The sequence below is a fragment of the Rutilus rutilus genome, assembly GCF_951802725.1.
Source record: "Rutilus rutilus genome assembly, chromosome: 24".
NCBI lineage: Eukaryota > Metazoa > Chordata > Actinopteri > Cypriniformes > Leuciscidae > Rutilus > Rutilus rutilus.
The window spans coordinates 7,573,183-7,701,302 of NC_140228.1; the positions used below are offsets into that span (position 1 = coordinate 7,573,183).

Here is a 128,120-nt window from a genome sequence, read left to right on the forward strand (position 1 = left end):
CAAAAAATTTGAATATTACATGAAATCACACAGTAATTACACAGTGATACCATGGTCATTGAACCAGGTTTTGGTTCTTTTGGCAGTGTGGGCAGGTGCAAATCCTGCTGGAAAATGAAGTCAGCATCTCCATAAAGCTTGTCTGCTGAAGGAAGCATGAAGTGCTCTGAAAATGTCCTGGTAGACGGCTGTGTTGAGTGGACAGCACAGTGGACCAACACCAGCCGATGACCAACACAGACTGTGGAAACTTCACACTGGACTTCAAGCATCTTGGATTGTGTGCCTCTCCACTCTTGGTTTCCAAATGAGATGCAAAATTTGCTCTCATCAGAAAAGAGGACTTTGGTCCGCTGTGCTTTATTAAATCCAGAGTCAACGCAGCCGTCTACCAGGACATTTTCAGAGCACTTCATGCTTCCTTCATTTTCCAGCAGGATTTGCACCTGCCCACACTGCCAAAATAACCAAAACCTGGTTCAATGACCATGGTATCACTGTGTAATTACTGTGTGATTTCATGTAATATTCGAATTTTTTGAAATCCTGTTTTCGTGGGTTTTATGAGCTGGAAGTTATTATGTACAAATAAACAACTAAATACCTGAAATCGTTTAAGTTGTGGGCCCTGAATCTATAATCTATGGAAGTTTAACGTTTTGAATGGAATTATGGAAATAAATAAACTTTTCCATGATAAAGGTCTGTAGATCTTTACTCAACCAGTTCAAAATAGTTTATAACAGAATTAGATCAAATTCATGTAGTCTATTTGCTGTCATCGTCCTCCTGCCACATCCTCTTTTTGATAAAGACCATAGACCAGGGTTCCTTAAATCCGGTCCAGGAGGGCCTTTAGCTCAAACCCTGATCAAACTCACCCACCTGTGATTTTCTAGTGATACTGAAGATCTTGATTAGCTTGCTCAGGTGTGTTTGATCAGGGTTGGAGCTAAGATTTGAGGAACCCTGCCAGACGGACGACGTGTCTCCACTTTCTTCCACTATAGAAAAATTAAGTCAAAATATCCCAGAAATAACAGCTGACATCTTGCACCGATTACGTCATTTGGAGCCCGAGTCTTACCGAGATGGGGTATCACTCCCTCTTCAGCAGACTCAATCGCTAGCACAGCTGTCAATCATGACGTTACGCCCCGTTTTTATAGCATCGAATAACTAACTAAAACCAAACTAACACTTGAACATACATCAGAATGATAAGAACTACTGATCTTTGGGAAAAAATTATTGGCAGTATTATTGGATTTCTAGGTTTCATGTCTGTGTTCGAAATCGCCCCCTTTACCCTCATTCACTATTCCCTACATTACTCCACCAATATATTTTAGAAAATGGATGGATGGATGATTCAGCTCATTTGGCGCACGACTCTCACAGTGCATTATGGGTATTCTCTAGCCGTGGAGCATACAATGGTTGTACACTCATTACTGTGGTGCTTTGTTTGATTGAATGAGAGCACTCAATAATGTCCACTATGGTTTCGGACACCACTACAAATAGTGCACTATTTAAGGGTATAGGGGGGCGATTTCGGACACAGCATTGGTCATGCCTCGCTGGTTTGCATTAAGAAAAACACACACACCGACATGTGAAGTTGCGGATATCGAGCTCAATGGCTTCGACAGGTTGAAGTAGTCGATTACTCGACTAGTCTATGCACGAAAAAAAGGCAAATAGGAAAAAATGAAGGGAAAATTGGGAACAGAATTTCAGCAACAGAAAATGTTGCAAGTCAGATTCAAACTTAGTGTCAGAACACATACACTAACCACAAGGCCAAGGCTCCATTTGGAACACTTCATTAATAAAAGGAGAAGAAAACAAAACCCATGACCTTAAGGCATTATTAGCACCATGCTTGTCTGTGGAAACACAAAAAGAGTTTAAAATAGATGCACTAAAATATGTCTACACATGTCATATTTAAGTTAAATGTATTATTTTTCGCTTTTTTGTGTGTTTTTTTTTGTGTCATTTTCAGAGCTGCATGTTGTTTGTGGATCCACAGATGAAATAACAGCATATGGATACAATACAACATGAGGGTGATACAATTATGACAGAATTTTCTTTTCTTTTTTGGAAACTATTCCTTTAAGTGTGCATGTGTTGAGCATACAACAGTCTTGACTTGTGAATTTATGGCTGTTGACAGTTTTTATATAAAATAGCTGTAAAATGCTTCAAATGTTATGATTGGAGAAAAATTAAGATGGGGGAAGTTTTATTGGTTTATTTCATTATCTTTTTGTCATTTGAAATTTAAGAGAGTGTGTTTCTTTGCATATGGAACAATTAGGAAGTGACAGCAATTCACAGACATTGTTTGAGAGGTTCATTAGAATCGTTCTGAAATAGAGAAATCACCCAAAGGCCTAACCTGATCACCAATCTTACGATGGTTTCAACTCAACGTAACATATGCTCGACATATTCTAGAGAGCTATGTTTCAAACAGCAGCATCTCCCAAAAGATTCATTCATCAGATTTATAGAGTAGCGGATTGAAAGCGGGGAGACGAGTCTGTATCGTGTTAATGCTGTCTGTGACATTTTTATTAAGTTTCATGGAAAGTGAGGAGATAGTCGAAGGGGGTTTTGTAATTTTGTTTGCAGTTTGCAGACTAGAGATTTTAAAAACCTCTAGCTGGTTTGTACAAAAACTCTCCATATACAACATTCTGAATGAACAGTTGCTACAGACATCAGCTATTTGTTCAGCTTTTGTAAAAGATGAAAAGCTAAAACTTTGAATAGAGGTTTCTGCTTATGCTGTTTCTAAACATTGTTGTTTGAACAGTTTTGATGATAGATCTGTCTCGAGGGTGTCTCTCAAAGTTGATATTTATATCTGTGCTTTTGCATGTTTTGGGGGGGATATTCAGACATAAGTGCTTAAGGTGTTTTACCCTCATTATCATGTCTGTGACTTGTCAAAAAGGTTGACACCTGAAGGCAATGACGGAACGAACATTTCAGGCAAAATTGTCTCTCAGAACTTGACACCATGCTGATTCCTCCCTCCAGTAGAGCCGCACAGCTCAGGAAGTGTTTGATGGTGATATAGATGGAGAAAGTTCTGAAGAAAGTCCCAGATTCACAGAGGGATTTGATTACCTCTATCCATTATCCACACAGTGAGTGATGGAGTCGCTAACCATCTGTCATCTGATTCATTTGCATCATCAACACCTGCCTGCCTGTTTATGGCTCGCCATCTTTTTTTATAATCCTCTCAGTATTTTTATTTTTTTTACCACTTTGATGGAATCTGCAAATGTTTTGTTAAAATAGAAATGAAAGCACCCTTGCTTAAAGCCATGCTTCACTTCATTACGCTGAGGCGAAGCTGTTTTCATTTCACTGGCTCGAAATGGCACAATAAGGCAAAGAGAAATGTGCGCTTGATTCATGATGCTTTGGCAACTCATGGAAACGTGTTAAAATCACTCATGCTTAAAAAACGTGATTCTATTTTCATGTTTTCAGTAAAAACTCTTGTTTAGCTGATCAAAGTGTCCTTTTGTATCGGTCATGCTGAGTGAAGTACAGCTGTGAGCAACCAAAATGTTAAATATTTGTCATCCAACATGAGAAAATGGAGCTAACAGAACTGACAAAAAATTCTGATATCTGTATATGACATTCAAGAATAATAAAAGCCTAAATTAAAGGGAAAGTTCGCCCCAAAAATGATATTTAATCCATGATTTACTCACCCTCAAGCCGTTCGAGATGCATATGTCAATCTTTTTTCAGACGAACATATTTTCAGTTATTTTAGAAAATGTCTTAGATCTTTCAGTGGTTATAATGTGAAGCTATGGGGTCCAGCTGCTTCAAGACCGAAAATGTGCATGCATCCTTCACAAAAGTAATCCATCCGGCTCCAGGGGGATAAACGAAGGCCTTCTGAGGGTCGTGGAAGCGTCGTGACGTAGAACGAACGTAGAGTTTTGTTTTGCTCTGCTCTCTGGCTGCGCTGTCACGTTCGTTCTACGTCACGACGCTTCCATCTCCATGAACGCGCGCCGACCGCCACAGGAAGCCAGTTATTTTCGTTTATAAAGTTTTAAATATGTATATTTTTACGACAAAACTGCACGGATTACCCTCGGAAGGCCTTTGTTTATCCCCCTGGAGCCGGATGGATTACTTTTGTGAAGGATGCATGCACATTTTCGGTCTTGAAGCAGCTGGACCCCATTGCTTCACATTATAACCACTGAAAGATCTAAGACATTTTCTAAAATAACTGAAAATGTGTTCGTCTGAAAAAAGATTGACATATGCATCTCGAACGGCTTGAGGGTGAGTAAATCATGGCTTAAATATCATTTTTTGGCGAACTATCCCTTTAAATCTGTTCATTATATAAAGCGATCGTGTCTCTTCAGAAAATTTGGACTAAACCGCTCAATTCACGTGGATTCCTTTTACGATCTCTTTATGAACTTTTTGGAGCGTGAAAGTGGTAGTTGCGTAGTTGTCAATGGAGGGACAGAAAACTCTCAGATTACATTAAAAAGATCTTCATTTGTGTTCTAAAGATGAACGAAAGTCTGACGGGTTTGGAACGACACGAGGGTGTTTTTGGGTGAGCAGGCACATGACATGATCACAGACAAATACATTATGAAAAGCCTTTGACCATTCTAGAACTTTCATGAAATATTGACAAAATTCTATTGCGTAAATGAAATCATGTGGGGTTTAATTTGATCAGTATCTAGAAGTGGGACTGCATAGTTGCCTTTGTTGAAAGAGAAAGGGAGAGATTTTCGCCTGAAATCTTCTTCACCATTAACTGCAGTGATAATTTATGGCACTGAATCTGGTGCCAAGAGACCATTTGGTCCTTGTGTCTGAGTCATTTTACAAAGACACATACAGTCCACGCACAGACACGCATGCATTCTTTCTACATAATCACTTATATGTTGTTATTTTTTACATTTAATAAAGGACATTTCAAGGATTTTTGATTTAAATATCTCACAATGTTGTAAATGGGCAAAGCTGCAGTTCAGTGCAAAAAAAAAATCTGTATTAATCATCACATTTAATGCGATACAACAGTTGGTTTACGAACTAATAGTTTTAATAGCGTCTGTTTTCAGCCTTAAAAAAGATCAACAGCTTCTTTGTTGTTGACACTGATCTAACATTGTCTTATCATTCTCTGAATAAAATTTTGGACAGATTCATAAGAGTTACACAAGTTTGTGAAATAACCATCAGCTGAAATGGACGTGTTCAACCTGTAGGAACTTTAGGAACGACTAAAGCATACCGATCCATATAAAATGAGGTTCTTAATTGATTTTCATGCTACAATGTGCGCTGAACATCCAGGCAAAGGCATTTATCAGAAATAGTCATTAACTTTCCTTTAGTCTACATTTAACACAGAATACAAATGACTTTACTGTCCAACATTCGGTTTTAATGGCTGCTAAATGTGCCTGTGATTAGCCAACATCTACTTCAGACAAACTTCATGTAATTTGTCCAAATGGGAATAGTTCATACATTTTTAATATTAGGTTTTGAAATTCACATTAACGACCTACTAGATTGATGAGCTCTAGGGCCTCTTGATGTCACGCTCTCTGCCAACTAGCTGAAAATCAGCTTTAAATGGAATTGATGGTCAGGTTGAACGTAAAAGAGAATCGTATAGGCTATACCTGAAAAGTCCCGGCACAAAGCGAGTGAGAAAAAGCCCGATCCAGACCTGCGAGTCTCTGTTAGTTTAAGTTAAGCTCGTGGGTCAAATGTAAGGGCCGAATAATAACAGAGAGATCAAGTACCCCGGAAACCTCATACTGAAAACACATTTGCGTTCCGTGCCAGGATACGCACACTCCATGCCAAGTCTAGAAATAGGGGCGTTCATCTCAGCCAGGACGGGTGCCAAACTGACACCAATCTAATATGCAAATGAGTTGCTGGCTGATGATGTGGTTGCTTCTGTGGGGAGGATCACCTGCACCTCCTCTCACAGGACATGGTTTTCAAAGGGGTTTATCTCCTTAAACCCTCTAATTAAAATGAGAAATCCCTAAGCCACCAGAACTCAAGCAAAAAAAAAAAAGAAAAGAAAGAAAGAAAGATTATTAGGAAAATTCTGTGTCCCACACCATCTGCGACCCAGGACTTGTGGAGTTTTTTTTGGGAACGAGACGGAGAGAGCGAGCAGGAGTGGGACTAACGTATGACAACACCCTTTCTCCACTCGTTAGAGGGGCTTCACACAGATAAATCAACATCGCACCAGCTCTACATTGTTCATTCCTAATTACCGTTATTATTAACAAGCAATTCATTCCAGAAACTGTCTCTGAGGCTCTCAGGTGTGAGTTACCGAGAGCTACCGAGTGAACCTTCATTAACAACTATAATCAAACAACCTCCCTCTGAAGCACGCCGGCAGAGATCTCGACATCTGTATCGCATGTTTAGCATGATCTCGGAAATGTGGGTCGCGTCCAAATTCCTGCACTTTAATAGTATGTATTCAATTATGTGGGTTTTATAAATACATCAACAAGAACATCTATACCTGGACAAATATGTTATGCATTCCCATTCATCTTAACAGCATGCAGCCCTGGAAGTAGCCTACAAAAATTTTAATCTGCCATCTTTGCCTTCAATCATGACAAAGCTGATTGGGTGATGGCACCATGCATGAGCTCTTTGTTAACTATTATAAGTCCAATGCATGTTTTAATATCGCTACAATTAAGGGGCACTTGTACAATAATTATTTAAAAGTTATTTATATTATATTTGTATTAAAAAAAATGATGTAGTCAGAATTAACAGATATTAAATGGCTGTCAAAAGAGGAAGATGTTCCTTGCAGCCAGATGGTGTGGTTAGAAAATTGACCACCAGGGGCTAAAGGGCCAAGTCCAGTGACATAGGCTGCATCCAAATAGGCCTATGCATATTTTCCTTCTAAAGTTACATAGTAGGCCTAGGCGAAAACGTATGTCCTAATGTATTCATAAAACATGGCCAAAAAGTAGGCCAACTAATTCAAAGCATTTTTAAATACTTGTTTATTGCCTATGTTGTTCTAGCAATAACCATGAAAACAATTTATTCGGGTTCCGTGTAAAGCTATAGCCTGCAAGGCCTACATATATTTATTTTTTGTTCAAAAAAAAAAAAAAAAAAAAAACGAAAGAAAAAAAACCCCGTTGTTTTCAACAAGTCAAAACAACAGCGGCATAAGCTGCTTACCTGTTCATTAAACATATCTTTCTTTCGTTATTGGAGGAATATTTATGTCGCTAGTGACATTCCAACGCTATCTCACGACCAATTCGCACGAGTGAGTAAAATGTGACTGATTCGAAAGAATTCGTTGCTCGTTGCTGAATAGGGAGCCGATGCACAACTCACGTAATTACAAAACAATGTTCCTCCGCCGCTCCGCGTAAGTAACTTGTAGTTAGGCTTCAACCGCTAGATTGCCAAAAGTTACACCGTGTATCGTTTTGAAAAGTAGGCCCACATTTACCAAAACAAACCATTTGTTGGTCCTTATAGCACTTACATTAAAAAAAAAAAGAGAATACATTAAAAATATATGTTAAAATATAAAAAATATGGTGCCCTAGTTCCCATGGCCTATGGGATAGCAAAATGTCTAGAATTGCAGCATCAGGTAGGCCTATTTTTTTTACATAAAACGCCATAACAAGAATTTAGACATCAATTCATTTTGCATATACTATAGCCCGGCAGGACACATTAATCGTGTGGGCCATTCAAACTAACTGACTACATACAGCTTTACCAGGACAGATTGTTTTTGGTCATCATATTTGGTATGATTCATCTTCCAATGATATGATTTGGAACAGAAGTGTTGACATCAGGACACAAAATGAAGCATCACACGTGGACAAGGGCTATGATGAGTGATCGTGAACATGGTAATAGTAATTTACCTTCAACCATCCACACACAAATACACGCCCACAAACTCTTACTCCCACATACATCTGTACCATATGCCACACAATCAACACAAGGAATTTCTTTTAACCATTTAAATTATAGTGTGTGTGTGTGTGTGTGTTTGTATCTATGTATGTATGTGTGTCTGTGTGTCACCACACCCGGACTGTATAGTAGGTCCCGTACACAAACTCAAACTGTGACCTACCAGAGAAAGACTTGATCTGATCCGGGATGAAGTTCCTATTCCTGCAGACATCCGACCACTAAGTTGGTGGTGTGTTGCGAGAGCCCTTTACACAGGGTCTGAACCAAGGTCAAGAGGTCAGGCCTCTTCTCAGTGCTCAGGATCTCGGAAAGCGCCCAGATGTAGTTCTTGGCCAGCCGCAGGGTTTATATATATACAAAATAGATATAGGCTACATAGATAATACATGCATATGCGTCCTAATTCAAAGTCGCCTTACTATGATTTTTTTCATTATCATGTAATTGCATATTTTAATAGGCAATTGGTTGGGAAAAGTTGTTGATAGTGCAAATTATAAAAAATTATATTCATTAATTTGTTAAAACTTTATATTGTTAAAGAGGCTTATATTGTTAAAGAGGCTATCTGTTTCCATGTTTTTGCTGTTTCACAAATGGTTTTGTTTCATATTTTTAATATTGGAATTTTTACTTTAAATTGTGTATTTTAAACTTTATTCTTATGAAATCGGTTTCACAGATGTCATTGGGACAAATTACCCCATGTAGTGAATGTCCCACTATGTTAAATGGAGAAAGAACTATCCAAAGTGTCAACTAATAACTGAAAAAAAATTGAAAGAAAAAGTTTTGATTAGGAATAGAACATATTTATTGAAGTCTAATAATAAAAGGACTGTTGGAATAAGACATGCGAGACTCTGTCAGTGATCACACATTACATTTTGAACTAAAAATAACCCCCGATCTAAAAGAAAGCAAGCCGTGTGGTGAGAACTTTCCACCGGCCTTATAGAGGCACATCGAGAAGTGTTGCTGCTCATTTTTCAGCTGTTCGATCCTGACAGCTTTGTCTCTGGGGCAGCATATGTTCTGCCTCTCTGAAATATCGCCACTGTGGGGTTTTTCTGACACCTCGACATCCCCACAGCACATCAACAACCTCATCGCACACAATCGGGGAATATGTGCAGGTTGAATTTTTGCACCTGTCAAAAGCATTAAGACAACGTGATGGCTAATTAAATATTAACGCAGATTACTGTCTATTTTTCGTTGAAAGCGTGAAAAGGAATCAATTAACCTACTACCAGAAAAAGTCTTGTGAGATCTATCTAGGCCTAAGCGAACTTAAATTGCATAGAAAGATTGATGACTGACTGTTATGCATTTGGCTCGGCATTTTATCCGAAAGCGGTTCACATTGCATTCACTTATTATCACGCATTATAGTCGGGAACCGAACTCGCTACCCACTTTTGACTGTGGGGTGAAATTATGACAATGCACATTCGCGGGGGAATCGCTGATTTCGGGATCCTGATCCGCAGTCTGTCGCTGTTTGGCCCGCGTCCAGCTCTCTGCTGAGAGATCCAACCCAGACAACCTTTACTCTCCTAAACCCAGTGCCGAATAACATCTCAAGAACATCTCATTTTACAATTAACATTGACTAACGCGGCGCAACCGCATAAACTAATGCACGAGAAGGATTGCGTGGTTTTGGCAGGTAGGCCTAGGCTAATCATACATTAAATTCCTTTGTCCTCTGCTTTTCACAGACATTTTATGACCTCCTAGGCCTATTTGTACTTTAAATTTGTCGCTACTTAAATAACACAAAAGTCTACCTATATTATCTTTGTACATTTTTTAAAGCGTTGTTTATATTAGTTCATTATGGTTCATAATTGCTAAAACGAAATGCGACATTGTATAATGTTGGCTCGGTTTTTCTTAGTCCTTTTTTTCTTGCGACATAGTGAGGTTTCGATTTTTTTTTTATTTAGATATGCCTATGCATTTAATTTTGTATTATTTGCATTTGATTTTAGATAGCCATACTGTCGTAGTCTATTTATTCAACAGTGTTTTCAACAGAGAACTGTATTTAATTAAACTTTATTTTACTGTACAAAACAGCTTGACAGTGTACAAAGACCAGTTTCAGTTCATTCAGTCATTTTCACACAGAATAATTCAAATAAAAATCCCGTTTGGTGATAAAAGTCCAAATGCACGAATCCACCACTGTAGACGTCCGTGACATTGCATGAATGATGCGTGACAAATATATTAAGGCAGGGTTTTCCTGTGACATGAGTTCACTAGAAAGCACACAGACATTTCCATTAGAGATTTTACATGCTTCAAATGCATTTGCTTACAGTGATTGTTCCGAGATTGTAGGCTACGCAATATCACCAATTTATCGACGACTCTGCATTACAGAAAAGACAGAATTGCCAAACAATCTGTTGCATAATTACATCATCGTGTATTGTGATTTTCCTTTATCATCCTTCTGAAAATTATGCATTGACAAATGCGATTTTTTTTATTTATATATATTTGGAAATTAAGATGATGCTCAAAAATCAATTGCCCACATTTATAAAGTTAAATTACACAAATTGAAATCAGTGAAACAAACAAATTAATAACATACCATAATTATTTCGTTTTTCAGAATTACATCCATATATATTTTTAAATATATCATCATCTTCAAAGTAAATTGATTCAATAATTGCCTCTTCCTGGTGATCTTGGCGTAGGCTATACATAATAATAGGCAATGGTTGATTCAATTAATTTACCGACTTATAAATATGTGCCCTGTGTAAAACATCACGAAATTTTCGAAAGTAATAACGAAAGTTTTATTCAAAGGAAATAAATAAAATGCATGTTGTTAGTTTTTCATGTTACTTTTCATAAACGAATGAACACATGTATGTATTACAAAATGATGAGATATTTAGTCGTTAACACTATAATATTTTGAACTTTGTGTGAAAACTGTTTAGACAAATTTATGTGTATAAATAAAGAGCCAGATCGAGAATTATATATTGCATAGCAGCACCCTTAGCAATTATTGCTCTCATATTTTACTGAATGTTCATCGCAAATATTTGAATGAACTTATAATTAAATTATGCCTTTTGGGGCAAAGAGACCTTAGTAACAGATTTTTAGATCTATTAATACTCATACAGGCCATTAAATTAAAATGCACACAAACGTGACACTTAAATATCATCAGCGTAAAACACATTATTGTTAGTGGATTGTTTTCCAATCAGACCACACATTTTGTAGAACAGTTAAAAAACAACAATTCATTTAGGAACACAGTAAGCACATCTTTCATTTAATCAAAAATGATAAATAATAAAACATCCGATTGTCCCAAATCAGAGAAGGACTTTATAAATAATACATGTGCGATTGAAAGTCCTGCATTTTCGGTCCTTTTCGCTTACATTTGACTTTCTGTCATTAATTATGAAAAGTGTTTAATTCGTCTTGCACGGGGTAAAACTGGCCGCGGAGATGAACGTCATAGGGGAAATGAAGATCTGACGCGCCTCTCGCGCTCTGGCTGATGGAGGAGCGCGGCGGGACCGCGCAATAGCGCGTGCCGTAGTGGCAGCTCTTGCCGTATTCGAACGGCTCTTCTTGCTTGAGGGAAAAGATCCCGTTAAAGTTAATAGGAGGGCTTATAGGACCGTCGAACTGAGGGCTTCCGCATTCCGGCGAGACGCTTTCGTAGAAAGTCTCATAGGAGCTGCAGTAGTTGAACGGCCGGAAGGGTTTGACAGGATCTACGGAGGCTCCAGAGGGTGTCACCACACCCGGACTGTGGTAGGTCCCGTACACAGACTCGTACTGTGACCTACCGGAGAAAGACGGCTCGCTGCTGATCTGATCCGGGATGAAGTTCCTCGCGTTCAGCTGCAGACATCCGGCCACTAAGTTGGTGGTGGGTTGCGAGAGCCCTTTGCACAAGGTCTGAACGAAGGTCAAGAGGTCAGGCCTCTTCCCAGTGCTCAGGATCTCGGAAAGCGCCCAGATGTAGTTCTTGGCCAGCCGCAGGGTTTCGATTTTCGACAGTTTCTGGGTTTTGGAGTAGCAGGGCACCACCTTGCGCAGGCTGTCCAGGGCGTTGTTCAGGCCGTGCATTCGGTTCCTCTCCCTGGTGTTGGCCTCCGCGCGCCTCAACTTGACCCGGTCCACCCTAGCTTTGGTCATTTTCTTTTTCCGAGGCCCTCTCCTCCGAGGCAGACCGTTCTCGTCCTGTCCGTCCTCCCTTTCGTCCTCGTCCTTCTCCGAATCCTCGTCCTCCATAGCGTGGGAGAGCGTCTCCTCCTTTTTAAACGGCTCTTGTTTATTGACCTTCATTTCACCCACGCAGTCCCGTGGAAAGTTTCCCCCGAATTGGGTGTCCATTATGACAGGATCCTCAAACGGAAGAGTCAGCATTGTGCTCTTACTGGGGATGATGAGAAGATAATAGATCTTCTGAATCAATCAGCAGCGATTTAAAAACAACAGCCTAAACATTACCAGGTGCTCAATAAATACAATGGTGCACTAACATAACAAATAATTGACAGAATTCCATATGAGTGATCCTGATCCTCTAATCAAATCAATGTACATTGACATAAACACAGCTGCAACAAACAATGCAACAGGAATGAAATATATAAACTTGTATTCATGTGTGATATCGCATGAGATTCGTGCATTTACGGTAATAAGCCATTCAAATCTGGTTAAAATGGAAGACCTAGTCGTACAGCACGGATGTCAATCCTTACCCTCCAACTGTCGTGCTTACCTGGAATATGATGGCGTTAGATGTCAGTTTTCATATTTCCTATTTTGAACTTTTTTTCCGCGTGGTGTTTTAGCAGGTGAACAGCTCGTGCGTTTTTCTCACCTCCCCACTGTTCTCCTTGTCTCGCGCTAAGAGAAATGACACTGATGCCAACTGCCAGAGCTGGTACCCATGCCATCTGCCGCTGACGTCACGTGGCACGGGTTGGTCACGTGACTGGCTCCCGGGGGACCTGTATTCCTCCCCTGATCATCTGGCGTGTGCCTCGAGCTGCGTACCACTGCAAAGCCACAAAGCAGCCTCAAACAAGGACCGACCACCAGCATCCACCATTAGACTCTGATGCCATGGATAAACGGGAATGCTGCGATACGGTCAGGGAATGACATTTCTTAGTCTTTGCTGTTATAGATTTTCACGCAAACACACCTATAAGTGGTCTAAATCTAAATAGAGACAAAAATAGTTTGTGATTTTTATCAGGTATATTCTGTAAACATGGAAAAGGAATGCTGGTGAATGACAGCAAGAACTGGATGATTGATGGCTCTTGATTGCTTGGTCAGTCTCTTCAAGGGCGTTTGCTAAATTACTGATCCTACTGTCTGTCATCATCATATACAGGCCATTTTCTGCAGTGACGTTCACTTGAATAAAGTGAAAACATCATGCTTTGACCAAGTAAATCAAATAATCAAGTCGAGATCAATTAAATTCACTGTCTGACAGTGAATAAATATAGCCAGTCAACAGGGATTCTGAGATTTTAAGCAGCTTTTCTGGTTCTTATTTCTTCTACATATGAAGGTAAATCTTGTTTTTTTTGTTTTGTTTACACTCTCTCTCTTTCACACGCACACACACTCACACCATCCCTCCCACCTCCCTCACACACAAACACAGACATCCACATTCACACCACTCAGTATGCGAATGAATTTAACGAAAACAGGTCCAGGTCACGTTTCACTCCATGAAGTTATACTGTGGATAAAGAAAATGTTGCTTATTTTAGGGAGCATTATTTTGTTATTATTATTTGGATTGTGACATTGTGATGCTTCCCCCTCAAATTATGCAGTGTATCCAGATGTTTTTCTTTCTTTTTGGTCATTCTCATTATTGTAATATGGTTATACCATAATTTGTATTGCACTACATGTCATATTTTTATTTCAATTAGTATAAATTAAGTGCCATACAACAAATACAACCATAATTTATACATATGTTACATAATATTGCATTCAATATTGTGCATGTCTCTTATGCATTCAATGAATAAATACAGTAAAACAGTAATATTGTGAAATATTATTACAATTTAAAATAGCATAACATTTTTGAATATATTTTAAAATGTCATTTATTCCTGTGATCAAAGCTGAATTTTCAGCATCATTACTCCAGTCTTCAGTGTCACATGATCCTTCAGAAATCATTTTAAGATGAGCATTTGAATGTTGAGAACAGTTGTGCTGTGGAAACTTCTTTGATGAATATAAAGTTCGAAAGAACAGCATTTATTTGAAATAATAAATATTTTGTAACATTGTAAATATATGCACACCGTACATAAATTTAAGTTAAATAAATGAATATTATAATTTTCTATAGTTATTTTTGGTAACGAGAATGATTTTTTTGCATCATATGATAACGGAAGGAAAAATATGCTTAATTGTCATGAAAATAATGTATAATCATTTCCATCCTTAAAAATATATTTTCTTATTTTTATGTTTTGATTCATCATGTGACCTAAACATGTTCTTGACCAGTTTATTCCCAGATTCAGCCATACACATTCACACACAGACTTTGGGTCTGGCCATCTCTGGCATCTGGCTGTTTCTTGTAGCATTTATTGTCCAGAGCTTTGGCTCCTCCCACATTAAGTCCTGACACTCATGCATTCCATTATCAGTGAAAGCTCCTGCTGCTATTGAACCCGTGCCTGGCCTACTCGCGCGCTCCCTCGCTCATTCACATGCACACACACATTTATAATTCAAATCAGAAGCTCTTTAAAAGCCCCCCCATGAGCATTTATCCCTCTCAGATGGACAACACAAAAAGCATAGCACCTCACAAATGACGCACATCACATTTCTGCTCCTGTGTAAGATTAATTGGCTCTTTAAACCCTTTAACCAGAATTTGACAGATTTCACTGGTCCTGTTAACAGCAAGCCACCTATCAGACACAATCCCTGATGCATTGTTAGTCATGAGGGATCTTGGTGAAATAGAGGCTGCTGTGTTTTTCGTTGGGACGGCCAGGTTGATCTGCACTTATCAGCATAACAAAAACATAATGAACACAGCATACAGATGCAGTTTGCTGACAGTGATGGCTCAGTCACGCATGATTGGCGGGTACCCTTGGATGTTGTTGTTTAGAACACACACACACACACACACACACACACACACACACACACACACACACACACACACACACACACACACACACACACACACACACACAGTCCCTTCTGTCCCCCTCCAAAAATGCCTCAGCTGGTGACGAGCTTTCCGGTTCAACACACACACCAACATCTGATGAGTCAAACTTCCCCATTTCAGACTAATCACTTGACTGCACTAATTGCAAATGCAAATATGCAAATTCATATTAATTAATTACTCTGTTAATTAGTTCTCTGGTCTTTTTGGGCAATAAATCATTGTGCTGGAGAAAGAAAAGGGGACAGGCTCATCCGGCATAAAAAATTTAGCATGCACACTCTGAGAAGGACTGGGCGAAAGGACCTGTAACATTATAAAAGAGCAAAGAGCAAACAACAACAGCACAAAGCAATGCTGGGCCAGACACACACTCCCCTGACAGACCTGCTTTATACCCTGCAGACTCACAGTAGAGGACTGGAACATTCGGCTGACAAGAGCTGTCTGCCAGTGATTTCATTAACACATTATCAGCTTTTAAGGACAGTGTGATACCAGGAACAGGCAGCAAATGAAGGCATGGATGTTCACACGTCAAGTGGCATGCACACACACACACACACACACACACACACACACACACATACAGTATTAAGATCAGTAGCTCTGCTAAAGATGGTCTTTTGAGAGTTCTAAAGTCTGTTGATGGGCATACTCGAAGCTAATCTCCAGTACAAGGATTTGATATGGAAAGTATTACTGACCGTCAACAAAAAAAATCATTTCTAATCTAAAATAATCCCTCTGTTTAAATTTTTTTTTTTTAAGTAATTAAATATGATAAAATAGTTTTAAAATAATCAAACAGAGTTGACACACAGAGATACCCGTGTGTACGACAGCTACAGTGTTTATGATTTGACAGTATGGCATATGCATAATTCATAATAGTTTAAAAAAATGAATAACATCAATTTTTCAGAGAAGGACAGCTGCATGCAGAAGGAACTCTTGCTTAAAATTGTCTATTTTATGAATTATGCACAAATATTTCTACCAATAAAGACCTAGATAGGCTACATGTTATAAAACTGCCTACACTACTTAAACAAATATAAACATATAGCCTATTTCAAATGTTTAATAAATAAAATAAAATATAGGCCTACATAAAAGTCCATATTCCAAACCGTGTTTTTGGCTTACCTTCCTTGACTCACTATGATAGGCTTTTCATCATATTTTGAAGCTGTCGGGACGGATTTTGCGGGAAGTGCATACGTGTTTCCGTCATGTCCGTAAATAAAGAAAAGACGTTCCGGCTACTAAAGCGCGTGTCAGATGCGGTGAAAGGTGTGCGGACATCGTATTTTGCAGGAGAAATCACCTGAAGACATAGCCATGTGTACACGCCTCAAACTGTGGCTGCATCCGAAATCACATACTTCCCTAGGCGAAAAACAATGTGTGACAAAAGAAGTAGGCCTATGCCCAAGTAAGCAAAAAGTACCCGGATACTTCTTCCGAGGAGATTCTGAAGTGTGCATATACGATGGACAGTTTACTATCCCATGAGGCCACGGGAGAGGATTTGTGAATGGCAGTGAAGCGACGTAACTGACGCTGGTAGGTCACATGATCATGACAACTACACACATTCATAGGCCTACTATAGAATGTAGCCTACTTTACTTAAAGCGGTCGTGAAGTAATTACTTATTCAAATAAGTAGCCTACCAATGCCAGTCAGATTCATCAGTGCAGAACAGCGGAGCCGAAGCACATCTAACGTTATTACCAAAAAATATTCCTCCGCCTAAGCAACTTGTAGTTTTATGTTTCGTTTGAAAATTACACAATTACACAGTGCAGATTAAAAAGATTTATCTCAAGATCTGAATTTCTTTATCATCAAATAAATAGTTCGAGCCATCCATTATCCAAACCTCTGTAGGTTCACGGGTCTAATCTAATTTATATTTATTGAAATAAATTTATATCAAGATTTTTCACCAAAGAACTTCACTGGGGCATCAATAGTTCTAAAGTTCTCTTTTCTCATTAGAATTGCTGTAACATGCAACTGCATACAAGCCAAAACAAAATATGCCTTTGATGTAAAATATGAACTTGTGCCATGCTTGAAAACAAAGACTTGATGATCTGCTCAGTGCCGCTGATCCACACTGTTAAGTGATTTTAATTTCACTCTTGTACCAAGCCAATGCTATAGTCCAGGGACTAGTGGGAGGGGATGGGGGAAGTGTGTGTGTGTGTGTGTGTGTGTGTGTGTGTGTGTGTGTCAATGGTGAGGATGCATCGTGCCAGAAATGTTGATGTGACTGTGATTTATGTCGGAATCGTGCCAAATATGTCCATCAGGGTGAACCCTCTCCGAGCCTCACCCTGTCCACATCTCTGACTCAGTCTCAACACGATTGCTTAAATCGGATCTGGTAAGAAGGTAGATGTGGTATAAAGTGATTTGGCACGGGTGAAATCTTTGGCATGGGTTAAATGGGTCGTACCCTCTCTTTTGGCCCTGTGGAGGCACACATTGGACCGCCGTTGTCCTTTACAGTCTCCTGCAGTCCCTTGCTGTTGTTGCCCAGTCCAGATTAGGTTCTTCTGGCACATCTCACGCTGGGCTTCTTCCCAAAACCGTCTGGCATCTTCTTACGAAGCAACCCTGAATGTTGCGATGTTAGGGCCATATTTGGCTCCTCATGAGACCAGAATGTGTTTTTGTCCACATTTAAATGAAAGAAAAGATCAACTTTTGTGATCCGGTTGATGTAGAAAATAAAAATAGAATCTGGAAAGAGTGCGTGTTTTTATAAATGTCCATTTTTACTTAGAAATGAGCACCAAATATTTGCTCGGTGATAAGTGTCTTCATACAAAAATCCTGGACACAGCCTAGATGTTTACTGGACTTTCTGCACTCTGTAGTTATTGTTACTTGAACGCTGCTGGAATGTTATGGAAATGTTATGCATTAGCATGGCCCCAGCTGCTTTTTTGCATGTCATTTCATCATTTGCCATCAGTGGTCTCTTCAGGCTCGTCTGATCATCTGCCCTGATGCAATGAGAAGCTATAGACCAGGGGTGCCCAATCCTGCTCCTGCCGATCGATTGTCCTGCACAGTTCATCTCCAAAATCAAACACCCCTGAAGCAACCAATTAAGGTCTTCAGGATCACTTGAAAATTAAAGGCAGGTGTGTTTGATTAGGGTTGGAGATGAACTGTGCAGGACAGTCGATCGGCAGGAGCAGGATTGGGCACCCCTGCTATAGACCTTATGTAGCCCCGCCCCTTTTCAGCGCTGCGCTCGTTGTCTTTTGAGTTCCGGTCTGTATTTTCGCAGCGATTTTGCGTTTATTAATGAACGGCTCGTTTTAAAATCTTCCCGGTTGACTGACATTTGTTAAGTCATCTGCTTTAAACATTACAGTCCTCATGATAACTTTCGTTAACTTTACATTAAGTAAACCCACTTCAAAAGCTAATTACTCCTGGACAGCAGCGCCATGGAAATATACAGAGCGACCGCAAAAACGGAAGTTCAAAGACAATATTCTAAAGATGGCGGCGCCCTCGTTTCTCTGGCGCATAAGGTCTATAACAAATATTGTTTTGAAAATCTGCCTGTTTTGTCTTCACTCTTACCCAGTTTCGTCTGCTTCCTGAATTCGTACATGCTTTCATGTAGACTACATTATTTTTTGAGTCTTTAGCAGCTAATAAGACTCTAACAGTGTATTAGAGATGTTAATGATCCATGGCAGCAAGAGAAAGATGACAGAAACGGCTAAAAACGTTGGTTTCTTTTAGAACAGAGATTTCTTTTTTTACTCCGCAAATCAGAAACAGACTGCGCGCTCATTAAAACACACATTGGGCTCTGCAAAAGACACACCAACACTTAGAAGTGTGATTCCACACAAGCACACACAATTTTATACAGATTCGTCCCATTTAGCGTAACCCGCATATTGTTCCTCTAGTGCCAAAAACCCATCTGGCTCTGGTCGTTTTTATTATGTACCCAATTTAACCCCAGTTGGTACCAGTGCAAGAATCCTCATGCTGGAGCCGTTTTGGACCGCGTACTGGACGGTTCACCCTCAGGAACGGACCTAAATGTCCTTGGTTTCAGCAGGCAGCTGTCCCCACTTAGACCCTAATTTAATCTCCACTCTCCGACCCTCTGAGGCTCCTGTGAATGTTCTGGAAAACAGAATCTGGCAACACGGACTCTCTCGCTCATTCAAACACACTCGCTCTCTGAAGGGATCCAGTGCTGATGTTTATTATGAAGGTATCTGGTATTTACGAAATCACACACACACCTCTCTCTAATGTTATGATATGTATATCTTTCGTTTGTGATATCTACATTTTCCATAAACACACATAAAACGACACGGCCAGTACTACGTAACAACGCCATTGTCATTGTTCTGCGTCTGTTGTTGCCTCCTCTGAAATGTTGTCCTGCTCTTGTTTTTAGGCATTCTGAAGGCCCCATCTGGTCAGCCTGGTGGGGTTTGGATTAGTCATGGTCTGGACCCTGTGACCAACCGACAGCCTCTCGAGGGTCTGCGTAACCCACCCACAGACAGCCTGTAACAAACTCCGTCCAAAACCAGCACAAGCACACAATGTCACATTCAGCCACCATCACCACCACCACCAATCACCATTCTGCAGAGATCAACACGTGACGGATGGAGTTCACACATTAAAAGCTGCAAGTTATTGTTAAGAAAATGACATTTTCATCCAACAAGATTCAATATACTCTACAAAAAATGCATACTGTAGGTGTATTTCAATTAAGTCAGAAAAATCACTATCCGAAAGCTGCCTAGTGTACAAAGGTAGTTTTACATAACATCTCATCTTTAGACACCTTTTTAAAAGCAGCATAAATCCTTCACTGACTATGATATCCCACAATCCTGTGTGCGGTCAAAAACAACTGATTATTAATTTCTTATTGACACCTTCAGACACAATTTTATTAATTTAATTTATATTACATTTATTTAAATGGATTCATTTATTTATATATATATAAAAAATCATTTTCAAATGCATTTAAATGAAATATTTTATTCAATTAAAATAACATTGATATTAATTTGATTTAATTTGCATTAAGTTGATGACATTTACAAAGGAACTTAAATATAATACTTTAAATTTTTTTCATGTTATGACTGTTCTAGTAAGCAATAAGCATTGGAGTCACTAAATATGTGTTTGGTTATTTCTAAAGCTCACTTGAATTTGTTTTAAATCATTAGAAATTATTATTATTATTTTTATTTTTTTTAAAGCATGTCTGAAACTTTCCTTAGGATGTGATTGCCTTCATGCTAAAACACTGTCTGGGCATGTACAGTCTCTTTGAAAAAAATAAAATAATATATATATATATATAATATTCTTTGTTCTAAAGCTTTCTTCTAACAATAACACTCCACATTCATGTCTTGATGTGGAAGCCAGAGTAATTGTAACAGATGTTGAATGATTAAATTAGCAGTTGCAGGCTGCTCAAATATTCATGTTGCGTTGCGAACGTGTACCATCACGAACAAAACCCATCGAATACTACTTGATTATTCTAGGCTTTTGTTTTCTTCACATACAGCACAAATCTCTTAAAGATATATTCTAGGTGAATATGTCTTGTTTTCTGCGAGGGCACTCGTGTGGGAGAAGGAGATGCATTAAAGCGCCAATACAGCCATTTAAAACATTTTCCAGCACTGTACCGCAGCATTTTATCCAGCTCTGAGATTCATGAAAGTTTAAGACACATACTCCAAGTGATGTCATGGGAAGCGTCACACTATGAAGCGAAAGAGGGGAACTGCTCTTGTGCCCTGGAGCGGGATACTTCACACTCGTCTGCTCCAGATGTGCTCAGCGCCTGCTCCTGTCAGGATGTGTCAAATCCCACTCAGAATGTGCAAAGTCTGCATGGAAAGTCACTCAAGGACTTGTGGGCACAAGATTGAAATTCCTAAACATAAAGTAAGCCAAATAAGAGTGTAAGACTTGATGTTTTTTATGAGCAATATTAAGAACTTGTTTTAACAGATCAGTACAGTGAACCCAGAAAATATTTAGACACCTAAGGCACATCACATGCAAATTAAGGAATGTTATTGCATCAGATATAAATTTACACACACACACACACACACACACACACTTTGTGTTTTCATGTTTTATTGGGACTTTCCATAGACATAATGATTTTATACCGTACAAACTCTATATTCTATCCTTACACTAACCCTACCCCTAAACCTACCCATCACAAAAAAACATTATTTATAAGTTTTCCTCATGGGGACCAAAAAAATTCCCCACAAGGACAAGGATTTCAGATATTGCCATCTTTGCAGGGACATTTTGTGCCCATAATGTAGGGTTTACCAGGACACACACACACACACACACCCCAAAATAAAGACAGAAAGTCTTGTAACACTTCGTGTGACACTTTAACCAACGTTATTGGGCCATGTTCATATTTAATGTGATGAACTACACATGATTACTCTGCTAGGACACCCGTGCAAACTTGAGGAGAACGGATTCATGCATCTGCTAAAAACCAACAAAACACAAGTAGATTAAAAGTCATTGCGCAAAAAACTGTGTAGAGTGTTTGTTAGTAGATTTTTTTTTTTTTTTTTACAAAATATGTTCTGAGAACATTAAATAGGTGAAACAGTAAACAATACTTGTTTATGTGCAACTTTTAGACGTTATAATTTATATTATAACGTCTAAAAGTGATTGGGTTTCTTTGACAAAACATTCAAATAAACAGTGTTCTGCCACATACATAATGCAGCCCAATCTGTGCCAGTCACCTACCTAGTTGTTTATGAATAGTTTACTGGTCCATAGTGTGCCCAGAATATTAATTCACACAGAGAAGTGATCTAGTTTCCACCTTTTATCCTGGGGAAAAACTGCCGCACATTTTTATAGCTTAATTATGAGTGGTAGCATTCATTATTGAGAATGGAGGAATGGTTTTCCTATTTCTGACCTTTAGTGACATCTAGTGATTCACATACAGAACTGCAGTCAAGTCAAGTTGGTATAACATATAGCCTACCATAGACAACATTTAATAAAAGGGAAGTCTGAAGGGCGACGCTTAATAATGCAAAACGCTAATAAATACAATATATAATAACAATAATAAATATCATAGGCTACAGTGAAATTCGCGCATTTTAAGTGTGAATTATGTGTCTAAATTTGTACATGAACACAACATAGGCTACAAAGAACAATAAACAGAACGCACAATATATACATTTACACTTTAAATTCTAGCCTAACCTTTAAAATACCTAAATATGTATAATTAATCTCTCTTATAGCCTATGTGGAATTTGTATGCAAACTCCTCCTCACACATTTACAGGTAAGAGTTCCTGTATTTATCAGTTCTGTGAAATTGCACAAACTTCCTTTGAACGAACAGGTTAGGCAACAAATATCATGTTTCTGCATGCAGCAGCGCTCAAAAGCTGAAGCTCGATTCCTCTTTCAGTCTTACATTTGTGAATAATCATCTGGATTAAAGCAGAGCTCGACGACCGCGCGTTCACACATCGGCTTTGTGCTTCAGGTTGTTTTTCCTTGTACTTTATTTGCATACGCGTTCTGCTTTTTCCTCTTGATGTGGACTAAATTAGAACCGTGTTTCTGTTTTTAGCTCGGGTTGATATAGTGATAAGACCCATTAAAGCAGGCGTGCTGTGGCAGCTGCTCAGTTTGGGTCTCCTCCGTTGAAGCGCAGGTGAGGGTGAGTGTGTGTGTGTGTGTCACATCTTTATATTTTGCTAACTTAACAGTCTTTGCTGATCATATGACTGTTTAAAAATCGATATTAGTTACAACATAGGAACTAATTTTCACACGTTTCGTGGTTTCACGAAATCGTGTTTGTGTTTATTTATTAGAATTTGTCTTACATTTTTGTTATGAACATCATGGATTGCGCTGTTTTCATTATACGTTATGTAAAACGCAAGGTTGGTAGACATGTTTTGTGTGGGAAGAATTCAACGGTTTGCTTGCGGGGCTTTTTGTTTGACTTTTGACAGCATATTTATGACTATAATTATTGGGGTGCCCAGTCCTGTTCCTCGAGATCAGCCTTCCATTCAATTTCATCTCCAACCCTAATCAAACACACCTGAACCAGCTAAATACGATCTTCAGGAACAGCATTGGGCATCGGTCTTGTATATAAATATAACATAAATGATTAATATTAATATATACCTATATCATCTTTTTAACCATCATTACACAAAGTTTGGGTAAAACAATTAAGTGTTTATTATACATAATGTCACCATTTAGTAAATATTAAATAAGACTCTTGTATTATTTGGATTTTACCCCCGGTTTCACAGATAAGGCTGGCAAGTCCTGGACTAAAATGCATGTTTGAGCGGTTTTAACTGAAATAACTTACACTGACATATCTTAAAATATATCAGTGCCATTGTTTTGTCTCAAGAATCAATATGCACACCAGTAATATTTAGTTTCTAAGGAATGTTAATAAAAGCTACTTAAATGTCCTAATTAAACTAAGGCCTAATCCTGGATTAATTTAAACCCTGTCTGTGAAACCGGGTGCACATTTTGCAATGTTAGTTCCGGCACATAAGGCCCAACAACAAGGAAGCTTTAAATGACAAAAATCCTTTTGCTTAACAGATACTGAATAACTGATCATGTATTCACCTCAAACAAAACTGAATCATAGTCACAAGTCTTCGGTCTTCAAATATAAGTGATGGTTTCAGGGATTCTCATTAGCTAAACCTGCAACCTTGTTAGATCAAATTACATAAAATTGGATATGCTTTGATTGCGCAATGGCCTTGTGGATTAGGAACGTTTTGCAGTGCACAGAAACGAACAGGTGTTTAGGAAAGTCCTATATACAGGTAATTAAAATAATGTAGCATGAATGAATAATATTGAAACCATGACACCATTTTTCCCTGACTCTCATCTTGGAGTTAAACGTATTTGTTTCTTATGAAGATGAGGTGTCTGCTCACTACCGTGGTTGTTTTTTGAATGGAGTGGACCTCATGACCACAGCGATGTCTACCAGTAAATCTGCAGCCAGAAGAGCTATTCTCCAGACCTCACGGGTTAGATGGAAGACGGATCAATGTGAGATCGTTCCGATTATCAATTCTGACACAAGTAAGATGTTTGCTTGTTAGATGTTAGTTTTTGTCAGTGTTGTTAAAATCGCATTTCCATGGATCACTCATGCATCTTCACTGAAAATGCAAAGCAGCGCAGTGAACGCCCATGTAACCCTGGAGCTCTGTAATTCAGTGGATCATCCAGAACTCAGAGATACTTTTGTTTTCTGTTTCTGGAGCAAGGTGAATGTTTCTCCTCTTTGTTTTGAACAGGGAAGTGTGATGAAGACAGCGTAGAGCGCTGGCTCACGACAATCTCAGAGTAAGAGCCGAATCTCACAAGTGTTTATTTCTCCTTCATTGTGGCTTTATTTTTGGGATAAATCCTCTCTCAAAGGGTTTCAGCTGTGCCATTGTGCGATCTGTTGATGTCATTTGAATTTCTTCCCACATTATATTCTTTAAAGCGTTTCCTCCTAGTGATGTGGTTACTAATACAGCTCGACTTCCTTGTTTAAGGGACGGTACGAGACCAGAGGTTGTCCTGGAGACGGAAGGTAAGATCTCTCACACACACACACACACACACATAAATATATATATATATATATATATATATATATATATATATATATATACAGTACTGTGCAAAAGTCTTAGGCATGTTAATATCCCCACCCCCCCGTCCCCCCCAAAAAATGGTTTTAAGTCAGTTATTTATATCTTTTGCTGTAGTGTGTCAGTAGTAAATATCAGTTTACATTTCCAAACATCCTTAATTGTAATAATCCAGTGAGATTTGTGTATGCACAAGGAGTCCGACAACAGCAAGTATGACCTGATATCACCATCATCGAGTCCGTCTGTGATTACATGAAGAATCAGAAAAAACTGAGACAGACTAAATCCAGAAGAACTGCGGGAACGTCTCCGAGATGCTTGAAGAAACCTTCCTGCAAACCTACAGTACTGTGAGAAGTACTGGCACTTGTGTTAAAATGCTGTAAAGTGAGAGTGCTTTCAAAAATAAAATCACAAAATGAATTTATTTATGATTTAATTTCTATTAACTAATTCAAATCAATATATGGTGTAACGACCCTTTGCGTTTAAAACGGCTTTTGTCCAGCTACACTTGCGCATAGTTTTTCAGGTAGCTTTACAGGAAGGTTTCTTAAAGCATCTTGGAGACGTTCCCGCAGTTCTTCTGGATTTAGTCTGTCTCAGTTTTTTCTGATTATTACAATTAATGGCAAAACGAATGTTTGGAAATGTAAACTGATATTTCATATTAACATGCCTAAGACTTTTGCACAGTATATATTTAATTTTCTGAGATTGCCATTGTGTTATGTAGTTATTTTACATTATATATGAATATACATTATACTTATTATAATATAATATATTTTAAAGTAATAACAAGAATATAATCTATAATAAAATTATTATATTATTTATTTTAGGGCTGTCAAAAGATTAATCGCGATTAATCGCATCCAAAATAAAAGTTTGTGTTTACATAATATATGTGTGTGTACTGTGTATAATTATTTTGTATATATCAATACACACACATGCTTGTATATATTTAAGAAAAACGTGTAATTTATATATAAAAAAATTATATTTATATATAATATAAATTATATATAAATATATACAGTATATGTATGCAAATATTTCTTAAATATATATATACATGCATGTGTGTGTATTGATATATACAAAATAATTATACACAGTACACACACATATATTATGTAAACACAAACTTTTATTTTGGATGCGATTAATCGCGATTAATCTTTTGACAGCCCTAATTTATTTATTATTATTGTATTATTAATATTATTAAAAAAAACAAGGAACTAGTATTGATACTAGTACTAGTACTGCAAGTATTGATGGTGTGCGGGAGTTCCTCGTTTTTTTTTCTTTTTCTTTTTTTCCCACGCACCTTTCACCTGCAGGTGTGCGATGGTGATTGCCAATTGATTATTAATATTCTAAAAATATCATATCACTGAGTGATAATTCAGATAATAATGAATGTGTTGATTATGTTGAGAAAAGATTTGAGTAAATCCAGTTGGGTCTCACAAAAGTAACTGTAGTCTGATTACGTAGTGATCTGTAGTCTGATAGTTGCTGTCTATTTCAATTTAGTAGACTGTTTGATAAATGTGTCAGATGCTCAAAGTACAGAACGATCTTGTGAAAGCCCGTTTAACCCAGGAGCTCTAAACGTTCTGTTCCGCAGGATATATCATTAAAAAACTGATATGATTCACAATGATTCAATTAGTCACTTATCTGTAATGGCTGACAGTGTGCTGGATTATACCATTATAATAGGTTTAGCAGGTGACTTCTTTTTTTAACTTTTGTAAGCTCTGTAAATACTTTATCGTAAAACACATTGCATTGCTTTCAGTGAAGACTATAAGGAGAAATGCGAGCGGAGAAGATGATCTGGCACTGGGAGTTGAAGGTAAGCATTCCCTGTTTTGTGTTGCTCGGATCAGTTAAACTAAATACTCGGCTGAAACGAGACACATGCGCGATATGAATGAGTGACACTGTTTGGCGTCAAGGTTTGAGTTATTCTTAATAAAAATATGGAGCATACAATGGCATATGGGTTTGTGCGTCTGTTTCTTTGAATACATTGAACTATTCAGAAGGCCTGTGCTAACCCTGGATTTTAAACATGGCAAACCTTTCCATACTTTCAAACACAAACACTGGCAAAGAGTGAGACAATCCAGTGCCTGCTGTCTTCTGCTTCAGGAAACTTCATCTGCTACTGCATTGTTTCCAGTTACACAGAAAAGATAAGGAGTAGATAAAGCAGAGAAAGACGTGATCTTTACTTTAACGTGATTTACGCAAGTACGACATGTTCGTGGATCAACCTCCATATAGGTCTGTGAAGAAAACCGCCCTATCAGATCAACGAATCCTATCAGATTTTAGAGTTAGCTTTTAAGTTCCCTTGATTTTCAAAGTTGGTTATGGTTATAGATACACTGGCTTAGATCAAGATAGTAATGCAGGAAAGATAACCCAAGATGTCGTGTTTTTGTTAACTTGTTATTCTGATACTATACTATACTTTCACAAAGTAATTCATCTTAGTGCAGCTTTCCTATATTTTTTATTTTAAGAGACGATAAATACACCAGGTGAGTTAGATGTATGTTTTTAGTTTAAATAAGCCTACATGAAAATCGTATTTCGTAATTCAGTACTAGTCACTCTTTTCCCAGCATGCACTGGGGCATGAATAGTCAAGGTTGCATTGTTTGACTGTTTGCCGTTTTCATTTATGCAGTTTGTTAATTTTGTTACATTTAGCAACTTGATGTCATGTGACAATCAGGACTTGTTTGTTGCTGTACCTATAATGATCAGTTAGTTGATTGTTACCTTTGTTTTGTTTTACCAAGTCTTGAGTTCTGCAGGCATTGAAACATTTTAAGAGTGTGTTTTTTATGTCTCATGAGTTTTCATGTGATGGGTATTCACATCTCAATAGTTTAAGACCACAATCACTTTGCTCTTAATGACATGCACATAGAGAAAACAAGATAATACATACATAATAAAAAAAAAGGGATAATTTTGAACTCCTTTTAAGTTGAAACAACTTAACTGTTACGTAATCTACATATTAATAATAATAATTGTTAATTTTACATCACAGCAACTTGACATTAAGTTTAGTCAAGACATTTAGATTAAAGCTGCAGTCCGTAACTTTTTTGGGTTAAAGATGATCCAAAATAATTTTTTGAGCAAGTGCATAACCAGCCAGTGTTCAAAACTATCTGCTTGCCTGAGCTCGATTCAAAACGGTAAGATTGTAATAATGTTTTTAATACCAGTGGTACTGGTGGGTTTCCACGGGAAGTCATTACGTCACATCTGTACACATAAAGGAGGAGTCTCGGCTAGTAGGCTATGAGTGTGAGGATGTTGGAGGTGGAGATTTATAGGCTTTTCTCACAGCACTTGATATAATTAAACTTATCAATTTGATCATGGCGGATCCAGAAAGGTTCAAACGACAATCACCAGTGACAACTGCGATTCACCCGTTGTAAAATGCAAAAGACTTCCGACTTCGGAGTGGCTACAGAAAAAAAGAGACTGCAACCGGCCTATGCGAAAACAAGGATAAACATCGGAAGGGCATTAAATGTAGTCACGCAATGCTGATGTTGTTAGCATTAACAATTTGAGAACAAAATTATAATTTGCACGTGATATAATAAGCGATCGTTAGATGTAATCAGCGCGATTTACTGCAATGCTTTTTTTCCCCCTTAGTTGGTCAGAACAAAAGTGGATGTACTTGTTCAGATGACATTTTCCGGTGAAAATTCTTATGTTGGTCACACTTCCAAAAAGTGGAATCTGTGATTGCGAACGACAGTATCCACACCGGCGCGGTGACTGACAGCCGCACATTCTCCTCAAAACATTGGATTCATCCGCGCTGTGCCATGCCGAGCCGAGGCACAACCCATGTAAAGTTGATAATTCCGCGAATAACTGCAATTGCATATTTCTAACAGAGATGGCGACAAAGAGACAAAAACTACGGACTGCAGCTTTAAGTCGATTAATTCTACTTAAAAAAGCCATGCACACTATTGCCTTTATTTTATAAGCGCTATACAAACACTGATGTTAATGCAAGTACATGTCCTACTATACGCTAAGCTTTCCCATGCATGTTCCTCGTGTCCTCTTAGCACACACACAATGAGGTGTTAGGAACATTTGAAGAGGTTAACCTTGAGCTGACCTTTCACTTCAGACACCAGACTGTTACAGAAATCTCTTTTATGAAGTTAAGCTCTGACATGTTCTGACATACTGTAAATCGCAGATAAGATTCTAGAGGTATTTTTCCCTAGTACTGAGAAATACTTTTTCCAAAGATAAGTTTAGAATCTTTGTCCACTCACATGGAAATGTATCTTTAGCTCAAATAGGACAAAAATCTATGCTAAAAATCTTCCTCATGCAGCAATTTAAGAACAAGTGCAGAATACTAGTCATATAAATAGTCAAATACATCCAGTGACATTAGCATGCAATAAATTGCAATCCCAAATGCATTTGTTTGCTTGCCAGACATTCCTCTTATCTGTTAACATTTCTGAATGTTCATAATCACGTCGACCACTTATAGTTGTTTTCTTTCCGCTCAGTGTGCTGTCTCTCTTCAGGGTTCTGTCTTTCTTCTTAGAGTGATGTTTTCTGTCCTGGGTTCTGTCTTCTTTTTCAGGGTCACTTTGTAGGGAGACTCTTGTCTGTTGTTGTTTGTCTCTCTTTTTTTTCCTAGGAAAAGTTGGCTGCCTCCTATGAATTATATGAATTTCTTGTTCATGTTCATTCAGTTGCGCTGTCAGACACTCCCTTTCTAGTGACTGAGGTGCTTTGGTTTCATAACACAGATTCAATGAAAGGTACAGGATGGAATGGACTGTTTCTCTCCGGAATCAGCAGGGATTAAACAAAGATGCTGGTTTAGGAAAATAAGTTGGGCACTTTGGATCCGGGTCCACGACAATAAATTGCAATCCCAAATGCATTTGTTTGCTTGCTTGCCAGACATTCCTCATATCTGTTAACATTTCTGAATGTTCATATTCACGTCGACCACCTATAGTTGTTTTCTTTCCGCTCAGTGTGCTGTCTCTCTTCAGGGTTCTGTCTTTCTTCTTAGAGTGATGTTTTCTGTCCTGGGTTCTGTCTTCCTTTTCATGGTCACTTTGTAGGGAGTGTCTTGACTCTTGTCTGTTGTTGTTTGTCTCTTCTTTTTTTTCCTAAGAAAAGTTGGTTGCCTCCTATGAATTATATAAATTTCTTGTTCATGTTCAGTTGCGCTGTCAGACACTCCCTTTCTAGTGACTGAGGTGCTTTGGTTTCATAACACAGTTTCAATGAAAGGTACAGGACGGAATGGACTGTTTCTCTCCGGAATCAGCAGTGATTAAACAAAGATGCTGCTTTAGGAAAATAAGTTGGGCACTTTGGATCCAGGTCCTCTTTTAAGAAGACATTGGTGTGACCTTGACAACATGCTGAAGTCTTCTGTACAGTTGTTTATGAGAAGACAGGACATTCAAAACAACAATGAAGAATATTGACCTAATATAGCTACTGAACAGCAGTCTGGAGGGGTTTAATTGAAAACGCAGATGTTTTCCATCTTTAAATGAACTCTGTTTCTGTGTTTGATGCAGCATCTTTATATGGCAAACGCTCTCTCAGGAATGTTCAAGATATTTTGAGGTAAGAACACATTTAATATTCACTGTGTTTTATTGAGCACTTTCCATTTGTAACTTGAATAACTTTGACTTGACAAAACTTGGATCTGAAAATCTTATACTATTTTGTTTAAATAAAAACTATCAAAACTAAATACAAATGTTTTCTCGCAATTTTACAGTAGGAAAAATGGATTATCATTTTGGGATTTGCTAAAGATGACATTTAAGAGTATTTTTAAATTATTCATGTTTCAAACATTAACTTTAAGTGAGTGTTAGATAACAGCAAAGGTAATAAAACATAATAATATAATAAATGCATAATTTTAAATATTCATTATGGTACTGATATAATGTGTATTCCTAGTTATAAGTTTTGTCTTATTAATTTCAGAACATTTAGAACTCTTCCTATTTTGTAACAGCACTGTCACCTATCCACTGTTTATTATATAGATATATACATTGTATATCGGTGTTACACCAATGTGTGGGAAATTGCCTGAAGTGGTACATTTGCTATATGAATATGTACTATGTACATGTGTTTATATATATACTATATATCAGGCAAAGTACTTTTTAAAGTGTGCATATGTGCGTGATGTAGGCTTGTTCAGGCACCTGCCAGAAACCTAAGTCATATTTCCCATGCAAATGCTGATTTGTTGGCATGCCACCACATGGGTTGCTGGGCTGGTTTGCATGAGGTGGAATGTCACTGATGGGGCAATGAGGCAGGAGAAAAACTATTCCAACCGGAAATGGGTGAGACGGAGGAAAGCATGAAGAAGGATATGGATGTGTAGGAAGGGCTGGTCAGCAGTGTTTGGTTTCATTACTTGATGTTTGCTGATGTCATCCACTCACAGGTCATCTCTAGATTCTCCTGGTCTGTCCAGGTGGAACAGTTTTGCATCGACTGTCTCGATACCATCCGATGTCAGGTCAGAACTCCTCAACCTCCTTCCCCACCTGTCATTCACTTTAAGATTTTGGTTTATTGATATTCATACTAATGTTGTTGTTGTTGTTGTTGTTTTTGTAGTATAATGGACGTGTTGAACGTACTAAAAGATGACCCTGAAGAATTGTTGCTAGATTTGGGTTTTGGCACTGAGGAGCCCGACATCACTGGGAGAATCCCGGCCCGATTCCTCAATTACGAGTCCAGCGCTCGTGGCATTAGCTATCAGCTCTTTCTGGAAGCCCAGCAGAACCGAATGGATGTTGAAAATCCGGATGTCAGGAGTAAGCAAGCTTCCTCAAGTTCACACAAAAATGGAATAATGAGTTATTTACTCAACCTCATATTGTTCCCAACCTCATATTGTTCCCAACCCATATGACTTTCTTCCGTGGAATTCTGAATAGGAATTTCCATGTAATTTCTTAATAATATCCAGGCCATTTGTTGTGTATAATGAAAGTGAATGAAGATTGAGCTCCAAAATGAAAATAAAAACGCATCACAAAAGTAGCTACAGTATATGACTTGTTTTCGCTATATAGTCAAAGTCTTCTGAAGTCATACATTAGTTTTGTTTGAGAAACAAGCCTTAAAAGACTTGGGTTATAGTGCACAAGCTGGACCACTTTTTAAATGATGCTTTTTCATACTTTTTGAAGCTTGAAATCTCCAGTTCTAATTGTAAAATTGTAAAATGTCTCTCTTTTTTTTGTGTTCCATAGAAGAAATAAAGTCTTACATATTTTTTGGAATGAATTAACCTTTTAAATATCTGTTCTTCATATCCACACTCTCAAAAATAAAGGTTGAATAAGAACCTTTAACATCCATGGAACTTTTTCAATGTACAAATGGTTCTTTTTTACTGTTAAACGGTTTTTAGTATTATGAAATGTTCTACAAAGAAAACAAATGGTTATTTTAAGAACTGTTAACTGAAAGGTTCTTTGGGAAACCAAAATGGTTCTTCTTTGGCCTCACTGCAAAACCCCCCTTTGAAACCTTTATTTTTAAGAATTCATAGGTATTTAGGAAGTTGAAAGTGGTTTAAATTTGTGAAATGGCAAAACTAAAAGTGCCGGTCATTTCCTGTGTAGCTGCAATATGTTGAAAGTCTGAGAAGCAGAGTTTTATCTAAGTCAAGAATCTTGAAGCTCTCTATCTCTCTTCCTTCCGGCGTTCAGGTAGGTTCAGACAGCTCGAGGTTCTTCAACAGGTCACGACGACGTTCTCCTCTCTGGTTGGTGCACAGGATGCGGACACATCTACAACTTCCCAGATGTCTGCAGAGGCCCGGGAGAGGAGAAAACGCATGACCATGATTCTGCGTAGAGCCTCCAAAAAGAGCCTCGGACAAGCCCAAACGTCACAGGACCAGCGCACCATCCCTTCCGTGACCTCCTCAGCCCCATCCGGCCCAGAATCCACTGGCACACCAAAAGCAGATAAAAGGAACCCTTCAAAACGCACAAGGATGTCGGACAATAATCTCTTCCCTCTACAAGAGGAGCAGAGTGTTAATTCGGAGGCAGCTGAGCCGGTTCTAAACAGCCCGACAGCAAGAGGAACATCAGATCTTCAGAAACTCGACTTTGTCACTTCAACTGAGGGAAGTCTGCAACAACCTATTGAATCTTTCGAGCTGGAAGAGGTATTAAGTCTGCAGTGATATCCTCTGTATGTACTTACACATTGTTCCTTTTCTAATGTTGATGGCTGTTTTCCAGATCCAGAGTTTTGATGAAGGAAGCATTCCTGGGAGCTGCAATGGCCCACTGGATCCTGGAGGTGCATGTCTTTTTTTCTTTTTTACCCTAAAACTGCATAGTAACATGCTCACAACCACTTAGAACACCTTAGCAACCACATAGCGACCACCCTGAAATTGTAGTAGCGAGTTTTGTACAGGCTAACACCTGTACTACTTGCATACACAAACATAGTTTCATTTGAGATGTTCCTTTTACTTCTTGAAAAGCGAACGTTTTTAAAGCCACTGTGGGTTCAAATAATTTACATGGAACCATTTCCATTTCTGATATTAGGCAAATGACTCATGAGATTGCTCAGTCATTTTCATGCGTGTAGTAGGTTACATGCTGGACAGTTGATGTAATGTTCACCTCAGTTCTGTGGAAAAATTATCTTGTTTATTTAGTCTGATCAAGAGGCTTTAGTGTCCTTCTGAACGCTTGTGATACGTGGCACATGCTAATGGCTCTTGGTTCCGTGTAGGTGAACGAATAGGGTCTTACGTGATGAGAACAAACAGCTGTCAGTCTGACAGCAGTGGCTTCCTAGAGGAGCCCTTCATACCTGCGCTGTCCCAGCAGAACAACCCTGGACCAGAGCTTATGAAGGTAAGACATGTTTCAGCTCGCTCTTTCTTTACATACTGCTGAGGGTTCAAGCATCTGTATTAATGGTGGTGCCATCGAGTAGTTTTTATCTGCCATTGTGTTGCCCTCCACCAAGGACAGCAAGCCAATATGTTTATTTACTACTCCGTTCAAAGATTACATGAACATATGAACGTTACTGTATTTTTAGTCAAGTAAATTAAGCCTTGGCAAGCGTATAAGAGACTTATTTTAAAACTTTTAAATGGTAGTGTAATTCCATTTCGTATTGCTAGTGGTGCATAAATGATTTGCAGCAGCTTTACCCAGTAAAGGTAGATGTAACTAATGTGTGGAAGTCATTTTTATTGGTCACATTGATCTATAAATGCAATATGATACTATTGTTTGAGGTACCTTGGTAAATACCCTGGTAAATGGATATGATAATCACTCCTTGGTACTTATACTCCCATCCATATTTTAAAAAGGTCACAATTTACTGTATCATGAGTGGCCTACCAATATTGGCTGAAACCGTGCTGAGTTTTCTGACAAGAGAGCGTTTATGAAACCTGTTTGGAAACAATATCTGTAGCTGTTGTATTCATTATTGTTGCTGTATTTTTGGTGTTGCTACTGAAGCAGTAATCACGAATTGGCCCTTTAAGGATATTTACCACATGCTTGGGTGTGTTCATGAATATTTGTTTGATTTCCTGTGATCTTTCTGCTTTTTTGCAGATGCTGAATGCAATATCACAAGATAGCACAGAAGGACAACAGAAGAGATCAGAACAGCGAGAGGCGGAGGATCCCTCCACATATGAACGGAACTTTGAAATGCAGTCGAACCAAAAACACTCCCCTACGACACACTCTGGAAAAACGGCAGACTCTGGAAATATATTTGACTCCGAGTCGGGAGAATTGAAGAAAATAATGACTGAAAAAGAATACTCTTTGTCATCAGATATTAGTAAAGTTAGCAATAATGATGTTTACACTCTAGCATACTTTGTTCAAATGGATCCTGTTGGTTATCAGACTGAAATTCGTAACGGACCGCAAGGATCAGAAAGTCCAGGCCGACGCGTTAATAGGGAAGGCATGTCCCTGTTTGAGGAACTGAAATCTGCTGAGACAAACTCACACTTGTGTCCTACTGATCTGAGGACAGATGTTATGGAAAACGAGGTGGACAGCGTTACAAATCATCTCGAAGTAGGCGAGCGAGATCCGGATTTCCTGATGCAGGAATATCCGGCCTCTACCCAGAGCAAAACCGTGACCTCTGACGATACTTCTGGACACAATTCCCCCACTGCGCTTAAACTCAGGAGAGAATCTTTCTCCAGGAGGTCCCGGTCTGACGGGGTCACGGATAATGACTCGGGAACAGCACAGACACCCACAACACACACGCCGTTCACATCCGTGGACACATCTACTCCTCACTTGTGGAACTCTGTGGAATATTCTGGCGATCTTGGAGGTTTGCGCACGCGGTCGATATCTCTGGACACGGGACTGTCGTATGAGGAGGAGGATCACAAACTGCAGGGAGCATTGTGGGCAGGGACACAGCGATGTTTCCACTGCGGGTCTCAAATCAACTATGACACCAGCTGGGCAAAACCTCAACCTGAGCTGTCCTCCAGTCTGCCTGTAAGTAGAAGTTGCTCAACAAATAATCAGTATCCTACACTATGCCAGACAGGTTTGAGGAAAATTCCCATTATGCTGTATATTGTACATTTTAAATGATTAGGAATGCCCAATATATAGGTAGCAAATTGATTATTTTATTTATTTATTAGCATATCAGTATTGGTAAGTATTGAATATTTAATTTTATAAAACGGATAGTTCCAGTCCTTGATTCTGATTGGTTGAGCCGCGTTCGAAGCCGTTGTAAATTACTCAACAAACACACACCTGTGACCGCATTACATTAGTATTACTGCGCAACTGCCGTTTGTGATTCTTCGTTGCTGCATGTGTTGCTTAGCAACCTCTTTGGAACTACATTGCTTGGCGGAGGAATAAATGTGTTTATAACGTTATATTTTTTGTTGCTGGCGTTTATTTTATGAATAAAATAAATATTAAAATGAATATTTTTATGGAGTAACCGTTTTATAAAAGCAATAAGCCCTGCGAAGCCGTGTTTTATAGTGGATTTAGAACAGCTATGGGGCGTTGTTAGTTAGGCACGACGCGGAGCGGAGTACAAGCTCATTTTCCCTATTTTTATCATCTAACACTGGCTTAAATTAATCTTTTAAAACATATATATTTATTTATAACACTTTTAAATGGATTCTTTAGCAACAAGAATGTCCAGTTTTCATACTTTACATTAAAAGATGTGATGCCTAAATTTAATTGTAACATTTATAACTGTTTAATTTATTTACACAAAATTTTATGAATAGTTTGCATTTTAATACCATTCATTTATTGATTATCAGCCATAACGTACTGTAAATCATTATTGTCCTTTCGTTATCGGACATAATTTTGTTCTTGGTGTGTCCTAATGCATCAATGGTCTCATTCATGAAAATCATTCTTTGTTCATTAGAGATTGACTGAAATTATTATTTATTTATTTTTGAACCGATACCGATACCAATTATGTGAATGTTTATGTGCCCGATAACCGATATGCAGAACCAATATTTATTTACTGTTACACTTCTGTACAACACCACTGAACTGAACAAATCGTCAATATCACTCCCTCCTTGCATACACAACAAAACAACTCCTATTTATACACCAATAAATAGAGCGGTCTGAAAGAGTGCAAAAAAAATAATAAAGTGCACTGTTACTAAAGTGTCTTTTTCAAAATAAAAGCTTTAATGAGTTTAACAAACAGGTAAGCTAAATGAAGCATAAAATGTAGCGTTCGCAATACGTAGGCAGTTTACAAATATAGTTCTGCGTAACCATTTTTGTAATATGTTGTTACACATAAATTTGTTGTGCTGTTTCATGAATGAGGCCCATTGTCTTTAAATGTGGTTTCACCAAGCTCATCCTGATTGATGTTGGAGGAGCTCCTCATTTATTTATTTATTATATTTATTTAATTATTTCATTCTTTACCACTCTGAGTTTCCTCTGATTTTAAGAACAAATTAAGATTAAACGTTTCTATTTTGGGAAAAACTCTTCTACCCCTTAAACATCTGAGATTAAAAGCTTTGTGCTCAGCTCATGTTTAATGAGGTTCATTTGAATTTGTATAGTTCATTTGCATGTGTAATGGAAAACAGTAGCGAACACTGACCACTTCAGAATCTTCACAGCATTTAAGTGCACACACACGAAAACGTTTTACGCACATCCTCGCTTACACTAATTAAAAAAAATATATATTTTCCTTTCTCATTTTAAATTAAAGATTTTAAAGTTTTAGTAATTTTAGTCTATATAATGTCCATATAATTTTTTATTAATTAATTTTTTTCTTGGTTTTAACTTTAATAACCTTGGTTGACCAGTTGGACTACCAGATTATGGTACTAATGTCAACATGGTAGACCACCATGATCACATTTAACACTGGTGGATCGCTTTGGTTAAGATGTGCTGAACATGTTCTAACCCGCTTTCAGCAATAAACCAGCTGTTCTGCTTCCTTTAAAGACCACATTTTTCCTGGTTATGGAATGCATCTCTCCCACCAACAATTTCCTTCTCTTTCACTTTCCAGTACTCTCTGGATGAGCTTGAAGACATGGTGAAATGTTTGAGGAAGTTCCGAACAGTTCTGACGGAAATTGAAACAAGACTAGAAGAGGAACAAGCATCCGTGCTCGGATCTCTGTCAGACTCCCACAGGTGAACTTTATAACATCGGAGAGATATCCATAGTGACAGTAGTGTTCCTCAATAGGATGGACTTTGCAGTGTTTAAAACTGAATTTGTGTTTTAGGGAGGAAGTGGAAGACGTTTTGAGGCTACGAGCAGCTGTCAAACAGGAAGCTGGGACGCTTGAAGAGCAGCTGTCCGATCTGGTGCATCACTATGATGGTAGCATCAAAATGGTATTTAATCTACTCACATACGCTAAATATATGGTTTATGGGAAATAAACTAGGGCTTGGGGCAAAAATGCCACAGAAATTGACAAAAATGTTCCAAATATTTCAATATAGAGCAAAACTCTTTCACTTTGTTACCAACCAACAACCTTCAGCAGTGAAATGTATTGAATGGACAACAGAACAGCATTTGTTTTTATCCCTGTACTGTTATGCTTATAGAAGCTGAATCGGCTCATGGATGAACAGACACAGCTGTGCACCCAACTGCGAATTACACCCTCTAATACACCCCATTCAGAACCCACCTCGACCAGGAGTGTGGCTATTCAATGCTGCCTGCTGCCCGTGACGTCCAGTCCACAGAGATGTGTCCATCATCACTGCACCTGTCATGGGAATCAGGGAGCAGCATGTCGAGATCCACACCGGTTCCCTCGTCAAACCCAGTGGGAGGCCAATTGCAAACCAGACAGGCTGGACTTAGTAGCTTTTATTAAAAGTGTAAGATATCTTATACCCTCATCGGAATAATTGGATCTGACAGTGGTTCAAATTCTAGTGTTGTTAACTGTGAACTTTTATCTTTCAGCTGAAAAATTCATTACAACATTCAATCAACAGTAACTCACTGGAATAAGAAGGTTTGCATTTTTTTTTCAGTTCAGTTTCTGTTGACTTTTTCATGAGAAATTGTTAATGTCTATATCTGATAAAATGCACCTAAAAGACAAAATATTTGATGGGATCTGAAGCTAATTTGATTTTTTGTTTTAAATGCAGACAAAATACAAAATGGATAATTCTGATCTTTCCTTTGTTTTGTTGTAGTAATTCAGCCAATGCAGTGATGAAGACCTGAAGATCCTTATCAATTTTTTGCAAGTCACTTATAAAGTGAAGTGCTGACTCTTGAGTTCAGAACTAATAAAGAATCATGTATATAAATCAATATCATGTGTCCAGATGAGTTTATATGTGCACGCACATCTCTTATGTAGCACGAGCCTCCTCCCAGTAGCCCTACGCTCTCTTTCCCTCTCCTTCCTTATCTCTTGTCTGTAATAAACCACTTCACTTCATTGTGGTGCTGCACTGACCGTATAAGGAAACTGCTCCTGAAGAACCAGAGCTTCCATTCTCCTCCAGTGGACGACACAGTGCTGGTTCTCCTGTCTGACTGGACGGTGATCTGATGGTTCCTGAGACGCTTTCCGAGAGTTATGGCCCGATCTCAGGAAACAGTGTCTCAGGAAACAAAATTTCAGTACTTTTAAAAATATCTATAAATAAAGATTTAAGACTCAAAATAAATCATATTTTCCCAATGGGGAATCATCATAGACAGTGGCAGAGTCAGTCCATATTATTAAAGTGCATTAATATTTATAATAGTGGTCTACAGTATTGCTTTGTCAGTAGCCAGTTTATATAGTATTGGTACTTAGGCTAACTATAGTTTAAAAGTTAAATTTATAAGCTGGCTACTAACCAATACCATTTCAAGGCCGTTACAGTAGGTTTGGCATTCATTGAATTAACAATTGACTAAATAGTACTGTGGCGTAACAAATCACACATTAGTCATAACAGTCGTCTTATCAAAACGTAAAACTAACTTACTTTTTGCTTACAAAATATTCACTGTTCTGCCCTGCAACAGAGCTAACTTAAACTGGCTTGAACAGTTAGCTACTAGCTATACGAAACTTAGCATACCTGTTTGTAACATTATCAAAAACGCGTCGTTGTTCCTCAAATATATCAGAAATGTAAAAGATTCCTTCAAAATCGTTGTACTACACAGTAAATTAGGGTAAATTTGTCAAATTAAGTTTCAGAATTTAAACATTTCGTGAGAATGAGCCATGTTTAACGGCTCTTTCATCGCTTAGGGATCATGTGTAAAGTGCCACACTGTATCCTTATTTAGATAGACCAAGTTTTTACTTTTACATTTATATTCTTGGCAGACGCTCCCTTGACTTATGTGTCGTTGGCATGTCGTGTTTAAACTGGATAGAGAAGTGCATTCAAAATCAACAAAACCACTTCACACACACTCTCCATACACACTCCACACGGGAGGAGGAAACACCATTCACATCAGAGGACAATAGAAAGACATCAAAGCCTGTCAGCAAACAATATGTCCACATTGTTTTCCATTATTATTCATTTTCTCTTGTTCACGCTCTCCATTGTGCTCGTAATGAGAGCGTGGATGCGTCGCAAATTGCAGAAATGGTTTATTGTTATCTGAAACATTATTATTTATGAAGTAGGATGATTTGATCAAAAGCAAATCTTTTAGTGGGAATCACTGCATTGATAACATTCTGTCTAACACAATCCATCTTAACCAGCCTCACCTCCAACATGTTTAAATCACTCCAGAAAGTGTTGAAGTAGTTTCATTTACCTCCATGACGTGCGCTCGTGGAAGCTGGGATGACTGACACATGACAAGGGCCCCTGTCACCATGACAACAGGCTCTACTGGAGGCCCCTCCTCCTAAAGTACATAACCCCTGTCTCTGATCTGGCCTGCACTTGCTCCATCTCTCTGCTGCACGGAGGTAAGGCCCTCTCCCTTTCTTTTAATACACTTCTTTAGTTTTTTTCTGAATCTACATACATTTCAAAATATTTTAGCAATACGTTATATTACACTTACAGTAAATAAGTAAAATGTTTACACTGTTTAATCAGTGTCTTTAGACTGTTCAAAGAGTATCAGAGAGTGTATGTGTGTTTATATATATATATATATATATATATATATATATATATATATATATATATATATATATATATATATATACATATATATATATATATATATATACATATATACATATATGCAATACTTTTAAAATATACTTTATTATTTATATAATGTACATCCCATACATATATGGCTATTTATGATGTGTTATGATTTAATTTTAGATACACACATCAAATCAAAATCAAATGAAGCAAATCCTACTTATTTTAATATAGGCTACTTTAGATATTTTGATTGTTTTATACATATGAATGTGAATTGCATTTGAATAAATACAATATTAATATTCATCAGTGTTCAAAATGCCTTAAATTAAAAGTAGAAAGTGGAAAACCTGTTTTCCATTTCTGTCGATGTTATTTTTAATTGCTGATTGAGCCTGAAATGCAAATATTGCAATTTATTTTTGTCATCATGTATAGTTGGAGAAAGTACTTACTTTCTTTGAAAAATGAATGTTAACATATAATGAGTGATGAATATGTTTATTCATACAGTACATTCAGAACCCAAACACCAATAACATGATCATCATTTTGTGAAGCGAGAAGCTGCTTTTGTTGAATCGGTTTGCTACCATTCCCAGGTCCAATAAATATGCTTTCCAGTAAATATGACAGAGCCTTTGTCATGTACATGAGTGTGTGTGTGTGTGTGTGTGTTGAACACGAGCTGTTATCTGATACCTGAACAGACTGCTGTGGGGAGCATGTCCACTGACTGTGTGAGGTCACTCTCAGACAAAGCCGAACACACACTCACCATGCACGAACATCTCTGTAAGTACCGCATTTGTGCATGTATATCTGCTATTTTTTAAGGAAAAGAAATACATAATGACATTGGAAGGGTCAAAATTGAGGTCAACAGCATCCAGATGGCAGATGGCAACTGTCTGACTGATACATACAAACCAGTGATTGTGAACCTGTTTCTGAAACGCTCTCCTGCAGATGGGAACGCTGAAATGGACAATCAGAAGCACGGCTCCGAGGAACATCAGCAGGACAAACTGGGACAGAAGAAACCGCGCAGGAAAGACACTCCCGTCCTCAACAGCCCTCCACTCATACCAGGCAAGACTTCTCGCTGTCATCTTTTCACCCTCACGCCCTCTCCATCCACCTCTCGCTGTCTCTTTGTCTCAGTTCCTTGCGTTTGTCTTTCGCAGGCGTGAGATTGATGAAGACAGAGGCTCGAATGATTCATCAGGAGGATGAGGAGAAGGAGATGAAGAAGTAGATGTGTGTTCAAAACATTCGGTTGTTTGTGTTGTTTTCAATCGTTGACTGAGCCTTCATTAAATGTAGGTTTTGCAGATATGTGCAGAGTTGTCATGTCGTCATTTCAGTGCTATGCTGTAGAAACACAACTCAGAGTGAAGGAAACACCCATTTAATTACAACATTGCAGCAAACATATTGGAATAGTGTGAATTTGGTCATCATTCATTTGCAGAAACAATGTCTGTAGAACCAGCAGAACTAATTACATTTATTCTGAAAGCGATGATCAATATAGTGTGTAACATGGTACATACAGGTGTGTTAGTATAAGATAATGTTTGTACAGCAGGTTACAGTACAGTAACTAGGTAAATCTCAAGAAACCTGTCCATAACATGTTCAGGTCATATTTCACCCCCAAATCAAAAAGCAAGGTTGGGGGCTGGGAAAGAAATTATATTTTGCAATTAAGCAGGTTTTGCTCCCTAACTCTCATTATTGTAATACAAACAAGGAAAAATATTCATACATCATGTTAGTATTTGTTGTGCCTTTAATTAATGTTGATTTAAATAAATAAAAATAATTGTATCAACATTGTATCTATATATTGCTGTTTTTGCAGCTTTGACTTGCCATAAGTACTCCACCAGGGTTTAAAATAAATTATTGAATATATATCTATACATATATATATATACATATATATATATACACACACACACATAAATAAATAAATATATATACAGTATATATATATATATATATATATATATACACACAGCAAGTGCTGGGCAACGATTAATCGCATCCAAAATAAAAGTTTGTGTTTACATAATATGTGTGTGTACTGTGTATAATTATTTTGTATATATAAATACACACACATGCATGTATATATTTAAGAAAAATGTATTATTTATATATCAAATATTTATATATCATATAAATTATATATATATATATATACAGTATATACATGCAAATATTTTTTAAATATATACATGCATATGTGTGTATTTATATATACAAAATAATTATACACAGTACACACACATATATTATCTAAACACAAACTTTTATTTTGGATGCGATTAATCGTTGCCCAGCGGCCAGCGCTAAATATATTATATATTGAATATAATTATATATATAAAAAAAAATAAAAAAAAGTATATATATATATATTTAAAGAACATCTATTTAAAAAACATCTATACACTACAGTAATAAGAATCTTTGGGGAAACTGCTTAATTGTTTATAACTAATGTCACAATGCAAACAATCTTGTTGTATTGCCTTTATGCTAAATATATATATATCTTTTTTGGGGGGGGGTTTAACTGAAATAACATCACATAACTACAACATCACTGCAGAACAGACCTATTGCTGTGTGTAAAGCTGCCTGAAGTGTGTGCAGTGCAATCGGTGGGGTCATGGTCAGGGTCACCTCCCCCGTCTCAGAGAGATGCTCTGGAGATGTCTGGCCTTGCTACGGGGGTCTGCTGGTTTGCAGTCCTCTTTCTGCGGGCGGGAGGGCAAGTAGGACTTGGCACAGTAACTGGGTTTTTTACTGTATCTGACCAGGTGGTATTTACGGCGGGTCGTAGCTGCAAAAAAAAAACAGAGAAGAATCTTTACGAGGAGGTTGAACTATTCGTTTCTGTACATTTAAAAACAAAGGTCAAATATACCAAAAATAAAGACTCAAACTCATCATCTGAGCCCTTTGAGTAAAGATTTATTGTCACAAAAGTGCAATTAAGGAGCATTGAAACAAGCATGATCACATGACCACACCTGCCTAATGATTTGATATTTTTCTTTTTGAAATAAAAAGTAATGAATGCATCAACAGACATTAGTGTAGAAAAAAAAAAAATTAAGATAAAATACAATCTCATAACAAATTATACACTGGAAAGTAATAAAAAGGTAAACGAAACAATTTGTGTGTATATAAAAATGTCCAAGAGAATGTTTGACTGCAGTGATGCAGTACACTAGATGGCCAACAGATGGCTGCACAGTACCATATGATTTATGTACTGCTGATCGGAATATTATTTTATGAAAATGTTCGGTTTGAGTGACGGTGAAGTTACACTGTACGTGAGGATTTCAAAACCAAAAAATAAATAAAAAATAGCTTAGTTTTGACACAAACAGAGGTTTCCTGACAAACACGTATGTAGGCTACTCAACTAAGCTGAACACGTGACAGTTACTACAAAGCCGACGTAAACACTCATTAAGGCAGAATCTCATTGTGCCATATTTACTCATCAACTTCAATATTCTATAAATGTACAGCAGTTCACCTAAATAATCTCACATTCTGAGCCTAAACAAGGTTAAAAAGGACTGATATGATATGTATATTCCATCTGTTAATATCACAACTCACACTACATGCTTGATTTCTGCATAAAGCAACATATCACAAATAATAAAGGTTTCAAAAGAGGGGTTTACCATAGAACCATTTTTGGTTCCCAAAAGAACCTTTCAGAGAGCAGTTCTTAAAGGATCCATTTGGTAACACTTTATTTCGATAGTCCACTTTAGACATTCTATAAGTGACTTTGCACTAGCAGTCATTATTAGTAGACTATCTGCTTCAACAGACATTCTACTGACTATAAGTAACTTTGCAAGTACATGTTAACTTATTCTATTAACCTGAACCCTAACCTAACAGTCTACTAATATTCTAAGAATTAGTTAACATGTAGTTGCAAAGTTACTTACAGTTAGTAGAATATCTAAAGTGTAACCAAACATTTTATTCTTAGAGTGAAATAAAAATTCTAAAGAAAATGTTCCATGGATGTTAAAGGAAGGTTCTTCAAGGAACCATCAATGACAATAAAGAACTTTTTTGAAATTTAACGGAAGGGGAGGGGCATAAACAAAAATGATATCATATATAATATTCATATTTTATAATGGCACAGTATCAACCAATCAAATGAGCTTTGCAAAGTTCAGCAGCACAGCTGTGAAGAGCAACATGCAGACTGAACTTGAGATTTTCCAGTAAAAAAAAAAGAAATCTCTCAGATCTGAAGAAAACGCTGACACAGATATGGTCAAGACATGATTCATGACCCAGAAGAACCAAGGACAACTAAACAGGAAGATGAACACGACACAAATGACAACAGAGAATAACTCACAAGGATCAGGAATTAATAACAGATTTAAGGCAATAACGCTTCTTTCCTTTTTTTTTATCTTTCTTTCTAACCAATGACTAAGTATGCATTGAATGATGGCTTGCAGTGACCTCCAGTTAAATGACGTACAGACATTATAATCATCTTTGGTTGAGGCAACAGAGACATTTACACAGGATTTCGCTGCCTATTTATAACAGCCTATATTAGGCTTTACTTTTTTTTTCTTTTTCGTTTTACATCATTTTTGTTTTCTACATTTCTACATTAGTTTTTATGAAACTAATATACAGAAAGATTCACATGAACAGGCGCATTATACCGTGTGTGACAAACTCTGAGAAGACAGAGACATGAATACCTCGCTAGGACAGTGAACTAAAAGACTAATATCAGCATGCAGCATCTAACACATCAAGATGCTCGTGCTCATACTTTATTCTATTTCTTCATTTACCAGATTAAAAAAAAAAAATCCCTTTTTATCTCTGTCAATTCTCAGATGAATAGTACACCCTTCAACAATTCATCTATATTGTTCATACCAAATTTCCCTATAAACACTTCATAAATAATATAATATTTTATATACATCAAATACAAAAATAGAAGAGAATTCAAAATACAACCTAATGTCAAAATAAGTACATTTACTACATTTTTTAAGGTCTCGAAGAGACGACAATGGTTGCAGAGGGAAAAAAAAAAAAAAAAAATTGGCCCAATAGATTTGGCTCATATAAGAAAATCAGATTTATTTTAATGCATACAGTGGGGTTCAAAATTCTACAGTATTTGTTCAATTTAATGCAAAAAAATATATATTTAAAAATTATAATGTACTAAATATTAACAATTTGAAATTTTCTATGTAATTTCACAATATCCAGCTGATATAGATGTATGTTGTGCAAAACACATACGACAACATAATTTGAATATTCTATCAAAATTACGCCGTATTGTGACAGAACTGATTATTTGTGTACTCAATGAGTTCTATAATCAAAGTGACATTGGTAAATGATAATGGATCGTTAAACTAACGATCCAAACCTCCGATCACAAGAAGCTCCTGAAAAGCATATGTACAGAGGACACACGTGATGGAAACCGTACAGTATCAACATCAAAACAGGACGACAGGAACATCAAATCCACAACTAGCAATGATAACAATGATAAAAACAAGAGGTAAATGAACACTAGTTCTGCAGACATTCTTTGACCGCGTTGAAGGCGATGTGAGGGACTGAAGTTCTCCCTCCGTTCACTGTCTGTTGCAGGTGTTGCCAGATGTTGCGCCGTCCCCGGGGGAAGAACATCAGGGTGGTTTCCACAGTCGTCTTCATGTGCGACGAGAGTTTCTAAAACCTGCCGCGCGTCTCTTTGCGTTAACAAAGTGTCAGTTCTCTGATGGCCTTGTGCATCTCTGAACAAATAGCTGGCAAACATCCTTAAAAGTCGGATGTGAATTAAAAAACGAATACGAAGATTGTCCATCAGAGACAGAAAGATGTGATTTTTGGAAAGAAAAAAGATGAATAATAAAAAAGAACCACCAGGTGACAGCATAGCACAGGGTTTGGAGTCCTGCAGAAATGGAGCTGCTAGTTTGCATCAGGTGCAGATTCTGCCGGTGAAGACGAGGAGATCCCACAGATACTGTGCTCGTCTTCAGAGTCTGCAGAGGAGAGCAGATATTTGGCACATTTAGAGCTCTTGTTCCACAGCTCTGACTGATGTCTGACAAGGGGAATGAGGCGATACGACAACTCTCATGCCATGAGCTCAGATGGAGGGAATTGAACTTATTTTGATGAATTTGATGAATGAACTGGTTTGCTGCTGGATTCATTATGACTTTTAGGGATACTTCAATGAAAAATGTATTCTCTCATCATGTCGTTCCAAACCCACATGATTTTCTTTCTTTAGTGAACACAAAATGAGTTATTTTGTAGAATGTCTTGGCTGGTCTTTCATACAACAAAAGTGGTGTTTGACTTTATATCTTGGACGATGGATCTTGATTTGGTGCAGTATGTTTGAAAGCACCTCTGAACAAGTACTTTTTGTCTTATTTTCCAGTTAAATGTATATATAAAGGTCCTTGAATCAAAATACGCCATCGTTCAAAATATTCTTTATAATTAATTTTTTATTCAGCAAGGACGCATTAAACTGTTCAAAAGTGACAGTAAAGAAATTTATGTTACAAAAATTTCTATTTCAAATAAGCACTGTACTTTTGAACTTTCTATTCATCAGAGAATCCTGAAAAAATCACGTTTTCCACAAAAATATTAACTGTTTTCAACATAGATAATAATAATAAGTGTTTCTTGAGCAGCAAATCATCATATTAGAATGATTTCTGAAGGATCATGTGACACTGAAAACTGGAGTAATGATGCTGAAAATTCAGCTTTGCATTTAAAAATACATTTTAAAATATATTCAAATAGAAAATTATATTTTTTGATCAACTAAATGCAGCCAAAGAAAGTCATACAGGTTTGGAACAACACAAGCAGAGTAAATGGTTTCCTTTTTGAACTATTGCAAGAATGAGAAATGCAGAGGTGAAAGAAAATGCATGAAGGTGTCAAACCAACATAATGTGGGTTTTTGATGAGAGGAAATGAACCTGAAGTGACTCTCTCCTGCAGATAGCGGCTGAATCCCAATTGACATGCTATCTGTTCTACCTCCCGAATCATAATAATGTTGAAAAAAGTATGCTAAAAGTGCCTGGATAACAAACTACTTACATAAGATTTTTAGAGGACTGTATTCATGGATGTTTTTTGGACCAGTGTGACTCCCAAGATGATAGTTTCTCTGATGCGTTATGGGAGTGCAATTTTATGATGTCGTAGTCAGTGTAGTACACTCTGTCCTAACCATGTGCAACACAATAAAAACTCAATAAAAGCTCTTCCATAGAAATTTAAGTTTTTGTTCTAACCAAGAACAAGACGATCTGTGAGTCACTTAGTTCAGACTTCTGTCATAATGATCTGGGTAGCTCCGCCCTCAGTGAAATCTCATTGGTCAAAACATCAGATATGTCCTCATTTGCAGTCATTTTGGTTTTCAGCGTGGACATATTTACACGAGTGGTTAGAACACAGTGTTCATTGTATACATTAGGATTCAGCCACTATGTGATGCAATTAGCAGTCAAAGGAGATGATGGTGTTACCGTCTGATCTCTTGCTTTCACTGTCGTCACTGTCAGGTGAGTTCAGTTCCTCGTTTCCTGACATTCAGATAAGACACGAGTCACTAACCGAGTCTGCTTAGGGCATGCAAACAGACAAACAAACAAACAAACAAACAAACAAAAGAAAAGACGAGCGCTTTTCTAACATAAGCACCCATTTCGCCTTAACTATTTAACAGCATTATTGCTCTCTGTTTTTTGTTTGAGTTTGTCAAGTGTGCATCTACAGTAAAAGATGAACATAAATGCATATACAGAATTCAGAATACTGTAGCACACAGTGCTTTCAAACCACAATACAAGCTACATTACAGAGTAACATACTAGTAAGTAGTATACACTAGTTAGTACACTAGTTTGAGGACATTAAAGGCCCCGGTATACTTCAAGCCAAATCGAAGAATGAACTGGTGTGACATAACTTTGAACAAAATCAGGCCAAAACAAAGTTCACATCAGGAGTTTGAAAAATTATAGTAGAAAATGAAGGTGTGATTCTAATCAAAAGTAACAGTCACTGTTTTTTTATGTTTAATACGGTAAAGCTGCTGCTTTAAAGCAATCTACTGTATAAAGTGCTATATAAGTAAATGTGTCTTGACTTGACTGGAGTGCCGAATTGCAGAGCTTGTTCAAACAGATTCACATCATATGCTTTCTTAACTGCTGTTTTCTCACTACTGTTATTTTTGTTGTATTGTGTTGTGCTATTGAGATGAAAGCATGCATTACATATTCATCTAAACGGCACACTCAGTGTGGGCAGCGTTGGGATGTTCGCTAATAGTATACCGCTGGTCACGTATTTTGAACTTCTTTTCACCTTTTAAGCAAAGAATGAAAAAGATCTTTGCCTTGAGTATATCGGGCCCTTAACAGTAAACTACACATTACATGGCAATCTATACACCGTACTGCATACTATAAATTGTATTGGATACACTATAGAGCACGCTACACAACATTGACCACTCTGTATAAAACACATTATGAGAATAAGAATTAGAGTGCGCTACAAGTATATTAAAAACTATTAGAACATGATTTCCAACATGTAAAAGTTTGGATGCGACAGTGCGTGGTTACAACACAAACAATGACAATGTTAAGCAAGGGAAAAAAGTGGTAAAGCAAGTATAGCACAGGTTATGATAGTGATAGACTGATATATTGGCATTGAAATATTGTTTATCAGCATAGTACGATAACAGTTCTACTCCAAAACCTTTTTTTTTATTAATTTTGAGGAAATGTTTTAAATTAATGTAAATTAATTAGGAAATATAAAATTAAATCATTAAAATTAAATAAATAAACATTTCTAACATTGTTTACTCATATAAATGTAAAAAAAACCAACTAAATATTATATCGTTTAATATTCAACATAGTATTTTTAATTATTATTTAGTACTTTTTTCACATTATCATAACCCATATCAGTCAACCACTAGTTTATGTCAAAGGTCACTCTAAAGTATCAGTCAGTACAGGTGTTTTGGTTAGGACACCACATTTTGTTAAAAAATATGAACATATCATTGCAAATAACAGTATATAATTGTAAAGAACTGTTGTAAACTTTGACACTCACCGTTGTGTGCTCGCAGACTGTTGTCCGTGTCACTTCTGGTCTCGGGCTCTTTGGCATCAGACGCTGGTGTTTGAGCCCCATTCACCCCCCCTGGGTCTTTATTGCCCTCTTCCTCTCTGGGCTCCTTGTTATCAACTGCAGCTTTGCTTGAGTCTTCTCGATCTGTCTTTGCGTCCTTCTCTTCTCTTGTGTCTTCCTTCAGTTTGTCTTGAGAATTCACACTCGAGTCCGTGTTGATTTTGTCTTCTGTTTTAGTATTAACATCTTTGCTGTCACCGCTGTGTGTGTCTGTGTCCGTTTTCTTTTCTTTCTCCTCGATCTCTTCCTGTTTGGCCTTCTCTTCTAGATCTAACACACACAAATGCAGTTCATTATTACTGAATATGGGCAATAAGATATGTCAGGCTTCTGTTTTGGATACACTACTGGTCATATGTGGTCAAATACTGACATATTTTTTCATGTTTTTGAAAAAAAAGAATATACATTTTTGGTACCAAATGTCTTTACTGTAACTTTGATCAATTTAATGTGTCCATGCAATAAAAAAAAAAAAAAAAAAAACACTTTACTGACCCCAAACTTTTGAATGGCAGCGTACATAAATAACAAAAAGGACATAACAATACATTCAAAATTTTAAACTATATGATCCACTCCAGTGTATTCTTTGCATTGAGCCAAGAGTTCAGTCTGTGATGTATAGATCTTCTTTTGGTCAAACGCTATTCAAATTAACAGGTCAGAGTTTAACAATCTTTTGGAATATCCTTGCATTTCTCCTCTCCTACATTTGAACAAGTATGACTAGAAATGAACGAAACAGGATGTATAATGTGACAGCAAGTTAATGCAACTGCCAGAAAACATAAAGAGTTCCTCTGAGATCTGCGGTCACGTCGTATGTCACTCCACAGTCATAATTTAATATTACAACATCTTTTATGTACGAAACATGTGCCAAATGGGGATCAAGAGTCATGCTAGGAATATTTATGCTTGTTTTTTTGTTAAGCTTGAATCTTTTATTTATATTGAATTCATTTATATTTCTGAGACTAGATTTTTACAAGACGAGTAGTGCTTGATCTTGCATACTAAGGTATTGTGAATGATGTGTGGTTGCCCTTAGTCTCAATGATTTTCTGATCTCTAGATATGGCTTGGATCCATCATCAAACTAGCTGTAATTTGATGTATCATTTATGTATGTTCAGCATAAGATACAAGCCAAATGTTAATATTTAGTGTTAGGGGTTTGTTTAAATCCCCAACCCTTAGTCTGAGCGCCAGTAGCAAGCAGCACTAATAATTTACAGTGCAACATCTCGATTTATCTTGATATGAAAGTGTTTTCTTGATATTGGGTGTGTGCGTTTCTACCTTTGGCGGCTTGTGCTTTCCATTTTTCCCGGTTTTTATGCACTTCCTCGTTCCAGGTGACTTTGAAGGTCTTAAATTCGACAGCGTTTATGGAGCAGTTATGGGAAGTGCCGCCCTCCGAACCAGTGCTTCTCACACTAGACCGTTTCCCATCCGACGGGATGTTATTCAGACTGCACAAACACACAGAGAAATGGTTTATTTAGCTTATTTAGTAAATGTTTGTCTTTGGATTATATGAAAGTACATCACTTTTAAGTGTAATGTCATTAGTTACATTACAAGGATACATTTTGACCAGTCGGTTTCATTTTTAATTTAGATCAATTTGCTAATAACTCATTCAGATTGATTTGTGAACCTCTTTTACTCATTGACAAGAGCCGACTTAAAATATTTTTTTCCACAAAGTTTCAATTTACACAAGAGCAATATCTTGTTGATACAATATTTTTGATCAGAGCAGATATACAAAAATATCATTTCACTGTAGAAATTGACTTTGAAATTGGTAAACGGAGAAAACAGAATCCGCGGCATGTCGTTGATTACCACAGAAAATGATTTCCAGTCGACTTTTCGGACTTTTAAACTGAAGTACAGTACGTAATTCCTGTGGCTGGTTTTTGCTCCATGTAAACAGTCCATTTCTGCTATCTTTGTTATGTGAAATTACTGGCTTTACATGGTCATGAAAGTACTTTGATATAATTTTGGATAGGCAAAGCTAATACGTGACTCTATCAAACCAATCTCATGTTAGCATGTATACTAATTCTTGTGTGTATTTTTCATCCTTGTGCAATACCTCACCCTATAGACTTCTGTTGTAAGTTAATTACTGTACACATGACTTTTGCTTGTTTCTGCAAACTGAAGGATGATTTTAAATAATTTTCATATATACACTAGCTTTCAAAAGTTTGGGGTTGGTAAGATTTTATAATGTTTTTGAAAGAAGTCTAAAATGCGAACCAAGGCTGCATTTATTTATTTATTTACCAAGGCTGCATTCAGCAATAATGTGAAATATTTTTACAATATAAAATAACTGTTTTATATTTGAATATATTTATCAAATATAATTTATTAAAGCTGAATTTTCAGCATCATTACTCCAGTCTTCAGTGTCACATGATCCTTCAGAAATCACTCTAATATGATTTGCTGCTTAATATTTTTGTGGAAACCAAGATACATTTTTCAAGATTCTTTGATGAACAGAAAGCTCAAAAGAATAATTTATTTGAAATTGTTATAAATGTAATGCTTCTTTGCAGAGAAAAAGTATTAATTTGCTGAAAAACAAATAAAAAATACAGACCCCAAACTTTTGAATGTCAGTTCTTTAAATATGGAGCTTTAATAATTTAATAGTGCAGCGCTGTTGCCGCTCATTCAATTGTCCTCACCTGGAGCGCCTGAATACGGCCAGGCCAGAAGACGGTGAGGCCTCTTCGATCAGCGGAGTCACTATTTTATCAATCATCTCTGTCAGCACAGTGAAGGTGGGCTCCACAATGAAATCAATGAAACCTGTTAGAAAAGTGAAACACAGCATTATAATACAGGGCATACCATATCCTATTAATTCACACACAAGCCTGATCACTCACCGATCTGAGACTGGGCCACCATGGTAGACTTTCGGTCACATAAAGGAGAGAAAGAAAGTCCAAGCTCTGCCTCCTTATCGCCCTGTAACATAAAGTAGAAGAGCACAAGGACCAATCAGCACAGGTTAGCATTTCTGATTATGATTATATTTAATAGATTTGAACATTTCTGGTAGCACTTTATTTTATTCCTGTTCCGCAAGTACATACTATGTACTTATTATAGTTATTACAATAAGTGGATAATAGTTCTGAGTTCTGAAACTTACATATTGTTTACATGGTATATTGACTTTTATTTCAAAAGATCAAGAAATTAGACTTCTCATGATATGACCCCTTTAGTACCTGACCAATCCAGACGAAATAAAGATTTCGGCTCATTGCAATTCAACTGGAATCCCTTGTGTTCGGCTCAGCTGCATTCTCATTATTCCTCTGAATCAGCCCATAACACTTCATTTGCAAATATCATAGATAATCCTGAGAAACGATAGCTGTAATTATCTTCGCTATGATTGTCTTTAGGCCAAATAATAAAGCTATGACCTCTAAAGAAAATAGGCTCTTAACAAATTACGTTCCACAGGATGTTTTGCAAATCACACCTTTCACGGTCATCACCAATTTCCTTGAGCAACGCTGAGCGATATTTCATCCTGACCCTGAAATTACAATTATAATTTCTGTGGGGTGATTTACCTGCAATGAACTGATCAGTTATTAGCCTAAACATCAATAAATCATAGATTCAATTTCACTCTTGTAGGAACACCAAGACGGAACCGGTGAGATATCAAATCAGACAATGGCAAGTTAATTGGTTTGGGACTATTGGAGAGATAATCATGTCTGAAAAACACACTGTTAATATCAGAATTACATCCGTTTTCATTTAGCAAAGGAAACTGAACTCTACCGCATTATATATTCAATCAAACAAAAAAAGAAAACTCTGAATGACTTTCTACATCTTCATAGAGATGCAAAAAAGATGATGGAACGAAGCAGCCGAGATTCAAATGTTGAGGTTAGAATGCGGGAAATGGATGTTTAGAGGAGATTAATGGGATTTTTACAGTGGCCGTTACAGGCTTGGAATGCTAAATAAGATTAAGACTCAATCTGAGATTAGATCAGAGTGCTGATGACCACAGAATGGGAATATGGACGATGAAATGACAGAGCAAGAGAGCGTGAGAGAGAGAGAGAGAGAGAAAGAGAATGCTCACTGTGTGATTGAAGAACTATAAAGATGTCTACGGGACACTGCTCTCAGCTTCAGACAGCACGCCCACCGGCCATTCACGATGCATATTGCACACAAAAATAGCAAGAGCTTACTCAAAAGCTCAATCTCCAGTCTGATTGTGAACACAATTTCCGGGAGTCGGGGTGCAAAGGGTTTTTATAGGCCCACTGGGAAACAAAGCTGTGTTTACAAGGTATTGGTCTGCTGCAATGATGAGCACTTTCTAGGAAGAACTAGGATGGATTTGCGGCAAATTAAATTCAGATCACAGACATTTAGAGTTTAGTTTGAGGCATTTACTTTGTAGCTTTTTGTATAAATTATTCAGCATTTATTTTTGTCAAATCAAAAAGAAAAGGAAGACAACGTATTGTGCAATTTTTTTTATTTATTTTTTGCACGTTCACAGTAGTTTTAAGATAATTACGGGCATTTTGTCCTCAAATTCGAATTAAAGGGATAGTTCACCCAAAAATGAAAATTCTGTCAGTAATTACTCGCCCTCATGTTGTTCCAACCCCGTAAGACCTTCGTTCATCTTCGGAACACAAATTAAGATATTTTTGATTAAATCTGAGAGTTGTCTCACTCCTCCATAGGCTTCTAAGGGATTGAAACTTGCTGGCTCAGAAAATGTATTAAAGACATCGTTAATATAGTCCAAGTGACTCCAGTGGCTCAATCTTAAGTTTATAAAGCGACGAGAATACTTTTTGTGTGCAAAAACAAACAAAAATAACGACTTTATTCCACTTTTCATTTCCTTCTCTCTGGGCCTCGGTTCTTTTCGCGTAGTGTTTAAGCGTAGCGCGTCTGTGTTGCACGTCACCACGTATCACACATGACCAGCGTCGGCCAATAGTGAGCCTACGTGGTGACGTGCAACATTTTTGTTTGTTTTTGCGCACAAAAAATATTCTCGTCGCTTTATAAACTTAAGATTGAGCCACTGGAGTCACTTGGACTATATTAATGATGTCTTTAATACATTTTCTGGGCCGGCAAGTTTCAGTCCCTTAGAAGCCTATGGAGGAGTGAGACAACTCTCAGATTTAATCAAAAATATCTTAATTTGTGTTCCGAAGATGAACGAAGGTCTTACGGGGTTGGAACAACATAAGGGTGAGTAATTACTGACAGAATTTTCATTTTTGGGTGAACTATCCCTTTAACTAAATGCAATAAATAAATAAATAAAATTCTCATCACACTGTTACAGCGATAAAATGATCCTGTCTGGACACATTTCTATTATTAAAATAAGCATGCATTACATGAAGTAAAACAAATAACACCATATGTATAAATACTTTACAGTTTAGTTAAATTAATCTTTAATATCTTAATTTTATATTTAATTGATTTAATATATTTTGTATATATGTATATATATGACCCAGAATAAGTTTGATAAAGACGTATATGCTTATATTATTAGAATATAAGACACTGACACTGGGGTTACACTGAAATCCCAAGGTGTCGGGACACCGACCTGTCTGAAGAACTCCTCCAGCAGTGAGGTGGTCCAGCGGTGGTGCATGTTCCAGTTTTTGGCAGGGTGGCTGATGTCAGCGGTGTGCAGTAACAGGGATAAGGCCTTGGGTTTATCAATCCTGCAGAGGACAGAGATGTTCAGCCCCTCAGAGCTGTTATAAACACTCTGTCCAACCTCTCATTATGTGGATATGAATATCTGTAGATGCAGAAATGTTTTCGAATGAACAGTGTGTGATTATCTTCCTCCTCGTTACCCTGATGTGTGTGACCGAACTTACGCTTCTGGCTGCTGGAGGAAGTTCTTCATGGCTTTAATCTGCTGGAAGTGACAGGACATGTCGGTGGCCAGGACCATCTCGACCACCAGGGCCCTCAACTCTCTGAGAGAAAGAAAAGTCTGAAGTAATACTTCACAGCCTTTACAGCATGTTACATTCAGTAAAGAGCTCTCGTCTTATCAAGAACCAGTTTTGATGTACGTATATGAATAAATATATTTTGATTTGATATACATTGTACACTCAAACATATTTGACCTTAATCTGGCACAGGACAGATTATATATTTAATTTCAGTCATACAATAATTTTCACGTGCATTTACTGCATTTTATGCAATACAGGTTCTTCATGTAGGCATATTAGTTAGTTATTAGTTATTATAGGTTTTATGAAGCAGGGGTTTTCAAACTGGGGTCTCCCAGAGGGTCCCATGAAAAAGGGGAAAATAGTGTTAAAAAAAACACCAAAAATGTTTTCATTCTGCTTTTAACATCTTGGCCAGAAATAATGAGATTAATAACTATTTTATTCTACTGACAGTCACATTTACTCTCACATTTACTTAGTCACAGTCACTCTGCTTTTTACACATTTTACATAGTCTATTATATTCATATATTTAAATATACATTTAAAGTATATTTTAATATAAAAACTCCTGCAATAAAAGCACCTGAACTAGAAAATAAGTTGAAAAATAAAATGTTCTCCGCAAGCAAGATCACTGATTTAGCTGATTTGAGGTTTGCCAAACGTTTCTAACCTCCAGTCATCTTTCGACAAATTGTAGAGGATGTTCATTTCATCGTCTTCCTGCAGGAGGCGATATGCAGCGCTCACGTGGTGGTTTTCCTGTACGGCACGGTCATTGTATAGGATGGCTGTGTCGGATCTGTAAAACACAAGTTCTGTTCAAGGCCACTGATGTATTGGGTCTGCTGAACTGAATGATACTGGAGTTTACTTTCAATAATACCGGGTCTGTATGTGGAAGTTGTTGGTAGTGCCAGTGTGTTCGTAATCGTGCACAGCCGCGGCAAACAGCATAGCGAAGATCTCTAACTCAGTTAACCAATTCTGGAAGAAGGGAAATAACAAGAAAAATGCTGAAGAACCAAGAAAATCTAAATCCCTTTAGATTTACAGTTCAATTCTGATTCACAAGCTGGATTCGATTACGATTCTTCTGGATACATTTCCGCTATAATGTCCATAACGTACAGGATAGTATTTAAGACTGATTCAAATCAGTAACTCGTCTTTATGAACTATTCATTAAAAGTCGTAAGAGTCGGAATCAGACTCCACTGCTTGCCCTGTATATTCTTGATTCACTAAAAAGAGCTGGCTCAAAAGAGTCATACGTTCAGAAATCAGACTACACTGGTCACCCTATACATTTTTGATTCACTTATAAGAACTGGCTCAAAAGAGTCATACGTTCAGGAATCAGACTACACTGGTCAGACTATACATTTTTGATTCACTAAAAAGGACTGACTAAAAAGATTCATAAGTTCAGGAATCAGACTACACTGGTCACACTGTACATTTTTGATTCACTAAAAATGACTGACTAAAAAGATTCATAAGTTCAGGAATCAGACTACACTGGTCACACTACATTTTTGATTCACTAAAAAGAACTGGTTCAAAAGAGTCATACGTTCAGGAATCAGACTACACTGGTCACACTGTACATTTTTGATTCACTAAAAATGACTGACTAAAAAGATTCATAAGTTCAGGAATCAGACTACACTGGTCACACTACATTTTTGATTCACTAAAAAGAACTGGTTCAAAAGAGTCATACGTTCAGGAATCAGACTACACTGGTTACACTATACATTTTTGATTCACTAAAAAGACTGGCTCAAAAGAGTCATAAGTTCAGGAATCAGACTACACTGGTCACCCTATACATTTTTGATTCACTAAAAGGACTGACTCAAAAGAGTCATAAGTTCAGGAATCAGACTATACTGGTCACCCTATACATTTTTGATTCACTAAAAGGACTGACTCAAAAGAGTCATAAGTTCAGGAATCAGACTATACTGGTCACCCTTTACATTTTTGATTCACTAAAAAGAACTGGTTCAAAAGAGTCATACGTTCAGGAATCAGACTACATTGGTCACCCTATACATTTTTGATTCACTAAAAGGACTGACTCAAAAGAGTCATAAGTTCAGGAATCAGACTATACTGGTCACCCTTTACATTTTTGATTCACTAAAAAGAACTGGTTCAAAAGAGTCATACGTTCAGGAATCAGACTACATTGGTCACACTATACATTTTTGATTCACTAAAAAGGACTGGCTCAAAAGAGTCACACATTCAGGAATCAGACTACACTGGTCACACTACATTTTTGATTCACTAAAAAGAACTGGCTCAAAAGAGTCATACGTTCAGGAATCAGACTACACTGGTCAGACTATACATTTTTGATTCACTAAAAAGGACTGACTCAAAAGATTCATAAGTTCAGGAATCAGACTACACTGGTCACCCTATACATTTTTGATTCACTAAAAGGACTGACTCAAAAGAGTCATAAGTTCAGGAATCAGACTATACTGGTCACCCTATACATTTTTGATTCACTAAAAGGACTGACTCAAAAGATTCATACGTTCAGGAATCAGACTACACTGGTCACACTATACATTTTTGATTCACTAAAAAGTACTGGCTCAAAAGAGTCATACGTTCAGGAATCAGACTACACTGGTCACACTACATTTTTGATTCACTAAAAATAACTGGTTCAAAAGAGTCATACGTTCAGGAATCAGACTACACTGGTCACCCTATACATTTTTGATTCACTAAAAGGACTGACTCCAAAGAGTCATACGTTCAGGAATCAGACTATACTGGTCACCCTATACATTTTTGATTCACTAAAAGGACTGACTCAAAAGATTCATACGTTCAGGAATCAGACTACACTGGTCACACTATACATTTTTGATTCACTAAAAAGTACTGGCTCAAAAGAGTCATACGTTCAGGAATCAGACTACACTGGTCACACTACATTTTTGATTCACTAAAAATAACTGGTTCAAAAGAGTCATACGTTCAGGAATCAGACTACACTGGTCACACTACAATTTTGATTCACTAAAAAGAACTGGTTCAAAAGAGTCATACGTTCAGGAATCAGAATACAGTGGTCACACTATACATTTTTGATTCACTAAAAAGAACTGGTTCAAAAGAGTCATCCGTTCAGGAATCAGACTACACTGGTCACCCTATACATTTTTGATTCACTAAAAAGACTGGCTCAAAAGAGTCATACGTTCAGGAATCAGACTACACTGGTCACCCTATACATTTTTGATTCACTAAAAAGACTGGCTCAAAAGAGCCATACGTTCAGGAATCAGACTACACTGGTCACCCTATACATTTTTGATTCACTAAAAAGACTGGCTCAAAAGAGTCATAAGTTCAGGAATCAGACTACACTGGTCACCCTATACATTTTTGATTCACTAAAAAGGACTGGCTCAAAAGAGTCATACGTTCAGGAATCAGACTGCACTACTTGTCCTGTATATTTTTGATTCACTAAATAGAACAGCTCAAAATAGTCATTTGTTCATGAATGAAACTACACTGGCTGTGTTGTAATGTTTGTTTTAAAGTGCAGACTTTGAAGACAACTCAATAGAAAGATGTTTTTGTGCCTAGCGACCACCCTAACAATCACACACCAAGGCAAAAACCACTCCAAACACCTTTTGTGTTCAACTTTCTTCAAACCCACTTCATTATCAGACAGTTTAAAGCCCCATTCCATATTCTTCTATGAATAATAATATCATTCTGCTGAACTGAAGATAAGCATACAGGAAATTAAATTATATTAGTTCCTTATTCTTCTGCACATATACTCTTCTTTGCATAACATTATCTTGTATTAGCACTAAATCACCAAAGAGCCAGCATAACAAAAAGAAATCATCAGTGGTGTAAATGCTAGGGGGCAAATAATTTGTCAGAACGCCAGTGTGAAGTCCACACATCACGGAGAGGTTAATGAGCCCACTGCGGGAGTGACAGGAGTGTGTTTTGAGGCGTCGAGGGAGATTAACTTCCTATCGATTGGTATATGAGCGGCATCATGAAGCGAGAACGGACCATTCTGAGGGCCCCAACCTCAATAAATACCTCAAGTGCAGTGTCAGGCTTAATACAACATACTTCAACAGCTCAGTTCAGTAGAAATAATAATAATAAACAACCGAGGGGACTCGATGTACATGATTATTTTACCCAAGTACACATAAAGATACACAAATCCCGATGGCAGGACTGTTGATTAAATTCATACAGCATAGGAGACTGCGGTGCAATTCTGGACTTACAACCATGCCGGTCTTGAGCAGAAGGTAATGCACTGTCTGGGTGACGTCGGCGGCGTGGATTAGGTTATGGTATGGGTTTCTGTGTTTGCTGTAGCCCACCTCCAAGGCCTCCACAAAAGACACCAGAGCAGAAACAGGGATCTGAGGAGATGCACAAAAAGGCCTTAAAATCGGCATGAAACAGAAGTTGCGATAGTCTATTCCACCCTATTCTCCAGTATTTCTAAGTGAAACTGCTTCTCAAACAAGAAAAAATGTAGGGCGTGTCAATCAGGAATTGATTGGATTGTTGTGGTTTGCTATTGGTCGATCTCATGTGAGTGACAGGTTGCCCCGCCCTCGCGCTAGTCATCAGAGAAGAGAAGAGATGTCATTTCAAGAGGAAGGGGAGGTATTTTTATTAAAGATTACGAGGGCACATGAATTAAAAAAACAATGATGTGTACGGATAAATCATATTTTAATAAATACTGCAAAAAATTCATTAAAAAATAAGAATTGTCAATTTTGATTTCATGGTGACTTTAGAATAACAACCCACAGATGATCCTCTGGATGTTGGTTCCTTTGCTATGAAATGTCATTATGATGGTTAAATTCAAACATGCTGTAAATGTGATTTCAAAAGAGATGGTAAATGATGGTAAATGTAAAAATACATTAATCTTTCACATTACCTTATTATAATTTACTCAGTTCAACAATACCATGATATTACAAAGGAAACCACTCTGAGATAAAGTTTTACGGTTTGAAATCTTGACCTTTTGGTCTTATAATGAAAACAAAAGAGAGAGCATCTTACCTTAAAGCGATTGATTAAATCATATCTGGTCAGAAGTTCATAAAAAATAAATTTCAGTGAATGATCTGAACTGGCATCATTCAGTGAGAAGACGTCAAACGACCACGTGTCCACATGCTAGAACAACAACAAAACAGACAGATCTGTCAGTGTATTAACATCTTTACCATTATTATCATATCAATACAATCAACTTTTTAAACATGAAATACACTATTGCTCAAAAACTCTTGAGGTCTGTAAGATTCATTAATGTTTTTAAAAGAAGTCTCTTATGCTCATAAGGCTGCATTTGGTTGATTAAAAAACAGTAATATTGTGAAATATTATTACAATTTAAAATAACTGTTTTCGAGCATATTTTTAAATGTGATGTATTCCTCTAATGGCAAAGGTGAATTTGCAGCATCATTACTTCATGATCCTTCAGAAATCATTCTAATATGCCGATTTGGTGCTCAAGAAAAAGCATTTTTTTGAAATAGAAATATTTTAAATGTCACTTTTGATTAAATGAATTCGTCATTTCTGAATAAAAGTTTCATTCAAGAAAGACTCCAAACTTTTGAATGGTAGTGTATATAATCGTGGATAACGAGGAAAGAAAAATCATAAATGAGATCTCAGTGCATCTTCTGAGCTATGTAAAAGCAACTTCTAAGACTTCATTTTACGATGCCTATAAACGTGATAAGATGTTCACAGTCCGGGGTCTTACAAATTGCTGCTTTTGCATAATGTAGCCTAGTAATACCAACCTCATTTCTTTTTTTTTTATAACATATAAATTACTTTCACCTCCCTTATAAACAGGGTCTATGATGAATGATGTGTGATTCTATCATGCTATACTTCAATCCTGAGTCATGAAATGAACCAATAATAGTACAGAAGATTTGGTCCACATTATGGCCGCCTGTGGTTTATCCATTAAACTGCGTTCTCGATTTTTCTCTCCCTCTCTCTCTCCCATCTACTCTGAGTTTGACCCTCTGTTATTTCATCTCATCACTTTCAAAGAAAGTTCTATGTAGGTTTGATTAGTTGGTTGCAATGAACATTTGCAAAATGCTGCATTAAATATTCACATCCTAAGATTGGAATATTTGTCCTGCACTCTGTCTCAGTCACGGCTCAGAGCTTTCCATAGCTTCAGGCTATGTGCGGCGATATATATGCAGATCTACTGACTGCTGTTAGATCAAGAGAGAGAGAGGCCAAAATCCTGCTGCGAAGCTACCAGGACATCCAGTACAAACCTGCAGCCTCATTTATAAAACACTCATACGCGTATTTGATTCTATTTTAAAAGTGAGGCAAAAACTGTGTTCTTATACAACCTTTTTTTCTGATGACTTAAAGTGATGTAAGTGAGTAATCCAAGATATTAAAAAAATATTATTTCTACAACATTCATTAGCATTCAAAAGTCTGGGATCAGTGATTATTTGTATTTTTTTTACTGATGTTTCTTGAGCACTAAATTAGCATATCAATACCTACAATGATTCTACACATCTTTATAAATGAGGGCTGGACAAAGCAAGAGGTCTCGCAAGGATTAAAAACTCTTTATATAAAACGAAGCCTAATTAGTTTCAGCTTATTATCTTCATTTTCTATTAAGGTTAGGTGGACGGAGCAAGCAGATTTCTGCTATTGTTTGACAAGAACATCTGTATTAGTATTCTGTTAATTAGTCACTTAGCAGACACTTACAGTACTTGCAGATAAAGTAATCCGACTTGCTTAAGGGCATTAGACTTATAGGGGACTGCAGGATCCCTATTCCATTTCTAAAGTTTGAACCTCTGCCCTTTGTGAGACCAGCCTAGAGGCTTCACCACTAGGACACCACATTATTCAGTTCATTTGACTTTTATCCACACACCTCAGCAAAAGGTTCTGTGTCATGTTGCATGTGGAATTTAAATGGGTTTGAATGTTTACAAATGCTGGGTGATCTAAAAATCTAGATGTTTAGCCCTAGCTTTACATGCATCACAACAAAAATTATTTCATTTAAGTGCCCCTATTATTCTCTTTTGTGAATATGTTACCTTTCATGCAGTGTGTAATGTATATCAAATATATCAAAGTGCATGACAAATAAAGTTACTGTATCCTAAAAGAAAGAATCGATTCTGAAATGCCAAAACGAGTCGTCAGCAAATCCATTCTCACTTCCGTAACAAATCTACGTAGCTTTGTAACAAATTTGCATAATGCCAGCCTATGGTCTTCATTTAGTACTTTGACCCGTCCTCAAACACTGTAGTTTCAGCTGAGAAGCAACATGTTGTAGAAGCATGTCGTGTTGTCAACATGTCGAGAAGGCGCTGTGAATCCACTTCCATATTTTCATAATCCAAAGAATGAGGGCTCGCACTGGATTTGATACATTGTTACTGTTCATAGCACTATGTATCAAGCGCTGAGGAAGCCTCCGGAGCTGAAATTCAGATATGCTAATGAGGGTTTCATTTCCAACACACGCTGTAATCTGTAGACCAATCACAACAGACTGGGTTATCTGACCAATCAGAGAAGAGGAGGAGTTTAGAGAGACTGAATCCATTATTAAACCATTTCAGACACTGTGCAAAAAGAGGTGATCCTTCAATGAATATTATTAGAAAAAAAGTGTTTTTTGGACATTGGATGCATGCTATAGCAGACCTCAAAACAAAATTAGGAACGTTTAAAATAGAATAATAGGGGCACTTTATTTTTTCATTTCAAATGTATTTTTTTTTACCATTGACAATGAAATTCTGCATTTTGTACTGTTCACAGCATAGTGTAATACTACAAACTGCAGGGGTATTTGCTATTCCGAACACAGCCTTAGAAGACAGCAAGAATTTTTGAATCACAATAGGCAACAGAACAAAATAATATTTTTAAAAGATGGTAGACTTATTACTGAAACGACTGTTCTGCCACAAATTGTGATATATGTGAGAAGCTGATAGGAGAACAGATGCAGCAGATAACAGCTCTGAAATGACTCTTGATCGAATAACAGCAGTTTGCTGGATGTACTGTATATACTGGACTATAATTTCGTGTGGAGAAAAGTATTAAAGTGGAATATTTTGAATTTGCTCTTGCATTTTGCCTAATACACTAGCATTCAAAAGTTTGGGGTTGGTAAGATGTTTTAAACGTTTTTGAAAGAAGTCAATATGCTCACCAAGGCTACATTTACTTGATCAAAAATACAGTAATATTGTAAAATAACTGCTTTCTATTTTAAAACATTTAAAAATATAATTTATTCCTGTGATGCAAAGCTGAATTTTCAGCATCATTACTCCAGTCTTCAGTGTCACATGATCCTTCAGAAATCATTCTAATATGCTGATTTGCTGCTCAAGAAACATTTCTTACTGTTATCAATGTTGAAATTCGCTTTGTGATGTTTTTGTGGAAACCTTTTGTAACACTATAAATGTCTTTACTGTAACTTTCGATCAATTCAATGCATCCTTGATGAATAGAAGTACTAATTTCTTTAAATCTCCAATTTTTTGCTCTCCACAATAATGTATGATATTTATTTTTCCACAGTAATTTAAGTGTGATTTTTTGTGTCAAAAGGAAATGAAATCCGTGTTGTCCACATATACAGCATCCTATAAGACTATACCAAAAAACTGTCTAAACTCTCTCTGTCCTGTCCAAACCGCATGTGTGTGTGCGCCAGGTAACCCAGCTGGCCGAGGGACAGATCAATTGTTCACTTCGGTTGATTAAACAGGGCTGTTTGCCTGGACACAAACCTTTGCCTTGTTGTTTCTCTCGTAAGCTATTGTGCATTCAAAACGTGTCGCATTCACATGTTTCGCATTCATGCTGTGACCAGGTTATGCGTGTGTTTGTGCATATGTGCATTTGAGGGCACAACCTCGAATCTGATTCGGCCGCTTCATTACCTTCAAAACCGTGATCACGCTGGGCGGATAGCTCAGCCCCACCATGTTGGAGGTCCGTCGGTACATCCTGTCAGAAAGAGATAACACACTTCTGTCAATGTGTGAGAGCCTCTGGGAAGTGAAAAAACGGGGGAAAATCCCTTGTTTAACTCCAGATGACCTTTAACATTAATATTTTAGGAGCATGCCGTGCTGGAAATATAACACAAGATAGGAAATGCACAGCAGGGTCACAGGTCAGTCCAGATCAATCGATCCAGCCAGTCAGTCCCTGTTTAAAATGTATCAGCTCTGGATCAGTTCTTTGAAAGTATATAGGGTTTAAATTGGTTTACTTTATACTGGTAGCCTTGGAAAACCTCATACAAACCTTTCTACAAATATCCCAGCTTGCACCGCGTGCACAATGCTGCGAAATCGCGGCTTCTCCTCCGACCGTCTTAACATCAGCCCCATCTGACGTGTGAAAGTTGATGCCAACCAATCACGCACTTCTGAGGGAACCGAGTCGGACTGGATGTCACTGAGCTCATCTTCTGTATCCACCAACCGCCTGCAGAAACACACACACACACACAAACATGAGACACGATTGCTGTCTGAAGACACTTGGGTAAGTCATGTCACTTCCGATCACGTCAGATGAAATTTCAGCCAAAACGCCTGTGAGCAAAAGTGATGGATAAAAATATACAATTCTACTTCAAAGACAAAGAAATACAAACTAACATATCTGATCACCTAAACAGAAGCCCATTTCTGCCATGTTAAAAAAAATCATGATTTGGTAAATGATATAAAAAGTAATAATTATAAGATAAAATGCATATTATTACACTGACTCATAATTATGACACAAAGCCAAAATTATGAGATGAAGTCATGATTGTAATATAAAAAGTAATATTGAAATTTATGACGAAAGTCATAGTTATAGTAATAATTTCAAATTTCTCGTAATTATGAGTCATGTAATAATTTAGTTTTTGTCATAATTTCACTTTTTTTATCTCATAAATATGACTTAGTACTTCATAATTTTGACCTCAATTTTCAGGGGTATGTCATGTTTGATCTGTGTTTGAGATTTACTATGATTTGGTTTTTGAGTCATTGAGTTGATCATTAGAACCCATTAGTCAGATTCACGACTGAATCATTTAAACTGGTTTAGTGAACAGAATCAATTTGTTCAATGAAAAGAAAAAAAGAAAGATACTTTAATGGTATTTTACATCCTTTTTGAAGTCTGAAAGCCCCATTCATTGCAATTGCATAGAAAGCAACAATCAACAACAACAAAAACATGTACATTCTGCAAAATGTTCCTTTTGTGTTCCATGGGAAAAAGTCAAACAGGTTTGGAAAAGCATGAGGTTGAGTGAATAAATCTAGAATTTTCTCTTTAATTTGAAACATGGCACATTTCCTTCTCAGATGGTGGCCAAATTTTCAATTTCTGTCTAAACAACTGAAACAAAACACATTAAATACTGGAACACTCGTTGCAGCGAGAAGACAGCATTACAGAGCTGCAATCCCTTTTCTATCTTTATGTTAAATCAACATAGGGGTTTAAGAGAAGCTTTAGGGATTAAACTATCTAACGCACTCTAGGAACGAGATATACCTCTGACTCCTGACATCTGACCACAAATGTGATGATTTAACATGTGATGAAATTCACAATGTGTGTGTCAGAGTTGTGCTTACCTCGTCTCTTCAATATAGACAGACTCCAAAACGGATGCAGCATATTCAAGGTTTTTCTTCAGGTCCACAACAGAAGCTTCACCTCTCTCCAACTGTTTCACCAAACATCTCAGCCTGAAATGGAAAAAAAAGACAAAATTTGATTAGGAAAAATGTCTTGAAGTTGGAAAACTTGGAAAAACCTAGTCTTGAAGTAGATCGGGTTAAAATTGTCAGTGTGCTCAATGGGTTTAATGGTGTCATCAGCCTTTTGCAGTGTGAGGCAAGTTCAGTAAGAGTCTTTAAACCCAAACTGTGAACATACTGTGATTGGTTTGTGGCGACCGAATGCATTTTAGACAAAAAAGAACAGATTCATCCATCATCTTTATTGCTAAAGATGATAAAAGAGCTCTTTATTGCTGACAGTCTCCACATTATTTTCACTTCTCTGAAATAAACTGATGTGAATAAGCTAAAAGTGTTCAGCTGTTATCTAAACCAACTGAAAAGTGTATTATAATAAAGATATACTGTGAAACACCTGCTTTGTCTTAGTTTAAAGTCCCAAATGAAAGTTATTTAGGCATACATATTTGAAACTTTTTAAGCAGCATTTTTTCTCTGGATTCCCACTGGTCATTAAATGAGCAGCATGAAGTGCGCTGGCTACACGGCTGTAATTCAGTGAACAGTATGCGTCACTGTTTTGTTTATGAGCCACATAAAGCATCTCTGAAGTGATCTTCAGTCATGTGGACAAAGGGCCACATCAAAAGGCCAACAGTGATGTCCCAGGTGTGAGCAGCAGAGAGACATTTTTCTGTATGGGTCTGGGTGTTTGCATGAATGGAGAACACAGGAAACAATTTGACCCAATTTCCATCCCAAATGACTGGACCACGCGAGCCAGAGCAGCGTGCGGTGATGATGCAGGGTGAAATCATGCAGTTAATCCACTGTGCACTTAAATTCATAGTTCTGTTTAATCATGTGCTTTTCTAGTGCAGCAGCGGGATTCTGGGATCGGAATCTGCTGATTAACTTTTGACAGGGTACTGTTCATATTTTTGGACATGGTACCATGAAAATTCCATTGTATTCCTCAGAGTTCCATGTAAATAGTATGTGATATCAATATGCACATTTTTCAGTACTATAGTATATACACTCACCTAAAGGATTATTAGGAACACCATACTAATACTGTGTTTGACCCCCTTTCGCCTTCAGAACTGCCTTAATTCTACGTGGCATTGATTCAACAAGGTGCTGAAAGCATTCTTTAGAAATGTTGGCCCATATTGATAGGATAGCATCTTGCAGTTGATGGAGATTTGTGGGATGCACATCCAGGGCATGAAGCTCCCGTTCCACCACATCCCAAAGATGCTCTATTGGGTTGAGATCTGGTGACTGTGGGGGCCATTTTAGTACAGTGAACTCATTGTCATGTTCAAGAAACCAATTTGAAATGATTCGAGCTTTGTGACATGGTGCATTATCCTGCTGGAAGTAGCCATCAGAGGATGGGTACATGGTGGTCATAAAGGGATGGACATGGTCAGAAACAATGCTCAGGTAGGCCGTGGCATTTAAACGATGCCCAATTGGCACTAAGGGGCCTAAAGTGTGCCAAGAAAACATCCCCCACACCATTACACCACCACCACCAGCCTGCACAGTGGTAACAAGGCATGATGGATCCATGTTCTCATTCTGTTTACGCCAAATTCTGACTCTACCATCTGAATGTCTCAACAGAAATCGAGACTCATCAGACCAGGCAACATTTTTCCAGTCTTCAACTGTCCAATTTTGGTGAACTCGTGCAAATTGTAGCCTCTTTTTCCTACTTGTAGTGGAGATGAGTGGTACCCGGTGGGGTCTTCTGCTGTTGTAGCCCATCCGCCTCAAGGTTGTGCGTGTTGTGGCTTCACAAATGCTTTGCTGCACACCTCGGTTGTAACGAGTGGTTATTTCAGTCAAAGTTGCTCTTCTATCAGCTTGAATCAGTCGGCCCATTCTCCTCTGACCTCTAGCATCAACAAGGCATTTTCGCCCACAGGACTGCCGCATACTGGATGTTTTTCCCTTTTCACACCATTCTTTGTAAACCTTAGAAATGGTTGCGCGGTGAAAATCCCAGTAACTGAGCAGATTGTGAAATACTCAGACCGGCCCGTCTGGCACCAACAACCATGCCACGCTCAAAATTGCTTAAATCACCTTTCTTTCCCATTCTGACATTCAGTTTGGAGTTCAGGAGATTGTCTTGACCAGGACCACACCCCTAAATGCATTGAAGCAACTGCCATGTGATTGGTTGATTAGATAATTGCATTAATGAGAAATTGAACAGGTGTTCCTAATAATCCTTTAGGTGAGTGTATATATAAAAAACAAGGTACTATGACAATATGATTGTATACGATAATACATTAAAATTCATTTCCTATTGTATTTACAAAATACAAACATCTAAATGTCCCCTCTAAACATGGTAAAACCAAAAAAGCCAACATTGTAGTACAATGGTAACATGGTAATTACATGGTAATAACATGGTAGTACCATGCAACGTCCAAAAATCATGTTAAAAACAAGTTTAAAAAAAATGCCAACATTGTAGTATAATGGCACTTTTTGTGAACACTGGATTTTAAGGCCCCGATCACACCTAATGCGTTTTTCAGGTTCGAGAACGCGAGGTGCAGAGAACTGCCCCATCACACAGAACGAGCAGTGTTTTATGTTGCTAGGTAACCACTGAAACACCTGTCCTGTCAGTCAAGTAAACGTCAAATCAGCCTTTTATTAACTTTATTTTCTTTCTGTTAACATTGTGGTAGTTGCGGTTCGTGAAGTCGTTAAGCTCCTGGTAATCCGCGAGAGCACCACAAGTTTATCCTCCATCATCGCACTCTCCGGGCGTTCAAGCAACTGTAGCTTTCATCACTACAACGGAAGGCCCGCCTCTCCATTCATTCGATTGGACAGCGGAAAAAAACGCGATGACGTCGGGCGCTTTTTCCACTCGGAGTTGCTTTTTTTTCAACGGAGCCTCTCACTGCAAAAAAACGAGTCAGGTGTAATCGGGGCCTAATACAACCGCAAATAAAAATAACACATACCAGTGTTTATTCCATACTGATAGTAATGAATACTGACTTAACCAGTTGATATCTGAAAAACTGAAAGCACTTAATTTATTTCTTTACTTTTTTATTTTAACATTGAATATTACTTTGAAGGAGTGTTTATTTAAGTGAGAAAAAAAGAAGGTTTTGCTAACAAATTAGCATAATTTTTTATTCAGTTCTGTGACAGTCCTGATACTGATAATAAAAATGGAATAATAAAAAAATGAACAAATATTTACATCGGTCAGTTTGGGAGTAGCTTAAGTTATGTCCATTTCTACCAAAAAATGGCAACTTGTGACTTTCCTCTCAATGGTCTCCTGTCTTCTCTCTTCAAGTGGTTGGCAGCTGTGTTATTTGAACGAAGTGCTCTTGTTCAACTGAAAAGCGTGACGTCGGAAACAGGGTCGAGGACACGATGTTTGAACAATGTTATCAAAACAGACGAGGCAGAGAAGAAACACATTCCCCTGGTTCCCCAAGGAATCCCCTGCTTCAGACAAACACGGAATCGATGCACCAATTCAATGCCATCCCATTAGAGGATTAGTACTTCCTAGAATCTGTCTGGAGCAGAAATGATAAGAGCAAAAATTCTTTAAGCGTGCACGTCCGCTCGACCACGACTGCACTATGTATGACCTTTCTAATACAGAGAAAGAGCCAGATTAGATGATTATGATTAAACCATTAGACTACGGGATCAGATTTAGTAAGCATGTTTCAAATGAAGGACTGCATCAGAATTATGGGCTAAAGGAATTGAGGAACGTAAATGTGCTTTAGCCCTGATTTCTGAGCTCTGTAATGTCTGTGAACGAGATACGCTGAAGCTGAAACGCATCAACATGTTGCAATTTCCTTGAGCTGAATACTACAGGGAAATTGACTTTTAATGTCCATCTAACACACAGGTGTCAACAGGGAACTGCTTTTATTGATTGTGTGTTTTAACGGCATGTGTTTTTAGGAATAATTTGAGTTTAATAGTACGGCGGCTAACATCAATTGTACTAATACACAACTAAACCTGCATGCAGCATATTTTGATTGTATTATATTTAAATGTAAATGTAATAAATGCAAATGTCCGTACTTAAAAAAGTTATGCTTGTTGTTTGTACAGGAGCTCTATCTCATGAGATTTGAGGCCATTTCATTCAGATTCAAATTTTACAATCTATTTTGGAGTTATGAACATCGTGGGCCCAAAACTGTGCAAATATATGAATAAAGATTTCTAAGGCAAGCTTGTGTTCCAAAATGTGGCAGAGAAAAAAGTGACTTTGAACGTGGCATGGTTGTTGGTGCCAGATGGGCTGGTCTGCGTATTTCAGAAACTCCTGATCTACTGGGATTTTCTCACACAACCATCTCAAACTGGTTTCTTGAACATGACAATAAGTTCACTATACTCAAATGGCCTGAGGAATGTTTCCAGCACCTTTTTGAATCTATGCCACAAAGAATTATGGCAGTTCTGAAAGCAAAAGTGGGTCCAACCCATTACTAGCAAGGTGTACCTAATAAAGTGGCCGGTGAGTGTATATTAAGTACATTGTTATGTACAACAGAACTGTGCGCATGCAATGCATTGATTGGCCAAGCATTCGTGACTGCATTTGCATATTTGCATTTGCACAGAGTATGTGTGTTTGGCCGAAGGCGAACTCTGTATGCAAATATCATTCAATTCAATACTCATTCACTGTCATATTTTGTCTGACAGACTAACAAATTCTGTTGTACGAACAGACCAGCAGTGATATCACACACTAGGCTTCCTGTTCATTAGCGGCTTCTAATGAGCATGTGTGCCGATGACTCATCGTGAATGTTTGACTTCTGATAAACTCCAGCCTAAGGGGTTAAAAGACTGCAATCTCTTAAAGACTTCTATGCACAACTCTATAGTTCTATTACAAAAACTCATGAGCTTCCCATAGACAGCAATTTCCAGCATTCCAAAAAGGTAGGCAACATTAATGATTTTGCCACCTAAGATAACTTCTTGTGTGTGTGTGTGTGTGTGTGTGTCTCTCTCTCTGTGTGTAAATTAGTAAATAATAAATAAATAAATATACTTTTAATGTATTATTTTGACACATATATATTCAAATATACAATATAAAATATTAAAATCTGATAAAAGCATACAGTGTGTATAAAAATAGAAATAGTTTAGTGTATATTTGTTAAATAGTTTAAGTTTATCGTTTTTTTTTCTTGTATATTTACAGACTTGGATGGGAATAACCTTGTCTTGTAAGTGCTGAAGTCTGTACAAAGGCTCCAGATGTCAAGGGTGTCACAACCAGATTGTTCAAAGGAGTATCTGATACAGCATGAACAGGGAAACGCTATTAAAATGCAGACCTCTGGAGAGACGTGACGATGTTTGAGCTTCCTTGTCTGCCTTTTTTCACCTCTATGACACGCCAAGGTCACTTTTAATCCTTCCTTTAATCTTGTCTCCCACCTTTTCCTTTCTCTTTTAATGTATTACACACACACACACACACACAAATGAATTAACTCACATTGCCTGCTTTGCCAAAAACCAACACATCCCCTCATCCTTCCCTCCCCCACGCTGAGAGATCTCCATCTTTCTCTCCACAAAAGGTCAGTGGACGGTCTGTTTTAAGGTCAGTCATTGAAGATATGAGCCATTATCACATTTCACTGACTTCTAGAAAATACACAAAAGCTGCTGAATGTCTGAGGACACAAGATTTAATCAAGATGTCCATGTCTTGCTTGAGTTTTACGAATCATTGAACTGGCAGACGTTTCCTTCTTGAAATAGACACTCATATCTAAGCAATTACGAATTCCTTACTTTGATTCACAATTAATTAAAAAAGAGTTTGATGTTATCATGTTGCAAACAGCAATACTGAACAAAGTAATTTAACATTGAAAAAATTATAAAGGAGGACAAATGTAAATAGAATAAAAAATATTTACTAGTATTTAATTATTTAATATACATACACACACACACACACAAATTGTTGTGCTTTGTTGTCATATGAAAAAAAAATCTAAAACAGAATTTAAATATCTGCTACATGCTGTGCATTCGTGTTTTTTTTGAGAGTGTGACTGTGTAAAGTTGTCTTGCACAGAACAGCATGGCTGCATGATGTTATGTTGTTGATGTACAGTAATGGGGTTATATGGTAATGCATGTTGATGTGAGTTTTTTCTCACAGGGGACTGAATGAATGTGTTTGTGCTGAGTGGACTGTTTACTGTGACCTTGACGGAGCTGGTGAGCTCAAACTCTATGATGCTGAACATCACGTGACTCTCTCGAGTTCCGGCACCGCTGAGGTTGCTGTGGTGATTTGCGATGCGTCAGTCAACTGGCACATGTAGCATTGAAACATATGTGGCTTCCACAGGGGGGCCCAAATGCCTTCCTTCCGCATAGTGGGGGACTGGACCACAAGGATATGCTGGTAATCAGGTAATAAACAATCAGTGCCTAAATCTAGAACCGGATGTGGTTTTAGAAAGGAAGACGGGTCAGCACCCCAATTTCCCATTAGTTCTGTAATTCCGACTCACAACTAGACGCCCACAGGGACAAATACTCAACTGGGCCAAAGGCACCAGAAACCGCTTGGATTGAGAACAATGACATAATATCCTCCAGTGACTCCACCTTAACCTCCAAAGATCAAACCGACAAAATAAACAAGCCTTAAAATCTTTTAAACATGTTTGGTCTCAAATTTCAACAGCTAACACAATGTATTTATTTCCGGCTACTTTGAGGGGAAGAAAGGGGAATAGGATTAGGAAATGTTAAATGCCAGATACGAATTTGTGCTTCTTGCATAATCTCCAAATGTATAAAAAAAAGAATAATAATATTCAAGTCATATTTTAACCAAAAATCAAAAGAAAAACCTATACAATTTTGAAATCATAAAGAAAAAAAGTATAGTAATTTTTGGTTAAAAAAAAATGAGCTAAGCACCTCTCAAATTCACATTTCTGTAAAAAAAACAAAACAAATAAATTAGTGTAATTATTGAAAATAAGCCTGTCCAAAGACAATGAATTCAATACAACCATGGTAACACTTAAACTTACTTTGCAACTGAAACAATATATGATAATTTTCTGCGGTTTGGTGAAGAAAATGACATTTCTCTGAGAAAATCTAAATAATTGGGAAAGTTCACCCAAAACTCAAGATATTTTAAAGAATGTTGGTAATCAAACAGTTAACGGTATAGCCATTGACATCCAAAGTAGGGGAAAAAAATACTATGGAAGTCAATGGCTGCAGTCAACTGTTTGGTTACCAATAGTGTTCAATAGAGCAAAGAAACTCATTTAGGTTTGAAACAACTTGAGGATGAGTATGATGACAAAATTTTCATTTTTGGGTGAACTATCCCTTTAATGGTCTCAAAAAAGGCTTAGTTTCAGAAACATGCCCATGCACTTCTCTAATCTCAGTAGTGATAAATCTTTGCTCACCAGACCAGAGATGGATCTGAACCTGTCAGCAACAGGTTCAGTGTGTTAAGCCTTTCCAAAACCAAAGCATAGTGGCGGATGAAGCAAGAAAAACGATGTTGGGCTGATCTTCTCAAGCTCATCGGGTTTAAACCTGTCTGTGAAGCACAACACTGTAAAAGCTTTATAAACCCCTTTAATCAGGTTGGGAAAGAGCAGGACTAAGTGTGCTATAATCCCCTTTAACGGTTCTCTAATTGGATTCTGGCAGAATTACTTATGTGCACATACAGGATTGAAATGATGTCAGTGTCTCCAATAGCTACCGCAAACTGAACTTTGAGAGATGTGTAAGCCAGTGACCAAAAAACTGAATGGATGTAATATTACATGTCTATTTTAAAAGACGAAGAGTTTCCATCATTTTGAAAAATAAAAAAATAATGTTTTAAAGTCACAAACCAGGATATTTAATGATGCAATTTTTTTTTTACTCATTAGAACTAACGTTTTGTAAACCTGTCTGGATCGGTCAAAATGGTGGTTTCCGCCAGAACGGGTCTCTGCGTGTTACTCTCTTTCCGTGTGGCCAAGTAATTTAATTCCATTTAAGCTTTTATCTGACTCCATTTTGTATCTAACTCCATTTTATCACAACCTCGAATTTAAGTTAGATTGCCAATTGGTTATTGGTCAGTTATATAATAGTTTAGCAATACATTTAATTGTTCTATTTAACTCTTCACTTATATTTTACCCATTCATATTAGGAAGCTATGTCGCTCAGAGGTCCTCCCGCCTTGCTTAATGTGGGTCTCACGATCACAATCTCACCAGTTTCGGTCAGTAAAGAGAAGTAATTGCAATGTACCTCAGATCGGTCACATTCACGCTTACACAATCAAAGATACTTTGCTATAGCCCCCGTGATTGCATACACTTGAAATTAAAGTAACGTTTACTTCAGTAGAGGCATGGCCACTATACAAGTCAACCAACTTTACTTGTCTTATAATAGCTTTGGATTGGCCATGCCGTGGTTTCCCACGTACACTTATCTAAAGGAACATTAAATTAAAACAGAGGTAAGACACACCCACATTTAGGTTGGTCAAGCGGCACTTTTGCTGCCCTAAACGGAAATTCACTTCTTGTCTTTACAAAGCACGTACACTTGAATTAGTGCCAAATATTAGTCGTCACTAATCTGACGCAAAACTTGCGGTAACATACGAATCCGTTTAATCTACTTTGGAAAACAATTTCAGAGTCAGTCGGAATCAAATCAAATGTAACAATTTATTATGTCAGGTAAATGTATCATGCCAATTTCATAATCAGTTCAAAGATAATAAATACAAAACATCAAATGCTCTGGAAATAAAGAGAGAAGATGCGAACCTGACATTATAAAATACATGATGCGGAATGCCTGCATACACTCCGCATCACGGGCTAATTCGAGTTACAAATCGCCCCGAGCCTCTTGTTGCAATTTATTATATACCAAGACCAAGACAGAAACTTCTTTCACAAGGAAACATTTGCTAACAATGGGAATTTGCATTCAGAGTTTCCACCTTTTGAGAGCAGGAGGCCATTTGCCTGGAAGACGCTCCCCCCTCTGTGTGCAAGTTATCTCTAAACTCTTAAAAACTTCATTACCTTTTGTGTAACTTCTTTGGGGATGAGACCTTTGTACCAGTCGCACTGAGACATTTCAAATGATACCAAACATGCATAATTACTTATTGTACACATTTAACATTGCATAGGTTTTTAGTGAGTTTTAGGTGATGAGGGGAAGAGAGAGACTGTAAATGTGAGCTGCACTGTGTGGTGCATCTCGGATGTTGCTGTTACATATGCAAGAGAGTTCGAATGTTAATTCTCTGGAGAGCCTTTTGCTTTCTCGTGGGGTAGCCCAGACTTACTGGCACCCGCCTTACAGTTTCCTAATGTGTACAGTCACAGTCACAGGACATCTGTTGCGCTGTATTAACCAAAAGCAGGAGGGTTAGACCAACCTTCACATCACTAAAACACAGTCAGGGAGATAATAAACCAATTAATGGAGCCAGAAACGAGATTAGACAAAGAAAAACAGCAAAGAGAGAACAATGAAGTACTTTAGAAGAAAAGAAACAACAGACTCCTACAAGACTGACCTTAAACATGTCTACAATTCAAATCATGCCATTAATTGCCTAGTTTATCCGATTTAAATATGCTATTTTAAAGGTTCACATCAGGCAAAGGTTCACATCATGTCCATGTAAACGCAGCTAATGTTTGAGGGCGAATCGAGCAAGAAGTAAGACTGGAATTACTGATGATGACTCCTCGTTTCAGGCAGTTCACAATCGGTTCTATCTTTTGGAAAACAATTTGCAGACCTTTTATATTCACAAACACTGTAAAAAGTGAACAGTTAGATCAACTTTAAAAAATTACTTCAATTGGTAACACCTAAAGAAATTAAGTTTTCTCAACTTAAATTATCACGTTTTTCACGATAAAACGTGATAATTTAAGTTGAGAAAACTTAATTTCTTTAGGTGTTGCCAATTGAAGTAATTTTTTAAAGTTGATCCAACTGTTCACTTTTTACAGTGAACAGCTTTATTACACACTACACTTTAAATAATTTGTGACTTCTGTGTCCTTTTGATAATCTCTCATCGTCCTGTCTGAGTGATTACTAAGATCTGGACATGATGTCATAAGTTTTAGTGTAGAACAGGCCTGAAAATTACTGATACTAAAGAGCAACACACACATAAGCAAGATTTGCACTCTCACGCCCTGGAATGTGAGCATGTGTTGGAGTGTATGATTGCTGCACTTTTACATGGATTTTTTTTCCCCACCAGGCAAAAATCATAAATTTGAGATTAACTTGGAAAATGAAACTAACCACTGATTTCAATCACGTCTATAGAACTTTAAAGGGATAGTTCTTCCAATTTTCCAATGTTCTTCCATCATTTACTCAACCTCATGTTTTTACAAAACTGTATGACTTTCTTGATTGCTTGTATTGTCGAATTTTAATTTTATCACTCAACTGCTATGCATGCCTATACGGCATGACGATATTAAGATACTATAAACGTCGACATCATGATTTTCTGTTAAGCTGCTTTGAAACAATGAGTATTGTGACTTTCTTCTTTGGAACAAAGATATTTTTTTGTCTCAGTGTTTTTGTCCATACAATGAATGTCAATTTAGGTCCAATTTTGTTTGGATCCCATCATTCTTCACAATATCTAAAGTTGTGTTCAACAGAAGAAAAACGACATTAGGGTGAGAAAGTGATAACCGAATATAAATTTTTAGATGATCTATCCTTTTAATTATTTGGTTCAGGGGTTAGTTTGAATTGCTGACCCAAAGTATGAGCAGATTGGTTTGTAACTCTAAACTGCATATGGACAACTAGCAGTCACAGTCAGGCACAAACCTCCTGAGATAAATGTCTGGCTTACGGTGCCTCTACAGTCACTCACACACACACACACACACACACACACACACACACACACACACACACACACACACACACACACACACACACACACACGTTAATGGTTAGTACAATAATTAAAGAATTCCGTTTGTCAGATTCACTCCATCTGTCAGAAACCATTTTCACACTGTTTTAATAAAACTTAGTGCCCTGTGTCTATTCTTCTGAAGCACTAAAACAGATTCATGCATTAAATGGGTGACATGAATGCATAAAGTGAGTAATAAAAAGACTTGAATGCTTTTGGTGTGCAAGCTGTTTATCAGTTTGGAAATGCAAGTGGGATGTAAGATTTATACATTCAATATAAATATAATTTAAATTAAATAAAAAAACTACAAATGTGTGCAAAGAATTATGGGTACACTCTTAAATATAAAGAATAACATTTTTTATTAATCTAAAGAAAATAACCTTTTTCCACAATAAAGAACCTTTTGTGCAATGGAACAATTCCATAGATGTTAAAGGTTCTTTATTGAAGCATTTATGTCAATAAAGAACTTTTATTTTTAAAAGTGTGAAAAATGATCAACAGAGGAGGAGAATTTGAGAGAAAATGAGAAAAGAACCAATGAAATACATCTAACTGTGAACTTGCTGACATGTGTTTCGCCTCGATTAAACCAGAAAACATAGAGAGGGAGATTATGGTTTGTACATGCGTGACTCTCCGAGAGGATCAGAGAGGGAAAGACCGGTGCCATCCACCGACGCCACTACATCTTAAAACTGTGACACATCATAATCAAATAAAGTATTACAATTATTTATTCAATTACAACTACAACTTCAAATATTTTAGTGAAGGTACTTATGAATATTTCAGTGAAGTTTTGTTTCCCCTTGGGCAAAGATAGATTTCAAATCTTATACTTCCAACATTGCATGCGCCAGTAATGAAGAGCAGGGCTGGAAATAATAGACTGAATAAAAACAAAAGACTTATTTGAGTCAGTCCTTCTATTGAATCATTTAAAACTATAAACCCATACTTTATACAGACCCATTCAGAGCTTTTAAATGGGAGTTTATAACGGAAGAGTTTATTATATTATAATCATTTTTAACAATCCCATTACAATTTTACACAAGAGATGCAATTTAAAGTTTAAACTTTTAGTTCGGTTGTGCCGGCATAACTCTGTAATAGCATATTATATCTTTTAATTGTTTTTATAATAATAGCATTTTAATATTTTTTGTAATGTATCAAGTTAGAAGCTTTTCTGCATGAATTACAACATTAGCTAAGAGAATTTCTTTAATATATAAGCAAAATGAGCATTGTACCTGAAATACATGTATACAGAATGAAACTGAAATCGAACCAAACTAATGATAATAATAATTGAATCAAATCAAATCATACTGAATCGAATCGAGGGTTTGTGAATTAGAATCAAATCAAATCTGGAGATGCACCCAAATGAATCAGAATCAAATTAATATCAAATCAAGTCAAAATCAAAATCAGATAAAACACAACAAAACCAAACCAAACCGAATCGAATTAAGGGCTTATGAATCAGAATCAAATAGAATCTGGAAATTAATCAAAATCAGACTATGGATGAGTACTTATTAGCATGTTTCATGAAGAATGAAAGCTGTACTTTGAAACTTATTTGACTTGGGCTTTATTAAATTTAAGCAAGTGATGAAATCTGCGAACAGCTGGGATGAAAAACAGTGGGATGGAAAGAGATTTTTGAGCTGGCACTCACAAAAAAGGAGCGACTTGGGCTGATTTGAAGTGACCATCTGTGGCATAATGAAAATCATGTTTGCAACTTCGAGTCTCGTCACGAAACAGCATTTATCCACGCTGCCACGGGCGTACACAATGCGCTGGCAGCTTTGAAATAAAAGTGCAGCTTGTTTACCGAGCGAATACTAAGCACCAAACCGGGTCACAATATCTCACAAATGTTACTGCGGTATGAAGGTCAGTCAAAGCTTCAGGTTACAGGTCATATGAGTTTAATTGCCTTCCTAAACTAAACAGAGAGAGGGCAGACGGTAAAAAAAAGATAGATCGATGGGGAAAGGGAAAGAAATTCATTAAATATTCAACTCCTATTTTGTTCAGTAACACTTCAGTGGAGACGTTAGATTGATAATTGGTAAAGATTCAACCGACACTCAACTGTCACTCAACCCTAACAATCCCATTTATCCTGAAACCCCCCCTGCCCCCCCTCACATTTCACTCTCTGGTGATGAAATGAAGGTCACTGATACACAAAAGTACACAATCACTCACATTTGCGAGCGCACGTACACACTTCGTCACACGTTCTCTGAATAATGCCGTATGGAAATTTGATACACAATAGTGCATAATCTGATTGTTTAAATGATTTGATTAATTGCACATTCCACGTGCTATAACTATTCAGGTTCACTAAGACAGCTTTGAAATACGACCTGGGATTGACTGTCCTGTGTGTTATATATAGCCGTGTGTTACGTGGTACAGGACAAATAGGGTTCCCATGGATCTATAACCTTGCTGTATGACCTGGTCGCCCACACCCAATCCCCACAAACCAAGCAAAAACTAGCCTTACGGGCTAGTGATGGATATCACAGTAAATGATTCTGTTTAACATACTAAACCACGTATTCAATGTATACTTGAATATGCATTGATATGCACTGAACTCCTTTGCTTTCATTCAGGATTAATGACTGTAGGTAATCTGAGGTTGAAGATTTGCAGCACTAGCAGAGACAAAATACAGCTTTAATGATTTTTCCACATCTGAGAGCAAACCAGGGCATCAGATGATTACAGCACAGAAATCACACGCAAATAATGTTTCTTTGCAGTAAATGAGAAAGAATCAGCCCAAACTTCAATGCTAGTGATTTATTCAACTAATCAATAATTTTATCCAGCAAGGATGCAAAAAATTGATAATAGTGATAGTAAAGAACCCAAATATTTTTCTATTTAAAAAAAAAATGCTGTTCTTTTAAACAGAGTTCTTTAAAAAGAGAATCCTGCAAACAAAATGTATCACAGTTTCCACAAAAAAATATAAAGAAGCAGACATTTTCAACATCACAATAATAAATAAATGTTTCTCGTACAGCAAAGCTTAGAATCATTCTGAATGATCATGTGACACTGAAGACTGGATTAATAATGCTGAAAAAATGATTCAGCCAATGATAACTTTATTTCAATCTTTCCTCATTCACATAGACACGGGGACTTAGCTATTATCAAAATTGCTGCCAAGTGTGCTGACATGCCTTAAAGGGACTTTGGCTACATGTCTAGATTCAGACAGATCATGAGGCAGCTCAGAGTTCATGAAAAAGTCCTGGCACTGCTGGAAAGCGATGAGCTATTGGCAGAAGTTTCCAAGAATCTGTCCAGTCTGGGAGGAAGAGCCCTGTTCCTCTGTAACTCTGGAGACAGATGCAGCGGTGGCTTATGGGTGGCGTAGCCAATGATGCTAACAGTGGGTGAAAAGTTTAATGGCCATAACAACACACCATTTACTGCCCGTCATCACTAATTAAGACCAGAGAGGCTGGTGTGGAATTGGCCAGGATGGGGAAACTCTAAATACAGCTGCTGTTGAGCAGCTGGGCAGACAGAAACGGTTTGACTCTGTTGTGTCTGTTCTGTCCAGGTCACTAATTGTCTCAGTGGCTGGTGCTCTGGTGCGATGGCAAGCAGAGGTTGAGGGCAAAGTGTTGACACAGCGTTTGCCAGGTCCATCTGGAGTCTTTCAGAAAGGTCCAGACCTCCTGAACTGCTCTCTGGGGGACAGAATCAATGCCCAGTCTGATCTGATTCATTCATATGACAGGAAACGACATAATACAATTCCAGAAGTACACAACTGAACCTTTGTTAAGCTCTGCCCCATTTAGTTAATGTACTCAGACAAGCTTTAGATTTGGTCAGTTACATTTTAAAGAGGGACTAAGCAAAGGTTAAAATAAAGTTTCTACAACGATTGAAAACAATTAAACACATAGGATTTCAAGACTTGCATTAAAAGCATTGTCTGATAAATGATGGATGACAACAGTTGCTACGATAGGATTGGTCAGTAACATATTAAGGCGGGCTTAGCGAAGGCTCAATTAGAGGCAGCATATAGATCCTGACTTAACTCCTCCCTTGCTATAGAAACTGATAAATGTCTGAGTTTAAGGTCAAGAGCTTTGTATTGCTGCAATTATGATTTTGATAGGTCATTATGCCATAGATTGGAAATTTTCCACGCTGTAAACTCAGTTTCACAGTATGCCACTTTGCCAGCTATTCCCATGTAGCCAGACATCTTACTTTATTTCACACTGAGGCCATCAGGGCTCCGTAGTAAAACTATGAAAATTAAAACGATTCTCAGCACTGATTCACTGATAGCACCTTAATAACAGAATAGATGGCTGTCTATTTCTCCGTCACCTCATTTCTCGCATCAGCCCGATGGCAGTACTCAGATTTGATTCAAACCACTCATATTGTCTGATTTCCAAGAGCCAAAGCAAAGTCAAACCTGGCACTGCTCATCTGAAACATTTCCAAGGCTGGCAGAACACACCGAATGGTTTAAATTATGCTGAAATGAGTTTCTGTAAAACCATAAACCCTTCCATCCCTTCTGTTTCTAAAGACAAAGTGGCAGCCACGAACGAGTTCATCCTAACAGACTTAGTCAATATAATATAGAAGGTTCCCAATGCAAAGCGGAGAGCCTGGTAAAATGACGATAAACTACAGAAGCATTCAGCTAACCTTCACTAGCTACTACAGACTATTTAGTCAGCAAGGTGATATTTCACTTTGCAGATTAAGTGGCACGGAAAACACAAAAACATGGGGTAAAAATTGTCGGCTGACGGAAGGAGGAGATTTATTCACTAATACCAGACATGACATTTCACCAGAGCTTTAGCAGGTACAAAGCATCTGCATTCTGGATAAACATCCCTGTGTTTCGCCTGATTATTGACATCACATTCCTCAGGGGAATGAAACGACAGGCATAATTATTTTAATTAGATTTTTACTCTTTTTGTACAAAATGTGCCTGGTGCCACACAGCAAAAAAATCCTAATCTGAAAATATTTTTATCTATTTTCAGTTCAAATATCTATAAAAAAAATTGTTTTCAAAATCCATTGCAGTAAAACAAAATGCATTTATCTACATTTAAATCGTTGGATTTCTAGATACATTTAGTGGAGAATAAAGAGCAAATCCTTCAATGCGAGTCTATAGGATTTTACAACAATTTTTTTGTCTGCCAAACAAAAAGTCTAATAACTTTAAAAATGAATGTCACACCAATTCTCAACATGATTTGAGATAATTTCAGGAATAATGTTTATGGTTTTATATCCCTACATATTGACGCTTTCCTTCAGGAAGCACCAATACTTACAATGTATGCTCTTCTAAGGCACATGAAGGATTACATATAAGATAGAAAAGATTATACTTCATACCTGCATGTGTATTCATAGTCGGAAGCAGCAAAGCCTAACAAATCCACTGTGTTTTGTGTCTCATCAACCGGCAGAGAATATAAGCTTTAAAGCAAATCTCTCCCAACATCAGCGTTAAACACCTCAGATTTCCTAATAGCTGAGTGACATTTCCAACTAAAGGTCTCTGCCAAAAGACAAATAATAAAGATGCGGTTTTCCTCTGTGACAGATACACAGATACTCTCGAGGCCTGCAAAAACATTAGTAAAATGGTTCTAACCTAGCTCAATTCTGAACAGAGTTTGAGGAGTCCCTGACCTCTTAATTCCTCAAGAGGAAACGTTGCATTATTTCTTCATTCTGTTTAGTGACACAAAAAATGACCCACTTCACCTTTAAATGAGCTAAATATGAACTAAAAGTAATTCCGGAAAGATTCTAGATTAAAGCTGATAGTAAATAACCGTTTCGAACATCAGCCTCATTCTGCTCCCACGACCCAGGCCCTCGTGGAGCCCCGTTGTGCACGACAGGTCATCTGTGGCCAAAGTCATCACAGCTGTGCTGATTTTATGCAGCTGAAGAGCTGTGTGAGCTTGGGCCGAAGCCAGATCGGTCTGCTCCAGGAGAAAAGAGTGTTTATCCCCTCAACAGTATTTTTGCAGTTGGAGTTGCAGTCGTTTAATCAGCATGCCCTACAGATATCTGCATGGGAATGTAGAGCGAGGTCAGAGGTCACTGTACATCCCTCATGCAAAAAACAACGACCAGGAGCAGTGTACTAAAGAGTGCAAATGTTGCAGGGAGGCTTCTGGGTTTTAGCTTGCCTGAGGTGCAAACTGCTGATTTTCTTTGTGCCATTACTTCGAACACATCTATAAATCTTTTTGATAAACAGCTCAAGTCCCAAGGTCACGACTTCCTTTCACAGTTCTACGGCCTCCATCCAGGCAAGCTATTTTTCTGCAAGTCATCCAAACTAGCCGAAGCAGAAACTTAAACTCAAAGGAATAAAGAAGACCGGCATAACTAAATTATGATAGGTTCTGTAGCACTTTACCTATTGAACTTTACAATACAAAAAACAATTTCTTAAAGGCCCACTGAAGTGCCTTGAAATGCACAGCATTATTCAATGTGTTGACGTATTTTCCACTGAGACAGGAAGACAGGGCGGGGCATATCGAACAGCCCCTCCCCTTTTTTCAAACAGCCAATGGCGTTTAGTTTATATCACAGCTCGGCCAGAGCCGTTGAGCTTGGTAAAGCCACAGTTTCCTCCTAATCTCCTCCATATCACTTTAAAATATAGCATTCTGTGCAGAATTCAAATGAGTCCGGTAGATTTTGCGGTCTTTACGCACATTTGATCCGCTCTGTGCTATCGTGTCTCTGGACTGGAGCAGACTGTGAGAGCTGCGGCGGTTCACGTGACACTAACGTGAAACCAGACTTCATTCACTCCAATGGTAAGCATATTTACAATGTCTGAATCTTTCCCTATCCCCTATATAGTGCACTATGTGGCATCCACAATGTAGAAAATAGTAAATGTGAACAAGTTAACCGATTTTAGCTGCAGATTTAGCGTCTATTTGGGGGGCGGGACGCTTTAGATTCTAGAGAGCATTTGATTGGACAGAAAATCTGATGAAAAGCTTAAGTGCAGAGTGATGTCATCAAAATCACTGATCTATTTTGGTGGAAGTGAGAGACTGTATGTTTTGAATGCTTATATCTTCAAAATGCAAATTTTGTCGTTGTTTTGGAGTACACTATAGCTTATAGATAACAGTAAGGCTGACATAAAAAACTTCAATTTTGATTTCATGGGGACTTTAACAGAGTGTCTTTTTACATTGGGTGCAATTAGCTCATCTCGTTGGCAAATAATATTTGAACTAACTCCACCCACTGTCTAGTTGAGCCAGACAAAATTACAAAAGAAACCAAGCTGGTAGCTGGAAGAGTGGCTTGGACAGTAAGGACAGTGGGTTTTTTATTTTAAATCAAGACACCACAGGTGAACAGGGTAAAAACGAATATATCACCATACTTAACCAGTTTATTAATCACAGAATACATTAAAAAAACTGTTTTGTATTACACATTTTCTGGAATGTCATGTGCAAATGAGGCATTATCAAATAAAATCTGCACTAATTAGCATACACTTCCAGAACAGAAATCTGAACATTGGATAAAGCCAGTTTCAACATTTTTATTAGGGTTGGAGGTTTTTACAGAAGGTATTTTTGGACCAAAATATAAAAATAACATTTTTATTATTATAAATCAGTGGTAAAGATTTATAAACACACCCATAAACCCATTGTGGTATGCATGGAAATCAACACAGATGAATGTTAGTCAGCAACTGTATCCCATTTTTTTGTGCGGGAACAGCAGGGAAAGAGGGGTCGTCGTTGGTCCGGAAGGGATTGCTCCCTCTCTGCTATGGGAGATAAACCCAGACTCATTTCTGCTCTCCATCTCACTGCCGGCAAATTGAAGGACAGATCAGAGCAAAGCGTACCCACAATCAGCACTTCACTCTTCAACAGAACGGCACATTTAATCCCCGCAAACCCCTTTGGGCGCGGGACTCTTCAGGAGTATGGAATTATATATTCAAGAAAGCCTATACTCATGGCCTATGCGGAAAGCACATAAAGAAAGATGGCAAATGACAAAAGCATCCATTTTGTCTCCCTGTTTTGTATTCAATTGAGAAAACACACCAGTGACGGCGGCTCCCGTGGGAGGGCTTTGGTGTTGTAAGGTGAACTCGCCTGTTAAATATGTCAGTTTTTGACTGGAGTAATTATCTTGTTAATTATCAGGTGTGGGGGCTGCGATTCAATGACTGTGAAGCGATCAATTAACAAGCTGAAATCAGTCAGTGGAGGCATGACGAGACAAGACCTCAGGAGCCGAATGCATTTAGCTAGTGCAAGAAACTCACAACTGCCAAAACACAGCACTGGATCGCTGACTGACTTAATCTTCTGAGATGTTATTGTGTAAAAAGTCCAAACGCTCCAGTGCGAAAGAGAATTTTCGTCTGTCAGTGGTTTCTAAATATTTATCTGCGGTTCATTCCAACTTGGCATCGTTAATCGACTTCACATGTAGTCTATCAGAGCGACACGACAAAAGAGCTGAATGCGGACAGACTGTTGGGTTCAAACCACATCAAAGCTAGTTTCCATGCCACAAAAAAAGAGTAAAAAAAGAACGTCATGATAACGTGTAAACAAACCCCATCTGCACAATGCTCGGGTGGGTTTGAATGCCCTAGTGTTTATTACGCCATGTGTGAGAAACAGATTGAAGTGCCGTCGGGCTGCAGGAGCCTGTAATGGCTATGCTGTCTCTGACTGGGAAGCCAGTCCTAATTAGATCATCATAAAAGGCCACACTGATGGCCGTTATACTCTCCCTGGACTCAGTGGCTCTGATATCAGTTTGGGTCAAGATGCAAACAGTGGACGAAACGCTGGTGGCAGTACAAACCAGCCAAGAGAAACCTTTAGCCAAATACTCACTATATTGCTGACTTTGGCCATATAAAAAACTCTATGAAATAAAATGATCTCTACGAAGATTAAAAATCTCTTTTACAAGAGTGTCCTGGCCAGGACGGGCAGCTAATTAAGGAACACAAAAGAAAACATAAAAATCACAATTCACATAAAATACAATAAATACATAAAAACAGTGCCAGGTAAATAAATAAATAAATAAATAAATAATTAAATACAAACATTTGCATATTTATGTATATGTGTGTGTGTATATATATATATATATATATATATATATATATATATGCACATATCTGCACTTCAATCTGTTTTTTATATGTATATATATATATACAGTGAGGAAAATAAGTATTTGAACACCCTGCTATTTTGCAAGTTCTCCCGCTTGGAAATCATGGAGGGGTCTGAAATTGTCATCGTAGGTGCATGTCCACTGTGAGAGACATAATCTAAAAAAAAAAATCCAGAAATCACAATATATGATTTTTTAACTATTTATTTGTATGATACAGCTGCAAATAAGTATTTGAACACCTGTCTATCAGCTAGAATTCTGACCCTCAAAGACCTGTTAGTCTGCCTTTAAAATGTCCACCTCCACTCCATTTATTATCCTAAATTAGATGCACCTGTTTGAGGTCGTTAGCTGCATAAAGACACCTGTCCACCCCATACAATCAGTAAGAATCCAACTACTAACATGGCCAAGACCAAAGAGCTGTCCAAAGACACTAGAGACAAAATTGTACACCTCCACAAGGCTGGAAAGGGCTACGGGGAAATTGCCAAGCAGCTTGGTGAAAAAAGGTCCACTGTTGGAGCAATCATTAGAAAATGGAAGAAGCTAAACATGACTGTCAATCTCCCTCGGACTGGGGCTCCATGCAAGATCTCACCTCGTGGGGTCTCAATGATCCTAAGAAAGGTGAGAAATCAGCCCAGAACTACACGGGAGGAGCTGGTCAATGACCTGAAAAGAGCTGGGACCACCGTTTCCAAGGTTACTGTTGGTAATACACTAAGACGTCATGGTTTGAAATCATGCATGGCACGGAAGGTTCCCCTGCTTAAACCAGCACATGTCAAGGCCCGTCTTAAGTTTGCCAATGACCATTTGGATGATCCAGAGGAGTCATGGGAGAAAGTCATGTGGTCAGATGAGACCAAAATAGAACTTTTTGGTCATAATTCCACTAAACGTGTTTGGAGGAAGAAGAATGATGAGTACCATCCCAAGAACACCATCCCTACTGTGAAGCATGGGGGTGGTAGCATCATGCTTTGGGGGTGTTTTTCTGCACATGGGACAGGGCGACTGCACTGTATTAAGGAGAGGATGACCGGGGCCATGTATTGCGAGATTTTGGGGAACAACCTCCTTCTCTCAGTTAGAGCATTGAAGATGGGTCGAGGCTGGGTCTTCCAACATGACAATGACCCGAAACACACAGCCAGGAGTGGCTCTGTAAGAAGCATATCAAGGTTCTGGCGTGGCCTAGCCAGTCTCCAGACCTAAACCCAATAGAGAATCTTTGGAGGGAGCTCAAACTCCGTGTTTCTCAGCGACAGCCCAGAAACCTGACTGATCTAGAGAAGATCTGTGTGGAGGAGTGGGCCAAAATCCCTCCTGCAGTGTGTGCAAACCTGGTGAAAAACTACAGGAAACGTTTGACCTCTGTAATTGCAAACAAAGGCTACTGTACCAAATATTAACATTGATTTTCTCAGGTGTTCAAATACTTATTTGCAGCTGTATCATACAAATAAATAGTTAAAAAATCATACATTGTGATTTCTGGATTTTTTTTTTTTGATTATGTCTCTCACAGTGGACATGCACCTACGATGACAATTTCAGACCACTCCATGATTTCTAAGTGGGAGAACTTGCAAAATAGCAGGGTGTTCAAATACTTATTTTCCTCACTGTATATATATATATATATATATATATATATATATATGTATATGTATATATATGTGTGTCTGTGTGTGTGTGTGTGTGTGTGTGTGTGCATACATCACAGTTTAAAATTTTGGGGTCGGTAAGGTTTTTAATGTTTCTTATGCTCTTATGCTGCACAAAGGACACATTAATTGGATCAAAAACAGTAATATTGTGAACTATTATTGCTGATAAATATTATTTTATTATTTATAAGAAATATTTATTATTACAATTAATATAGTTAATAAACGTGTATTATTAAAAATAGTATTATCACATGACACAATTTTCAGCATCATTACTCCAGTCTTCAGTGTCACATGATCCTTCAGAAATCATTCTAATATGAGGATTCGGTGCTCAAGAAACATTTCTGAATTCTGATTATAATCGAAGTTGAAAACAGTTGTGCTGCCATAAGATTTTATCTTCAAAAACCTATCGGCCCCATCAAAAGCACTGTGCACTGACCAAACACTTAACATCTCTTCAACTACATCTGAGAAGTTCAACAACACAGCAATGGTGAGCTAAACCTCACCGGCCACCTATAAAATCTAAAGAACATCCTCCTACTACTAAAAAAAGATGCTGCATGTTCACTTCAGACAGAATCTTTTTCAGAGAAATGACTAATGCTAAGAGGTTTATAAGGGAACGACCAGCCGAGTGTCTTTTTCAGGCATATAATACATTAAAACAGTGTGAAATATAACTAATAATAGCCAAAGGAATGAGTAATATCATCAGATTGTCTTTTTATAAGAATATCTTTAGTTGTTTATTTTAGAAATGTTGAAGTGGCTCAAATTTGTATGCCGAACTAGCTCACAGTCCTTTAGTCACGAAGCCTGACTCATTTAGTTCTGAGCCTAAACCACAATGTTAGTGTGTCACAGATCGGCCAACACGACAAAAAACCACAAACCCTGTGCAGAGTGACCCAATTGAATTTGACCTAGAATTTTAGTTTCTCTTGAAGCTATAAAATACGTTACACATATGGCAACACACTTCAGTCAGATCTTTTGCCATCAAAACAATTTCCAATTGGCATTCAATGTCAATAATGTTGCCGGAACCCTGATTTGATGTATTGTCAATTAACATACTTTACATAAAAATGCAAACTTTAGTATATGTTACATTATTTTCTATTTTACGTCAATATATGCATGAGTCGTGTCAACTTAGTGGTGTGAACAGCCATCCATTTTTGTTATATGAAAAAGAGTAGCTTAGACTTCCACATTTTGTGTTCTTCAGAAAAGAAATGAAAAACATATGAGGATGAATAAATGATGGCAAAAATATACATTTATGGGAAATCTATTCCAGTGTGGGAGAGAGAGATGCATTTGAACATGCAAGAATCCCTCGTGACTTAACGGAGATCATCAGGAGACATAAATCCTGTGAAGGAATGGAGTGATGGTGATAATTACATCAAATTAAAACAGCTGCCACGAACAGCCCCACCAGTGCCGTATTTCGCCTGAGAAAACGTCACTCTTCCTTGTATACACACACACACACACGGGAAAAAAATTACGACAATGCTGATTTAAGCTGATTCTTATCAAATATTCTCACTCAACCTTATGGGCACGAAACTGTTTTGCATAGCCAATATAATGTCTAGTCCACGCCAGAGCTTATTATGGCCAACAGCTGCCAACTTATCTAGGAAAAGATTTTTTGAAGGACATATAAAGCGACCAAACAGTTTGTTTTAATAATAATTAATTAATTAAATAAATAAATAAATACATAAATAACTATTTAAAGAAATAATATTACTTATACAATACATTGTTTAAGCAAATATATTTCAATAATAATATATTAAAAATGATAAATAATAGCGTGTCAGTTTCTACCAACATTTGAATAAAAAAAGTCAGAAAAACATTGGAAAATGTAAAATTTTCTTTGATCTGAATTTTTGTCCATCTAAAAAAGTAAGTGCTGATTATTTTACAGGCATTCTGCTCATGATCATCTAGTTGCTAGTAAGTGTCTGTGGTTGTGCCGTTTAAGTCTGAAACTGCGCACAAAATAAGTTCATAAACTGGGTTTGGTGAAACAAAAATCATTATCAAGAGAGATAAAAATGTGATCTGATGTCTGAACGGCTTGTGACCTTTCACCTTTAAGGACTCATAAAGCATATATCCCTCAAGCCCTATTCAAGCACACACACACACACACACACACACACACACACACACACATACACATGTACTTCCTTCCAGCCCTGCACACACACACACAATTATTGACATCTCCATCACTGCCCTTCCAAACACAGACATTCTCATGCACACACACACACACACACACAGTGAGAAGGGCAGTACAGGCATCTGCTGCTGGCTGTTTGTCTCTCTGTGTGTGTGTGTGTGCATGTGTGTGTGTGTGTGTGTGTGTGTGTGTGTGTGAGAGAGAGAGAGAGAGAGAGAGAGAGAGAGAGAGAGAGAGAGAGAGAGAGAGAGAGAGAGAGAGAGAGAGAGAGAGAGAGAGAGAGAGGAGAGAGAGAGAGAGAGAGAGAGGACGAGAGAGAGAGAGAGAGAGAGAGAGAGAGAGAGAGAGAGAGAGAGAGAACACACTGTCTAGATCAAAGTCATTACTGACCGGTTAAAGCTCATTTTGTTTAGTCTCTGATTGATGTCAAAGGACTTGTGAAGATTTGCATTGTGTTTGAGTGTTTTCCTCACATACACATTCAAATATAAACACACCTACACTGATATATACGAGAGTTATAGCTGTACACACAGATAGTACTATGGTAGTACACACAGAAATGTCATGGTACTCTGATGAGTACTATGAAATACTATAAAAAAGCTTTGGTATGGTACCATAGTATTATTATCTAATACCTTCACCGTACCACCATGGTTCTGCCACAGTCATTTTTTGTTCTCATATGCTAATGCACAACTGCACTCCATTCACTTGTGGTAATGAAAGAAAACTGCTGTTTATTTCTTACTGACAACCAGTAATTAAACACAATGCCAAAACCCTGTTCTGCTGTTGGTCTCTGTTTTTAGCAAAAAACACATCAGAAAACTGTGACCATACTTGCGTACAACAGATGTGGAACTGCTGACCTGAAACAGAATCATACACACCTGGTTTCTGATTACATCCAATTTCAAGCAGAAAAAAAACCCCATCAGTTTATACAAATAGTTTGTAAACAGTTTTATTCGCTCGTTTTCCCAGCTCATGATTCACGTTGAGATGATGAGATCTGTCGTATTCACACCAGTCAGAGTGGATATCTTACCTCTGTGACGTCTTCTTATATTTTCGCCTGAAACCAAAAAAAAAAAATTGACATTTCAGTTCGGGTAAAAGCAAATTCAATTCAGTACATAAAGCCTTCGGGCTAGTTGTCACACATGGATATTTCTCAGCAACTATAAGGTTTTGGGTCAAAAGTCCAAATACACATGTATGTTTTTTTTTTTTTTGTGAATTGAATCCATCAAACTAAAATGACAGTACTTGTTCACCACTATGTCAACAATGTAATAAACACAATAAAACCACACTTCATAAATGTCAGGTCAAGTTTTCATTTGTTATTTTATATGTTGTCATCTTTTAGAATTGTTTAATTCCAATATTTTTTGGCCAAAACAATAGTTTAATATTCTTGTGTTACTTTGCTGTTATTTCGTTAATTGTTTTGGGTTTCATAATTGTCTCACTATTTAATTTGTGCTGAAGATCTATTAAACAACATATTTTAAATAGGTTGTAGATTGCACAGCATTTCATATTTCAAAGACATTGGACTACATCTTCTCAAAGTGTCAATAAATAGTTCCCATGTCCAACTTCATGAAAAACAATCAGTACACTAACTTTTTCCAGGGTAATAATGCGTGAAAAGTTCAATAGCTTATTTTAATGCATGTGTCTATACACATTTTTTATTTATTTTAATAATAATCCCACCCTGACATATTCACTGCAGTAATAAGTGTGACCACTAGTCACATGCAGTCTCCCATGTTTAATTTCACATACTGGTAATCAGAGTTAACAATCTATTAAATGTATATATATATATATATATAAATTCTACAACGGTCATGAGTTCAGATAAAAAAATTATAATTCTACGTTAACATCAATGCATTTAAATGCTTGTTTCATTAAGGCATCCATGACGTTTCTGCAAAAAAGGAAAACAATGACCCTTCTATGACGGACATCTGAACATTTGGTCATCTAAATCCAGTTACTTCATGAATGCTCGCTCTGTCTTGCACGGTCGTGGAGAGGAAATGCCACTTCTTTTAAAGCAGCTTTTGGTAAAATATCTCAACTGCAGCTGCTCTCAAGTCATATGAAGACAGACACTCTGATTGGTCAACCTAGATACTGATGACATCACCTTCAGTTCAATTGCTGCTATTCATGTGATCGGTGAAGAGATGAGTGTTCTGGATGGATTTGAATGTGCAGCGACCTTTACCCTTTACCCTCAGCTTCCTGTCTTTCATCTTACATTCTTCATTCATCATCATCATCATCGAAACCTCTCTTTTTGCTCTTACCGCGAAGAGCGCCTGCCTTTATTACAGCCTTAAACTTTTATAGGTGTGTGTGTGTCTAATGGTGTCGATATGGGTCTCATTTCCCTTGGAGCCGCCAAGGGCACAATTAAATTCTTAATACGCACAATAAAACGGGGTTAAAAGGGAAATAAAGCTGGAAACAGAACGACTTTGCTCTCCTTCGGTTCAATTCCGCCCCGAACAAAGCCCAGATCTTGACCAGTGTCGTTATTACAACGTTGATGGCCTTTGTTTCAGGACAAATAACAGCTGTCTGGTTTCCCCATCTGGGTTCAGAGACCCCGGGCTGACAGCAACTCCCCCATCACGGTGAACGCAGTTGTCATAAATCTAAAACGAATCCTGGAAGATGTTTTGCTGTTTATAACCGGGATTAGCATTCAGCGGCTTAATGTGGAATGACACAGTGAGGGATTAGATCAATCCCTTCAACGGCAAACAATAAAATCCCCCTGTGATAACATACACGGTCATTAAGCTCCAAATAAATTCAGAATAAGCTATTTTTTTTACTGGCAATAAATGAGACAGCGATAGGAAATAAGTTGCACATGCAAATATTTCATGTTGTGAGCACGCATGCATCTTTTTCTGCAACATTAGCACCTGAACTTCACCTCCGGATCACATGACATCAATGAAACAAAAAATGCAACTTTGAGATGTTTCTGTATAGTCCATTTTGGTGCATTTATTTACATGATCTAGATCCAGTGGGAAATTCAAACATTACATTTCCCTTCTGTAATTCCTCCACAAATATGTGAGCTTTGCAAATATTTAGTTTTAATATGCTAGATCCATTTGAAGTCTAGTTTTCAAACAAATGCACTCGAAATGTTGAAACACTTTTAATGGAAGATGAGGCTGGTTTTGTGTCTGGGAACCGAGCCACACATGAAGAGGATCTTTGTGTTGAACGTGACCCGTTAACCCTGACCTTTTCACAAATATGCCGACGTCACATTAGAACGCCATCTACTGCAAATCACACATTGAACCATAAAAAGTTAATCAAATAAGTTTAACTCACAATACTTTTAAATAATAAATCATTTTATTATTCATAATAATTTGTTCTGTATAATTAATTTACTTAATGCACAAACTAATATTTTTTATTGTTTATCTTAGTTTTGATTAAATTATTTATTAAAATTATAATATTTAATATTAAAATTATAATCTTTAACTCTTTGTAATGTATCATTCTTATTTATCGTGACTGTTAACCTCATATTGAAAAAACTATTTATATTAAAATATAAATTATTTTAATAAAAATTACTATAAAATATTACCATTATTATTGTGTACTTTTTTAATAATAAATCATTTTATTCTTCACATTCTTTTACTCTTTGCAATGTATTATATTCTTATTTTAATGTCCTCACAATGACCTCACAATAAACACATTTTATTATTCAAATATTATTTATGCACTTTTATATTTAATATTCCTATAAAATATTCCTATTATTATTGTGCTCTTTTTTTTAATGTGTTTTAGTCAAATTCAGATTCATAAACAAGTTGCTCACTCATGCAGAGAAATAAAAGTATGAAACTCTACTCACAGTCCTCGCAGTCTGAGCCAGATCTTCTCAATCTGATCTGCCTGTAGGTACTTCAGAGAGTTGTTCTCGAAATCCTCAATCTCTTTGGTGGGGGATTCCATGTCAAAAAAGTCGACCAGGCAAAACGACATGAACGAGTTTGTATCAGGACAGCACGGACGCAGAGCCAGTTTGTAGAGGCAGCAGCAGCAGACGCCGAGTGTGTCACAGAGACAGCTGTAGCACGTCCTTCATCCTCTCTCTCTCTCTCTCTCTCTCTCTCTCTCTCTCTCTGTGTGTGTGGTTGTGGGCTTGTGTCACCAGTTCTGGTCAGGTGTACAGAGAGGAGCGCGTATGGCAGCACTGCAGGGGGCCGCTCTCTCCCCCTCATGAATATAAGGCAGTGGAGAGGAAGAGGAGGAGGAGGAGGAGGAGGAGGAGGAGGAAGGGAGGGGAGGGGATTAAACAACTGGTGTTGATCTCTGTATCAGAGTCTCAGCTCTATGCAGCCACACACACACGAAGAATAAAACCAATGCAATGGACTGCTGCACAGTCTGGGATGAGTGGAGAGACATAAAGGAAAGGAGGGAGAGAAAAAAAAAGAGAAAAAAGAGATAAGAAGTTGAAAGAGGTGGACTTGGAGGAGAGGTTGTCTCTAGCGTATAAATGATGTGTTTGAGACTGAGAGAGAGAGGCTCAGACTTACATAGTATGTAAACAGGAGGGAAAAGGTAGTATATTATGCAATATGTAATATAGCTGTCTGTGAACGGCAAAGATGTAAAGTAGAAAGTGCACGATGAATAAAAGTTATTGTCTCCCAAAAGAAAGAATCGACTCAGAACCACCTAAACAAGTCGTCAGGAATTCCAGTCTCACTTCAGTGATCCTGCATACGCAACACGTAACTCATTTGCATAATGCCCGCCCATGGTCTTCATTGGCTGCCAGCGAACAACGACTTTGACCCGCCCTCAAACACTTTAGCTGGTTTGTGTTGTGTACATTAATTAGGGGTGTAAAAAGTAATCGTTTCTACGATACATCGCGATGCAGACGAGGACGATTCGGTATCGGTTCAGTAATAGACCATAACCGATTATAATGTACTGACGCTTTTCTGACGTCAATTGTCGTGTACGTGCTTTGTTGCGGTAGCATACAATGGCAGAGGGAGGTGAGACGCGAGTGCGAGAAAATTAAAAATGCTCCAACTACTTTAAAAGCCTACATCTGGGCACATTTTTGGCTTTTATGAACAACCTGGTAAGCACGACCTGCAGAAGACGTGCTGTGTGCGCTCATGTCACGCACAAATAGAATATGCAGGAGGTAATACCACAAACTTGATAAACCACGTTAGCCGTTTTCACCCCGAGCTGTTAACGCCTGGCAGAGTCTGAGTCTAGAGTAAGCAGATGAGCTCCAACGCCGAATCCGCAGCCAAAAATAAATCATCCACCCGCCCCAATAATTTTCTCTGATTTAAGTATCCGCACCCGATGGTCAAATTACAATTATTCTGTGTTACGCGTGATTATAAATGGATGATCGTCACCTTCAACAGCGGATTCGGCGACGGTTGATGCGCGCATCTTTAATGGTAATACACTGATTAATGAGCGCTGCTTTTAAATGAACATTTCTTTAAAACAAAATTTATTTGACAGGATTTCCTTTTCTTAATGGCATAAACAAGCTTTACTCCCTTGAAACTTAACTGGAATGTCACTGTTTCTGTAACTGCGACTTCCCGAACAGGCGAGCACACGCACACACACGCGCGCACACATCCCTTTTGAAGTAAAATTTTAAACTGAGGATGCGGTGCATCGCGATGCATCGTGATATCGAATTGAACTGAATCGATGACATGATAATCGTAATCGAACTGAACCGTGAGACCAGTGTCAGTTCACACCCCTATCATTAATGCAGATTGTTAGTTGTTCTTACTACTTTGAGTAATGATGAAGGATTGAGCAAGATTTGTTTTACAAACTTCAATGTTACATAAGTCATTCGAGTTAGTGCTCGGCTAACATCTCATAATGTTCCTCAAACTGAGTAGCATAGCACTGAAATACGTCCTGCTCAAGCCGTCCTTGCGATGGAGGTTCGGGTTGAATAACTAGTTCTTTAATGTTTCATCATCGGACTCGCGCTCGGATTGATATGGTAAAATCTACGCAATCGCTACTGTGCAATCGCTGAGCTTTAGGAAGCCTCCGGAGCTGAAATTCAGTTACGTTTCCGACACGCACTGTAAACGTTAGACCAATCACAACAGACTCTGGCCAATCAGAGCAGAGTAGGCTCTCGGAAAGGTGGAGTTTAGAGAGAATGAATGAATAAATCCTTGGACGAGTCGTTTGAGGCTACGTTTACACGTAGGTGGCTATTTTCATAAACGGACATTTCACCCCTCTTCGTTTTCAAAAATAACATCGTGCACACGAACCTGTGTATATGCTGTCAAGAGCATGCCAAACCTGTAGGTGGCAGTGTAACGAGAAGCTCAAGCCCACCTTAGCCAATCAGAATCCCGTAAATAGTCACATTCTGTGACGTCGCTGCCTAAAACTCCGGTTTTCTCTGTTTACATGCAAACGTGCAAACGAAGATTTTCAAAATCTCCACTCTGGCCGGAGTTTTTAGAAAGAATCGGTTTCATTGGCGAATCCTCCGTTTGCGTGTAAACGAAGGGCGCAAACGAAGGGAAATGTCTCCGTTTTTCAAAATAACCATGTACGTGTAAACGGGGCCTGAGAATCACTGAAAAATGTTGTGATGTGAAATGTATATTATGAAAAAATTTTAAGTGTTTTTTTAACTGATGCATGTTTTTTTTCTTTAAAATAGCATTATAGGGGCACGAGAGAGATGTTGAACAGACGCAGGTAATTCACACATGCATCTCTCTCTCTCGACAATGAATTCAAATAAATGCTATAATTCATTCACTCAAAATAAATGTAACCTTACGCATTCCTACCATTTGAATGCTCCTCCCTGTGGATTACCCTTACATATACCTTAAATAAGTGTTGAATTAAAACACACTATTAACACTATTAATTTTCAGTGATTATATTGTGTAATCATGTGTTGTAAATTGTAATGCATTACATGTGAAATCAACATTTACACTATTTTCTTACATAAAACATGTTCCTGCTCTTACTGCAAGTAATATAATGGCAAACATTTTCCCAAAAACATTTGTGTCCGTCTCTCAAACACTTTCCGATTTAGCTCTCAGATATCAACAAGCCTTATTTTACAAGCCTTCCTATTCAACCACCTGGATAATAAAGACCACTTTTATCATCCAATCAGTTTCCGATGGATAAAATCAAGTCTCGCCCTATGTTTTCATGTCGATTATACTGCTTCACTTCACAATGTTTCACATTAAAGAAATAAAATAGGCTGCAAAATGCAATTTCATGCTGACTTTAAAGGTACAACCAAGAATACAAGAAAACAATAAAAAGTCTTTATTGGGTCAATTATAATTAAGTATAACTACGTAAAAAATGCACTTCATTACAATTCATGGCAATGTGAAATTGCAAGCCATTTCATTTCAATATTGTAATGTATTTTGGAGTAGACTCAGCCCTTCAGACGGTTTTGTGAATGAAAAACCCCAAATACAGTGAAACTATAGCACATTCTGTATAAAAATATCTGTCAACCATAAGGTAACAATGAGAAATATAAAAATCCAGCTGTATTAAACAAAGAGAGGCAGCGCTGGCTCATAAATGTCACTGTGCGTAAAACAGCAGATGGTTAGCATAGAGATTGTATCTCAGACTAAATACCAGCTACGGCTTGACGTGAAAATACAAATGATACCATCATAACAACAACTGAAAACACAATGGACTGACACAGCAGAGGGAGGACGCCACAACCCACTCAGTTAAATCAAGACAGCATTAATATCCGACTGAGCTTTAGACTAAAGCACCATTAGATCGAATCGTTTTGATGGTGGTTAACCACACTCCATTAGCATCTGACACTCAACAGAACATCTGCTCTGTTTGGATTCTTCTTTGATGCATATGTGGATCATTCATTATTATGGTGATTTAATAAAAATGTCTAGAAGGAAATTATTCTTTGTCGTTTGAGCTGTGGGCAGTTTGAAGTGCACTTTATTGACCAGAATGACTCGAATCAATGAGGATAAGACTGAACAAGACTTGAAAGTCTGAAGTGAAGGACGTCAGGTGAGAAATAGTAGGTGTTGAGAGATATGTGAGAGGGGAAAGGTGGAAGAGATGTTGAGACCACTGACGATGACCACTGAATTCAGCATGGGATTCTGTGGTAATGCTGTTTTTGGTGATCACAGGGAATCAGCTGAAATAAGATCAGTCCAGAGCAGTGAATAATTCCATTAACACATTGAGGGCACTATTTTAACGATCCAAGAGCATGGTCTAAAGCAAGTTAACTTAGGGCGTCCGAATCTACTTTTGCTAGTTTAACGACGGGAAAAATGGTTGGCACGCCAAGCGCATGGTCTAAAAGGGTTGTCCCTATTCTTTTAATGAGTAATGGGTGTGATTTGGGATTTACGTGCGTTAAACCAATCAGAGTCTCATCTCCCATTCCCTTTAAATGCCAGTTGCGCTCACGCCATGGCGGATTCGCTATTTACATGACGGAATTTGATCGTGGAAAGACCGAAGCCGTCTCCAGAGTGCAAACGGAACTGCTCGTGCGCGAGGTAAAAGTGCGCAAGCAGACCATCTACGGGACAAGCCTGATTCCACCATATCTTTATGTACACAATAATAATCTTTTACATTGTAATACTTTTAATTTTAATATTTGGCATGTTTGTGTGCTGCTGTGCGTCCCTGTGTGTTTAATAAGCAGAATGCGTTGTGGACCCACCTATATGCGCACATTATTAACGCGCTCTTTAAATAACAAAAAAAAATAATTGCGCTATTGACTTTAGACCAGGTTTCAGTTGGTCAATGGCGCAGTCTATTTCTGTTGCCTCAAAATAGCAACACACCGCCGGCGCCGATGGCCTCGTGGTCAGCGCGCCAACATGTAGCGCCGTTGCGCTCGGGCGGCCCGAGTTTGAGTCCCGGCTCGTGGACCTTTCCCGATCCCGTCTCTCTCCCACCTCGCTTCCTGTCAACTCTATACTGTCCTGTCACAATAAAAGGCAAAAATCACCAAAAAAACAATATACAAAAAAAAACAAAAAAAACCAATAGCAACACACCAACAATGCGCCAGAACACACCTAATTTTCAGACCAGCACCCCATGGGCGCACAAATGGGCGCAAATGCATTTGCTATTTAAACAACGTGGCGCAGGACGTGAAAATGATAACTGTGTCGGGCTGAAACTAGCAAAAAATACTTGCGTCGTGCTATGTGCTGCATTGCGCCAGGTGTAAGATTGGGCCCTGAGACTTGAGCCAAATACTCCTATACAACACATTACACTGGAAAAATATTAATATTTTTTACTGTCATGCAGATAAACATATGATTTTTGTAATGATAAATGGTGTTCCCAACCCATTTTACTCCCGTAAATGTGTTTAGAGGTGGTACAAATTACAGACCCTTTCCAAAAAATTTGAATATCATGGAAAAGTTTATTTATTTCCATAATTCCATTCAAAACATTAAACTTACATAGATTATAGATTCAGGGCCCACAACTTAAACTATTTCAAGTATTTAGTTGTTTATTTGTATATAATTTGGGCTTCCAGCTCATAAAACCCACGAAAACAGGATTTAATTTTTTTTGAATATTACATGAAATCACACAGTAATTACACAGTGACACCATGGTCATTGAACCAGGTTTTGGTTATTTTGGCAGTGTGGGCAGGTGCAAATCCTGCTGGAAAATGAAGGAAGCATGAAGTGCTCTGAAAATGTCCTGGTAGACGGCTGCGTTGACTCTGGATTTAATAAAGCACAGTGGACCAAAGTCCTCTTTTCTGATGAGAGCAAATTTTGCATCTCATTTGGAAACCAAGAGTGGAGAGGCACACAATCCAAGATGCTTGAAGTCCAGTGTGAAGTTTCCACAGTCTGTGTTGGTTTGGGGAGCCATGTCATCGGCTGGTGTTGGTCCACTGTGCTGTCCACTCAACGCAGCCGTCTACCAGGACATTTTCAGAGCACTTCATGCTTCCTTCAGCAGACAAGCTTTATGGAGATGCTGACTTCATTTTCCAGCAGGATTTGCACCTGTCCACACTGCCAAAAGAACCAAAACCTGGTTCAATGACCATGGTATCACTGTGTAATTACTGTGTGATTTCATGTAATATTCAAATTTTTTGAAATCCTGTTTTCGTGGGTTTTATGAGCTGGAAGCCTAAATTATGTACAAATAAACAACTAAATACTTGAAATCGTTTAAGTTGCGGGCCCTGAATCTATAATCTATGGAAGTTTAACGTTTTGAATGGAATTATGGAAATAAATAAACTTTTCCATGATATTCAAAATTTTTGGAAAGGGTCTGTATGATATTTTGATGTCACAAAAAGCCCACAGATGATTACCACTAAAAATAATTCTGACTCATCCTTCAAAATATACATTACCGCACTTAATGGAAGCATGCATTTTAAACCTGAGGGTTTGAAAACATAAGACTGCACAAAAATAAATAAAGTCATTCAAATCCTTGTCAGCTAGGATTATTTTTCTAAGTGGATGAATGTCTGGTTATGCGTTATCAACATAACTGTAAAAGCTCAGTACAGTAAAAACTGTGTATGGAGAGTTATAACATCCCTTCTATGACATCAATCTTAACATGTTACATTGCATTTTATAGTTATATTTTCAAAACAATGTGAGAGAATAAAAAATATTTAATATGTATACTATACATACTATTCTCATCCATTTCCATTGAAGTGCATTACTGCGTTTCATTTTTCTTACTATGCTGTAGTCGACAGAATGCCCAAATTTAACCTACAATATTAAGAAACACTTTTTGTCTATGTGCACATTAATTAAATACACATGTGCCATATTTAATCTCTGACAGAAGCACAACTGGTTTACATTTAAAGAAACTAATTTTCCTACAACTCACAATTACGGTAATTATCTAAACAGATGCTGTGTGTTAAGACTTGACTTGCTATTTGTAAAGCATGTCAAGAGGGAACTTGAATACAGGTTAAATGTGATACGTCTGTAAGATCCTCTTAGTTCTTTAGTTTGCATTCACAATGATGCTAACAAAGGAGATTCAACACAGTAATAATAACAGGTGAGTCTACAATGATTGTAATCAGTGTCCAGTAGATAGATAGGTAGAGAGATAGATAGAGAGAGAGAGATAGAGAGATAGATAGATAGATAGATAGATAGATAGATAGATAGATAGAACTAGCCATACTACAAGATTCTTCCACAAACATCAGTGCACATTCATCAAAAATAAAAGTCAAGTCAAAATACTTTACACTTTCTAAGCCTATGAAAATGAGGAAAAGAACCAGAAAATGTCAGATGTAAGCATTAAAAATGAAATCACACTTGTAAAACTTGTGCTCAGTGTTCTAGATGGAGCAATGAACCAAGCTGTAATGCTGAATTATATTAAAACTGTTCATCATAAAAGCTTAAACTCACCATGTTCTTTCCTGTGTGGATATCTGGCTCAGGAAAAAACTCTCTCAGCACTTTTTTATGAGAAAGTTTAACTCAAAAATGAATGTTCTGCCATTAATAAAACATATATTGTCCATCCAAAATGATCAGATAATAATGACTTAAATGTTCATCTGTTCCTCAAAAAAATGCGGTATAACTTTGGAAACAACAAAGTGCAAGTCACATGTGCTACTTTCAAGGTTTTTGATGTTTGACAGCTCCTCGTCACTATGAACTGTAGTTGAGCTTCAGAAACTCACAAATAATGCATACAGTTTTAGAACAACATGAGAGTGTGTAAATATTAACAGAATGTTATTTTTTGAGTGAACTATCCCTTTAAGGTTTAGGAGAGAAACTACACTTCCCTAAAGTATGTGCTGTAAAGGGTGTTTTAAAGGAGTCATATAATGCCATTTTTGTACAAGCTAATATGATTCTTTAGGGTCTAAATTAAAAGTTTGTAATATACTTTAATTAAAAATTCTCATTAGTATTGTAAGAAAACACTCATTTTACCTGGTCAAAAACAACTCTGTTTTCAGCACGCATGTGTCTTTAAATGATAATGAGCTTTGCTCACCCCGCCCCTCTGTTCTGTGCGTACACCGTTTGAAATAATAACACAATAACCATAACGCGTTGTTCATTATAAACGTGGGATTATGAATTATATTGAGAACGTCGTACATAGAAAACATGCCGTAACATGCATGCTGTACTCTGAGTGTAAAAATAGCTGCATTCATCGTGAAGCGTGCTAGCGATTTGCAAAGATTAATATAAATATTAATATAAAGGTTAATAAAACGTTACACTCACTTCTTCTTCTGGAGGTGCAGCAGGAACACGAATAGTTGGTACCGATCCTTTTTTCAGGAGCAGCTTCTTAGCAAAACCAGCTTTATACTGACCCTCGTTTGTAAAGCAGTCTGGTGAGAAATGATTCGTGCAAACATGAAAGCATTGACGTTGATCGTGGGGAATATTCCCTTCGAAAACAAACTTAGCCACTGCGTCTTCAGCGGTTCGGATTTAGGAACATCAAAATGACTGCTGTGTTCCTTATTACACCCAAGAACAGAACACCACAATCGCTTAGACGCCATTCTGCTCATAGACAGTGCTCCAGCGTATCAACAATGACGCGCGGACTATGATGACAGACAGGTCGCTCACAAGCGAGGGCGGGTCTGTGTTGAAACGCTGCTGTCAATCAACAATCGTGGGAGGGGCATCCGACCGTGTGACGTCACTGGGTCGAACGGCTTGATTTGAGAGAGGGGAAAACATATAAGGAGATTAAAAAAAAAAACACTGGATGGATTTTTATAATTTTATGATGGTTGTGTACAGGCACTGCCAACACACATTTCAGTACAATCAACTTGTAAAAGTGCACGTACCATTATATGATCCCTTTAACAGTTGGATGTTGTGAGATGGAGTTTGCGCTTTTTTTAATCAGTGTTGGGCAAAACACGCACAAAGCATGACTGCACAGAATTATTCAAATCTGACCTTCCCAAAACAAATATGCAGGTAGAAAGCAAACAGCAACAGAACCAGACATGAATATTTAACAGACAACGAAAATGAAAACCTCTGAGGGGAGATAAACAGAATGCAGTGTGTTCTTCAACGAGCTGGAGTGGGCGAACTACAGGAAAGAGATCATCGGAGAGATAAGTCTGACCTGTAACCAAACAATCAATGGCATTTAATGCTCAACATGTTAAGAATTCTGTAACTGAAATTTTATCGGTTTCATCATTCCATTCACTTAATTCATTTAGCAAGAACATAATGGTATAAATAAGAATGAAGGGAGAGGGAGGGAGAGAGAAAAAGAAATGAATATATCTGCATTATTAATTAACATTGCTGGCATATCTAATCATGCAGTCATTGGTCTGCCTGTGTAGATTGATGACCTACCGGAATATTCCCAGTTCATTAAAAAATAATTGAAATGGTTCTGTGACTAAAACCAAGTAGCGAATTTTTGTACTGTATACACCTTGGAATATTATTGCATATTAATTGCAAAAATAAACATGAATTAATATAAAAATATACACTTTATAATATGAATACATATAGAATAATTTTTTTAAAGAATGTATACATTATAAATACATTATATAAAGTGTACATTTTATGCAATTAATAGCAAATATAATACAAACACACACACACATATATATATATATATATATATATATATATTAGTGCTGTCAATTGATAAAAAAATTATATAATTAATTGCACAGTCTATTAAATATATTTCCCCTTAATCGTATTTATCGTATAATTAATAAATTGAAAGCCATTATTTTTAAATTTGGCTTTAAAAAATAAAACAACTTTTAATTTAAGTAAACTTAAAACAATCTTAAATTGTAAATTGTAAACACATACTATAAATTGTATATGCATAAACTATAAATTGTATATGCATAAACTATAAATTAAATATAAATTAACTCTTATTTTATCCTACAAAAGTTAGTCAGTGAGTTAGCAGTGAGTGAATTCTCTTTGTCTTTTGTTCTTTGATTTACATCAATAGCCGTGTTTCCAAAATTTCCAGAGAGGAATTTTTTTGACGTTTTAGCCGCATAACATCGGTTAATGGAAACGCCGTCATTTCCCAATAGTTTTTTGTCGACATAAAAAATAAATAAAAAACGCAAAAGTTTTGCGCAAATCTGTAATGGAAACACGCCTAATGACACACACTGCAGCAGGTTTATTAGGCTACTGTCACTTTAAAACCTGAGAAGCGGCTTTCTGTGCGCAGACAGACGTTTCACATACCTGTACCGAATTGAGTTCTCTTTTATTTCTTATGGCGCTTGATAGTGTGTTCATATAGCCTACTGTAACGCTAGCCAAAAGATGCCAGAAAAAAAACCAGATGCTGCGGTAATTTTGACAGCCCTGTTGACAGAAAATGACCCAAAATAAAACCCCAAATCAGGCATTGAAAACCTGCAGTAATTTCGTTCTTAAACTTCTGTGTCATTACATATACACCAATAACAACTATCCACTACCTTAAATTCAAGGGCACCACAAAGCCAAAGGACACAACTACAAAGCTCGACCGGACAAGCTAATTAACATCCAGCCAGTGCATGAATTATTGAGTTTTTAATCCCGTCAGCTCACAGTAGGGTCTCCACCGGGCAGGTCAGGTGACTTATTGTGGGGGGTTGCGGGGGAGACACTCATATTGAGTAACAAGCCCCCTAAACATGACAGCCTCTGCTCTTTGAGATTTGTAGGTCAGAGAAAACAAATACTCTCCAGGGCCTCCTTTGTGGAAGAATGACAGGATAAACAAAGCTTTGAAAAGAAAGGTTGGAGATATCTTTTTCAGGTGATTAATAACCCTACATGCACTGCCCAATAATACGCTGAATTTTAATTGATGAGCAATCTGCAAATAGCTGCATTTTAATAGAAACAAATATTTACACGTTAACCTGACAGAGAAAATAAAAGTCCGAAAAATCTAACTTTTTGTTTATTGAACCTTTAGACAAAATATAAAAAAAGTTTGACGTGTGTTTTGTTGAGTATCAAATTTGATACATCAGGCTTATGTTTCATTTAGTAAGATATAGGAGAATATGGAGCTCGTACTCGAGGAGGGGAAAAAGGCCTCAATTTTATTCAGAGGCCAAAACTAAGCAAAAATTTTGACATATTTACCCCATATGTAATTCTGATAGCTTCTAATGTAAATCAATGAGTTCAGAGAAAGAACAGAATAACAGACAACTTACATAAAATGAATTTAATGCACATGTATCAGTTGTCATTTATCGCCCAATAATGTCTTTGTAAGATGATATTTAAGTTTATGATCTTAATTTGATTTTTGATTTTATGAAGCTCTGTAGATTTTATTGTGGAAAACATATAATGCCATGCAATACAATGATGACTGAAAGATGTACAAATAAACATTCCTCAAAAGCCTGATGTATCATATTTGATACTCACATTAATATATATATATATATATATATATATATATGTGGATTTTTTTCTTTTTTTAAAACATGGATAATCAAAAAATATGGATAATTAAAGAAACCTAGGCTGCTTAAGTCCATTAACTATTCATCTTGAAATATTACTAACAATATAAAAGTTATTCTTATATTTAAGATTTCACAGCAAAAACACTTGTAATTTTACAATTATACTAAAAGGCCTTTTACTTTCTAAGAAGTATATACTATCAATCAGAGGACAGAAGCCATGTAGTAAATTGCAGATCATGTTGAAATTGTCATGCCTTACAAATTTGTGTATTAAATATGATACAGTTGGCTTTATAGGGTTAAAGGGATAATTCACCCAAAAAAGAAAATTTTAAATTAAATGTGGTAAGACATTTTTGCATTAACTTTACCTTTAATGCTACATTTAAATGATTTATATTTGAGCTTTAACTCCAATCACAGCTGGACTAAAGTGTTGCCCGACTGGCACCTGTCCAGCTCAAGTCTGAATGCTGTTTGCCAGCAGCCCTGTTTCCCTGCATTCCTGTAAGATCTCCCTCAATCTCGCTTTCATTCACTCAGTTCATTCTACTCAACGGAGCTGCACTCAACTGGAAAATTAGGTTTCTCCACTAAAATGAGCTCTGCCTGCTACAGACCTATCGGAGAGACGGCTGAAAGCTTGGCTAAAAGAGCAACGATAATCGAAAGAAAACTTGAGGCGCGCAGGCCGTTTGAACCAGATGAGAATGGGACGTCCACCTATGTACGCTCCCCCGAGCCCCGGCTAAAGATCGGAGGCGTGCAGAGGTCAAATCATCCATAAATCAAGAGAACCATCGGAGGCAGCTGATGTAAGGAGAAAAAGACACTCTCCTGAAAAAAAAAATCCTGCTGTGTGTCGCACCTCAGACGTAATGAGTTCATTCAGAGGAGATGAACCTCAGCCTGCTGTGTTACACATGAATTTGCTCCAGAGGAAAGAGGGATAAAGAGAAAGAGAAAGAGAGAGAGGGAAAGAATGGAGCGAGAAATGAATCCTCTCCTAACAGCATCATTAGAAAGAAAAAATGCATAGGTGCATGACTGCAGTCTGTTTTCCATGCAGGAGAAAATAGACAGATAGTTAAGAAAGAGTTGCAATAAACCATTATTTTGATAAGCAATAAATCTGTCAATCAGACTTGCATTGAAGGAAGAACCTGGGCTCTTTTGACTTTAGCCAGCAATCATCTAGCAACTACTGAGACCGCCCTAGCCACCTGAGCAACCACACAGCACCCATTCACAAAATCGTAGACAAAGGGAATGAATTTCACAAGGATTTTTCTACGGAATTGTCAACAACAAGCATCTGAAAATGAAAAACATTCAGAATAATAATAAAAAAAAAATCTGAGCTCAAGAGATCTGAGCTTTCATATGACATATAAATGTCATAACTCCAAAAATAACTAGAATCAAGAACCAATTTATAGCCTTGGAGAAATTTCCAGGGTGTTCAACAATTCTCGACAGGTCGTGTAAAGGTGAATGTGTCTGTCATAGAGTAAAAGTCACCTCTTAGTAAATTAGAATAATAAATGCGGCTGACACTCCAATCTGTGAGGGTCACGCTGAATCAGTTCAACTCTTTAGTCATGCAATTTTCAGATAAGACTAATGGAAGAACAGCCCTGCCAATCTTAATGTCTTATCCTGGGGGGGGCAGGGGGCAGTTTGATATAAGATCATAATGGTCTTGTCCAATCACTCACTCAAAAGGTGCTCCATTGGTGCACATGCTCTCCTTGCCCTTTTAATTAAGTTCACGGCAACATTCTTTTTTCGTTCTTTGTTTACGGGTAAAAAGAAGTTTGAAATAGCATTTTAGCTGTACACTATTTGAAATGACATCACACCAGGTCATTCTTCGATTTCAAGTAATTTGGGGCCTTAAAAGTAGTCAATACAACTCGTGCACTGTATTCCAGGTTATCAATACTAACTCAAAAACCATTGAATCGAGACTATGGACTGAGTTTAACTTGAAAACCTAATCAATCTAATTTGTTTACTTAATCAACTGGTTTAGTTCAAAGAACTGCCTCAAAGGTTTAAAGGACAACATTTAAAAAAAGGTTATTCTGATTTCTATTTCTTCAGAGGACTTTGTCTATAGTGCGTGATTCTGTTAAAGTCCCCCTGTGGTGAAAATCAAGCTTTTAATGTTGTTTATATGTCAATGTGGTGGTGTTTTTAATATGCTTTAAGTCAAACCATGTGCAAATTCATAAGTCAACCAATCAGGTCAACGTGTGATCGTCAACAAGTGGATCTCTGAGCTGGTGTGAGTGAGTGGAGGCGGGGCTCATTTGCATATTCATAAAACCACGTATACTAAGGGCAAGGGTGTAGAGTTACATTCAAGCTATTTTAAGGCATGAAGAATTTTTTTCAAGGAAAGAAACGTTTAAACGTCATTTTGGTGATCAAAGATGAGTTTTATGGGCTAAAATGATTGACTACAGGGGGACTTTAAGACTACTTATTTCTTTGCACCAGTTCTTTTAAAACTTTAAATATGTGTGCTTGAATCAGGCTGATATGATTCTCGAAAAGACAAGATTATCAGTGAATTCGTTTTTGTGACAATTGTGGCCACTATGAACAGATATCATGTTTGGGTGAGCTATTTTTTTAATTCTTCATTTTGGTCATTCTCTATGTTCATCCATTGTATGCATCTCTCTGGTGAAGGGTTAAATTCTCTCTATGGGACATCTGATGACAAGGAGGTGGGCTTTGGCTTGGCAAATTGTGCTATCCCATCATGCCATGTTCAGACTGGTTACTTCTCAGCTGGAAGGGGAAACTCTCTCACCTGCAACCCATCACCCTACCTGCCAAATGTGCCTTCCCAAGCACCCCAAGTACACAATAACACACTAATAGAACATTAAGGATTCACTGGAGCACAGTTTTACAGTGGATATTTATAGCAGCCGATGCCTGGTGCTGACGTCAGGACTAATGCCATACGGTTCTCCCCTGCCTTCCTCTCACAGGGTGATTAATGAGGAGCTGCTCGCTACAGAACATCACAGTCCACTGGAGACTCCCTGTTTAACACAGCCGGTCGCACCAGCAGACAGCTGAGTCCACATATCACTCGGTTTCATCATTTATTTTCCTGTCATTCACTTTCAGAAGGCCACAATGACAGGATTTATGCGTCTGACGTCCGTGTGAAATCCGTTCGGGATACACTAGGATTGGAATGGATTAGGATTGTTTACTGAATTGCTGCGAAACGGGGGTTTACGGCATTGAAAAAAAAGGATAAAATTGTACATCATCCTTACGAACAAATGTAAAAAAATCTATATATGTGATTCAGATTTGTTTAAATAAAATAAAAAAGTATGGTCAAGAAGTACTTTTTCAAAAGTTTGGATACACCTACTCAATCATAATGTTTCAAAATTTCAGAATAATAAAATTCTAAAAATGTTACTCCTATTCTGGTAAAGGAGGTGAATTGGACTGATTGATTGATTGATTCACTCAGGCGTTAGTGAGGTGTGTGATTCCCTCCAAACCTTATGGCGGTCTTCTCCATGGCATCGGGACTGTCGACAGCGGGCAGGTCATCAGCTAGAATCTCCTCTGGACTCCGCGGGTCAATCAGGATACCCCGCTTGTCCTTGTCCTTGATCCCGATGCCTGCTGTGATGGCGTTCCACAAAGCATTCTGTGACTTGGAACCTAATGCAACAATCAGAGATCAAAAGCTCAGAGGGGTGTAGACGACAGAATGCAAGACCGGGGCAGAGTGAAAAGTAGACAGAGAGATAGAAAGATAGAGGAAGAAAAACAATTTCTTGTCATTTTTCTGTTCTGCCAACATGTAGTCGAGAGGTAAAGGTTTGGAAGGTTACTTTGGGTAGACAGTCCCTGCTGGTAGATGCTGTAACTGCACCATTAAGAGGGCAAACAATATATATTTATTCATTGACTGCAGGGTTGTGCACCAGAATTTTTTATTTAACTTCTGAATTTCAATTGAGGTAGTGAACAGGAGGCAGAACTGAAATTCTAATTTGAATGTAATAAATTAGAAGTAAAATGAATTTAAATTCAAAGAAGTTCATATTACTGTCATTTCTAACAAGAAAGGTAAAGTTTGTCAAGACGGATGGACGGATATATGGACAGACGGATGGATGGATGGATGGATGGATGGATGGATGGATGGATGGATGGATGGATGGATGGGTTTGTAGATGAATGGATCGATGGATTTATGGATGGATGGTTGGGTTTGTAAGTGGATGGATGGATGGATGGATGGTTGGATGGATGGGTATGTAGATGGGTGGATGGGTTTATGGATGGATGGTTGGTTGGGTTTGTAAGTGAATGGATGGATGGATGGATGGATGGATGGATGGATGGATGGATGGATGGATGGATGGATGGATGGATGGATGGATGGATGGATGGATGGATGGATGGATGGATGGATGGATGGATGGGTTTATGGGTGGATGGATAGACACTTAATATTATTATATATTATAATATTTTTATTAGACACAAACAGATAGTTAGACAGACAGACAGGTAGACAATAGAAATATTTGAAATAGATATACAGACTGACACAGATAATATGTTCAGGTGATTAGGTCAAACTGAGTGTCCATGAACAAACATGGCAGGATGCAGTACGCATATTTTCAGTGCCTAGCCTTCAGATGGCACACAGACAACATGAATATGATCACAGACCCTTGGGATTGTGAAGACTGTGAACTTTACTGTGTCACACTCATACCTGTTTCCTCGCTGTGCAGGAAACAATTCTAAAGTAAAATTGAAGCCAACAGCTTTCAATCATGTGTCTGATTGCACATACTCACGTGCGAAGCGTGCCAGAGGTCTTGAGCTGCTCTCTCCCGCTTCATTCGCCACTGTGGAGAGAAAGAACAAAACACAGACAGATGAGTGATGTAGACCTTTCTTCAACAATCATGATGACTCATCAGAAATCGCCACAAATTTCAAGTTTGCCACAACCACACTCAGTTTCCAGAAACAATCGTAAAGTACAGAAATTGATTTTCAGATGAAACAGAAAAGTAATGTTGTTGTTTGCTTATGTTGTTTACCTGATTCATATTACAGCATGCCTATAAATGAAGCTTAAATCACTTCAGTCAGTGTTATTTGCCTATAATTCATGAATATGCTAAAGATATGGTAATTTGATCTTGATATAGCAGTAGATGTTTTAATTTACTCAATACAAAAGTGAAATATTTTAGGATTTTGGCATTTCCCCCTTAGTGAGAGAGGCAGATGATTATGAGTCAAAAGAGGGAAAAGAGAAAAATCATAAATGAGATTTCTCCTAAACATAGCTAACTTAAATTTTGAAGTCTGCTGCTTCTCAAGTTTCTCCTGAGATATATGCAGTAAATATAGACACACCATTTCTCAACGCACAAATTAGCTAGCTATGCCAACCACATTCAATTCATCCCTGTATAACAACTGTGACTTCACCTCTTATTTTAGAATAAACATCTGGAAACAGTTGATACTTACATGAAACATGACTGTCCTCTGGACAGAACAGCAGAGAGAAAAAAGTTTTATGATGTTTTTAGACAAGAAATGGAGATTTATAGTCAAGAAGAATCCAAGGTCACAGATAAATGTGTGTGACATTGAAAATACCACAGTCCTCCTACATTTTCAATAAATGCAGACATAAATCCTGCTTTGGTTTAAACGCTATCGGCTGCTGAGGGGACATTATACATGTGCTTTTTATGTGTTTACTTTAAGAATTTCTGCTGGGAAAAAGTTCCCTGTTAAAATCTGTCGAGGCTTCCATGATTCTGAGCAATAAAACTGCCTCAGGATGGATGAGTAAAAGAAACCACATGAGGTCAAAGACAACACGCAGCTGTGTTGTTTACACAGAGGAATCGCTGCTGTAAAAACTGAACGGACAGCTCCTCTCGCAGGCCACCTAACCACACTGCACTGAACGACTTACATCATTAACAGTTGACCGCTGGAAGCACCGTTTACTGAAACCACAAGAGGTTTTGAAAAACTAAAAACTCATCAAAAGGTTACAGACATCCAGACTGAACCTGCGGAATAGTGGCGTCTGATTCATAACGTTAGCGAATCGTTTGTTTTTAATGATTCATTGAAACCGATTCGCGAAGCGAGTGTGAATCACTCCGATTAAAGATAAAAAACAAGGCGTTAAATACACAATAAAAATAAAAATAAAAATAAAATAAACATAGACTGTAAAAGAAGTTGCTGCATTACATTTTTAAGTAACTTCAACTTAAATTACATTAAACTGGCTTTAAAAATGAGTTGAATCTTGTATAACTTATTAAAAAAGATGAAAATTGCTTTACTTATTTTGATAAGTTAAAGCAATGTAAAAACATCATGTTGTCATAACTTATTGATCATATAATGTCTTACAGTGTATAACATGCATAAAAAAGGATCTTAATTTAGTTTCAACTTTTCTGTTGGTACCATAAGAATAGGCTATAGTTCAATCCCTTTACAAATGTATTTGAAATACATGAAATGTATGTAACTTATATAAACTTAACTCCCAATAAAATTAGGCTATATAAAATAAAATAAATGTTATTTGAAATAGAATACATTCCAATGAATAGCCTACCCTACATTATAAGTGTGAAATAATTGCTTCTTACTTCAAGTTATTTTCAATTTGTTGCCAATGCAATATTTCTCATTTTCATTTAGTTTACGTTTTTCAGTTGATATTGATATTTAATTTTATTTCAGATAAAATGTACTAAATTTACAAAAATGTTTAAAGAGTATTAGTTTTTGTCAACCTTGGGGGATTTCTAAAAAGTGAAACAAAAATAGCAACTTAAGCAAAAATGAAAGACAGAAAAATCATGAAACACTGAGAACAGGTGAATAAAGTGCTGAAAGAATGAGAAAGGCAGAGAGAGGGAGTCGTGAGGTTGTTAAGTGGGGACAGCCGGTCCGTGGGGGGGGGGGGGGGGGGGGGGGCACAGAGGTAATGAGAGGGAAATCAGAGAGAAGCCTTTAGCACAGTGAGTTTGTCAGTGTCCAACGAGTCAGTACTCAGGAGAAGAGGAAGGACTCTTCATTAGAGATAATGACTCCCCCTGGGCAGCTCACACGACTCCTCTAATGTGCTGACGACAGAACGGCCTCCAGCGAGGGGGCGCACGCCATCACCCACACCTCCCCTGACAGGTAACCAAAGACCCCTTTTTCCATTTAATGCCTTGGATCTCCATATCTACAAGTCTTCACATGTGTATGATGTATGAATGTATATAGTTCTTATTATTGTGATATATATTATTTTTCTATATTTTCTTTATTATTGTATTGTTCTTTAATTTTTGTTGTTAATATAAATTAAAACATATATTTATTATTTATATATTATATGTAATTGTAAATAATAATTATTCTATTATTAATTGTATATATATATATATAAATTGTATAATAATAATTATTATTATTAACATCATTAACATACAGATTTGGGGTCTCCTTAAGGGCTCCACACCTGACCCACTGCAGGTGCTTTAATGAGGCCCCATTGGCCATCCTGCCCAAGCACACACACACACACACACACACACACACATGCAGCTCTATGGGGACGGGATGGGTTGGGGTTGTTTGTCAGGCAGAGGCAAGAATCACTAGGTCGTGACATCACATCCTGCCTCCGCCGGTGACCATGGAGACGGTAATCGCAAAGGCAGCATGGGAGACCCACTGGAGAAAACTCTTATCATTGGCCCAGTGCATTTTAAAAGCGTGACTGTTTGTGTGGGCTTTGCTTTAATGATAAACACAGGTTCCCGTGAGAATTCATCCAATCAAACAGAAGTCGCAAAAGGACTCCAAATGATCACTTCTTTTCTTTTTTTCACCTGATCCCTTCGATTTGTGCACCGCTGTGGTTTCTCCATTTCTTCAGATTGTGGTCTGTTATATAAGCCCATGACCTTTTAAGAGTATAATTACCACCATCCAATGTTCTGCCACCACAACTGTCATGTCACATTGCTGTTCAAGCTCTCTTTGTTCTGTGCCTAAATCAGCTAACCCTGTCAGAAAAATCGACGTCCTGATATCGTAACCCACACCATCTGACAGGGCACCAATTCAGGCTTTCTGAACAACACAAAGCATTGTGAATCATTTTGTGCCAAAAAAAAAGTTGTTTCTTATGTAATCTAATTGTACTCAGGCGACTCAGAAACACCCAGAGACTGATTATAAGACACAATCACTTTGTTGCTTTCTTGTTACTATGACAGAACAGAAGACAGGGAATTTGCATGCAAACTCAAACTGTCTTCAACCAATTTACCAAACCTTTGTGCATGTGTTAAGATGGCGTTTTCTTGAGACATCTCTGAAGCCTTTTCTGAAACCTTCACGTATAAAAAACACCACTGTAACTATATACCCTCATGTCTGAGAGACACCATGACCCCTTTAAATAGCTCAAAACATATAAATACTGACATATCGGGTTGATACCTAATACTTTAACTTGTTAACACGCTTCAAATGTTCTTCATTTAAGAGTTTAAGAGACCCCCACAAATAAAATACGATTAAATGCCATGGATTTCACAAGCTAAGGTTTTGATTGGTCTATTTGTATTTTTTATTGCATTTTCTACAATGTGTTTTTGCTCAAACTGACCCAAAACAGACACAACATTTCTATACTGGATAGCAGTCAGTCATTGTTCTGAAAATGCGTAACTTTTTGGTTAAAATTATTATATTTCTACGCGGATTTGATATTAAATGAATTTAAAATAACAACAATATTAATAATAAATTTAAAATGATGATGATTCTTGTTTTATTATTGTTAAGAATTTAATATTTTTATAAATTATTATTAAGAAAGAATTTATAACAATAATAAGGATGATTACTGTTATCATGAATTAATAATAATAATCATTGCTATTCTTAATTTTATATTTCTGTTTATTATTATTAAGAAAGAAATGATTATTCATAATATTAATATAACAACTATAATAATTATAATAATTGGTATTTTATTGATCGATTGATTTTTATTATTCATATACAGCATTGAGATCTCTGGGACCATTAAACATAAACAATGTGAAGTTAACCCTCATGTTCTGTTGAGATTGACATCTGTTTGACGTGGACCTAAAAAATTAGTTCTCTCAAACTAAACGGGCTAATTTATGGTTTTAAAATGCCAAAGGCACTTGTAGCAGCTCCATGCTCGCTCACACAGAAAAAAAAAATCAGTGCTGGCCATCGAAACACACACACACACACACACATCCACCCACACACACATATCTGATCAACTGTTCTTACCAATAGTGAAGCTGTAGCCATCAATGCTGAAAGTGGCACTCCGGCATTTTTTAAATCCTTGTTTTTTGGAGCTCAGCTCTGACATCTTCTCTAGTTTACTCGGTCCGTCTGCGAGAGGAGAGAAACTCTGGAAACAGACTCCTCAGGTGGGAAAAGCGTACTCTGAGCAGGGAACGTCAAAGATCAGAGAGGATCATTAGAAAAGGAAGTCACAGGGTTGGCATCTCCTGCAGGGACCGCATCCCATCTGTAAAAATCCCTATTGCGCTCATCATTCAGGCCTGTTTCTCTGTTGCGTGCCTTTCTTACACTGTAAAGAGAATAAACACACAGATGGGAGATGTTTCTCTCTCTCTCTCTCTCTCTCTCTCGCTCTCCCCTGCCGCTCACACTGTGACCCTTCCCACTGCTAAACTGTGCTTGATTATAGGCTCTCTCTCTCATTCACTGTTAAACTCACTCGCCCATTTACTTGAGCGCTAAGCATATATGCATTCACTGATCTGAGCCAGTGATACGTGCTGATGTTTATTCGTGTGCCTTCTTCAAACCTGTGTGGTTACTGTACGTGTGGGTGTGGGCGTGTGTGTGTACAGGTGAATGTGTGTCATGTGCTATTGCAAAAGGGCGACCTTTTTATGATGTTCAAACAAAACACTTTGTCAGATTTGCTGGCTGGATGAGATTAAAAGAAGGTTATAGAAGGCCGTGGTGTCAAAAACAAAGCAAGTCTCAGAATCCATACAGGACCCATTCTGAATTACTTGATTTTCGTTTATGAAAAATGTGTCATCATTTATTCCAAACCTGGATGACTTTTTTGTCAGTATAACAGTTTTTTTTCTGGATCTAAGACAATTCTTGAAAGCTCAGTTTCACCACACTGTAAAAAATTTCTAACCCTCCCAAATCAAAAATTTCAAGTGACCGATAACATCTAAATTTTCCAATTGGCCCAAGTGAAAATCTGTAAATTTAATTTTATAATTTACAGAATTTCACTTGGGCCAATTGAAAAATTTAGATGTTATTGGTCACTTGAAATTTTTGATTTGGGAGGGTTAGAATTTTTTTACATTGCAGTCATTGTGTTTTGTAAGAGTAAAGCCCAATTTATACTTCTGCATCGAACCATGGTTCGAATTACGTGGGAGCTGAGCTCCCATAGTGAGAGGATGAGCTCCCATGAAAGCAGTAAAATCATACACCTGTGGGGGTCTCTAAAAATCATCAGCACCATTATTTTAAATGACAAATAAAGCACTTTTTCATTCAGACTACTGTAGCGTGACTTTAAAGATAGGACAAGATGCCAAACACATGGATCTCGCGGGATCTCGGATCGTCATCACACTACATCCTTATGCTTCGCTTTCTGCTAGGACTTTTACTGACTTTTCTCAACTCACAGAAGTGACGTCAACGTCCGATCTAGCAGTAGCATAACCCATCAGGCAAGTGTTATTTTAACATAGGCGTAATTTGCGGGTGGGACACGTCCCCACCACTTTTTGCTAAGGTCGATATTGTCCCCACCACTTTTGAAACATCTCGCGGCACAAATATAGGCCTACCAATACAAATAAATAAAACATCTTCAGTTAAACTAGCAGAGCAGTCATTTAGTTCGTTTGTTAAATAAGAGGCGATCTAGCGCTGAAATGTTTTGTTTTTGAAATCAAGTGATCAAAGTGCTCGTTGCCGCTGCGATCAGTGGCGCGGATACTGTGTTCTGTTGTGGCTCGCGCACAGTCTTCACTCGGACGCGCGCTTCAATCCGTTGTGGAGACTCTCTATTCGTTCCGGTGAAATTACAAAACAAAATGCACACAAACGTGTCCTTGCCTGATATACAACCACTGATAAACATAATAGGTTTTGGTGAAAAAAAAAAAAAAAAACTATACGAGTGCAGATTAGAACCCAGAACCTCTGACACGCCTGGCGAAAGTTCTGCCACTGGACCATTTAAATACACACTTAAAACACCACTAACAACATATATTAGACCTCATTAAACGACAAATTAAACCAAATGTACTATTTAAATTGAATTGTGTTAGCAACGCTTTTTTATTAAACATTTTTATTTATTTACATTAAACTACACTGCTCCTGCTCATAGGCTACTTTTTTTTCTTCTTTTTTTAAAGAGACCCCCACAAAGACGAAATCATAATTCGAACACGGTCGAACTCACGCCGTAGCTACGTCGTAGGCTGTGTGTAGCGCGCGTACCCTAACGTGCACCTCTCCAAAAATGTAACAATGTGTCAACTCTACGCGGACGCAAGCGCTGTGATTGTTCTGCTAGGACCGCTCCCTCGGGTTTCACATGTTCCCTCTTCAAGTGTAATTGCGCGTCAACGCGGACAACGACGCAGAAGTATTAATGAAAACCAACGCGTTGCCTACAGCGTAGAGGCTCCGGCGTAGGTCCGACGCAGAAGTATAAATCAGCCTTAAGAATGCGAATTATAGTGCAACTCATTGCCACTAGGGGCGCTATAACAGGCATATGAGTGTAACCTGTCTTCTTCTACAGTCAGTTTTCTACATGTCCCCTTAAGGAACATGGTGGTGTAAAAAAAAACGTCTGCATCCGAAAACTTTCAGCATGATCAACAGCGTTTGTGCACTAAGGTACCTCACGAAACTGATTTCCGACAGACTAAGGCAGCATAACAGTTTAATGATCTACATCAAAATAGAGTGAGCTTTGGTGAGAACTAAACAAACATTTAATTACTACAGTAGCAGTTTCTCACTAGAAATCACATCAGAAGCGGAAAACATCAAAAACTTACATTTACACAAAAACTGACCAGCAACCGCAACTTTGAGACGCCATCTTTCTTTTTCTAGCTCAACTGCTGTCATCAAATGGAATGCACAGGATTGTGGGATTTCAAAGGCCGCAAAAAGATAAATCTACGCAGCCTTCAAAAATCGATCAGATGAAGGTATCTTCAGCTAACATTGGATTTGGACGTGCCTTGATGCCTTGGAATGTGTCCTTCGAAGGCAGCATTTATAAGATTTCGGATGCAGCCAATATGAGATGGGAGGCAAAATAATAGGCCAATGCTTTTGCGTTCTTTCGCAAATGTTTTGCGTTCCCCCAAGAAACTTTGTGTTCACTCGAAGCACGCAAAACCTTTTGAGCTCTTTGCGAGTGAACGTAAAGTTCCACGGGGGAACGCAAAAGCATTGGCAAATAATTTTTCCACCATCTCATATTTTTTTCCTTCACCGTGTCTCTTTAGGTCCTCCGTAGTTTTCTCTTTCTGGCCAACTACTATCTTAGCGGAGCATCAAGCCAGTTTGTAAAACTGTCAACATATTTATAGCTACCTGAATCATAACACATTTGGTTTAATGGCACAGATATTTGAATGTGACTATCGCCCCCTAGAGTACGGATGTCTGTTTCCTCCACAGTCACAGTAACAGGAAGTATTCAACAGGACGGTGCATTTAGTATGTGCAAAACCAAGAATTAGTGTTAGTGTACTTGATATGTTTCTGTTCCACTTACTGCTGAAATAACACTAGATATCTAGCATTGTACGAAAAGCACACATTTCTTACTATATCTTTCCAAACATCTCTTTTAAACAGGACTTTAAGCTCATTTGAGTGATGCAGCCATTCACTGGTGTTATGTTACAACCCTGTGGCACTTCAATTCACTCACTGATTAGACATCGTGATCTGAAAACCGCACGTACACGAACTCAAGCATCATCCATGCTCTCTGTTTCTCTCTTTTAAGTATTGAATTACATCTTCAAGGCGCATTTGCTTTCATAAATGCATCTAATATCTGGAGATCTAGTATTTGCCCTGTAGCTTTTGGTGCTGTAGATCTGATTGTACAATACAAATCTAAAAACTGGTAAATTAGTTATTAGCCACTGCTTAGAGAAATTGAACAAGCAAAAAAAAAAAAAAAAAATGCAATAAATAAATAAATAATTAAAATAGATTCAAAAGCTTTTAACACTTTTGGATAGAGATCCCATATGAATTTACTGCAAAATAATAACAATTTTGGCAGACACTGTGGTTTCCATGGTATTGTTGCTTGGGGGGGGGGGGGGGGGGTCTCCACAATAATAATAAAAAAACATAAAAATGTTTCCATCCACAGCATGTTCCCCAACACAACAGGTGAAATAAAAACGTAACAAATACATTTCTGTCGTGGTATATGAGAGTAGACCATTCACCTGAAGGCTACAACCCAATTTCGGTGTCACTTAGCAACCACAAAAATATGTGTCCTTTATATTTGAGTCTTATTGCTGTGATCTGTTTTCACTAGGATTCTGTACGGTGTCAGCAGGTGTGGGATCTAAATCAGATGAGTACGTTTAAGTGAAAATGATTGTTGTCTGGATATATGTTGTCGTAAAGGAGAGGTGAAGGGGTTGTGCCATGTGTCTTGTGTTCATATACAGCGGTTGTCTCATGGTGATAATTAAACTGTCATATTAGTTCAAGCCAATAGAGTTCTGACCCATTCACGCTGTATTAAAACACATAGCACCTGTTAAATTGCTGTGTGGATGTATGCGTGACACTCCCACATGACTGCGATGTGATCTCACACACACAAGCTGAGTGGACCGTTCCCATCCAGCTGTGTTTTTGAGCACCTGTTTTCCAGATCCCCCCTCACCCACCTGCAGAGAAAACAGAGACCAAAGTACAGCGTGATTATACCCAGAAACACCTGCTGTAAAACTGCTGAGATTCAAATCTGAGAGTGATGATTCTGCATGTAGCTCTCTCTCTCTTTCTCACAATGCTCTTCACCTGATGAGTGTTTACACCCCTGCTCTATTTATAGATTCACACACGTGTGTGAAAATTGATCCACTCTTAGTTTATCCAAAACTATTAAACTTTAGTCACCCTGCTAGATTCCCAGCAGAACACAAACAAAAAGTTTAGCAGGATGTTAATGCTACTCTTTTCTATAAATTAAGTTACAAAAATAAAAAAAACTCCACAGAAGTGGCCCATGCAAATTTTACATTTTTTAATATATAGTATTGAATATATATTGGTTTTCACTGGAAAACTTCCTTTCCGCTGTATTCTTACATCTTGCTCATATGATATCAATAGCAAACGTCAATGATCCAACGATCCAACCAATTCCCACTGGACAAAACCCAAAAAGTCCCACAAAAGTCCCGCCCATGTTTTCTATAAGCCATTTCACTTCGATATACACTGTAAAAAATGTATTTAATGATGTACACATTTACACATAATCACAACATTTTTTCTTTTGTCAAATCAACAAATTTTCAACTAACTAATTTCTAATAATCAACTCATTTATGTGGTTCAGATAACATTAAATTTTGAGTTTCTATTGATTAAACCAAATCAAATCTTCATTGTATTAACTCAATTTTTTTATTTAACGAACTTAAAATTTTAAGGCAACCAGGTTATACTTACTTTTTTAAGTTAAACCAACAATAATTTTTTTATTTTTTAATTTTCACTATTATTTACAGTATCATCACAATAGGGAAGAAAATACTATCACAACTTAATAATAATAATAATAATATTTATGGTTGTCATGGCAGAAAACCACAGTGAGCCCATAAAGCCTCTCTTTTGTTGACAACACACTAATAAGTCACTAATAAGTCACATCATTTTATTTCTTTTAAATGTGCAGCCATATCACAGAAAAATGAGATTTAATTCTGAGAATAACAGTATATATTTCCTTCGGTTTCTTATAAAGCTTTTGTATTGCGTTCATGCGTTGAAATAAAATGCGCCTTGTCTATTTACTTTTATGATGTTATACCTCAACCGTAACGGTCCCCATTCACGGTCATTGTATAATCTGTACAATCTGTTCATCATATAAAACGATCGAGTCTCTTCAGAAAATTTGGACTAAACCACTTGATTCATATGGGTTAGTTTTACGATCTCTTTATGAACTTTTTGAAGCGTCAAAGTGGTAGTTGCGTAGCTGTTAATGGAGGGACAGAAAACTCTCAGATTTAATCAAAAATATCTTCATTTGTGTTCTGAAGATGAACAAATGTCTTACGGGTTTGGAACAACATGAGGGTGAGTAATTTCATTTTTGGGTGAACTATCCCTTTAAGAGATCTACAGAAGAAAGAAAAAGCATACTGTTAGGACCAACATCTGGATTAGTAAATGAAGAAGACGTTTTAGCTTTTAAGGTTATACTGTATATGGTGATCTCAACATTTTATTGTAATATCATCATACAAACAGATGGCTATACCTCACACGGCTATATAGAAAGCAATGGTGTTTTTCTACATAAGTGCTGCATATTTCGTCCAAGGCCAGTCATAAATTTACTCAAACAATGCAACAAGTGAAATAAAAACCCAGGGTCAGCCCAGACTGGCACTCTGACAGCATGCCAGAGAGAAAGATATGAAACTCAAGGACGTCGAGAGCAGAATGAAGCAGGTTAACTTCTCCATCTCTGACTCTGAGTGGGAGTAGCAAGATAAAAGCTTGGTTTATCTGATTCTGAAAAGACCATAGTCCACAAAACCCCACCCAGGACTCTCAGCTCACAGGTTTCCATGGCAACCACACACAGCTCACAGGTTAAAAAAGTGCCTTTTGTGGTTTCACAACATGCGTGAAACATTTAGCAGATTTATGGCTCTTCGAACCCCAGTCGGAGCTTGTGTGGCCGGTTAAACTGTTTCACTTATAAAGCAATGAGGGCTGTGGTTATTAACCTGGTTTAAATGTTTTAAAAATAAAAAATACTAAATATATATTTAATATATATTTCAAATAATTCAAATAAATATGCTAAAAAATGTGTAACGTGTAATAAAAGTTATTTATTATTATTTTAGTCATCGCCTTAGACATCACCATTCTGTATTTTAACTTGTTTTTTTAACAGTAAACTAATAAAATAATTTAATATAAAATATATTCTATATTTTTTTAAAATAAATATATCAATTGTACATTTAATATATAATTAAAAAAAATGTTTTTAGCATATTTTAGCATAAGTTATTTATTATTATTTTAATAATCACCTTAAACATCACCTTTTTGTATTTTATCTTGTCCCATCAACAATTTTTGTTTTTATTGTAGAACATATGCATTTCTCTTAAACTTCAGGTCAGGAAATTATTTGCATTTAATTGTTTTTTTTTATTGACAGTAGTTTTCCCTAGTTTCTGTTCTAGAAAAACTAAATTATATTTGTCAAGCAACAGAAATATTTTAGTGAGGGCTTCAAATATTTTCTGGGACAATGTTGGGCCTTGAAGTCAATAGGATTGAATGTACTGCTCTAGAGTAGCAGGGATCTCAATAATGGCTCACACTGTACTCAGATTTGAGTCTGCAATGAAAAGTCTGATCTCAATATGAAATTAAGCATTTCTCATCAAACGCTTCCAAATGATCTGATACTGTATATAACCACATTCATGTCATAACTCTATATTCTTATTGTGCTATGTCAACAACTGTCTCATTTTTGTCAATTTGTATTTCTCTGAATCAATTGTTGGAGAAACATCTGATAAAGCTGCTGGTTAAAGGGGACCTATTATGCAAAATAAATGTTTTTCGTGGTGTTTGAACATAAATGTGTGTCGGCAGTGTGTACAATCACCCTATAATGATAAAAAATTCACCTTTGTTTTAATCCCCATAAATCGTAAAGTGTCTCAGAACAAGCCGTTTGCAGATTCTAGCAAAGTATGTTACAGACTTCTTAAATCAGTCAGGAGACCTATATAATTTCACTGAATTTGTTAATAATTTTGGGACATATGGTTCTTCAAAAGAATATTTAAAACTAATTCATTGTATTTCCCCGAAACTACTTAACCTTATCAAAATTGAAAAGATGTATAATCCTGTAATTGGTTCTCTTCCGACTCTCACTGTTGGAGTCCTTTCTATTAAGAATAATTTTTTTTATAATATTTATATTCAAAAAATATTAATTACAGAAAAAAAGTGTTTCACCTACGGCATTGGTGAAATGGGAACAGGATTTTCATTCCCTTTTTTTTTTCAGAATCTGTGGTCAGATATTAATAAATATGTAATTCCTAATAAAGTCAAAGAAACTCACTTTAAAATAATAAACAGATATTATCCATGTAATGATTTTATCAGTAAGTTTAAAGAAGGGGTTTCTCCATTAATTTGTTTTTGTAAAGAGGAAACAGAAACAATTGTACATTTATTTTTTAGTTGTAAGTATACCAAATTATTTTGGTCCAAAGTTTCTATGTTTGTTTTTGAGGTGTTTTACAAATTTAAATGTATGTAAATGTAATAAATAAATAAATAAATGTAAATGTAAATTTGTCACGATAACTGATATAATGGTCTTGTTTATGGATTATGATACCGGTTTATGGGAAATAGATAATAAAACAAAAAATGTAATTTTATTTGGGAAATATCATATACATAAAGCAAAATATATGTTAATTGTACCAAATGCTAGACTATTTTCTACTGAGTTAAAGTTTTTTTTACGATTCTCTGACTTCAATACTGAACAATTGTAAAGCTGTTAAGACATCTCAGTTGTTGAAAAGGATAATTTATGTATTAGATGTTTGATTGATTTTCTGATGCAAGATGTAGAGTTGTGAATTTGGTTTTGAAAAAAAGTGTTTTGTATGTCTCTGTATTCCCCTATTGTTATTGTTATTGCAATAAAAAATTAATAAAAAAACGTTCTAGCAAAGTGATGTCACGTTGCACAGGCCCCGCCCACAACTGCCGACCGACTCTGGGTGCTTCTCAATATCCCTCCTCGTCTCCTCTCTCCTCCGTCCTCCATCCTATGACCCGGAAACCGATCGAGCACAGCCATCTTGAAGGACATCTCAATTCTCTAATTGCACCGCGAGGAGTCGAGGATCGAGGAGTGAGGAGGCTTCCTGAGGAGTCATGAGCGAGGATACACAGGTGTATCCTATGCGGAAGAGTTTTATCGACTAAAACGTGACGCACGTATAAATTCTCCTCCCCCTTCACATCGGTCACAATAATTTTGATTTATACTTTACTTTTGCAGTTTATATAAACCACACACCTCACATATTTCAACAGGGTATCTTTCTTTATTATTATTTATTATGAATTTCTTAAATAAACAAATTTCAACAACATGAGGGCAGATCCTCTGAGCGCTGCTGATGACGCGATGAAGTGACGCTCGAGTGATCAAGGATTCCAATGTATAAAAAAAGCTTTCATTTGATCCCTCCGTCCTCGCGTCTTTTCCTTGCAGAATTCCCTCGCATCCTACAGGGGGCGGAGCTGAGATGCGAGGAAAGGAAGCGAGGAGAGGAAACGAGGATGCACAAATAAGAATTGAGAAGCACCCTCTGTTATTAGCATAGACCCCATCCTGAGTGAACCGTCAACCGCCATGTTTATCTCCATGTTTTTATGTATTCTTATTAAGGCTAAAGTTATTCAGTCAAGAGCAGTGAGCGATTTTCTGTTTATCTTTTGTTGTTTGATTCATATTAACAGCATGTATAGCAGTAGGTACTGTATATTACGCTGCTTTTCGCTTTAATACACAGATCTAATATACATATGAAATTTACTTGCTGTTTATGTTCGAAGACAAAACCGACATGTGTTTTTGACATAACCTTGTGTGTATTTGACAGTTTAAGCACAATAACATGCGAAAGAGAACTTAGTTTAATACTCACGGGACTCTTCGGATGTGTGCGCTCAGAAAACCATATCAGAAGTTTAGACTGATATGGCTTTAAAACGCAGGCAGATAATACATATTCATGATGACAAACAACTGCAATGTCACGTGAGCGTGACCACGATAGAGATGATAATCCAAACCAAACTGATGTTTTGTTAGTTTCTGACAGAGTATCCCAGACAGGAGCTTTACAGGCTCCGCCCTCTTCTGGAAAGCGGGGTGGAGCAGCAGCTCATTTGCATTTAAAGATACAGTACATACACGGAAACAGCATGTTTTTCCTACCACTCAAAAATTACCATAACAACATGGTATAATAAATTATCTGTGTTGTTTTTTGAGCTGAAACACCCTGTTTCAGGGACACCCTGAGACTTAAATTAGGCTACATCTTGTAAAAAGGGGCATAATAGGTCCCCTTTAAAGGAAGCAAGTGAGAAGTCCACAGAGTCTCTTGTGCAAACTCTGAGCAACACAATCTCCTCTGGGAGGCTCCAATTTAGACTTCTGAAGACCTTACAATTATCACTGTTGAAGTACTGGCGTATCACAGCTGTCTGAACTTTGAACGGCTAAATCACCTGTAAGTGCAATACAAAAGTCACGTGTAAAACAATCCGCTGTTTTCATTTAAGATCACAAAAAGGAGCCTGAGGAGTTTTCTATCGTACTCATGAATGTTTGAGGAGCTCCCAGGCCTTATTCCGAGGTGGAGAGAGAGAATAAGATGCTTTACGCTCCATCGGTTTAGCTCCGATTACTCGCTCATCCCAGTGAGAGCAGCAAACACTTGTAAGAAACACTATCGCTCCAACAACAGGCCTGATAAACCAATACACTTCTGTTACAGCTTCTGACACACTAGGCTGCGCTTGTGGCATCAGATGTCTTGTTCGAGAGTTTGTATGATTGAGCTGCTAAAAGCCTCGTGTTAGGTTCAGGCAGACTATCTATCTGGTTTAATGAGAAGAGTGCATCCGTGGGTCTATCCTGCCCACCTCAGCACTCTCAGACACCTCCACATCTCAGATGATGCAGATTTTAATGCTTCATTTAAATATCTTTCTCACTTGCGCATACAATTAATGTTGCCTTAATGTCATGTTGGAATAATCATATTTGATGAACCCACCTGAACGCCCCCGCAATGTTGAAACTACCAATGGGATGTTTACAGACTTTCAGAGTTGGGGATGTTTAAGACAATTAATGGCTTTTAATATAGAAGCGAACTAAGTTTTTACAAAATACACATCTCTGCACCAATAAAACAGGCAAAACCTTGTTTTACTGCCAAATTAAATGCAATATCTTTTGTATATTTTATAGCAATATATTTCTTATTATATTACGTAGATGTTCAGCATTTCCCAGAAAATGTTTTACCAGTTGCTAATTCTTTTCTGTCGGCTCTTAAAAGCATAAATGATAACATCTGCACTGGCATTAACATCAGCAAGCAGCATCATCCAACCAAGTCTGTTATTGCCTTTGTCCGAGAAAGACCCAAGGGGGCCTGCTCGCAACAGCGAGAGACTGGCACCTCCTGGTGGACCTAGGGAGACAATTGAGGTTTCCAGACACCATTGCAGTCACATCACTCCGACCGGACATGGTCTTGATGGCAGGTGGTGTTACTTGAACTAACTGTCCCCTGGGAAGATCGAATGGAGGAAGCCCAGGAATTGAAGAGGGCCAAGTACGCTGATCTGGTAGCTGAGTGTCGGAGGAACGGGTGGAAGGCCCGCTGTGAGCTTGTTGAAGTGGGCTGCAGGGGCTTCACAGGCCAGTCTCTACACCGGGTCCTGGGACTCTTAAGGATTTGCGGACTGCACAGGCAAAGAGCCATCAAGAACATCCTGGAAGCTGCTGAGAAGGCTGCACGGTGGCTCTGGTTAAGGAGGGGGGACGC

General features: G+C 37.5%; 4 protein-coding genes across 11 annotated transcripts; 2 read left to right on the forward strand and 2 right to left on the reverse strand.

Moving 5' to 3' along the window:
• Positions 1-9,975: 9,975 nt before the first annotated feature.
• On the reverse strand, positions 9,976-16,730 carry neurod6a (neuronal differentiation 6a). 3 transcript variants are annotated; one of them, XM_084398499.1, is made up of 3 exons: positions 16,466-16,730; positions 12,950-13,127; positions 9,976-12,496 (listed from the first exon to the last, which is right to left on the reverse strand). In XM_084398499.1, exon 3 carries the CDS (start codon positions 12,484-12,486, stop codon positions 11,503-11,505), a length of 984 nt encoding a protein of 327 aa, XP_084254625.1. In that variant the 5' UTR covers positions 12,487-12,496; positions 12,950-13,127; positions 16,466-16,730; the 3' UTR covers positions 9,976-11,502. The 3 variants fall into 3 exon arrangements, with proteins under 3 accessions (XP_084254625.1, XP_084254624.1, XP_084254623.1); XM_084398498.1 differs by having other exon boundaries at positions 12,950-13,211; XM_084398497.1 differs by having other exon boundaries at positions 9,976-12,525; positions 12,848-13,211.
• Positions 16,731-22,786: 6,056 nt separating this feature from the next.
• On the forward strand, positions 22,787-39,097 carry itprid1 (ITPR interacting domain containing 1). Of its 2 annotated transcripts, none has more exons than XM_084398486.1 (18): positions 22,787-22,935; positions 23,023-23,106; positions 24,372-24,539; positions 24,758-24,806; positions 25,004-25,041; positions 26,922-26,978; positions 30,748-30,796; positions 31,650-31,724; positions 31,826-32,028; positions 32,932-33,398; positions 33,475-33,535; positions 33,983-34,107; positions 34,831-35,754; positions 37,814-37,941; positions 38,037-38,148; positions 38,368-38,649; positions 38,738-38,789; positions 38,977-39,097. In XM_084398486.1, exons 3-17 carry the CDS (start codon positions 24,422-24,424, stop codon positions 38,783-38,785), a joined length of 2,736 nt encoding a protein of 911 aa, XP_084254612.1. In that variant the 5' UTR covers positions 22,787-22,935; positions 23,023-23,106; positions 24,372-24,421; the 3' UTR covers positions 38,786-38,789; positions 38,977-39,097. The 2 variants fall into 2 exon arrangements, with proteins under 2 accessions (XP_084254612.1, XP_084254613.1); XM_084398487.1 differs by having other exon boundaries at positions 22,795-22,935; positions 23,023-23,112.
• Positions 39,098-40,677: 1,580 nt separating this feature from the next.
• Positions 40,678-42,262, forward strand: ppp1r17 (protein phosphatase 1 regulatory subunit 17). Its single transcript, XM_084398507.1, has 4 exons — positions 40,678-40,724; positions 41,631-41,715; positions 41,890-42,012; positions 42,108-42,262. The coding sequence occupies exons 2-4, from the start codon at positions 41,646-41,648 to the stop codon at positions 42,176-42,178; spliced, it is 264 nt and encodes an 87-aa protein (XP_084254633.1). The 5' UTR covers positions 40,678-40,724; positions 41,631-41,645; the 3' UTR covers positions 42,179-42,262.
• Positions 42,239-95,615, reverse strand: pde1ca (phosphodiesterase 1C, calmodulin-dependent a). Of its 5 annotated transcripts, XR_014626109.1 has the most exons (18): positions 95,323-95,615; positions 92,440-92,466; positions 67,049-67,162; positions 65,706-65,888; positions 65,336-65,402; positions 61,398-61,514; positions 60,593-60,733; positions 57,178-57,278; positions 56,965-57,093; positions 56,199-56,300; positions 55,916-56,036; positions 53,169-53,250; positions 52,965-53,088; positions 51,553-51,725; positions 50,170-50,517; positions 48,555-48,611; positions 43,551-43,777; positions 42,239-42,294 (listed from the first exon to the last, which is right to left on the reverse strand). XR_014626109.1 is itself a non-coding variant. In XM_084398490.1 (17 exons), exons 1-17 carry the CDS (start codon positions 95,451-95,453, stop codon positions 43,614-43,616), a joined length of 2,181 nt encoding a protein of 726 aa, XP_084254616.1. In that variant the 5' UTR covers positions 95,454-95,615; the 3' UTR covers positions 43,258-43,613. The 5 variants fall into 5 exon arrangements, 4 of the variants coding, with proteins under 4 accessions (XP_084254616.1, XP_084254617.1, XP_084254618.1 ...); XM_084398490.1 differs by lacking the exon at positions 42,239-42,294 and having other exon boundaries at positions 43,258-43,777; XM_084398492.1 differs by lacking the exons at positions 42,239-42,294; positions 43,551-43,777 and adding an exon at positions 46,082-47,030 and having other exon boundaries at positions 95,323-95,614.
• Between the last annotated feature and the right edge of the window lie 32,505 nt (positions 95,616-128,120).

Bases quoted from the DNA above. Each gene is read 5' to 3' on its own strand.
- neurod6a (XM_084398499.1), bottom strand. From the start codon at position 12,486: ATGCTGACTCTTCCGTTTGAGGATCCTGTCATAATGGACACCCAATTC.
- itprid1 (XM_084398486.1), top strand. From the start codon at position 24,422: ATGACCACAGCGATGTCTACCAGTAAATCTGCAGCCAGAAGAGCTATT. The intron at 25,042-26,921 runs GTAAGATCTCTC...CATTGCTTTCAG, and splicing joins GGTTGTCCTGGAGACGGAAG to TGAAGACTATAAGGAGAAAT. The intron at 31,725-31,825 runs GTCAGAACTCCT...TTGTTTTTGTAG, and splicing joins TCGATACCATCCGATGTCAG to TATAATGGACGTGTTGAACG.
- ppp1r17 (XM_084398507.1), top strand. From the start codon at position 41,646: ATGTCCACTGACTGTGTGAGGTCACTCTCAGACAAAGCCGAACACACA. The intron at 41,716-41,889 runs GTAAGTACCGCA...GCTCTCCTGCAG, and splicing joins CACCATGCACGAACATCTCT to ATGGGAACGCTGAAATGGAC. The intron at 42,013-42,107 runs GCAAGACTTCTC...TGTCTTTCGCAG, and splicing joins CAGCCCTCCACTCATACCAG to GCGTGAGATTGATGAAGACA.
- pde1ca (XM_084398490.1), bottom strand. From the start codon at position 95,453: ATGTCGTTTTGCCTGGTCGACTTTTTTGACATGGAATCCCCCACCAAA. The intron at 50,518-51,552 runs GTAGAAACGCAC...TGTGTGTGTTAG, and splicing joins GAAAGCACAAGCCGCCAAAG to ATCTAGAAGAGAAGGCCAAA. The intron at 48,612-50,169 runs GTGAGTGTCAAA...TCTGAATGTCAG, and splicing joins CAGTCTGCGAGCACACAACG to GAAACGAGGAACTGAACTCA.